General features: G+C 41.4%; 2 protein-coding genes and 2 non-coding genes across 5 annotated transcripts; 2 read left to right on the top strand and 2 right to left on the bottom strand.

Annotated features, from left to right (window-relative positions):
• Nucleotides 1-14,872: 14,872 nt before the first annotated feature.
• On the top strand, nt 14,873-27,360 carry EPCAM (epithelial cell adhesion molecule). Its single transcript, XM_037066841.1, has 9 exons — nt 14,873-15,290; nt 17,728-17,835; nt 18,120-18,360; nt 19,223-19,288; nt 20,652-20,715; nt 21,562-21,663; nt 23,395-23,595; nt 26,591-26,635; nt 26,927-27,360. Exons 1-9 carry the CDS (start codon nt 15,218-15,220, stop codon nt 26,966-26,968), a joined length of 942 nt encoding a protein of 313 aa, XP_036922736.1. The 5' UTR covers nt 14,873-15,217; the 3' UTR covers nt 26,969-27,360.
• LOC119001503 (small nucleolar RNA SNORA72) lies at nt 20,151-20,287 on the bottom strand. The gene has a single exon (XR_005069591.1). It is a non-coding gene; the product is annotated as a small nucleolar RNA SNORA72 (small nucleolar RNA).
• A 7,199-nt stretch (nt 27,361-34,559) lies between the features above and the next one.
• On the bottom strand, nt 34,560-34,632 carry LOC119001510 (small nucleolar RNA SNORD107). Its single transcript, XR_005069596.1, has one exon. It is a non-coding gene; the product is annotated as a small nucleolar RNA SNORD107 (small nucleolar RNA).
• A 6,614-nt stretch (nt 34,633-41,246) lies between these two features.
• On the top strand, nt 41,247-100,231 carry MSH2 (mutS homolog 2). Of its 2 annotated transcripts, XM_037066681.1 has the most exons (16): nt 41,247-41,457; nt 49,830-49,984; nt 53,718-53,996; nt 55,313-55,459; nt 61,455-61,604; nt 62,264-62,397; nt 67,542-67,741; nt 78,135-78,244; nt 82,510-82,633; nt 84,204-84,354; nt 86,607-86,704; nt 91,137-91,382; nt 92,452-92,656; nt 94,284-94,531; nt 98,091-98,266; nt 99,779-100,231. In XM_037066681.1, the coding sequence occupies exons 1-16, from the start codon at nt 41,247-41,249 to the stop codon at nt 99,947-99,949; spliced, it is 2,805 nt and encodes a 934-aa protein (XP_036922576.1). In that variant the 3' UTR covers nt 99,950-100,231. The 2 variants fall into 2 exon arrangements, with proteins under 2 accessions (XP_036922576.1, XP_036922577.1); XM_037066682.1 differs by lacking the exon at nt 49,830-49,984 and having other exon boundaries at nt 41,369-41,457; nt 99,779-99,960.
• The last annotated feature ends 21,608 nt before the right edge of the window (nt 100,232-121,839 follow it).

Here is a 121,839-nt window from a genome sequence, read left to right on the forward strand (position 1 = left end):
TAGGTAAGAAATTAAGGGACACCCGAGCTGGTGTAGCTCAGTGGATTGGGCACCAGACTGGGAATTGAAAGGTCCCTGGATCTATTCCCATTCAGGACACACCAGTTGGGGGCATGCAAGAGGCAACCTGTCACTACCAAACCCAATAAGCAGAGACAAGAATTGAATCTTTTTATTTTTTTTTAAATCAATGTGTGGTTGCCTCTCGCATGCCCCCTACTGGGGACCTGGCTTGCAACCCAGGCATGTGTCCTGACTGGGAATCAAACCTGTGACCCTTTGGTTCACAGGCTAGCACTCAATCCACTGAACCATACCAGCCAGGGTGGGATTGAATCTTTCTGGGCACTTTATTCAGATGGCTGGTGATCTGAGAAGATGGCGAGTTCATATGCAAACAGACCATCTTGTCTTTTCTTTCTGGGCCGAGGTTTTTATAGCAGGGAATAAAAAAGGTGTGGTGAGGGGTTTTGAAAATCAGGGAAATGTTAATTGGATTAAAAAAACGACTTCAGCATTCTCGTCCTGGGTAGTGGTCTGGTCTTAAGCTGCGCCCCAGGAACCGTGTACTGGGCACAGTACTAGGTGATGGTCATCTCATCCTGTTGTACAATGGCTCAGATATCATCTTGACTTGCTTGCAGTCCTGAGGAACAAAGTTGGAACTGCTTATGGTCTCCTGGAGTCAGGGTGGGTCATACCTTCAGTTCCTGGGACAAAAGCGTTTACATACATTGATTACTAAGCTTATTAGCTATTATTTAAACTAGAATTTTCTAACTCTGAAGCCCCCTATGAGATTGAGCGAGGGCCTGCAAACCAAATGGTCACTGGGTTTAGGGCCTGGTCCCCAGTGCGGGATATGTGAGAGGCAACCACACATTGCTACTTCTCTCTCTCTTTCTCCTTCCCTTCCCCTCTCTCTAAAAGTAAATAAATAAATAAAATATTTTTAAAATAATTTTTAAAAAAAGAAATTAAGAGAAAAGAAGGAAAGGCAGGTCTATTTTGATTTTTGACTTTAGGTCACCCCTCGAACCTGAGTTTTGAGGCCAAAGCCCCACTTATAACATTGCATTCCTTTGCCAGCCATACACCTCTATGTATGTATTTCTTATCAGGACCTTCATTCATTCCATCATTTCTTCATGTATCACATATTTATTGTCTCATATACAATGTGTTGCATTAATTGCTATAGGTTTAGTAGACAATAAAGTCCTGCTCCTTGCTTTACAGAACTCAGTCTGGTGTGAGAGATGGACATGATTTGAATAATCCCCAAATACAGAATTACAGATGTAAAAAGTATTGCAAAAGAGAGCTATCTGGGACTCTAGGGGCATCTGAACCGCTTGCTAGGGTCAGTAAAGGTTTCTCTGAAGAAAGAGTGATCATGCTGAAGTTTGAAGGATGAGTAGGCACTAATTAGACAGTGGGCAGAACATTCCAGATGGGATGGGGGTCAGGGAGGGGGCGCAGGTAATCAAGGGCAAAGTTATGCAGGAATGCAGGGGTCAGGGTGTTGGGAAGACAGAGCAAAGCAGGCTGGAGGAGAAGACAAATTAGAGCAGTGAGGACGCGATGAGGCTGTTAGGGCTGCAGGGACCAAGTCACGCAGAGCCCTGAGAATGTTAGAAACCGGGGTTTCATCGTTAGGACAATGGGAAGCCACTGGAATGAGGACTGGGCAATCAGATTTGTGTTTTTGAAGATTCCACTGGTGGTCATGTAAAGAATGAGTTGGACACGTGTGGGTGTAGGGATGGCTGTAGGGATGTAGGGCTGGCTAGTTGAAATAGGGACTTGGGTGTTTCTGGGTGCTCTGATTAAATATATCTTCATCTCACACCATTTGTTCTCGTCCTTTTCTTTGTTCCTCCTTGGTGGCCTCAAAATACCCTGTTCCTACCTCCACTCTGGCATTCATTTGAGGGAATTATAATTGTCTCTCTCATTAGCAAGAGCACTTCTCATGGCAGTGACTATGTCTCTGCCAGTTCTTTTTTTCCCTCCCTCCCTAAACCAAATGTCTGATGCACAGCAGGTTCTCAAATAAACGCTTGTAGGCTTGAGGTGTATCTTCCTGCAGTTCTCACTCCAAGGTCAGGGAAAGGCTATATTCATTGCCTCAATACTTTCATCTCCCATCTATTCCCACCTACTCTAGATTCTGCCCCTCAACCCACCACTGAACTTTTCTTGCTAAGATGACTGCAAGCTCCTGGTGGCCAACCATGATGGACAATTTCAGTTCTTGTGTTAGCATGAACTCTGCATACTAGTTTCTTTTAACTGTTCAAATTGTCTTCTCTCAACATCCTGTAAAGAATCTAGTGCCTTTATCTGTCCCTCTGGGGTTCCCAGAGATCCAGCCTCAGCTTTCTTTCCTTCTCTTACTGGAATATTGATTCATACACAGTTACAATTCCAGTTACGACTGTAGATATACTGATGACTCTAATATCTATCCAGATATCCACTGGACAACTTTCTTCTTAACCTCAGATATGTACCAAAAGATCTGTCCCCAAGCACCTCAAACTCAAATATGAACTCATTCTCTCCTTAGAATCTACTGCCCAACCTGCTTCCTCCCCTCACTCCTTGTCTCTGAAAAATGGTATGACCATTTGACCCTGTCACCTTGCCCAGGAAACTAGAGTCCTAAATCGCTCCCTCTTCTTATCTCTGACATCCTGTTGACTCTACCTCCCAAGCATCTGGCAGGTCAGTATCCTCTTCTCCAGATCTCCTCCCGCCAGCATCAGGCTCTTATTTCCTCTCTTCTTGCATGTCATCCTCCAGCCTCAGTCCCCGGCTCCTCCAATCAGCCCTCTGTATTACAACCAGAGGAAATTTTCCACACACCTGACCACACCACTCCCTGGATTAGTCATCACTTAGATAAAATCCGAACACCCTTATCATCTACTCCTAACTTTCAGCCTCCTTTCCCATCATCTTCTGGTAAGAACCCTGTAATCCCACTGTATTCAACTATATTTAGTTTCCCAAACTTGTCATACAAGTTCCCCCTTTTTTTTTTTTGAACAATGAACACCTTTATTACAGCAGCTAAGATAGGAGGAAAGAGGACTGATTTGCCTTTCCAGGCTTGCTCTTCCTCCGACAGAGCTCTGGCTCCTTGCCCTCCTGCCGCACGTAACCGTCTGCACAGCCTCACGGGCCTGGGTTTGGAGCACCGAATGCAAGAAGCCGGCCTGCTGGACCTACTTCTCTAGAAGGCGGCTGACAGTAGCATTCTTTTCCGTTTCATCATATTTCACCTGAGTTTTTAAAAATTTTTTTTGTTTAAAATCTCTTCCTCCTCAGGAGTTGGCTAGGCTCCCTTTTTGCGGCCCAGGGGCAGTACCGCCATCAGGCCGGTGCGCTGTCCAGGAGCACAATGCAGTTCTGCACTAGGGTCTTGGTGTGGACCAGTTCCATACGTTGTTGGGTGCATTGTAGACCATCAATAATCCTTGTTTTGCGTGTACAACACTCAGAACCTTAGGAGAAGTTGCCCACATCCAGCCTCTAGTCACAGTCCTTGTTTGTTGCCTCCCCACACAGGGGCTGTGTGTCTGCTTCGGGGCCCATCTGAATGTTGGCTGTAGGGGGCCCTGGCTCATCAGTGTTGCTTGCTGTGGTAGGGCTGCCTCTTGTCCCCAGTCTTGTGGTGCTTGTGCCAATTGTCCCAACAGATGCCTATGGCTTGGTGGAGGTGGGAAAGAGCTCCCCATCTTTAGACCTTTGTATACACTGTTCTCTCTGCTCCAAATGCTCTCTCCCACCTCCACCCCATTGGCCTGACAATTTCCTGTCCATCTTCAGGACAATTTGAGTAGCCTCTCCTTCCTAAAGCCTGCTCTGTGCTCTCCTAGCACCTTTGACCACGTAGCTTTTACTGTGGTCACCTGACCTGCCTGCGTCCTGGGCTGAGAATTCCTAGAGCAGACTCATCCACCTTGTTTATTGACATAATATCGTCGACATCATAACAAAACAATGTTATCTGAGGACCCAATGTACGAACTTCTTTGGGAATCAAATCTGAAGTTACTAAGTGCCAGCTACCTGATTCACAAATAAAAATTTCTTTGTTTTCATGACTCAGATGTAAACTCAGCGTTGATAATAGCATTCATTGAGTTAAATTTAGCTACAATGTCATCAATTATTGAAGTGGCATAGCTTGAGGTCCCAATTGTTACAATTTATTAAAACTAGACTTGCATGAGAAATTAAAATATAATGATAATATTAATGATGTTTAATTATTAACCAAAGTGCTCTCTCTCAGCTGAAATGCTTACTCATTGGTCTATGATGAATGTATTCAAATTACAATTGCCCTCTTTGGTGTTCGGGAGATTGGTAGCCAGGCTGAACTTTGGAGCCCTGAAACAAAAGCAATGATGTTCCCTTGAGATAGTCTCCTGGTGAGTGGTTTACAGACTGCTCAGACCCCAGTCTTGGATAGACCGGGTGCCACGAGGCATCTTCCTTCCAGAAAGCTCAGAGTTGTCCTCCAGTATTGCCCTCCAGCCTCAGCTTTCTTTCCTTCTCTTAGTTTCCTAAATTCCCTTAGTTTCCTTCACAAACTAACCCAGTGCTGTTGGGTATAAACCAAGTATTCAAGTGAAGGAATTCCCATCTGACCCAGGGGAACACTCAGAGCATTGTCTCAGTGGTGAATAGGGGCTGGTCTAGGGCTCTTTGCAGTCTCTTCTACATACACAATAACTGCTAATCTCATTGCAGTTGCAATGAGGACCAACACAAGCAGGGAGAGAGAAACAATTTCTCAGGTAAGCAGAGAGCTTTACTAAATCATGTTTTCATCTGGAATTTCCCCCCCTGAAACCATGGGGGGATGAGTTGATGTGATGTGGCCCTTGACCCACAAAAAATATAATTTCCAATTGGCCCTGGCTGGTGTGGCTCATTTGGCTGGACATTGTCCTACAAAGTGAGAGGTCACTGGTTCGATGCCTGGGTTATGGGTTTAGTCTCTATCAGGGAGTGTGCAAGGGGCAACCAATCAATGTTTCTCTTTCACATCAATGTTTCCCTCTCTTTCTCCTTCCCTTCCTCTCTCTCTAAAAATAAATAATAAAATATACCTTCTCAATTCTGAGCAGTCTGTATATAAACAGACCTGTGCCTACATGTGATATGCCTATGCCTAAATGCCTCTTTGTGTATAATTCCAGGACTTTGTTTCTATACATTGCTTGTTGGCGTGATGTGCAGGAACCAGAAATCAACAGCATCCCAAAGAGAGTGCGGAGCTCACAGCCCCAGGCAGAACTCTCTTTCCCCTACCACCCTCCAGCAGGAAGCAGGCATGGAAGGTCCCTGGGTTACCAAGGCTCGGCTTCCTTATTGCTTTCATTCTCATGGGCGTTTTCACAAGAAGAAAGCAAAGTACAACATATTTTATAGCCTTTCAGATAGGAAATATGAGGCCATAGTTCAAAGAATAAAGTCCCCCCATAAAGATGAGCTCCTTACTGCTAGTTCCTTCGGGAATCAACAAGAAGTTACGAAGTGCCAGAGCTTAGCTGATACACAAATAAACATTTCTCTAGGTTTTGACTACTAAGACATAAATTTTAGAGATGGTAGCCCTGCAGCTACGTGGTATGGGGAAAGAGTTTAGGTTTTGGAGTCACATATACCTAGGGGCATACCTTAGTTGCTCCATTCACCAATGGGATCTTGGGCATTGCCAGCTTTGCCTAACCAGTTCTCTCATTTGTAAATGGAAATAAGTGATACAGTCTCTGTGAAGATGAAGTAAGACGACATGAAGAAAGCAAATTGTGAGTGCTTACTAAGTGCTCATTTCCCTCTTTTCTTCCTTTCTAAATGATCAGCTGAATTAATTAACTACTAAGGAAGATTTCAGGCCAGTAGCCAAATAAGGCTCTGAAACTCCACAAGAGTATAAGAAGAGTCTAAGAGCCCTGGCTGGTGTAGCTCAGTGGATTGAGCACGGGCCTGCGAACCACATGATCGCAGTTCAATTCCCAGTCAGGGCACATGCCTGGGTTGCAGGCCAGTTCCCAGGAGGGGACTCACAAGAGGCAACCATACATTGATATTTCTCTCCTTCTCTCCTTCCCTTCCCCTCTAAAGGTAAATAAAATATTTTAAAAAAAGAAGAGTCTACGAGGTAAGCTGCAAACAAGAGAGCAGTCTGATTCATTAACGTTTATGACGATCTAGAACTGGGTGGTAGCTGGACCGATTCTGAGTCTATCGGTTCAATGGACTGGAGTTATGGGTGTGGGCATCTCTCTCGCTCCTGGAGCTAGAAACTCCTCCAGGGATACACAGTGACCGAGAACCTGACGAATCCTTTCTCATTGAATCTGCGTCTCCACAGGACTAGTGTGGAGACTCAAAGTTTGATTGTTGATTAAAACGGGATGATTTTGTCTCCTCGTCCCACCAATTAGTCCTGAAATATTGTTCTCATTAGCTAATTTTGGATCCCCTTAAGACTTATTTATAGGCCAGCTTTCACATTTTTGCCCCCGTGTTATGCCCAATAACATGCATCAGATAAATTTACATTGATAGTTACAAAATTTAAGGTGCAATTGGGTAATATCATCAATAATATTATAATACCTATGTATGGTGCCAGGTGGGTACTTGAAATATTGGGAGAATCACTTTGTAAAGTATATGGTTGTCTAACCACTATGCCATACTCCTGAAACTAATATAAAATAATATTGAATGTCGATCTAATTGAAAAATAAAATCAAGAAAATACATTTACGGACAGACTGTTTCTACAGGAGTGAGCCGGGTTGAGTGACAAGCCAAGCTATGCCTGTGTCCTGATCTATATTTGCATAATTCCACTGGGAAGCGATCTCCATTCAATTGGACCTCTGTTTTTTTCCAACAAAGCCTTTTATACCTAAAGATAGAAATAAAGTGTGCTGTCCTCCTGTCAAGATGGCTCATGAACACGTCACCAATCCGAGGTATTCTTTGAGCTATTTGCAGCATTTAGACCCACGTGCTGTTCTTTCTGGGCTGTCTTTTTGACCAAATTGGAGATAGAAACGTGGTCCCTAACAGTGCTCCAACTCTGTAAATGACTCAACTCACCACCCATTAGCTGCTAGCTGTATTCCAGCAAGTTCTGCCAGCTGCAGGTAATGGAGGGATATGCTACGAGTAGATTTGCTTTATATAGAGTTTCCTATCATCCTCATCTCCACTATTATAACCTGCTGCTAATTCACCTAATAAACCCTGCACAGAAATGGAAATGCGGTCCGGACATTATCAGTTCACAAGACTTCCCTACAGACTCCTGGAAGTTCCCCTTCTTTTTTTTTTTTTTTACAAAAGGAACCAACAAAGACACGACATATCCTCCCCTGCCTCCTCCTCAACCCACAACCCTCATTTCCTTCTTTCAGTTCCTTCTACCAATTCACAGCAATCACTCTCTATCTCATTCGCTCAATCCTCAATGACTGCTGATCTTATACTAACTAGGACAGCGGACAACCCAGACATTATCAAGTTGAACACATTCTGAGTCAGACTGTATCCACTGAGGTGTGTTGTGCATGGTTCAGCTGGACTACGGCACTTGATACCTCACTCATCCTGACTAAGAGTACCGATGACTTGTGACTTTTAGCTTATTCTTGTCACACACTCTGACTTTCTACAGACATCTCAGGCATCCCTACTGAGACATACACATCACTCCAGAAAGAAAAGCCATATAAATGTGTAGTTTTCTTTGCTGCTTCCTTCTCTTACAAGGCACTAAGGCAATAGTTCCCAACCAGCAACACAGGAACCCACAGAAACAGCCCTGCTTGACTCTGTCTGGTTACCAGGAGATAACTGGAGATTACCAGAAGAGAATTTACAGGTAAGTAGCATAATTGGTCGCTTCAGAGATGTCATTAAACGACACTGAGAAGGAGCTCAGGTTTCACCAGAACTGTTGCATATGCTGTAAATGACCCGCCATAAAGACCTCACCCCTCTCAGATCCTGATAAGGCAAAGGCTGAAGTTCATCTCTGTTTGCCACATTCTTTTTTCTTCAGTCCAAGCCAGAACACAACCTCTGGAACCAATGGGTTCCTCTCTAGGCTGGCTCTGAGAACACTATTGGTTTCAGAGTGTTGAATGGTTAAGTCACACACAATGTAGGTGACCAATAAATGCTTATTCATGCCATACACCTGAAACTAATATAAAATAATATTGAGTGCCAATCTAATTGAAAAATAAAATTAAAAAGATAAATTTATGGACAGACTGTTTCTATGGGAGTGAGCCAGGTTGAGGGACAAGCCAAGCTATGCCTGTGTCCTAATCTATATTTGCATAATTCTACCATGGTAGAATTCCACCATGGTGACTCAACCATTCAGGTAGTCAGTCATCAAGCTATCATTGGTCACCTGTAGCCCCTACTTTACCATTTCCATCCCTTTCCATCACTGTTACCACCACTACCCTCTGCTGGGGCGGGCAGTCATCCTGAGCTCCTTGACCTTCCTGTTAGCTATTCAAAACCCATACAGTTCAGGCTCGTTTTCCACCTCTCTCCAAGAGCCTGTCAGGCTAACCCTTATGGGCCTCATATTCCCATTTATCGCAGTCATCACCAGAAAAACAAGCCTTCCGAGTCACTTGATATCAACATTGGATATTCATTCCAGTACTCCTGAGTTCCTTGCCTTCCCTGAAGCAACCGCTTCCTACCCTCCCCAAACTCTCCCCCTCTGCCCATTACAACTCCATAGCTGTCACCTTCAAAGGTCCTGGCAGCTTCCTCTTCTTCTCTGAAGATTCCCTCCACCTCCTGGAACTGAATGAACCTGGCTGCCCCTGACTGCCACATCTTCTGAGCACTCCCCTCAGGTAGAAACTGGTTTTACTTTTCCCCACACCTCACGGCCAGGGAGTGTAGTAAATGTTCTGCTTACCACTTCCAAACAATTTCTTTCCTTTCCTCCTTCTAAACATCCAGCTCCTTTGAAGTCCTCAAGCCCTTCCCTTTAAAAAGATTTTTTTTTTATTTACTGATTTTTAGAGAGAGATAACAAATCACCAATTTGTTGTTCCATCCGTTGACGCACTCATTGGTTGATTCTTGCATGTGCCCCAGTCAGGGACTGGGCCCACAACCTTGGCTTATCTGGACAGTGCTCTACCTAACTGAGCTACCAGGCCAGGGCCAAGCCCTTCCCCTTTCCATCACCAAATTCTAGTCCCATTGACCACCTTTCTGTTCCCTGGCATACTTTGTGTACAATAGGCATTTTTCTGTCTTATCTATAGCAGTATTATATTAGCCCAAATGCATTGCTAAAATGAAGGTGCAGTGTGCTATCATTTGAGGCTGCAACTCTTTATCAGAAGTGGTACTGCCTTCCCCAGAGGGCTGGAAATGTATGGAGGCTTTCTGGAGTTTTTACAATAACAGGGCATTGAGTGGATAAAGGTGATTTTCTTGAAATATTTTGAAATCTATTCTGTTCAAAATTCAAATAGTGCCCCATGTTGAGACACCTAGTCTAAGTCATTCTTGTGTCCACAAAAAAACCTGTGCAAGAATGTGTTTGTATAACAACTCCATTTAAAATAGCCAAAACCTGGAAATATCCCAGGTGTCCACCAGTAGGAGCATATATAAACAAACTGTGGCATATTCATACATTTAAATACTGTTCAGCAATAAAAGAGAAAAGATTGTGAACACATGCAACATAATGAATCTCAAAAAACATTATTAAACATTAAATACATGCTGAATGAAAGAAGTTTTACAGAAACAGTATCACATATGGTTTCATTCTACTTATATGCAAGTTCTAGTAGGACCAGCTACATAATTCCTAGGGCCTAGTGCAAAATGAAACTGCAGGCTCCTAGCTAAAATATTAAGAATTTCAGAATTATTATAGCAGGCCATTATACCAAGTGTGAGGCCCTTCTAAGCATTTGGTCCTGAGTGACGGCACAGGTTGCATGACCCTGACGTTGGCCTTGAGTGTCAGAATAAGCAAACTAATTTATGGTGGGGAAAAAAATCAGGGCTCTGGCCAGATAGCTCAGTTAGTGAGAGCAACCTCCCAATGCACCAAGGTTGTAGCTTCCATCCCTGGTCAGGACGCATGCGAGAAGCAACCGTAATGAATGCATAACTAAGTGGAACAACAAATCTGTTTCTTTCTTCCTTCTTTCCCCTCTCTCTTTAAAGATTAATTTAAAAAAATTAGAATTAGGATTGCATCTGAAGGTAAAGGATTGAATAGAAAGGGAAAAATAAAACTTTCTGAAAATGAGGGTCATATTTATCTTGGTAAGAGTCTAGGTCATAGATGTATGCATTTACTAATTTCATTTAATGCTACACTTAATTTTTTTTCTGTTTATTGTTTTACTGCAAAAGGGAAAAAACTCTAAAAAGCATGATCTCTAGTTAATGATACAGATACTGAAGTAGTTAGAGAAAAATGTGTACTGAGATCTGCAATGGACTTGGAAATTCATCAGAATGGGTAATTGATGAACAGTATGTGATAAAGCCAAGTATTGTAAAACATTAATGGTATAACATAGGTGGTAGGCATACAGGTAGGCATTCATTGTAAAATTCTCTTAATATCTGCATATGCTTGAACATTTTCATAATACAATGTTGAAAATTAAGTGTGTGTACATCTAATAACAGCTTCAAAATAAACAAGACAAAAACTGACAAAACTGAAACTACAGGTTTGTTCACAATAGATTTGTCCATAGTATCCACAATCATGGCTGCATATTTCAACATCCTCCTCTTGATAATGGATAGAAGAGATGGGAGGAGGGTTGAGGGACTGGGTAGAAAAAGTGAAGGGATTAAGAAGCACAAATTGGCAGTTAGAAAATAATCATGGGATGCACAGTACAGCACAGGAATGCAGGTGACAAGGTGAAGGGATTAAGTACCAATTTGTAGTTAGAATGATAGTCATGGGGATGTAAAGTACAGTATAGGAAATATAGTCGATAGCATTGTAACAACTATGTTTGGTATCAGATGAATACTAGATTTATTCATAAATTATATAAATGGCTGCGCTGGCTGGTGTGGCTTAGTGGATTGAGTGCTAATCTGCAGATGGAAAGGTTGCTGGTTCAATTCCCAGTCAGGGCACATGCCTGGGTTGTGGGCGAGGTCTCCAGTTGTGGGTATGGAGAGGCGACCAATTGATGTTTCCCTTTCACATCAATGTTTCTCTCCCTCTCTTTCACCTTCCTTTCCCTACTAAAAATAAAATAAAAATATATTGTATAAATGTCTAACCACTGGGCTTACAACTAAAACTAATATACTGTATGACAACTGTAATTAGAAAATTAAAAAATTACTTTAAACATTCAAAAAATATTTAGTTTTTTATTTTGCCATATTTCTTTCTTAGTTAAATATTATCTATCAAACCACCTATTGTCAAAATTAAAAACCAACATCTGTAAAATTGAATAGTAATTTTAGGAATATACTTGGGTATGTGTGGCTCAGCTGGTTGGGCGTTGTTCTGCAAAGCAAAGGGTCGTGTGTTGATTCATGGTCAGGGCACATGCCTGGGTTGCAGGTTCAATCCCCGGTGTGGGATGGGGGTGGGAGCCATATGAGAGACAACCAATCAGCATTTCTCACATTGATGTTTCTCTCTCCCTCTTTCTCTCTTCCTTACACTCTCTCTAAAAATCAATAAATAAAATCTTAAAACAAAGAAATAATCTTAAATATAGCACTGGAACTACACAAGATTCACAAGCATAGCATAAAATAAGAGTAATTTCGAGCAGTGAATGCTAAATTGAGGTGTTAAAGAGCTATAAAAATAAGTATCTTGGATGTATATTCAGATATTATGAGTCAGAGCTTAGTGTGGTATTTTGTAATTTATTTAATAGTCATGTTTACTCAATTAATTTTTCTGCAATACACAATTTAATAAAAAGCTGCTGACCTTATAAGATGAGGTGCTTCTTGATTAAATAACAGATTAAGACCTGGCGATGGAACATTTTGCCAATAAAGCCAAAATAATCAGATTATTCTTGTTAAAAGTATGTGTATATTGGGAGTATCTCCGTAGGCAAGGGAAAGAAAAGAAAAAATAATGAAATGGGACTACATCAAGCTAAAAAGTTTTTGTACAGTAAAGGAGATCATCAACAAAATAAAAAGACAACCCACAAAATGGGAGATACTATTTACTGATACATCTGATAAGGCATTAATATCTAAGACATATAAAGTACTTACAAAACTCAACACCCAAAAACCAAACAATCCAATTAAAAAACGGGCAAAGGACATGCCTGAATTGACACTTCTCCAAGGAGGACATACAGATGGCCAATAGACATATGAAAAATGCTCTATGTCACTAATCATCAGAGAAACGCAAATTAAAACCACACTGAGATACCACCTCACATCTATCAGCATGGCTGTCATCAATAAATCAACAAACAAGTGCTGACAAGGATGCGGAGAAAAGGGAAGCTTTTGCACTGTTGTTGGAAGTATAGATTGTTGCAAACACTGTGGAAAGCAGCATGGAGTTACCTCAAAAAATTAAAAATAGATCTGCCTTTTGATCAAACCATCCCACTTCTGAGAATATATCTGAAGGAACCTATATATTCAAAAGAACATAAGCACCCCTATGTTCACTGCGGTATTACTTACAATTGCCAAGGTATGGAAGGAGTTTAAGTGTCCATCAGCAGATGAGTAGATAAAACTACTATGGAACATTTACACAATGGAATACTACTCAGCAATAAAACAGAAAAATTTGCTACATTATGGATGGACCTGGAGGACATTGTGCTAAGTGACATAAGCCAGTCAGAGAAAGACAAATACTATATGATTTCACTCGTATGTGGAATCTAATGAACAAACTGAATTAACAAGGAAAATGGTGACAAACTCATAGATGGAGAGCAGGATGACAGCTAGTGGGGGTGGAGGGATTGAGCAAAAAGGAAAAGGGACTCATGGACATGGACAACAGTGTGGTGATTGCTGGGGAAATGTGAGTATAAGAGGACTAAATGATCATGGAAAATAATACAATAAAGATTCTTTTTAAAAAGGATGTACAGTTTGGAAGCTGGCTGTGTGTAACTTCCTGAAAGTATATAAAATGCAGAAGAGAACAAAAATCTGGTTAACTTGTTCCTGATTTGACATTACTCTTCTTTTCACTTCAGAACAGATCACAAAGTTCCAAAACTAGGCCTAGTGACTGAAATTTACAGATTTAAAACAGTGATAGGATTTCCTTAAGACTTCAGTAATCAAGTGGATAGCTTATTTAATGTCCAAGTGAAATTCAAATTATACAGCTACTTACTGTAACAATGTGACTATTTACATCGATCAACTTTCAACTTTCAAAACACTTAAATTATGCTCAATAAGAGCATAATTTTTACTGACTATATATTAATTTAGTTGAATGTTAAAACTGCTTTTTCACCTTTCCTCTTTTGAATTCTTACTCCAATGATTTCTTAAGCAGGAAAAAAAAGCCTTTTAAAAACAGGTTAAGGAGCATTGGACATCTTGCTTCCTGGTGAATGTTGTCAGCTTGGGCTCAAATAAACCCTTATAAAGATTTTTTTTTAATAATATGTTTAAATAGTGTACATTCCACAGTGAATTTCTACAGAGTAGATATTCTTTTTTTTAAGATTTGATTTATTTATTTATCTTTAGAGGGGAAGGGGAGAGGGAGAGAAACATCAATGTACGGTTGCCTTTCGTGCGTCCCCTGCTGGGAGCTGGCCTGCAGGGAATCTGCCTGCAACCCAGGCATGTGCCCTGACTGGGAATCCAACCGCGATCCTCTGGTTCGCAGGCCCGCACTCAATCCACTGAGCTACGCCAGCCAGGGCCCCTTATAAAGATTTTTAAAAAATAGCCCTGGCTGGTGTGGCTCAGTGGATTGAGCCTGGCCTGTGGACCAAAAGGTTAACAGTTTGATTCCCAGTCAGGGCAATGCCTGGGTTGTGGGCCAGGTCTCCAGTTGGGGTTATGCAACAGACAGCTGATCCATGTTTCTTTCCTTTTCTTTCTCCCTCCTTTCCTCTCTCTAAAAATAAATAGTTTTTAAAACATTGAAATAAATAAAAAGATTATAATATTACACCTAACCAAAATTTAAAGACATATGTTATTATTGAAGGCTTTAAGTCATTACAATTATTTTAAGACTAATAATAATAGCATGTTGTAACTTGAATTCATTTGCACTAAAATAAATTGACTGTCGTTTCTACTAAAACCCATAAGTATTGTTCTCTAACATTAATCAAAACAGGAGTAATCTGTTTCTAGCACTTGGCTCTTGGGAACAACTTTTCTTACATCTCCAAGGGCTAAAAACGGGGGAAAAGTGATTGAGAACATAGAAATTTGTCATCTCCCAGGAGCCAAGGATATATATATATTTACTAGTTTCAAAGGAGTACAATTAAACTGCTAGGTAAAGCCCAAAGGTCTTTTTTATATTATCGTTCGAGGGTTCTCCGCTTCTCTTTGTATTCCATTTTAGCTTCCACATTCTTCTTCCTCCAGGTCCCATCTCTTCAAGGATTCAGAGTTGTGCTCTCTCGGATAGAAGTCCCAGTATTTTCAAACCTACTCTGTGGCCAGCAAGGGTCCCCCCTACTGGCTGTCACAGCCGCAGACTTTTACCTTTTCTACTCCCACAGGCCTCCGCTGGAGGAAGCATCTGGTGGCTTCGAGGGGCGGGGTGCACACCTTGAAAGGGGTGGTGCCCCAGCGACCGCGCAGTGGGTGGGGGAGGGGAACCTGCTCCCTTTCCCGCCCGCCTCCACCCTGGGACAGTGACTCATCCCGGAGAACCGTCCGACAGAGGTAAGCAGACCCCGACTGGCGCCCGGAGGCGGGGCCGCCAGGTCCAGCAGGTCTGCTCCGATCCGCCCTGCGCCCATAGTTCGTTGTCCTCCGGAGAGCTCGCGTCTTGCTACCGGCCCTGGGGAGCATCTTGCAGCGGTCTTCTGCACTGTTGCGCGTCCCACGGTCCAGCCCACCGCTCCTTCCAGCGCCCTCCCGAGAGAGGTTCTCCGCGGAGGTGGCCGCCTCGCGCCCTCCTGCTCCGCCCGCGCGCAGCATGGCGCTCCCCCAGGTCCTCGCGTTCGGGCTCCTGCTCGCTGCGGCGACAACGGTTGCCGCGGCTCAGAACGGTAAGGAGCGGAATTATGGGATGGCCTGGGCCGGGGGCGGGGGTGTGTTGGGCCCCGGCACCTGCGTTGGAGATCGCGGGCGAGGGGAGGGCTGCCGCACTTTCCCGTCTGGAGATCCCACCACTCAGGGCAGGCGGTGGGAAGGCGCCCACTCGCGGGGGTCGGAGGGAGCAGTCGCCCTCGGCCGCTCTGCGCTCTTCTGTAGGGAAGTGGTCCGGGGCGAGGACGGAGTGGCGCCGGGGAACGGAGCGCTGCGTGCGGGGATTCTTAGCACTGAGTGTGCGACGAGGGTGCGGGAGCGCTGGGGTTCCGGAGTGGCCGGCACCAGATGGGGCCGGGAGGGGAGGCCGAGAAGACGACCTGCCCGTCCGCCCCTCCCGGAGCACCTGCAGCGGGCCCCGGATGTCTGCCCCGGGAGGAAACAGGTGGTTGCCGGAGGGAGGCCGTTGGGGCCGCTCCTCACCTGCGCGCGGGAGAAAGTCCGCCTGGACCTTGACTACCAGGCGTGTAGGTGGTTTCCATTTTCTAAAGAGCGTGTAGGTAATGCCAGGTTTATTATAGAGAAACCGGAACTAGCGATAACCCTAATGGATTAAAAAAACCCTAATTCCGCCACTTCGAGAGAATCTTACAATTAATAATAGGGTGTATTTTTATTAAACATTGCTCTAAACGTTGCCCTAAATCTAAACACACAGTTTTTAATCTTGATTTTTTGTCCCCATATTACATCCAGAGTTTTCCAGTTTCTTTAGTCTTGCAAAACACGATTTAAATGGTGACATAATCCATATCGTGGAAGGTCACACCACTGTTCAAATGTCGGACATGTAGTTTTATTCCAGTGCTTCTTTTTTTTAAAGAGGGGAAGGGAGAGAGAGAAACCTCAATGTGTGGTGCACTCGATCCACCGAGCCACACCAGCCTGGGCTAATTTCCAGTATTTCTTACTCTGGGATAAACAAACGTCTTGGCTGCCATCCTTTGTAAGATGGTAGGCAGAAGTGACCTGGCAATTGGCCAAAGGTTTCTGGAAAAAGTTTTTATACCCTCCCCAGCAGGGCACAGCCTAGTTAATAACACTTTAAAAATTATGCAGTTTAATCAACTCATGGTTTTCTAGAATACTTCTGGGGTTAAATACTTAAACCTTAAATTGCTTTAAAACGATGATAACTGCTATAGACCTATGTTCAGAAAGTCTGTAACTGTTGGTCTGTTTTAAATTTGAAATTGGGTGTGAAAAAGGTGCTTTGAGCAGGTACAGTGCTGCGTCAGATTTTAACTCCTTGGGGAGGGCCACTGTACTTCATCTGTGACCCTAATATTGAGTTTAGTGCCGGTCAGATCAGGCAGGTGGTTAGTATTGCTTAAAACTTATATGGGAAAAAATGAAAGCCAACTAGAGACATGAAGGATCAGTATTAAAATTCTTTGGTTTGCCCTAGCTGGTGTGTCTCAGTGGATTGAGTGCCAGCCTGCGAATTCAATTCCCAGTCACAGGGCACATGCCTGGGTTGTGAGCCCAGTCCCCAGTAGGGGATGCCCGATGCATGAGAGGCAACCACACATTGATGTTTCTCTCCCTCTCTTCCCCTCTCTAAAATAAATAAATAAAATCTTAGAAAAATAAAAATAGCCCTGGCTGGTGTAGCTCAGTGGATTGAGCGCGGGCCTGTGAACCAAAGGATCACGGTTCGATTCCCAGTCAGGGCACATTGCTGGGTTGCAGGCCAGTTCCCAACAGGGGACACATGAGAGGCAACCATACACTGGTATTTCTCTCCCTCTCTCCTTCCCTTCCCCTCTAAAAAAGGTAAGTAAATAATAATAAAAAACGAAGTTCTTTAAAAAATTTTTACTTTTCAGATAGTCCAGGATATAACTATTAAACTGACACTAGTAGTCAGGATGTGCAGCAAAGCTGGGTGCCAGGGTGTAATTTAGTTAGGAAGCTCACATACTGAGGTGCTACCAAGTTCCATTGAAAGTGTAATTTTCTAAGATGTAATTATAGCCCAATGACTGAATCTGTTCCCATTAAGCCCCAAAGCAAAGAGGAAGGAAGGGTATAGAATGGTTGATTTTTGAAGAGTTGGTAGCTGACAGGCAAAGGTTTATCTTCGCAGGATGGGAAAGAGGGAAGGAGCTGACACTGGGAGAATCATAAAGGCCAAGCTGAATGTGATGTTGGAGGGCTGTATTCTGGGTTAAAAAAAATCAAAATAGGAACACATGCAAATTAGACAGTGTCTATATAATACATACAAATTATGTCAGCCTGTGTAACTACAGCTGAAAAAGAAAACATTCAGGATCACCTTTTCAGGCTGTGTGTCCCTGTAACTTAGGCACTATTGTTAGAATATAATTAAGCTGGGACACCAGAGTTGAGACTCGATTCACATTTTAAAGCGGATTTTTTTCCCCCTCATAGAATGCATCTGTGAAAACTACAAACTGACCACAAATTGCTCTCTGAACTCACATGGTCAATGCCAATGTACTTCACTTGGTACACAAAATTCCGTCATTTGCACAACACGTGAGTAGAATATCTTCATTGCCTTTAAACTTTATTTTGACTTGTATTTCTTTAGTGGGTGTATTTTGCATTGGGAAACCTTTTATTGGTTCAAATAGGAATCGTGCTATTTTATCAGTTATCTCATACCTGTGAAAGCTTATCTTTGGAAAGTGAGCATGGCATCTGTAAGTTTACAGTAATCTTTGGCCCTGGGAGTTTGGAGTTAAATTAAAATTTCTTTTCCTTAAGCATAAAACTGCAGTTATTTTTTAGTAAGATGATAGGCTTATTTTTTTTTGTAGTGGCTACCAAATGTTTGGTGATGAAGGCAGAAATGTCTCATACAAAGTCTGGCAGAAGATCGAAACCTGAAGGCGCTATTCAGAATAATGATGGGCTCTACGATCCTGACTGTGATGAGAAGGGGCACTTTAAGGCCAAGCAGTGCAACGGCACCACCACGTGCTGGTGTGTGAACACTGCCGGGGTCCGGAGGACAGACAAGGACACAGAAAAGACCTGCTCCGAGCGAGTGAGGACCTAGTGAGTCGGGCTGCCTGCATGACTTGTTTTCATATTTTCCAGATTTGTTTAATCAATTAAACTTATTTTTTTCAATATGTCACACAATTCGATGGTTTAGAGTCAAAAAGCTAACAGAGTATACAGTGAAAAGTCTCCATCCGCCTCAGTTACCCAGTTTACCTCTGCAGAACTGATGGCACCAGTTATTCTCTAACCTGGCAGAGATATTTTATGAATTTACTAGCAACATACTTTTATTTTTTGTATATATTTTTTCTCCATGGTAGTATGCTGTATGGTAGCACAGCAAGCTAGCATAAGCAAAAAAGAATTTTTTGGCAAGGACTAGACACTGAAAAGGTGTCAAAACCAAGACAGGCATTCTCCATGCTTCTGTCTTACGGGGCCTCCAGGTTACTTTTTTGTTGCTCTCTGCACCTTTCTGTGTCTTCACCTGAAGATTGCCCAACGTGACCTTGGATTTGAGCCAGAGGGTCAGTGTTAGAAAGGTGTCCCTTCCTGCATGAGTTCTTCCCCCCCCCTAAATACAAGGAGAAGTTTATTTAGAAAGCCACAAAGGTAGAAGTGGTAGGCTCAGAAAACAAGTTACAGAGGCAAAAGAGGGGCCCTTGGAGCTTAGGGAAGAGAGAGAGGCCTGGGGAAGGGGCGTGGGGAAAGATGTGGTTGTGGGAAAAGGCTTGGGCAAGCTCCACAGAGAGAGCCGCGATGTGAATTCTTTATGAAAGATATGTGAGGGTCTAGAAAGAAATTAAAGGCATACCACTTCTATAAGTCCTTTTTCTGTTACCTCTACTAGCTTATTAGGAAAACAGTATAAAAGTCTGAGTGTTATAGTTGATACTGTCTTTTTAATTTACAGCTGGATCATCATTGAACTAAAACACAAAACAAGAGAAAAACCTTACGATATTCAAAGTTTGCGGACGTAAGTGCTATGAAATGCATTATATTTGCACAGCTGGTGCTCAGATCTTACATCCTACATTAGAAAAACTGAAACAAGTCTCAATATTTTTTCGTGTTTCCTAAAAAGATACTATACATAGTACTTACAATCTTATTTTGAAATTGAGTTGTAAGAATAGTACAGGTTTCTGTAGTACGCTTCGCTTAGATTCACCAGTGAATGTTTGCCATATTTTTCTTTACCTGTGTATGTGTGTGTGCTTTGTATGTCTTCTACGTAGCAGGTGTATTTTTTCCTAGGACCAGGTGAGAGCAAATTGCCCCTTTACTGCTGAATTCTTTAGTATATCTTTTCTTAGAAACAAAATGTGTTCTCTTACATAACCAGGGTACAGCTACCAAATTCAGAAAACTTACCCATATTGTACTAGTTTTCCCAGTATTGCCCTTCATAACGTTTTTTACCCTCTGACCCCATCTAAGATCACATGTTGCATTTAGTTGTCAGGACTGTTTATTGTCTCTAATATGGGACACTGTTTTGGCCTTTATTTGTCTTTCATGACATTGGTATTTTTTTAATAGTGTGGGCAAATTGTTTTATAGACTGTCTCTCACATTTGGATTGTTATTTTTTTTTAATCTTTTATTTTATTTATTTATCTTTAGAGGGGAAGAGAAGGAGAGAAATATCAATGTATGGTTGCCTCTCATGAGTCCCCTGCTGGGAACTGGCCTGCAGCCCAGGCATGTGCCCTGACTGGAAATCAAACTGCGATCGTGTGGTTCATAGGCCCACGCTCAATCCAGTGAGCTACACTAGCCAGGGCTAGTTTGTTATTTTCTTATAAGAAAGTACAGATTATACTTTTTCCCCCTTGGTTTAGTATCAACATTTATAAAACCAGTCCTGGGGAGAGAACTAGGTCTCTGGACATAAGCATGGTCTTAATATAGAGACTGTCGAGCCATACACTTTTGACAGGAAAAAACCACTTAAGTGACAGTACGTACTCCAAAGCATTTCATATCAGCAAGGACATAATGTCATCTTGTTCCTGTACTGATGATGCTACCTGTGGTTAAGGTGGTGTCCCCAGGTTTTTCCACTGTTGAGTTACCATTTTCCTCTTTTTAATTAAAAAGTATAATCTGTGAGCAGATACTTGATACCCTGCTTCTAATCAAAGTGGAACTCAACAGTTTAGCATCAGTGGATGTCTTGCTTGAATTTAATATTATATTTGCAAAATGATATAAAATTTTCAACAAGTTTGATTAATGACAATTCCAGACTTTTGAGCTGTTTAGTTAATGTAGTGCTTCTTAATCTTGTGTAATACGACCGTTCTTTAAAAAACACAATCTCTGATTATTTATAGTGCATTCAAGGATGTAATCACAACTCGTTATCAACTGGATCCAAAATATATTGCAAATATTCTGGTAAGATTTTTGTTTGTTTGTTTATTTGTTTGTTTGTTTTTTAAGCAAATGAGGTCTGGCAGAAAGTTGGTGAAATGGTATGGTTTGGGTCTTGTTTTTTGGTGGTGATTAAATTGCATTTGAGTAGTAGTTTCAGCCCATGGCATCTCATAAAGCAAATTCTCTCTCTTGTTTTTGTCTGAGAGCCCTTGAAAATCTGTCTGCCCTTAAATAAAATGTGGTATATCTTAATATTCCAAACACATGCCGATCTTCTTACCCCGGGAAACTGCTCTCTGTGCCTGCCCTTGACACGCACTTCAGTGTGCCCAGTCCCATCTCCTGCGGTTTCAGCAGCTAGTGCTTTTAGCTGTTAGTCCTTCCAGAACTCTCTCAGAGCCGTGTGAATTTATTCTCAAATTCCTCTAGATTAAAGTTAGTGTTTTTAAAAAGACTTTTTGGAAGAAACACTTTTTGCTTCTGAAAGCAGAGTGTGATAAATACATATTGCTTTTTGGATTGCATTTCTTCAGCATTTTAGTTTTAAAGTGATTCTAACCAAATACAGTGCTTTAATATCTGATTCAAAAATCTTTCGAGGAGAAGAAAATTCTCTTTTGAAAAGAAAACATGCATTGTAATTATTGTTTGAATTGCTGTCTTAATTCCCTTGGATAGATTTAAAGACCTCCCAAAGAGTTTTGTCCAAAGATTTAAAAATTATTAGTGATAAACTCAGTTATCTACTAGTGGAAAGAACATTGACGCATGTAGGTCATAGAAAATCAAATAGTGAATATTCAGATTATTGAATATTATTTTTATGATTTTGGTTAATATTAATTTGTATTTTCCAATTTCCCCCAGTATGAAAATGATATTATCACTATTGATCTGATGCAAAATTCTTCTCAGAAAACTCTGAATGATGTGGACATAGCTGATGTGGCTTATTATTTTGAGAAAGATGTGAGTAAACTCTTCCTCGTTTTATTCTGATGTTTAGAAATATAGTGTTCTTTTTCGACCAGAACCACCACCTTCCAGTAATTCGCCAAAGTGAGCAGCACAAAGGGAAATAGGAGAGGTACCCATTACATGTTCTCTAGGCCTTCTAGAAAACATGGAGTTGTTCCTTTGGCTACTTGCATGCGAATCTACAAGAAAGGTGGTATTGTGGGCATCAAGGGAATGGGCACTGTTCAGAAAGGATGCCCGCAGATGTTCCCATGGCAAAACTGGGAGAGTCTACGGGGTCACCCGGCATGCAGTGGGCATTGTTGTAAACAAACTAGTTAAGGGCAAGGTGCTTGCCAAGAGAATTATTGCACGGGTTGGACACAGTAAGCACTCGAAGAGCCGAGGTAGCTTCCTGAAACGAGTGAAGGAAACGATCAGACAAAGAAGGACGCCAAAGGGAGAGGTGCCTGGGTTCAGCTGAAGGGTCGGCCTGCTCCACCCAGAGGAGCACACCACGCGGGAACCAACGGGAACAGGCCTGAGTGGCTGGGACCCACTCCCTATGCGTTCACGGCATGATAAGTGTGAAAAAATAAAAGACTTCTCTACTGATACAAAAAATGTAATGTTCTTTGTCAGACCTCTGTGGATTCAAGGTCTTCCATAATCTATTTTTCCACTTACAAATCAACCACATCTCTAACTGTTCTCCAAATGCTGTCTTCCCTGTCGCTCTCATGCACCTTTCTTACACACCTTTCTTACTTGTTTGTATATTTATACCTTTTTATCAAATTGTTCTGCCTTAGAATATCTTCACATAATTCTTACCTACTACCTCCTCAATAGCTGCTTAGTTTGTGTGTATAACCTTTCCCTGTTTTCATGAATAAGAGTTATATGTGAAATGCTGTGTGATAAAATTGTTTAAGCTTTAATATATTATAGCTAGCTATTTTCTGATGAAATTAGGATTTGTTTCAAAATAATCTGGCCTGTGTCCTGGCAGGTGTGTCTCAGTGGATTGAGTGCTGGTCCGAGAACCAAAGGGTTGCTGGTTTGATTCCCAGTGAGGGCACAGGGCATATGCCTGGGTTGTGGGCCAGGTCCCCAGTAGGGGGTACTTGAGAGGTGACCACCCAGTGATGTTTTTCTCCCTCTCTCTCACCCTTCCCCTCTCTAAAAATTGATCAAATCTTTAAAAAAAAAAGTCTGGCCTGGGGAAAGGTGGGGAGAACAGAAGGAAGAACAGGTGGACTAAGATTGGCTGTGTGTTTATATTGTTGAATCTGGTGATAGGTACATGGGACTTCATTATAGTATTGTTTCTACTTTTGTATATGTTTGAAAAATTTCCATGATGTTTTTCTAAGTTTCAATATAAGGTTGTTAAAACACCGAAAGCATAAAGGTCCTTGGCAACAGTTCCTTTGGTTTATAATTGGCATGTAATTTGGTGAGGCCAGGTTTTCATAAATATAGTCCCACCTCGGTACTCTTCAGCTTCAGAACTCATCAGACCTGATACTTGTTGCATTTTGATGAGAAAAAGTGTTTCAGCGCTCGGCACTTGCTCACCACTCGTCACACCTGCTAGATCTTGTTGGTGTCATGATATGCCGCCCCACAAGAGAAAATGCTTCATCACTTGTTACTTGCTTGTCACTGGTCGGAGTGAAGTAACGGTGGGTTACTGAGGTACTACTGTACTTTAAATTGCTTTTCTCCTTCTCAATATAGGTTAAAGATGAATCCTTGTTCCATTCCAAGAAAATGGACCTGAGAGTAGATGGGGAACTACTGGATCTGGATCCTGGTCGAACTACAATTTACTATGTTGATGAAAAACCACCTGAATTTTCAATGCAGGGTCTAAAAGCTGGTATTATTGCTGTCATTGTGGTTGTGACACTAGCAATTATTGCTGGAATTGTGGTGGTGGTGAGTACAGAACAAGTAAAATTCCATTTAAGGGTATATTCTTTCAAGGCAAGGCAACAATATCAAAAGGCTACATCCACGTTCCAGAATGATATAAATGAAACAAAAATCTTCATCTTTTTTTTCCTTAATAATTCTCTATAGTGAGTGAATCTATTGCATTTCTGGTCCCTTTTTATTTAAAAAGTCACCTTATGAAGCCAGGGAGGCCACTAATCTGAGAAGAGCTTGTAGCCGGGCACCTCACAGGTCAGTTATGTTGCCGTCAGGCAGCGAGTAGCCTCCGGTTCTCACTGCACGCAGTACAACACTCCTGCCAGGGTTAGTGCAAAACTCCTGAATCCCCAGGCCATTCGGTGAAACAAAGTAACAGAACACAAATTAAGGTTAACATAGGAAGGAGTTAAAAATGATTAACGCAAAGCAACAATTGTATTTTTTTTATTTATTGATTTGAGAGAGAGAAACATCGATTTGTTGTTCTACTTACGCATTCCCTGGTTGTGTCTTGTATGTCCTCTGACGGGGTCAAACCTGCAACCTTGGCATATCAGGATGACACTAGCCAACTGAGCTACCTGGCCAGGGTGCCAACAGTTCTAAATAAAAGATGAGCAAATTGAATTTAGCAGTGCTTCAGAAGAATATATCATGTGAACAAGCAGAGTTTATGGAAATGTGAGGATACTTCAGCATCGGGAAATCTTACCACCATAAAGAATTCAAAAGTAGATGTGAGGGTATATGGGAATGAACATTGTCAGTTCAGTGGAATTATCACACTTGGCTATCCACCTAGAAGAAAACAAAAGTTGAATTCCAGTTTCACCCCACCAGGGCTGACCTTTTGTCCAAGGGTACGAATGGCAGAGTACACATGAGAGGATTCAGGCAGTACACCCACTCTGCAATGTACAAATTCCAGGTGGATTATTGATGGAGATGTTTAAAAATAAAACATCTCAAAATTAATTTAGGGAATGTTTATATAACTTTATGGTAAAGGAAACCAAGTAAAGCTGGAAATCTGGAATCTGTGAAAGAAAAGATGTATACTTGACTTCATTGAAATTACCATTTTATATTGCTAAGATACTGTAAAGTAGAATATACCAATGACAGGCTGAGGGGAAATATTTATCATTCATAAAACAAAAAAGAGTATTAACTCCTGGTTGGGTAGCTCAGTTGATTAGAGTGTTGTCCCAGTATGCCAAGGTTGTGGGTTCGATCCCTGGTCTAGGCACATACAAGAATCAACCAATGATAATGGGGGAAATAAGGGAGAGGGTTGTCAAGGAACATGTATAAAGGATCCATGGACAAAACCGAAGTGGGGTAGGGTTGAGGGTGGGGTCAGGGGACATGGTAGTGGGAAAATAGAGACAGCAGTACTTGAACAACAAATAAATAAAGTTTACAAAAAAGAATCAACCAATGAATGCATGAATAAGTAGAATGACAAACCCATGTTTCTTTCTTTCCCCCTCCTTCCTCTCAAAAACAATAAATTTAAAAAAGTAGGTATTATGCATAATGTATACAGAGTTCTTACAAATTGATGAGGAAGAATAAAACATGAAGATGAGTCAGAAGTCATTGGATCTGTCCTGTGTAAATGAAAGGAAGCTTGGTCAGGTTACAATGCTGCAATGTTGCTGGTAACGATGAATCTGCAGACAACCTGAGCATGGTATATCCATGCTTTGGAATAAAGTGGCTACTAAATGAGTTCAGTCTTTAGCTTTTGATCTGGTAGGGTTCCTGTGATGATACAGGCTGTGCAAAAATATTGCATGATTATTGCATGGTCCCATTGTGTTTGTATTAGGATGGAACAGTATGTGGAAGAATGCACACTAGGCTCTAAGTTTCACTTAGAATGATTAATTTCATTGTTTTCTTGATGCTTGTTTTGGTTTCACTGGTTGTGGTAGATCTTTTTTTTTTTTTTTAGATTTTATTTATTTATTTTTATAGGGGAAGGCAGGGAGAAAGATAAGGAGAGAAGCATTGATTGGTTGCCACTAGCATGCCCACAACCAGGCAACCAGGGACCTGGCTTGCAGCTCGGGCATCTACACTGACTGGGAATCGAACCAGTGGCCTTTCACTCTGCAAGATAACACTCTACCAAATAAGTGTTAGACATTTTTTTAGTTGTGAATATTAATTTAAGGTAATGTTTTTAGCTCTGGCTGGTGTGGCTTAGTGGATTGAGTGCTGGCATGCAAACCAAGGGGTTGCTGGGTTTGATTCCCAGTGAGAGCACAGGCCTGGGTTGTGGGCCAGGTCCCCAGTAGGGGGCACGCAAGAGGCAACCACACATTGATGTTTCTCTCTCTCTCTTTCTTCCTCCCTTCCCCACGCTCTTAACGTAAATAAAAATTTTTAATAAGAAGATATAATATCTTTAGTTGGATTTTAAAGTTAAATTTGTTCATATAGGAATTATGTGCATTAAAAGCATATGTCAGCTTTTTTAAATACTTTTTTTACTTAATGGTTTGAGAGAGAGAGACATTGATTTGTTATTCCATTTATTTATGCATTCATTGGTTGTGTATGTGCCCTGACCAGGGATTGAACTTGCAACCTTGGCATATCAGGATGGTGCTCCAACCCACTGAGCTGCCTGGCTAGGGCTCATGTGTCAATTTAAGCCAGTGATTTTCAACTGTTTTCATCTGATGGCACACATAGAGTAATTACTGAAATTCTGCAGCACACCAAAAAAATATATTTTTTGCCAGTCTGACCAAAAAAAATAGGTATAGTTTTTATTTATTCACACTGGATGGATATTGTTGTGTAGGCCGTTGTCATTTTTTTACTTAACAGTCTAAGGGAAAAGAGGTCAGGGCCCCTGGCTAAATAGCCAGGTCTTGCATGTCTTAAAAATTCTCACAGCACACCAGTTAAAAATCACACATTTAGATCAACTCTTTGTTTAGTAGCAGTTCTAAGAGAGTAATCTTTTTTTTTTCTCATTCAGGTTATTTCCAGAAAGAAAAGAATGGCAAAGTATGAGAAGGCTGAGGTAAATGGATTACTTAATATACACTTAATAAAAATTGCATTCATTCTTAAAACTCTAGCTTACCTGCTCTTTTCCCCTCTCACCTGGGCTGCCTCAGCTTTCTAAACAGCAGCTGAGTTGTGCACCTAATGTGTGCTTCCTGTAAGAGAGCTTCTTTTCTTTAATTTAAATAAGTCTCATATATGTGGAAGAGAATTATCTCACTTTCTTCTTTATTTTTTTTTTAACTTTTCAGAACAAAAGGTTGGAAAATTGTTTTCATATGTTTTCCTCTTTTCCCCTCTATTTCAGATAAAGGAGATGGGTGAGATGCACAGGGAACTCCACGGGTAACTGTGTCATTTGAGCGGTTGCTGGAAGAAGGGAAAGTACTAGATGGATTTGATCACAAATACATGAGCGTGAGACAGAGACATCCTTGAAGACTACTTTGTTAGTTGACATATTTGTAGTAGCGAAACCTGTACTCAAAATATAAGCAGCTTGAAATTGACTTGACTTGATCTTACAGTTTGACGAGTGTCATATATGCAGATCCAATATCCCAGAATCGGATTGTTCCAGAACTTGGGTTGCATAGCTAAAATTATTTATACATAACATTGAAGAATGTGCATTAAATATGCTTCCATTTTTGACTGAAAGCTGCCTTCCTCCTTACATTTGAGTCTTGTACATAAAAACCTTTTTTTATGAACTATGAAATAAAACATTTTAAAACTGAATTTCCTAACTTTGAATTGTATTTAATCAAATTTTGTAATATACACATAATAGTTTAAAAATACTCTGAATGCTAACCATAAATTGGAGTTTTGCATGAGTGTTTCTAATCATGCATATTAATAAAAGTTAAATAACCTGTGATATGTAACTTCTACACAGAAAATCAGTTTTATTCAGAATGAATCTGAAGACTCTGTTTTAGACAAATTGGCATTTTGGCAAACATAGCTTGAGGCAGAATTAATAGAGAATTCTGTGAACCATGAATTCTAAGGTTGGTCAAGTTAGAAGCACTAGTTTTTCAACATCTTGTATAATGAATAATCATACAGATACACAGGGTGGGGCAAAAGTAGGTTTATAGTTGTGAGGACACGAATCACTTCATTTTTACATTTGTATTATTTCCATGTGAAAGACTAAACCTACCTTTGCCCCACCCAGCATTTTATATAAAGTTAATATTTTCCTTTTGGTAGGAGAATATTAAAAATATGAAAAGAACAACATAAATTAAGAACCCTATCCCTGGCTACCTGATATACCAAGCTTGTGGGTTTGATCCCAGGTCAGGGTGCATGTGAGAACCAACCAAGGTATGTGTAAATAAGTGGAACAGAAATTGATGTTTCTCTTTATTGGTCTAAAATCAATACATTTTTTAAAGTTTAGCCCTGGCTGGTGTAGCTCAGTGGATTGAGTGCGGGCATATGAACCAGAGGATCATGGTTTGATTCCTCAGGGCACATGCCTGGGTTGCAGGCCAGTTCCCAGCAGGGGACGCACAAGAGTCAACCGTACGTTGACATTGCTCTTCCTCTCTCCTTCCCTTCCCCTCTAAACATAAATAAAATCTATTTTTAAAAGTTTAATTTTATTTTATTGATTATCTATTACAGTTGTCCCAACTTTCTCCTTTGTCCCCCTCCACCAAGCACCCTCGTCTCCCTCAGGCAGTCCCCCCACCATTGTTCATGTCTATGGGTCATGCTTATAAGATCTTTGGCTACTCCATTTCCTATGCTGTACATCTCCATGTCTGTTCTTAAACTACCTATTTGTACTTTTTTAAAAAGATTTTATTTTATTTATCTTTAGAGGGGAAGAGAAGGAGAGAGGGAGAGAAATATCAGTGTATGGTTGCCTCCGGTGCATCCCCCGCCAGGAACTGGCCTGCAACCCAGGCATGTGCCTTGACTGGGAATCAAACCGCAATCGTCTGGTTCGCAGGCCTGCACTCAATCCACTGAGCTACACCAGCCGGGTGTACTTTTTTTTAAAGATTTCATTTTATTTTTAGAGGGGAAGGGAGAGAGAAAGAGGAAGAGAAACATCAATAAGTGGTTGCCTCTCGTGTCCTATACTGGGGACCTGGCCTGCAACCCAGGTATGTGCCCTGACTGGGAATCCAACTGGCAACCCTTTGGTTTGCAGGCTGGCACTCAATCCACTGAGTCACACCAGCCAGGGCCCTATTTGTACTTCTTAATCCTCTCACCTCCTCACCCACTCTCCTCCACCCCCCCACATCTGGCAACCATCAAAATGCTCTCCATATCCATGATTCTGTCTCTGTTTTTGTTTGATTAGTTTGGTTTTTAGATTCAGTTGTTGATAAATATGTATTTGTTGCCATTTTATTGTTCATTGTTTTCATCTTTTTCTTAAATAAGTCCCTTTAACATTTTATATAATAATGGTTTGGTGATGATGAACTCCTTTAGTTTTTTCTTGCCTGGGAAGCTCCTTATCCGCCCTCTGTTTCTCAGTGATAGCTTTGCTGGGTAGAGCAGTCTTGGCTGTAGGTCTCCACTTTTTATACTTTGAATATTTCTTGCCAATCCCTTCTAGCCTGCAAAGTTTCTTTTGAGAAATCAACTGACAGTCTTATGGGAACTTCCCAGTTGGTAACTACGTTCCCCTTGCTGCTTTTAAATCTCTCTTTATCTTTAACCTTTGGCAGTTTAATATGATTTATCTTGGAATGGGCCTCTTTGCATCCATCGAGTTTGAGGCTCTGTGTGCTTCCTGAACTTGCATGTCTTTTTGCTTCACCAAATTAGGAAAGTTTTTCACTCCTTTTTTAGATAGATTTCCAATTTCTTGCCCTTTCTCTTCTCATTCTGGCACCCATGAAGCGAATGTTGGGCCTCTTGAAATTGTCCCAGATACTGCTTATACTCCCCTCATTTTGTGGGGGATTTTTTTCTTGTTCTCATTGGTTGTTTTTTTGCTTCCTTGTGTTTCAAATAATTGATTTGAGTCTCGGCTTAATCCACTCTACAGTTGTTTCCTTGTAAATTGTTCTTTATTTCAATTAGTGTATCCTTTGTTTCTGATTGGGTCTTATATATGCTGTTGAGGTCCTCACTAAGTTCCCTGAGCATCCTTATAATCAGTGTTTGGAACTCTATCAATAGATTGCTTATCTCTATTTCATTTAGCTCTGTTTCTGGAGTTTTGATCTTTCTTTCATTTGGGCCATGTTTCCTTGTCTCCTCATTTTGGCAGCCTCCTTGTGTTTGTTTCTGTGTATTAGGTAGAGCTGCTTTTACTCTGTGTATTGGTAGTGTGGCCTAATGTAGTAGGTGTCCTGTAGGGTCCAGTGGCACAGCTTCCCCTATCACCAAAGCTGGGTGCTCAAGGTGCACTCTTTGTTTGAGCTGAGCACACCCTTCTCTTGTAGTTGAGCCTTGGTTGCTGTTGGCAGGTCAATGGGAAGGATTTACCCATGCCAGTCATCTGCAAGGATTGGCTGTGACCACTTAGGTGGAGGATCATCCGTGTAGGGGCAGGGTGGTGGTGCTCCAACTTGGTCAACTAGGTGCACTGGCCCAGGGGTTCCCAGGTTGTGCAGGCCGTGGTCAGGCCCCACCTGTGTTTTGCCAGGGGCCACCCGGTATAAAAGCTATAAAGGAATCTGGGATGGCTGTTCCTGGGGCTTGGAGATTTCCCAGGCGATGAGGAGCTGTGAATCTAGGCTGCTAGCAGTGCCGGGCCTGGGCTCACTGAGACCAGCTGTTGCTTGTTTGAGAGGATTCAGGAAGTTGTGCAGTGTGAGCCAAGACCAGCCATTCACAGGGGAAAGCAGCTGGGTTGGACCCATAAATTAGGTGGGGTGGGGTCTCTGGGGATTTCCAAGCTGGGTCAGAGTGTTAGTGAGGTGGTTGGAGTCTCAGATATGGCATCTGCCTATCAGCTCTGTGGCTCTGTGGCAGGTGGGTTTAGAAAAAGGACAATGGCCTCTGCTTGCCTTGATGCCAGACACTTCAGTTTCTCCTACTATGCCACTGATGCCTTTGAAGCTACTACTCCAGTGCTGGAGCTCGGAGGGAGTGAGCTGAGTAGGTGAGGCCATGTTTAGGTTCTTTAAGAGGAACTGCTTGGGGCTCCAGCAGTTTCTTCTACCGACTCAATCCCCACTGGATTTTGCAGCCAGAAGTTGCAGGGACTTACCTTGGTATTGGAAGCCTGAGGTCGGGTGTCTGGTGTGGGGTGGGACTCCTCACTCTAGATGTATCTCTCCTGAACTTTTATCCACCACACGTTGTTGTGGGACCAGGCTATTCCATGTCTGCACCCCTCTTACCAGTCTGGGTGGATATGGTTTCTTTAATCCCCCACCCTGTAGTTGTCATCCTTCCATTCAACTCAATATCTGACGGTTTCAAGTGATGGTTGTTCTATATCTTAGCTATAATTTTGATGTGGTTGTGCAAGGAGGTGAGCCATGCTTACTTACACTATCATCTTGACTGGAAGAATCTAAAAAAATTTTTTAAGTATTTAAAAAAAGAATTCATTGAATTAAAAGGCAGACTACTGAGGGTGGGCCTGACTTAATCAGATGATCCCTTTAAAACCATCTAAAGTTAAGCAGTAGCAGCAGAGGTGCTTCCCTGTTAGCCTTAAAGCAAACTGCTGTGTTGTGGAGAGGGTCACTTATCAGGAAAGGCCAGGCAAACTCTAGGAGCTCTAGGCCTCAGTCTCAGGGCCACGGGCACTGAATTCTACCAAGTAGTGAGCTGGGAAGAGGACCCCAGCTCCAGATGACATCACAGCCCTGGCTGACATCTTTAATCATCTTCAGACCTTGATAAAAGGAACCAGTCATGCTACGCCTAGAAACAGATATTAAGATAATTTAATACACAGTGGTAGAAATTAATATAGTTAGTAGAAAGTAACAAGAACTTTAAAGACAATAGAAACAGCAGAAATAAGGAGCAGTCACTACCCTTAGGGCTAAGACAGAGCACCCAGGGGAGACAGCTCTACTGCCCCTGAGCCCTACACCCAAAGTTTGAGGGGCAGGTACGGTGGCTCTCAGAAGAGCAGAGAGGTTGCTGCCACATGGTACTGGCGGAACTTGAAAATCTACCTTGTGGAATTTGATGAAAATCTTTCCTCTAGGACAGGAGTCATCAAACTATAGCTTACAGGCTGACCCATCACCGCCTGTTTTTATACAGTCCAGGAGCTAAGACTGGTTTTTACATTTTTAGGTTTTTATTTATTTTTAGAGAGGAGAAGGGAGGGAGAGGAAGAGAAACATTGATGTGCCAGAGAAACATCGATGGGTTGTCTCTCACATGCCCCAAACGGGGGCTCTGGCCTGCATCCCAGGTATGTGCCCTGACTTTGAATCCAACCTGCAACCTTTCAGTTTGTGGTACAAGTCCCTCCCACTAAGCCACACCAGTCTGGGTGTGTTTTTGCATTTTTAAATGGTTGGGGGGAAAAAGAATATTTAGCAATATGTGAACATTGGGTGGAATAAAAATGTCAGTGTCCATAGATAAAGTTTATTGTTTACATACGGTGTGTGGCTTTTTCAAACTACGGTGGCAGAGTTGAGTAGTTGTGAGTGACCCAATCGATGGCTGGCAAAAGCCTAAAACATTTACTCTGGTCCTTTACAGAAAAAGTTTGCTGAGCCATTCTCTAGGGTGCTGGGGGCTATTTATAGGGAGGTGTCTCACCAGACACCAAAGCCACTCTATATAGCTGCCTTTCATAGTTGGTGTGTAGGCAGGAGCTCAAGGAGGTTGCTGGCTGCTGTCCGCTGCAGAAGCAGCACTGTGTTGGAGAAGCTGCTGATGCTCTGAGTCAGGCCATGGGGAAGCCCTGGCTCAGAGAGCTGGGCACTGGGGAAGCCAATGGGGTTTCAAGAGAACAATACTCCCTTTTGGTGTCTCTCCATCGCCCTCTACTGACAAAACTTTATGTTTGTTTGTTTGTTTTTTTCACAGAGTAGGCAAAAGGTGCACTTGGAAATAACCTGTGTAAGTGGCACACTTCAGCCCAGTGCCCTCTAGTCCCTGTCCTACTCTTCTATCTCTTCTAAAGCTATTCTTGCTAAGGTCGACACTGACCTGCTGGTTGTCAGTGGCCTTTCCCCCCGTGTTTCACCATTTGATCTTCCACAGCTTAACACCATGTTAGCTGCTCCACTCTCTACTCCAGTATGTCACTTAGAAATTTTCTTCTTCGGCTTCCTGGCCATTAATCTCCCCTGGCTGTTTTCCTCTCCTACTGACTCTGAAATACTGATGTTCTCAGGATTTATCCTTCTGTTTTTCCTGTCTTTCTCCCTGGAGGATTTTACCCATTCCCTTGCCTTAGTTACCTTTTAAGCCTAGATGATAATGGGAAAACCGTCTCCATTTCTGCCCTTGATCCTTAGTTCTACACAAAACTGTGTTTCACTTAACTAGCCTTTGATGGTCTCACCATCTTCCTTCACAAACATAATTTGTCTCTTGTATTCTCAGAATCAGTTGATGACATCATTGTGCACCAAGTCCCGAATTCTTTCGTCTCCTACCTTTTCTTTTCCCTTAGTCCTGTGATTCTCCCTCAGAAGTAATGTTCCTCTAACCTGCCTTCTCTTACACATTTTCACTGGTCTCTTTGCTACCAATCTATTCTCTCTCTAGCCTAAACCTCACATAGCTCCCAGAATTATTTGCCAAAAGTCATTCACAGCATTTTATGTGGAATGAAGTCTACCACCCTCGCCTGCCAATGAAGGTGGGTGTGCAAGGCCTTTCACAGTCTGGCCCTATAGTGGTCACTCTTGCCCCTTTTGGCTGTCCAGTATCCCATCCTCTCTTCAACTTGGCGAGACTTCTGTGTACGGTATTAGTGAGAGACAGTTCTCTCCGCCCTCTGCTCTCAGTAGCCAGGGGACAGGTGCACCCATGTAGGACTTGGAATCTTATGATTAAAAAGAAGGAAGAACAGCCCCGGCTGGTGTGGCTCAGCGGTTTAGTGCCAGCCTGTGAATCAGTGCCAGCCTCTGGTTCTATTTATTCCCTGTCAGGGCACATGCCTAGGATGCAAGCCAGGTCCCCAGCGGGGGGCACTCAAGAGACAACCACACACTGATGTTTCTCTCCCTCTCATTCTCCCTTCCTTCCCCTCTCTAAAAATGAATAAAATCTAAAGAAGAAGGAGGAGGAGGAGGAGGAGGAAGAATTGAGGGAACACTCATGAGCACCAATGGGGTGAGACCAATGGCAGTGATAGGAGCGTCCCCAGGGTGGCATCCCAGCCCTGGGCGCCAATGGTGTCCTCTACCTATGGCTGCTCTGCGTGGCCTCCTTTGGTTCCTCCTTCCTCTTCACTATCACTACCTGGTCCCAGACATTACCACTCGATAGATTAGAGTAATTTCTAGCTTCCCTAGTACCAAGCTCTTCCCACTCTCAAGCCTGTTTGTATACCATTCCCAGAACTAATATCTGATCACGATTGACTTTATTTCCTACTATACACTCTACCTAGTCAAGACCCAGCTTAAGATCCCCTTCTCCCATGAAGCCTTTCTTAACACATCTCAGCTCTTTCTACTTTTCAACACAAAGGCAATCAGGATATGCCACATCAAAACCTGCAACTTTGGCATAAGCATTATTTTGAGCTGAAGGCAGCTGAGAGTCAGCAGATGCAGGAAGAGTTCTCTGCCTTCCCCTTAACGGTCTAAAAGCAGGGCAGAAATCTCCCTTTGTGGAGTTTCTTTCTGTACCAGGGAACGAAGAGGCACTTAGCATCAGAGGCGTAGAGTCCACACTGACATGAGTTTGCATAAACAGATCTTAATAAAATAACCCTTCTCTTCTATTAATTCTCCCATATATTCCTAATTGCTTTCTCACAATGTATCATTCCTTGAACCAAAAGTCCTTTCTTTTTTTTTTTCAGTGACATTTTAAAGCTCACAATTTGAAATCATTATGTTCAGACAAGGCCTTTTCTCATCATAAATTAAAAATCCTTTCTTTAAAGAAAAAGATTTTATTTATTTTTAGAGAAAGGAAAGGAGAAAGAGAGGGAGAGAAACAATGTGTGGTTGCCTCTTGCGCACCCCCTACTGGGGACCTGGTCCACAACCCAGGCATGTGCCCTGACTCAGAATTGAACTGGTGACCCTTTGGTTCACAGGCTGGTGCTCAATCCACTGAGCTACATCAGCTGGGGCCAGTAATGTTTTTTTTTCAGGTGAAAAAGTTAGAACCTTCATACATTGCTGGTAAGAATGTAAAATGCTGCAGCCATTCGGGAAAAGTTTGGCGGTTCCTCAAAATGTTAACAATAGCATGTTAAATATATGGATTATAGTCAAATGTAAAGATTACAGTTACACGTATTAAAGTATAACCCAGAAATTTCTCTTCAAGGTATGTATCTATCCAAGAGAAATAAAAGCATACATCCATGTAAAAAATTCACAGAAATGTTTACAGCATTTTTCATGACGGCCCAAAAGTTGAAACCACACAAATGTCTATCAACTGATGGATAGAGAACCCACATAACGCAATATTAGTTGGTAATAGAAAGGAATGAAGGACTGTTATGTATAATTACAGGGATGAACTTTAAAAACATATGCTAGGTGAAAGAAGCCAGTCACTAAAGGTCCTATATTATATGATTCCATTTATATGAAATGTCCAGAAGAGGCAAATGTACAGAGACAGAAGGTAGGTTAGTGGTTGTCAGGAGCTGGAGGTGGAGAATGTATTCAGAATGGGGAGTGACGGCTAATGGGGATGAAGCTGCTTCTGGAGGGACGAAGTGTACTAAGATTAGATTGTGATGGTTATACAATCATGTTAATATACCTAAAAACATTAAATTACATGCAAATTTAAATGGGTGAATTATACAGAATCTGATTGTATTTCCACATTGGACATTAAATGCATTGTTTAAAAAATGTATTTCTTAATACCCAACTCCAAAAGGCCTCCTTTCTCTGAAACTGCAGCTTCCGAGATGGTTCACAGCACCTTACTCGCTGTCGTTTTTGAATAAGGGAAGAATACACGTGCATCGCGAAGATTTGGGAAACTGGAGCGGTAGCAAAATCAGTGCTGAATATGCATTTCTCATGTAATGTTGAATTAGCAATCATAATTTTAGATTTAGTTAAAGCACTTCAAAATTCAGTAAATACTATTCCAGATTTAGTTAGCTTAAAATCTTAATTATTATTTTTTTCAAGAGTCTGTTTGGTAGGTAGATGGACTGTTTTGCCGAATACTTATTCTGATTATAAAAAAGTAACAGAATTATATAAAAGAATTATATAAAAGAATTTGGAAAATATAGTGGAAAATTAAAGACAACCATGTTGGGCCCTGACCAGGTGGGTCAGTTGATTGGGCGCCATCTTGCCAAGTAAGAGGTCGTGGGTTTGATTCTCAGTCAGGGCACATGCCTGGCGGTGTAGGTTCGGTCCTCTCTGGGGGTGGGGGGGTGGGGGGGGGCATTCAAGAGGCAACCAGGCAACCAATTGATGTTTCTCTCTCACATCAATGTTTCTCTCCCTCTTTTTCTCCCCCATCCTTCCCTTCTCTCTAAAAGTAAATAAAATCTGAAAAAAAAACACAAAACACATATTGGATAAATATTTTATTGCTCCCCTATCCATCATGTCATGTTTTCCAGGTATATTTTTGAAAATTCCTCTTACCAGCTATTTTTAGAAATTCAGTTTCTCATGCAGGACTAGAAAACATAGGAAATTTCTATAAGGTATGACTATTTTAACGTTAACTTTTGGAATTTAACAAAAGAGAAAACCACAGGCTCAAAACGGAGTCACTTATGCTGAACCCATGACACCGAACTTCCATTTCTTCCTGTTCTAATTGCAGTTTCAACCTTTTCCCAGGAATGTAATCTCACCAGTCAGTCTGGAATATTCTGGTCAATACCAGTGAGTCCACCTGTCACTCGAGCCAGTTCCATTCCTGCCAACAGAAGCAAAGGGAATTTTCCTGATGAGACAGGCGTTGAGATAGAAGAGGGTGTAAGGGGGATAAGTGGTAATGGAAAAAATACAATAAAAAATAAACTGTTAAAAATTTTAAAAAGACCAGGCTTTTCCCTAAATTTAAGTAACCCTGCCTGAAATAACCCTTTCTTTTCTTTTGCTAATACCTTTCTTGTGCCACCCTTCTCTGCCTAGAAAAACCTTCCAGATTGTGTGGCTTCTCAGGGCACCTCTTGGCTTGCTAGACGAGAGGCTCCCCGATTCATGAATTTCTCAGTAAAGCCAGTTAGATCTTCAAATGTACTCTATTGAATTTTTGTTAACACTTGTTTAATCCATGCACGTGAATTAAAAAGAAGACAGTTAAAACTACTTCTCAGATTGATCACAAGCATATGTCAAAGTTTTATTTTAAACTTGTTTCCAAGCAGGTTGATTTAAAGGTCCCTCTTTTCCAGGGCATTTTGTAGGAAGAAAGCATGTTAGAATAGTTGTTATTAGTTTGGGCACAGAGTAAAGAATGTCTGGAATCATTAGCTATCTTCTAAGTCTGGTGAACGGTCATTGTCCTCTGCCAAGACTGATAGTCTTCTAGATGAATTTTCTGGACATTATGCCCATTAAAATCTATCATAAACAATAACTTGCCCAAACGAGCAACTAATAACATCAGACTACAAAGCTCAGGTTTGAAACACAGTTTCTTTCTCAGTACAAAAGGATATACAGAAAGAGCTCCCATTCTTGCTGGTGGCTCTAGTACTGTTGCCTAGGAACAACCACAGTTACCAGATTCTTACAATAGGCTCACACCTGGGGACCTATCTCCATCTGCAGTGGGCTATGAATGACCCTAAACTGTACAAATATTCTCAAGTGGGGATGCAGTGTCTAGCCCATAACCTGAAGTGGATTTTTTCCTTGTTTATCTTTAAAGATCAGAGTAAAATCCACTGCCCTCACCTACCTTAACATAAATGTCCTCCCATAAGCCCTCATTTCCCACCCTATAAACCTTTTCTTAAATTGCCTTGAGAAGTTTTGTTTTGTTTAAGATTTTATTTATTTACTTACAGAGAGAAGGGAAGGGAGGGGGAAAGAGGGGAGAAACATTGATTGGTCGCCTTTTGCACGCCCCCAGCCGGGGAACTGGCCTGCAACCCAGGCATGTGCCCTGGCTGGAAATCAAACCAGCAACCTTTTGGTTTGCAGGACAACGCTCAGTCTACTGAGCCACACCAGCCGGGGTGAGAATTTTGTTTTGACATTCCCTTTAGCCCTTCACTTTACTTTGAATTCTCCTCTAAGATCGGGCATCCTTTTTATTTTTAGAAAAGACTCAACTGATAAATAACTACTAAATAGATATAGGCTGGGTGGGGATAAATGCGATAGTAAACAAGTAAAGGCTATTTACAAAAGATTAAAAAACACTTAAAAAAATCCTCACTTGAGGACAATTTTTTTTATTGCCTTTAGAGAGAGAGAAAAAGGGGGAAACATAGAGAGAAACATCGTTGTGAGAGAGAAACATCCATTTGTTGACATCTTGTACACGCCCCAACCAGTTACTGAACCCATAACCTGGGTATGTGCCCTGACTGGGAATCAAACCTGCCACCATTTAGTGTATAGGATGACGCTCCAGGCAACTGAGCTACACCAGCCGGGGCAAAAAATACTTTCAAGCTATATTATCTCATTGGATCCCCACATGGACCCTAGAGGTAGATATTCTTTTTATAATGCTGCCTGCCTCTGAACTCACTATTTTAGAGAGGGGAAGAGATGGAATGACACTCAAGTGTAGGTTATCATGTAGAAGCGGTTATTGTGATGCACAGCTCATTCAGTTTCATACATTTCTCACACACTTAATACGTGCCAGGCCTTATGGCACACAGATGGTTAAGCACACAGAATCTGGAACAAGACTGAACTCTAGCTCTATCACTTACTCGCTCTGTGATTTAGGTATCTCCGAGTTTTAGTTTCCTATTGTAAAACAAGGAAAGTTCCTAACACTAAGAGTTGCAAAGATTTGTTACATAGGATAAATAATAAAACGGAGCAGGGAGGAGGACAGAGACATGTCTGACTCACTAACTCAGCAGTCCTGAGCCTGGTCTGATAAGATTGCCAGGTGTTCCAACATCACAAGAAACACAATGAGGGGAGTCTTTGAAATCCTTTCTGTCTTGTTTCCCTTATCTAGGAGAAAGCCTTTGAAACTGTGTATTCATCCCAAGGTCTAGAAGGGGGAGGAAGAGGGGTGCACCGTGCCCAAAGTAAAAGCCCATAAAATAACTTTGGTTAGTTGCCTGCCTCTGATCACTGTTTTACGAGGGGGTCCCTAATGCTTACAGAAAGAGCCATAAATAACTTTTGGGTAACTGCATCAACTCTCATTAACTGCCTCCTGTCACGTATTTGTTTTACATCAAGATGGTCAAATGTGGTCTGGAGCAAGTTAAGAATCTGGATTAACAGCCCTTCACACATACCTACGTTTAGGTGATCAAATCTTTCCCAGGGGAAGCTGGCAACACCTTTACCCACCAATCAATATGTAACTCTCTCACTCCTCCTGCCAACTACGTAAGTCCTCAGAACAAAGGACCTGACCCTCTTGCCTTGCTCTTTATCTATGCCTTTCTCCTCTCCCCCACCCCCAGCCTTTTCCCATGAGAACATATTATTAATAAACTTTGCTTGCATGCTAATAGATTTGCTGATTAGTAATTCTTTACTGCCTCAGCAAGAAGAACCAAGTTTTTCCCACAGCAGATTGACACAGAAAACACATGAAAATAAAATATCCAGGAGACAATAAACGCTGATGAACATTAGGCATTATTATTAATCACAAATAAACATCAGTACTCATCCCTGTCCTTTCCAAGACAGACAGGTGAACAGATATTTCTAAAATAATGCAGCAAGACATATAAATAAAGTGAAATCCCAGAAGATAATGCAACTAATTACGCTGTGGGAGACTGGGCAACTTTCTCCGAGAAGACCTTTGAGCAGAGGACTGAGGGAGTTTGCTACACAAAGTGCCTGTGAGGGCAAGGGAGGGCCATTCCAGAGCAGAGAGACAAATCAGTGTTTAAGTCACAAGTGTTAAGAGGGAAGGGGAAGTTTATTGCCCTCCTGGATCATAGGATTTGGGTGAGAGGAGGGGGGCGGGGCTGGATGTAGCATTGCTGAATAGCCAACAGTCTGGTGATCCAAACTTTGTTTTCTGTCTCAGAAGGTAGTTGAATTTTAAACTGTGTGCCAGTGATTTCTAAACTGAGCTGATTATCAGTCATATCTAGGGAGCTTTTTAAAAGACCCCAAGACCCTACTTTCAGAAATGCCAACCTTTGAATGTAGGTGAAGGCCAGGAATTCGTTTGAAAAGGCCCTGGGGTCATTCTGCTTGTTGAATCAGGGTTTGGGGCAGCTTCTTTAGGAGAAGGGTTAGCCAAACAGGAGGGTACAATACTTGTCTAAGGCAGGTAACTGTGCAGGACCTCCTTCAGGTCTTTGATTAACATTTAAAAAAATTTCAACCCCATGTATATTTTATTTTTTTTATTTTACTTAAATGCTTATCTTTTAACATACCATTTAGTTTACTTACTATATAACTGAACCATTCATTAGAATGTAAGGTGAACAAAGGCAGTGTTTTTTGTTTGCTTTTTTTAAAAATTTTTTTTATTTACTTATTTATCTTTAGAGGGGAAGGAGAGAGGGAGAGAAACATCAATGTATGGTTGCCTTTCGTGCGTCCCCTGCTGGGAGTTGGCCTGCAAGGAACCAGCTTGCAACCCAGGCATGTGCCCTGACTGGGAATCGAACCGCGATCCTCTGGTTCGCAGGCCTGAGCTCAATCCACTGAACTACACCAGCCAGGGTGTTTGCTTTTTTTTAACTAGTGATCCTTAGATCCTAAAGAGTCTGGCATATAGAAGGTTATATAAACATTTTGTAATGAATTAATCAAGAAGTGGACTAAAAGAGAAGTAATTTAGCTAGTATGAAGCAGTTAGGAGGTTGTAGAAAACAAACCTTGATGTTAGCAGTTTGCTTAAAAAAGGAGAAGAGGCAGGAGAGAAAGAGAGAGGTGTGTGTTCAGATTTAAACAACTACTGGGAATAAGAGTAGAAGGCTAGCTTTCCCTAGTTTTCAAGTTTCTTTCTGATTCCACTCCCACGCTTTCCGGTCTGTAATAAACTCAACCTGCCTTAACGTCCCACCTGATCTCTTCCCTTGATGGCTGCCCATCCTCCGGAATCCTAGCCCGCACAATTCAGAAAACCCGCAGAACTAACTCATTTTCAGGATGGGAGCCGGCCAAGGTCTTTGCGCGACCTAGGCTCAAGCATGCGCAGTAGAAAGTCGCCAGCGTGCGCGGGAAGCTGGGCCGCGTCCGTTTATGATTGGTTACGACAGCGGATTCCCCCCTACAGAAACGCAGTGCTGGATACTGATTGGTTGCCTGCAGAGGCCGGACGCTGCACCGGGGTCGAGGAAGGGGAGGCGGGAAAGAGCTTAGTGGGTGTGGGGTCGTGCAGTTCCTCTAGCTAGTCCGTGGAGAGGTTCCGAAATGGCGGTGCTGCCGAAGGAGACGCTGCAGCTGGATAGCGCGGCCGAGTTTGGCTTCGTGCGCTTCTTCCAGAGCATGCCGGAGAAGCCGACCACCACGGTGCGCCTGTTCGACCGGGGCGACTTCTACACGGTGCACCGCGAGGATGCGCTGCTGGCTGCCCGGGAGGTGTTCAAGACCCAGGGCGTGATCAAGTATATGGGGCCGGCGGGTGAGGATCGGGACGGAGTGGGCTTCTCTCGGGAAGTGGGTGGATAGCAGACTTGGTCGGAGGGAAGCGGGGGTGGGGATGTGTGTGCTCTGTGGGGAATTGTGCTTTCTCTGGCCCCTGCCTGGCCAGGTAGGGTGCCATCCCCGCCCCCCTCACCCTGCCTCCGAAGCTGAACAAATAACGAACGTGTATGGAGCCTTCACTACGTGCCATACGTCGTGAGAGGCGTTTTAATACATTGTTTTGTTTAAAGTAGTCACGTTGGTCTCTGCTCTACGGCTCCGCCTCGGCCCTGTGAATCTCATCAAAAGCCAAATCTTTTTATTACAAACGCCAGTTTAGAAGTGAGGCTTAGAATAAAAGGGGTTTGGGGAAACCATTTTCTGTCAACTTTATTATTTTGCTCACATTCGATATGTATCGCTGGGCCAGCACGGGGACCTGTGGACTGTTGAGAGGTAGTGTCGCCCGCCAGGTGGTCAGGACCTCGTACTCTGGAGCCACATTGCCTGGATTAAAGTCGCAGCTCCTCCTCCGTAGTTAGCAGCTATATTCATTTGTGCCCCAATTCACCATTCGAATGCTCTCTGTAACTCTGCCGCATTCTCCGGCACCATCGTCACTCCGTGGAAAGCTACATACTTGTCACCATTTGTGGGCTTTGTGTTTTATGTTGCTCTCTTTCCTCCCTGGCTCCATTGTGAGAGTGGAAAGAGCATTCTAGGGGAAGTAAGGAGTTGTGGGTTTCTCCTCCTGTTTTTGCCACATGCAACTTGGATGTCACTGACAAAAATGTTTCGTTCATTATGTAGGAACTGATTGAGTGCTGGCGTATCAGCCAGGGTTATGGACACTGGGAGTAGTAGATCAAAAGGCAATATTCCTACTTTCACAGAGCTCACACTGTAGTGAAGAGCAAGGCATAAATAATTAGATTCAAGGTGAGGAACTGGAGTTACATGCTCTAGTAACAAGTTGTTGAAGAAGGATAAGAGGCAAGATTACCAAAGACTGGAGACATCAGGAGAGGCATTGTGTGAGAGGCTAAAATTCTACTCGAGTCTTGAAGAAAAGGAGTTTGTTGGGGAGAGGGCCTGAAAAGAGGTAGACTGGTGTTGCTGGACCAGTGATGAGTGAGGAGAGTGGCTCCGATAGGTGGGGTCAGAAGATGAAAGACTTTACCAAGACTTGTGCCAAGAGATGTTAGAAGTTTATGTTGTAGGCAGTGAGAGGTCTGACGACTTAATTTAAGAAAAGATAAGGTGGCTTGTTGAGTCATGTCCACTGTAGTGTGGAGGGTGGGGCAGACGGGGCAAGAATAGAGAGGTCTAGGGATCAGTAAGACCAGCCAGAGCTTGGGTTATGGGTGGCTTCATATTTAATGACCGTCTAAATTGCTTTTCGAATTTAAAGTGATTATATGACTCCTGTTATTCCAGGCTAGTACTCCTTTGTATTACATGGTTTAGAAAAGTTTAAGCATTTAAAATAAGTGAAGTTCTAACATGTATGTTATCAGATATATTGGATGACAGATTTTTCTGAATACCTATTAATAATCCAAATAGTTTTATTTTTCTAAGTTAGATTGTGAATGGAATAATGGATGGATCCGAAGCATTATATCCATTTACTGGGAAAGAAATTTAGTGTGAACATCCAGAAATTTTTATGTTGGAGTTTATATTAAAAAATTTTTAAACAGCTTATATATTTTTAGACAGAAGGAAAGGTAGGGAGAAGGAGGAAGAGAAACATCAATTTTGTGCAACCCCTACTGGGGACCTGGCCCGCAACCCAGGCATGTGCCCTGATCTGGGAATAGAGCCGGTGACCCTTTGGTTTGCAGGTTGGTGCTCAATCCACTGAGCCACACTGGCAAGGGCTAGATTTTTTTTTTAATATTTTATTTATTTATCTTTTTAGAGGGGAAGGGAGGGAGAAAGGAAAGAAACATCAATGTATGGTTGCTTCTTGTGCATCCCCTGCAGGGAACTGGCCCCTGCCGGAAACTGGCCTGCAACCTAAGCATGTGCCCTGCCTGGGAATCGAACTGCGATCGTCTGGTTCACGGGCCCGCGCTCAATCCACTGAGCTACACCAGCCAGGGCTGATTTTTTTTTTTTTTTAAACCACAGAATTGTTCCTTTTGCTGCCTGTGAAAGTTAAAATGTTGGGTTTTGCCAGGGATATTTTTAAAAATAGAATAACCTAGACAGTCACCTCATCATAATACAATTGAGAATGTGGTCAAAGGTGACTAGAAGTGAGTGTTAATTATTCCCGAGGTTATGTTTCTTAATTAGAGATTTATGCCAAAGGCACATTTTAGGTAAAGGATTGTTATTATATGTATTTGAGTAGGTTAATAAGAGTTCTAGCCCTGGCTGGTGTAGCTCAGTGGATTGAGTGTGGGCCTTCGAACCAGACAATTGCGGTTTGATTCCCAGTCAGGGCACATGCCTGGGTTGCAGGCCAGTTCGCAGCAGGGGATGCATGAGAAGCAAAACCATACATTGATGTTTCTCTTCCTCTCTCCTTCCCTTCCCCTCTAAAGACAAATAAATAAAATATTTAAAAAAACAAAAAAAAAAGGAGTTCTAAAAAGATGGGTAATTTAGTAGAAATTGGCTGAAGTGGCTGAAAAGGGGAAAGGCTCAAAAACAAAAAGTGTCTTGGATCCCAAAAGCTGGTGTTTTGTAGTTTTTACTGTCCAAGGTGTAGAAAATAATGTATGTTGATGTAAGGCTGCCAAACTTACTTGTTTTGGGAAGGAATTTTAAATTTTATTTTAATATGCCACCTGGGTAAAGGGTTAACAAAGTCTTTTCCTTTGCTACTGTGGAAATCTGATAAGACTAAGCAGGTTAGCTATGTTTCTAGGCAGCATTGCTTATTGCAAAAATGACCCCAGATAACCTGATGAGGATCCCTTGTGCTTCTACTCCCAGTCTTGACACATTTGTTGTAACATAACAGGTTTGTTGAGCTGTCATTCACACACAATATGATTTACCTACTTAAAGCATAAAATGGGGAAAAAGTAGATTTACTGTTGTGAATATGTGAGACACCTAGTTTATTCTTGTATTCCTTTTACTTATTGTATTGTTTTCCATATGAACAACTGTAAACCCACTTTTACTCCACCCTGTTCAGTGATTTTTAGTATATTCACAACATGAAGCAACTATAACACAACAAATTATGGAACATTTTCATCACCCACCAAAAGAAATCCTGTATCCATTAGCAGTTACTTCCCCTCCTTTCCATCCTTCCAACTCTCTCAGGCAACCACTAATCGACTTTCCACGGCTAGATTTGGTGTCTACAGGGGATTGGTTCCAGGACCCCGCCCCAGACCAAAATCCAGATGCTCAAGTCCCTTATGTAAATTGCGTTGTACTATTCGTAAATAGCTTTGGTACATCCTCCCACATACTTTAAGTCATCTCTAGATTACTTATCTAATACAATGTAAATGCTATGTAAATAGCTATAGTGTATTGTTTAGGAAATAATGACAAGGAAAGAAGTCTGTATATGTTCAGTACAGATATAACTGACAGAGAAGTAACCACATAGTAAACATTAGCAACAATATCATTTTTCCCCTGAATATTTTCCATCTGAGTTTGGTTAAATCTGAGGATACAGGACCATAGATACAGAGGGCTGACTATAAGTGGAATCATATAATATCTGGTCTTTGTGACTGGATTCTTTCTCTTAACAGTATTTGCAGGGTTCATCTGGGTTATCAGTACTTCATTCCTTTTTATTGCCAAATATTCCATTGTATGGCTATATACCATACTTTGTTTATTCATCAGTTGATGATAATGGGGGTTATTTTTGAACCTATAATTTAAAAAAAAAACAAGCAGTATTTTTTAAAAGGTTTATTTTTAGAGAAAGGGATGAGGAGAGAGAAAGGGAGAGAAACATTTGTGTGAGAGAGAAACATCAGCCTGGTGCCTTTGATCTGTTGCCTCTCATAGGTGCCCCAACAGGGGACCAAGCCTGCAGCCCAGGCATGTGCCCTGATGGGGAATCCAACTGGCAACATTTCGCTTTGTGGGAGGGTAGAGGAAGTAGAGGAGGCCTTGGGAAAGAGGGTAATCACCTCATTCATAGCCTCTTATCCTCACCCACTGTTAAGGCATCACCACAGTTGTGAACCCGTGTTCTGTTAAATGTGTCAATGAAAAAGCGAGCTGTTGCTCTGTATACTTTCTCATTCAGGGCCAGGCCGTTAGTTAACATTGATGTGCAAAGTGGTCAGGTATAGAATAGGGAGTGGTGGGGCTTGTAGATCTGAGAGGGCCTGTTCATCCTGTGATAAGCATTCACATTCAAATGTTTTAAAGAACTTTGTTAGCTAGACAGTTCTGCTGGCTTATCCTGCTGAACCAATTTAAGTAAGAGCTGTTTAAGAGTTATGTCAGTTAGATCATTGTGTTTTTTCCCCCCTCCCCAGAATTGCTTTTGCTGGGTTGCCCTTGATATTTTGCCTTCTAAATTGAAGAATGAAACGAAAAACTGTGTTTTGAAGCTCACTGCCATATATTCCTGGAAGTTGCTGACTATATTTATAATAGCATTTATAAATATTTCTGGGAGAAATTCCTCTCTGATTTTGTGTTAACTCTGGTTCAGTATTTTTTTTAGCAAGTTTTTTTTTCTTTTTGATGATGATATTTCATTATAGGAATAATGTTATTTCTGGGGTATTCAACAAGGTGGGCTGGTAGGGTTTGCCAGTAATTCTGGTTTGCCTTGGGGGTGCGGGGACTCCTGGGATGCTGGGCTTTCAGTACTAAAACTGGCATAGTCATGGGCAAACCAGCATGGTCACCCTGTGTGCTAGACAAAAAAAGGGAAGAATTTATTATTTTTTAAAGATATAAATGTATTTTTAGAGAGAAGAAAGGAAAGAAGGGAGAAAGAGGGGGAGAGATATATCAATGTGTGAGAGATACATCCATCAACTGCCTCTTCCTCGCCCTGAACTGGGGACCGCAGCCTGCGGCCCACAACCCAGGCATGTGTCCTGACTGGGAATGAGTCAGCAACCTTTGGGTTCCCAGGCCAGCATCAGTCCACTGAGCCACAGCAGTCAGGGCAAAAAAAGGGGGGGGAGAAACATGTAAATGGAGTTCACCATTTCACACCGAGGTTCTGATCTTGAGTGTTGGGAGCTGTGGGTTTGCCGCAGCCTGGATAGGCCTTAATCCTGTGAGAATGTTAGTATATGCCTTGCTGAAAGAGACTTGGGACTCAGGTAAACTTTCATTTAACTTGCTTTTTCCTTTTTCTTTTTTCAACTGTTTAAATGAGAGCAAAAAAAAAAAAAAAAAAAAAGAGCAGCTATTCAAGACTTAAGAAAAGCCCTGGCTGGCGTGGCTCAGTGGGTTGAGCACAGGCCTGTGAACCAGAGGATTCCCAGTCAGGGCACATGCCTGGGTTGCAGGCCAGTTCCCAGCAGGGGACACACGAGAGGCAACCACACATTGATGTTTCTCTCCCCCTCTCCTTCCCTTCCCCTCTAACGGTAAATAAATAAAATCTTTAAAAAAAAAAAGACTTAAGAAAAACATGGCTCTCTTGAATTTACTGAATTGAAAACTGATATTTTGATAGTTTTAATGAATTGCCTATAACTTAAAAATTGGGACATTTCATGAAAAAAACTGAATTTCGAGCTTATTTTTGAAAAATCTACATAGGTACAAACTCTGGGCGAAAAGCACCCCCGCACTTCAGCAGTGGGCTGGAGCCGAGCAGCGGCTCCCTCTGACCTAGTGAGTCTAGATTCCTTCTCTACCTGGTGCTTTGCTCATTTTGTCCGTTCCCACCGTTCCCTTAGGCTCTCTTATGAAGCCATTTGTTGTCTGTCAGTTCTGTTGTATTTCTTCCTTTGGATTCCTTTGCTTATTTGTTAGATCCCTGTAGATAGTTGTTTGCCAGTTCTGCGCTAGATCATAAGAAATTACCTGAAGCAAGATTTGAGCCAGTTGTCAGGGTGTCTGTGACAGTGGGGATTCCTGTGCAATACTTATAACTAATTGATATTGCATGTATCAGCACACGCCTGTGTTGAGGGTTCGGTCCAGATTGGAGCACATGCTCATACAAGAGGCAACCAGTCAATGTTTCAAGGTGTTTCAGTCTCACATCGATGTTTTTCTCCCTCTTTCTCCCTCCATTTCTCTTTCTGTAGAAACAAACAATAAATAAATCTTTTTAAAAAACATCTAAATCAAAATTAATTTTTATGCTTATTTGTGTTTGATACATGTACTTGGCACGGTCTACTGGTAAATTTAGGTTAGATTTTCCATAAATTCCAGAGTTGTCAGAATAATGTACAAGTATATTCTGAATTGCCAGTAAGTGAATAATCAGCTTACTTATTACATGAAAATTGAGTTTTGATTCAATTTGGTAGTTTGGGTGATTTTATTTTATTATTTTTTTTTAAAATATTTATTTATTTATCTTTAGAGGGGAAGGGAAGGAGAGAGGAAGAGAAACATCGATGTATGGTTGCTTCTCGTGCATCCCCTGCTGGGAACTGGCCCCTGCTGGGAACTGGCCTGCAACCCAGGCATGTGCCCTGACTGGGAATCAAACCGCGATCATCTGGTTTGCAGGCCCGCGCTCAATCCACTGAGCTACACCAGCCAGGGCGGATGATTTTATTTTTGAAAAGAAATTGGTACTTGCAAATCACAACTAAGCTGAGATACCATTTTTCAATTTAGGTGTGTTCTCAGCCTTGACAATATTGATATTTTGGACTGATTAATTAATTTGTTGTTGCAAGGGGCTGTCCTTTGCATGTTTCACAGCATCCTGCCTTTACCTACCCAAACATTTCCAGTTTTGTCTGCTGGGGGAGCATGATATCCACCGATCCTCAACAGTGGAGATGAAGACTAGAAAGCTTGAAAACTGTGTTGAATGGGTGGGGTGGGGGGAAGTATATGCATGTATACATTATGGATGGGGGTGTGAATTGGCACAGTCACCCAGGGAGATAGTCTGGTGATGTTTATCAAGATCCCACATATCCTTTGATAAAATCCAGTGTTAAGACTTTATATCACAGATATCCTCACAGGTTTGGAGAGTGAACCACAAAGCTGTTCATGTAGCATTGTTATAATAACAGAGGCCGTAGGTTTATCTGTCCATCAGTAAGAGGCTAAATTAGGGAGTGTCCTAAGAGTCACTGGATGGTTTGTAGCTCTAAAGTGAAAGAAGCTGATGGAACAATCTTCAAAATATGTTAAAGTTAAAAACAACACCAAGACACAGAATACTGTGTATGATAAGCAACTGTGTGAAAGGAAAAAGGTAATGCTTTATCCATATTGCTGTGTGTGCATAGACCATGTTTAGGAACACGTCTTATGTACTGATAACACCGAGATGGTGAACTGGATGTGTAAGGGACAGTGTTGAAAGGAAACTTTGCTGTACCCTTTGAACCTTTGAATTTTTAGCCATGTGAATATACTACCTAGAACATTTTGCGGTTAATAATGACTAACTCATTTTTATGGACCTTTTGAAAAAAGGCCAAAAAATTCATTTATCGGTTTTCCCTAAGATGGCTCTAGTAGTGCTTAGTTGTCTTAGACTTCATTTGAAACAATTTTGTTTGATTGTATTGTGACATATTGGTGTACATAAAAAAAAGTTGTCAAAATTGGTGAATTTTTGTGTAGCCATTTTAATGCTTTATTATTTCAAGAATGGTAAAGACGCAGTCCAAACACAAAGATTTGTGCAGTCTATGGAGAAGGTGCTGCGACTGATGGAACTTGTCAGAAGCGGTTTGTGAAGTTTTGTGCTAGAGACTTGTTTCTCCACAGTTGGGTAGACCAGTTTTAGTTGATAGCGATCATTTTGAGGCACTAATTGAGAACAATGAAGTTACTGGTGAAAATGAAAAATGTGATTTTTATTTTATGGAAAAAGCCACATAGACTTCTTGGCCAACCTGATACTATATAGTTCATATACGACTTGAATTCAGAATTGTGGAAAACAAATTATAAGAAAGAACAAGAAAGATTAGCTGTATATTTTTATTCATTCTTTTGTCCTTGTATCTTCTCACTTTTTTTTTTTTTTTGATTCATCCATTCCATGGGAACAGGGGGCTCTGTTTACCGTTTTATACTTCTCATCTGCTGAAGTCCCTAGGACGTCTAATAGGTGCTTGATAAACAGTTTTATCAAATGAATGAATTACTGAGAGAACCTAGTAGCTTTGGGGAAAAACAGCGTGTTAGGCACTTGGAATGTGTTACTTCAAATCTTCAAATTTCTAACATATTTTAAATATTTTTCTTTAGGAGCAAAGACTCTGGAGAGTGTTGTGCTTAGTAAAATGAACTTTGAGTCTTTTGTAAAAGATCTTCTTCTAGTTCAGCAGTATAGAGTTGAAGTTTATAAGAACAAAGCTGGAAATAAGGCTTCCAAGGAGAATGATTGGTATTTGGCATTTAAGGTAATCATCTTCCTTTTTGATTTATTTTTTAAGCATAGAGAAAAACTAAAATGTGAGGGAATGTGTGATATTTTAACCAAGACTTTAACCAAGTCTTTTACTAAAATGCTTTGAGAAATTTTAATGTTTAGCCTGTGATTTTAAAAAATTACAGTTTAATAGCAGCTCAGAAATTTAGTAGATCTGTATCGTAAGTATGAACACTGATGTTTGTCGCTGTGCCGGAAACATAAATAACAAATAGCTGTCACGTAAAGCTGAATACAGCATTAAATAAGAATTTGATTTTACTGTTTTTGAAGTAATTTTACACAAATTTACACTTTTCTAAATATCTCATTTATACACATTTGTCACATGTTTATATCTTTTGTATGTTCCTTTCTCTTCCATTACATTATAATTTTTTTAATCCTTACCTGAGGACATGCTTACTGATTTTAGAGAAAGAGGGAGAGAAATAGCAATAGGCTGCCTCATACATCCCAACTGGGGACTGAACACACAACTTGGGCATGTGCCCTAACTGGGAATTGAACCTGTGGCCTTTCTTCTTTACAGAATGATGCTCCAACCAGCTCACACACAGGCCAGACTAGATTGTAATAATTTATAAGTCTGAAAGTTTTGTTTTTTTTTAAGAGAGGGAGAGAAATATCAGTGTGTGGTTGCCTCTTATGTGGCCCCCACTGGAGACCTGGCCCGCAATGCAGGCACATGCCCTGAATGGAAATCAAACCTGTGACCCAATGAGCTACACCAGCCAGGGCTAAGTCTCGAACTTTAATGGTGATTATGTTCTGTGGTGTGTTTAAAAAGGCTTGTTGACATGCTTGCTTTTTGTTTTTTTTTAAGATTAAAAAATTATTTTTAGAGGGGAAGGGAGGGAGAAAGAGAGGGAGAGAAACATGATGTGCGAGAGAAACATCCATGGGTTGCCTCTTGCACGCCCGCAGCTGGGGACCTGACCTGCAACCCAGGCATGTGCCCTGACTGGGAATTTAACTGGTGACCTTCAGTTCCCAGGCCAGTGCTCAGTCCATTGAGCCACACCAGCCAGGGTGACAAGCATGCTTTCAATCCTTTCAAGGAGATAGTGCTACATTGCTTTGTTTAATAGCTGTCTTATTAGTCTGTAAAATCATTGTTTTGTCTGTTCACACATAATATCCACACCTAGTAGGTTCTCAGTGAATGGTTAAAATTTTTTTCAGGTCCTAGCCAATGTAGCTCAGTTGGTTGGAACATCATCCTATAAATGGAAAGGTTGTGTGTTTGATTCCCAGCAAGGCACATGCCTAGGTTACAGGTTTGGTCCCCAGTTGGGTGTGTATGAGAGGCAACCAGTTGATGTTTGTCTCCACCCCCTCTCCCTCCCTTCCCCTTTCTCTAAAAATCAGTATGTCCTATGTATGTCCTTAGGTGTGAGAATTAACAAAAAAAATGTTTGGGGGATGTGAGATTTATTCTTAGAATAAGTATGAGTGGGAAAGGGATCAATGCTCTGAGCTTGTAGTCAGTCATTTTCCTTTCCTTTTTTTTTAATGCTTGTATTTTATGTATTAGCTTTAGGTGTGCAGCATAATTATATGACTGTGGTTAGATAGTTACATAATTTACAAAGTGATCCTCTGATATTTCAAGAACCCACTTGGCACAATGCATAGTTATTACAAGCATTTTTTGTTTCTTCTGTCTCTCTGGGTGACCTTGGTGACTTTCCCAACCTTCTATATCTGTTTCTTTGATGACAGTAAAACTAGAACATTTTAAAGATGCTTTCTGACTTGAAAGTCCTGTGAGTTTTTCTTGTGGAGTTTAATGCAATATTTAAACATTCGATATTGATACTGCTTCAAATATATTTTTTGATCTTCATTCCATACCTTTCTCCCCTGTCCCATTTGTAAGAATAGACCTTTATTGAAGACACTATCTAAAAGATATTATAGAATTTGGTATTCTACATTATGGGGCTTTCTGGGAATTTTCATTGCTACTATACTAAGAAAAGTGGGTCTTTTACTTCTAGCCTATGTCTTAAGAAGATGCTAAGAGAAAATTGAGGGTGCCACAAAATGATGTTTTCTTTCTCATTTCTCACAGAATTCAGTAACAACAACGAAAAGAATCATAAGTTCAGGTGATTACCATGGTTATCAGTCTGTCAGTCCTTTAGGTCATAATCAGAACCCTTGAAGATGAAGTCTTTTTACTTCTTTTTTTAGGTTAGGGGGGCTCATGTTAAAATATGTATCTTTGTCAGGTTAATAGGTGGTATCTTCATTTAAAGTAGTTCAGATTATAAGTGCTAAAACTAATTTAGGTTTTACATTTTTACCTTATTGGTTCTGTTGTAAAGTGTTAGTGATATTTAAAATAGTTGACCTCTGTGATTGATTTCTTCTCCATGTTCTCAGTAGTTAGTATGTTTGGAGCAGGAAAGGACTTACCGTCAGTTCCAGGATTACTAGCCATGTCAGTTTCACCTATTCTCAAGAACCCCTCTTTATTAGCTCCTGGTTTACTTTTGAGTTTTTAAGGTGTGCTTCATAAACTGTCTGTGTAAATCTAAAGCATGTATGTGAAAGTATGATGTTTGCATTTATGATTGAATCAGTGATTTTTATTTGAATATCAGACAACAATTTTTCATTTTTGATCCAGATTTTAATCAGTCCATAACTGTGGGAGATCCAGAATCATTGTGGAAAGATAAATGACTGTGATGCTAATCACATTTAACATTGTAGATGGCTACTGGCTACTTAAATTTGGCTGTCTCTGCTCATTTAGATTGTTTGTTCATTACCATGGTTGTCAGTTGCCCCAGAATGCCGTATGTTAACTTCAGCCTATCAGCTAATCAGGTTGAAGTTATTTAGTGTCATCCACAGACTCGTTCAGGCAAAAGCAAAGAAACTTGACCTTTTAGTTACCCTATGTAGTTTTAGAGAAGTAGTTCTAATATTTTTTAAATATTAAAAATAGGTCAAGGACCCTTTATTTGGAAAATTGCTGATTTAGAACAATTTTCATTTTATTTGTTTTTGTTTTTAATTTTTTTTTAGATTTTATTTATTTTTAGAGAGGGGAAGGGAGGGAGAAAGAGAGAGAGAAATAATCAATATTGCCTCTCACATGGCCCCCACTGGGGACCTGGCCTCCAACCCAGGCATGTGCCCTGACTGGGAATTGAACTAGCAACCCTTTGCTTTGCAGTCCGCTCTCAATCCTCTGAGCTGCACCAGCCAGGGCCAATTTTCATTTTATATGTAAGTATATTGATATATAGAGAAACTTTTCAAGGTCAGTATTAGAGCTAATAATACCACTCTCCTTTGTGTTAAAGCTACTTAGTGAAAATACTGGTATGTGCAGCCCACTAGGTAGTAGGGCAGAAAGTAGAAATTGACGCCTGATACTGACAGGATGATCACTTTGGTTCCTTCATGATTATGTGTGTATAAACCCAGCTGCCAAATTTCAAACCAAAAATCACTTTTGGTACAATTAGTTTCAGATATACCCAGGTATTCTGAAAATAATTGGAAAAGCAGAGGGAATACTTTATAGAAGATTGGTGATGATTATTCGAGTATGTGGTTATAGGCAATGATTTTTTTCTGGTAAGATTTTGTTAAATTTATCCAGATGGAGTAATTCTTGTTTGCTAGTAAAATTTTAAGGTATGTTCAACAGTTTCTTAACCTTTTTCTTTATTTTTGCTTAGGCTTCTCCTGGTAATCTTTCTCAGTTTGAAGACATTCTCTTTGGGAACAATGACACATCAGATTCCATTGGCGTTGTGGGCGTTAAAATGTCCACAGTTGATGGCCAAAGACAGGTCGGCGTTGGGTACGTTGACTCCATACAGAGGAAGCTAGGACTGTGCGAGTTCCCCGATAATGATCAGTTCTCCAATCTGGAGGCCCTCCTGATTCAGATTGGACCGAAGGAATGTGTTTTGCCAGGAGGAGAGATAGCTGGAGACATGGGGAAACTGAGGCAGGTAAGAGCATTAGTCTAATGATAGAGAAGAAACCAAGTCACATTAAAGGCTGTAATTAACATGATGCTGTTTTATTTCAGGAAAAATAAAAATTTAAAAGTAAAAATTTTTTTGTATGTGATTACAGTAATGTTTTGTTTTTTGTTTTTGTTTAAGATTTTATTTATTTATCTTAGAGGGGAAGGGAAGGAGAGAAGGAGAGAAATATCAATGTATAGTTGCCTCTCGTAAGTCCCCTGCTGGGAACTGGCCTGAAACCCAGGCATGTGCCCTGACTGTGAATCAAACTGCGATCGTGTGGTTCGCAGGCCCGCACTCAATCCACTGAGCTATACCAGCCAGGGCTGATTACAGTAATGTTATATTTAAGACTTTTCTATTTCACATCATTTCTCCTCTCTTCTTCCCTCCCCTAAAAGTAAGAGAATGCAAGGCATAAAGGGTTCAAATCAAGTCACATTTGACAAAAGGATTGCTTTTACAGTTCATGGGGAAAACAAGGTGATTTAGGGCCATTTAAAAAAAAACCAAAACAATTTATTACTATAGTTAGTATGGATTTATCAAATAAATGAAGTGCAGTTCTTCAGGATCATTTTGCGAGTTTCAGTGGAACTTGATTCTTTTAACAAAATTCTGATCGTGCCGTTTTATTTTATTTATTTATTTATTTTTAAATTTATTTATTTATCTTTAGAGGGGAAGGAGAGAGGGAGAGAAACATCAATGTATGGTTGCCTTTAGTGCGTCCCCTGCTGGGAGTTGGCCTGCAGGGAACCGGCCTACAACCCAGGCATGTGCCCTGACTGGGAATCGAACCGCGATCGTGTGGTTCACAGGCCCGTGCTCAATCCACTGAGCTACAGCCAGGGCTGATTGTACCATTTTATAGGTATATTGTTTATTAGATATTTCTTAAGGGATGCTGTATTCCCCAAGGATTGTTTTGTTTTTGTGGGCCTCAAATACTGTACGAACTGCTTGAGAGATAGCAAATCTGTGATGGGCATTTTTAGCATAGATAGTATCCAAACAACTTTCCAAGAGTATTATTCTGTTTGGAGTTTTTAAGCTTTGGGACTATTTTTTGAAAGCTTTGTGTGAACATAATTTTAAAAATCTATGAAAATTCAGTTTATAGATTTTTTAAAAATACATGTTGACACATAAATGTTTTAGTAATGTCTTGCTTGTCATGAAAATGTAAAGTCAGTTAATAATTTGTTAGCTGTTGTCACTTTATATGTGTCAGTGCTCTAGTTTTCCTTTTCTTACTGCTTTTCTCATAGTAATTTAAAATATTTCTTGTAAAACAGGTTATTCAGAGAGGAGGAATTCTGATCACAGAAAGAAAAAGAACTGACTTTTCTACAAGAGATGTTTATCAGGACCTTAACCGGTTGTTAAAAGGCAAAAAGGAGGAACAGGTGAATAGCGCTGTCTTGCCAGAAATGGAGAATCAGGTATGTGGATTACAAATGTGAATTTGTCTTAAGTTACAATGGTGACTTTATTTTTTCTTTAAAAAAACAAAACAAAAACAAAACCTTTTTCTTTTAAATCCTCACTCAAGAACATTTTTTTTTACTGCTTTCTTTGGAGAGAGAGGAAGGGAGAAAGAGAAACATTAATTGGTTGCCTCCTGTACCTGCCCAGACCAGGGATTGTATGCACTTGGTCCTGGGAATCACACTTGTAACCGAGGCATGTGCCCTGACTGGGGATCAAACCCATAACCTCTTGGTTACAAGAAAATGTTCTAACCAACTGAGCTCACCGGCCAGGGCAATAGTGACTTTTTAAGAAGGCTATTTTTGTCGCATATATTTCAAACCTAAACTCTGGATCACTGATATTAAGCTTATTTTATCAATGAAAGCTTGTGAAAAACTCAAGGAAATGACTGGGAAAATTTAAGTATAACCTTAAATATAATTCTGTCATAATTACACAGCGTGTCCCTGGGGCAGGAGAAGTTTTATTGGGTGCATATAAAAGAGCCTGATTATTGTCACTTAAATCCATGAGAAAGTTTATTGACTAGAGGGGGGAAAGACCTATCAAAGCTTTATAACATACAAGCTGTGGAATCTTCTATAAATTATTTCATCTTTCTGAGAGGCAGTTTCATTATATGTTAAATAAGGTTAAAAATACCTGTCTTAAGTATTGTTGTGGAGATTAGGATGTAATAAGGGTGAAATTGTATACAGCACATAATAATTGCATAATCAATGTTAAATCTAAACAGTTTAGTTCAAAAATTTGCATGAGGCCCTGGCTGGTGTAGCTCAGTGGATTGAGCACAGGCCTGTGAACCAGAGGATCGCAGTTCGATTCCCAGACAGGGCACATGCCTGGGTTGCAGGCTAGTTAGTTCCTGGCAGGGGACACACGATACATTGTGTGTCCTCGGCAGAGGCAACCATACATTGATATTTCTCTCCCTCTCTTCTTCCCTTCCCCTCTAAAGATAAATAAATAAAATCTTTAAAAAAAAAGAAACAAAAATTTGCACGAGTTATGTACATTCAGCGGTATAAATGAATATGCAAATGTAACTATGGGATTTTCAGTGATCAAAGTTTCTCTTACTCAACTCTTCGAGGTGTGTATGGCTTGGGAGGGGTATTTTTATGATAAAATATTAGAGGCTCTTGTATGTTTAAATAAGACAAAACAAACTAATTTTCAAAGTAGATTTCAAACTAGAATGAACTGCAACTATTATGATTTGGCAATGCTTGCTTATTACATAAACTGTATTTTTTACTCTTTTTTTTGTGTGCGTGTGTGACATAATCAAAAGCCAGTATGGATGAGCAATAATTCCAGTATTAGAGAAACTTATGTCTCTGTTGAAAGTAGGAAGAAGCGCCCTGACCAGTGTGGCTCAGTTGTTTAGGCATTGTCCCGCAGAGCAAAAGGTCACCAGTTCAATTCCCAGTCAGGGCACATGCCTGGGTTGCAGGCCCAGTCCCTGGTTGGAGTGCATGTGAGAGGCAACTAACTGATCAATGTTTCTATCACACATTGGTGTTTCTCTCCCGCTTTTTCCCTCCCTTCCTCTCTCTGGAAATGAAGAAGCTTTTAGGGATATTAGGAACTGTTCTTATCTTTGTCTCCTGGTGACATAGCAGGAGATTCTTATGGCAGCCTTATACATTTGTTACAGTTTGGCGAGGGCACACAGATTACTGTGTTATCAACTAGGAAAAGTATGTACATTTATAATGAATCTAGGATCAAGTATATATATTTTTTAAATTATATTTATTGATTATGCTATTACAGTTGTCCTGATTTTTTTCTCCTTTGCCCCACCCCAGCACCTCCCCCACTCCCTCAGGCAGTTCCCCTTTGTTTTTGTCCATGGGTCATATGTGTAAGTTCTTTGGCTACTCCCTTTCCTGTACTGCACTTTATTTATTTTTTAAAATATATTTTATTGATTATGTCATTACAGTTGTTCTAATTCCCCCCTTCATTCCCCTCCGCCCTGCACACCCCCTCCCCCACCATCCCCCCCCTTNATTCTAAATGAAAGCTTTGCTGGGTAGAACAATCTTGGATGTAGGTCTTTGGATTTCATGACTTGGAATACTTCTTTCTAGCCCCTTCTTGCCTGGAAGGTCTCTTTTGAGAAATCCGCTGACAGTCTGATGGGAACTCCTTTGTAGGTGACTGTCCCCTTATCTCTTGCTGCTTCTTCTCTTATCTCTTGGCTAGTGTAATTATGATGTACCTTGGTGTGTTCCTTCTTGGGTCCACCTTCTTTGGGACTCTCTGAGCTTCCTGGACTTCCTGGAAGTCTATTTCCTTTGCCAGACTGGGGAAGTTCTCCTTTATTATTTGTTAAAATAAGTTTTCCACTCGTGGCTGTTCCTCTTCCCCTTCTGGTTCCCCTATAATTCAGATGTTAGAACATTTAAAGATGTCCTGGAGGTTCCTAAGCCTCTCCTCATTTTTTTGAATTCTTATTTCTTCATTCTTTTCTGTTTGCTCATTTTTTTTCTTCCTTCTGATCCACTCCCTTGATTTGAGTCCCAGTTTTCTTTCTATCACTATTGGATCCCTGTGCATTTCCCTTCATTTCAATTAGTTTAGCCTTCATTTGTTCCTTTTATTTGTGACTAAAATCAACCTGTTCTGTGAGCATCCTGATCACCAGTGTTTTGAACTATGCATATGAGAGATGGGCTATTTCTTCGTCGCTTAGAGTTATTGGCTCTGGGGCTTTGAGTTGTTCTTGAGCCATAATGTTTTGGTCTGTTCGTGGTTGTTACATATGAGGGGCAGAGCCCTAGGTGACATCAGGGCAGGGCAAGGCAGTCTCTGGGTTGTGATGCTGTATGTGGGGGCGGGGTCAAAGAGAGGCAATGGCGGTCTCCTCTGCTGCTTCCCGCCGCTGGGGTCTCTGTGGTCCATCTCAGTGCTTCCTCCTTTGCCTGGTTTATCTGCTCTCGAATGTGTGACCACCATCCTCAGCCTGCCCTCCAGTGCCCTCACTGGGTCCGCCAACTGCTGCCTGCACCTGGGTCGGTCTGGCCGAGTTTTCCTGCGCAACCCCGCTTTGACAGCTGCTGGCTCCCCACCTCTTACCGGTCTGGCTGAACAGTTCCTTGTTGTCAGACTTCCCTATAGTTCAATTTTCTGTGTTTTGGTTGCGATTTTGTTACTAAAACTTTGTTGTCTTTAAACTTGTTTGTGCAAGGAGGCACTGTGTTTCCACCTACGCCTCCATCTTGGCCGGAAGTCCCCCTGTACTGCACTTTAAATCTCCATGGCTATTTGTAACTACCTATTTGTACTTTCTTAATCGCCTCACCTCTCACCCATTCTCCCACCCCCATCTCTTTATCTTTAAACTTTGGCATTTTCATTATGATGTGTCTTGAAGTGGGCCTCTTTGTGTCTTTCTTGTTTGGGACTTTGTGCTTCTTGGACTTGCACGTCTGTTTCCTTCACCAAATTAGGGAAGTTTTCTTTCATTATTTTTTCAAATAGACTTCCAGTTTCTTGCTCTTTCTCTTCTCCTTCTGCCACCTCTGTGAAGTGGATGTTGGATTGCTTAAACTTGTCCCACAGGCTGCTCACACTCTCCTTGTTTTTTCTGGATTTTTTGTTGTTGTTGTTGTTGGTCTGCTTGGTGGTTTTTTGTTTCTGTATGTTTCAAATCATTGTCTCCTTGTTTTGGCAGCCTCCCTGTGTTTGTTTCCGTGTATTAGGTAGAGCTGCTTTATTTTAACTTGGTGTCTTGGTAGTGTGCCCTAATGTAGCAGGTGTCCTGTAGGGTCCAGTGGCACAGCCTTCCCTATCACCCAATCTGGGTGCTCCATCAACCTGGCTAACACTGTTTGACCTGCTTTGGAGATCCCCAGAGACTCTGCCCCACTCAACTTCCTGGCCCACCCAGGCTGCTTTTCCATATGAACAAACAAGCAGCAGCTGGCCTCAGTGAGCCCCAGACCTGGAACTAGCAGCCTAGATTCACAGCTTGGCTTCACCTGGATGTCTCCAAGCCCAGCACAAGTAGCAGCCATCTCAGGTTGCTTTATAACTCAGGCAGGGTGGCCCCTGGCAAAACACAGGTCAAGGCTGATCTTCGCCTACACCACCCAGGAAACCCCAGGGCCAGCCAGTCCAGTAGACAGCTATAGACTACGTGGAAGCACCACTCTCCTAACCTGCTCAGCTGATTCTCCATGGAGGGTGAAGGTTGGTGGTAAGAGGTCACAGCCAACCCTTGCAGCTGATTGGCCTAAGTAAATCCCTCCCATTGATCTGCCGACAGCAACCAAGGCTCAACTACAAAGAGGAGGGTATACTCAGCACACATGAAGCGTACACCTCAAGTATATTTTAATAAATAGAATACTGTATTTCACTGTATAATGCATGCCCTTATTTTTTTCTCAAAAATTTGGGCAAAAAAGGACGTGTTACATACAGCAAAAATACAGTATATCATTGGGCTGTCAGTTTGCTGTCCTGAACTTCTTATTTTGTGTTCAGTACAGGAGTATCTTGGAGATATTGCAGGTCCAGTTCAGACCATCACATAAAGTGATTATCTCACTAAAGCAATTCATGAATATTTTTGTTTCCTAGTGTGTGTAAAAGTTACGTTTATACTATGCTATAATCTGAAGTGCAATAGCACCGTCTGTACAACAGTGTACATACCTTAGCTAGAGAATACTTTATTGCTAAAATGCTGACCATCATCTGAACCTGCAGTGAGTCGTAACCTTTTTACTGAGGAGGGTCTTGCTTCAGTGCTGAGGCTGCTAACTACGGCTGTGGCAATTTCTTAAAATAACACAGTGAAGTTTGCCACATTGATTGGCTTTTTATTTCACGAACGGTTTAGTTTCTCTGTACCATGTGATACTATTTGATAGCATTTTACCTAAAGTAGAACTTCTTTCAAACTTGGAGTCCTCTTAAACCCTGCCTCTTTATTCACCAAGTTGATATAGTCTTCTGCGTCCTTTGTTGTCATCTCACCAGTCTTCACAGCATCTTCACCAGGAGTAGGTTCCATGTCAGGAAACCACTTTCTTTGCTCCTGCGTAAGAAGCAGTTCCTCATCCGTTAAGTTTTATGAGATTGTAGCAGTTCAGTCACATCTTCAGGCTGCGCTTCTAATTCTGGTTCTCTCGCTATTTACATCACATCTGCAGTTACTTCCTCCACTGAAGTCTTGAACTTTTCGAAGTCATCCATGAGGGTTGGAATCAACTTATTACAGACTCCTGTTAATGTTGATATTATCACTTCCCAAAAATTACTTAATGACATCTAGAATGATGAATCCTTTCCAGAAGGCTTTCAGTTTTCTTTGCCCAGATCCATCAGAGGAATCACTATTAATGGTAGCTACAGCCCTACAAAATGTGTTACTTAAACGATAAGACTTGAGAATTGAAAATACTCTTTGATCCATTACGCCCACCCAGGTAACCCTGGTTGTTACCTCTGACAGTATAGATTAGTTTGGCCTATTTTTGTAGTTTATGTGAAATGGAATCATTTCACTTACACACACACACACACACACACTCTCTGTGTCTAATTTCATTTGTTCAGTTTTATGTTTGTGAGATTTATCTATATTGCATGTAGTTGTAGATTATTTGTGTGTTATATTGTGTGGTATTCCTTAGGGTGAACATTAACTTGCCAGACTTTAATTTATCCATTTTGCTGTTAGTGGGCCTTTGAGTATTTTCTACTTTTGTGAACAGTGCTGCTACTATAGTATACTTTCATTTTCTGAAAATCATTTTCTGATGTTAAGAGATTTACTTAAACTTTGATTTTCTTTGTTTGGATTGGGAAGAAACACCAAGGAAAATGATGTGTTTGGAATTTATTTTTATTTTGCCACTTGCCTTTAAAAAAATCTCTAGAATTCTAGTGATAGCGATCTTCTTTTTAAATTCTTAATCTTAGGTTGCAGTTTCATCATTGTCTGCAGTTATCAAGTTTTTAGAACTCTTATCAGATGATTCAAACTTTGGACAGTATGAACTGACTACTTTTGACTTCAGCCAGTACATGAAATTGGATATTGCAGCAGTCAGAGCCCTTAACCTTTTCCAGGTAAAAAAATAATACATGGATTAAAAACATCGAATGGTAAAATGCACAGACACAGATAAAATATGGGGATACCGGAGGGAAAGGTAAGTGGGGGCTATAGAAGAGGGTAAAGGCGTGGGGATAAATGGTGATGGAGGATTTGACTTGGGGTGGTGAACACACAATTCAGAACACAGATGATTATTAAAAAAGAAATCGTCTCAATAAAATAAAAACATTAAAAAAATGGAGTGGTTAAAGAATTGTTTCCTCTGATATATCCTGAAAATTTTCACTAAGGAGCTTAACTATTTTGAAATATTATTATACTTAGATAAGTAGTTTTGGATTACTGTATTTTTCTACTTGTAAGATACATAAAGAGTATTTTTTCTGGCTTTAGGAATACGTTTTTATATTACAGCAGCTTTTAAGAATTATATTCTAATAAGTTTTATGTCTTAAAACTGCAATAATTACAAAGTGCTTTTGGTTTGGGGGAATATACAGCAAAATACAGGTTAACAGTTTGAAAATTTGACTTTAGGAAGAACTTTTGTGCAAATTTCTCATTTAATATTTGAAGAATATTAAATGTTCTTGTTCTCAAAATTATTTTTCATGGCGCGGTAATATTTTTACTAATGAGCATGCTGTTCTTTGTGATTTTGGTTTACCAGGGTTCTGTTGAAGACACCACTGGCACCCAGTCTCTGGCTGCTTTGCTGAATAAGTGCAAAACCCCTCAAGGACAAAGATTGGTTAACCAGTGGATTAAGCAGCCTCTCATGGACAAGAACAGAATAGAGGAGAGGTATATTACTAGTGTATACTTTTGTTAGCTTTGAGTAACATGCAGTTACTCCACTTGATTATACCACTTGCTCTTTTTCTTTTAGATTGTATTTATTTATTTTTAGACACAGGGGAAGGGAAAGAGGGAGAGAAACCTCAGTGTGTGGTTGCCTCTCACGTGCCCCTTACTGGGGACCTGGCCCACAACCCAGGCATGTGCCCTGACCAGGAATTGAACTGGCAACCCTTTGGTTCTCAGGCCCGCACTCAATCCACTGAGCCACACCGGGCAGGGTACCACTTACTCTTATATGCAATTTTGTACCTATATTATAGCATCTAACTTCATAGAGCACTAAATTATACTAATAAAATGGTAATGATTTAAATTAAATAATTTGTTAATTATGTTTTTTCACTATAAAAGTAAAATTATATTGGAAAGATGGTGTGGATAGTGTTTCAGAGAATGAACTCTGGAGTCAGAGTACATTGGTTCAAAACATGGCTTTGCCACTTATTAGCTGTTCTCTTGGGCAAGTTACTCAACCTCTGTGTCAGTTTTTTCACTTTTAAAATGGCAGTAATGCCCTGCCCTGTGTGGCTCGGTTGGCTGGGTGTTGTCCGCACAGCAAAAGGGCACTGGTTCAGTTCCTGGTCAGGCACACACCTAGGTTTTGGGTTTGGTCCCTGGTCGGGGTGCTTACGAGTGAGAGGCAACTGATCGATGAATCAACTCATGACCCCCACTGGGGACCTGGCCACAACCCAGGCATGTGCACTGACTGGGAATCCTCAAACCGGCGACACTTTGGTTCTCAGGGGATTAATCTTTCTTTATTGTGTCAATATTTCTCTTCCTATCTTTCTTCCTCCTGCCCCTCCTGCAAAAATAAGTAAACAAACAAATAAGGGAAGAGTGGGATTTAGCGACTTAATATAAGAAATAGGAAAGATTGGGTATTTGCAAATAAGGCAGTTTATAATTTTTTTTAAATATTTTATTTATTTATCTTTAGAGGGGAAGGGAAGGAGAGAGGAAGAGAAACATCAACGTGCGGCCGCCTCCCATGCATCCCCCGCTGGGAACCTGCCCCTGCCGGGAACTGGCCTGCAACCCAGGCATGTGCCCCGACCGGGAACCGAACCGCGATTGTCTGGTTTGCAGGCCCATGCTCAATCCACCGAGCCACACCAGCCAGGGCTAGTTTATAATTTTTAATTTTAATTGTTTGAGTAGGTAACTACATTTATGTGTGTCAGAATTTAAAACAGAAGGATATACAGTAATAAGTCCTACCCTGGTCTCCTAGCTCCCAGGACCCCTTCTTCAGGGCCTCTGCGTCTCCAGGAACGTAATTCTTTTTTTAAAAAAATATTTTATTTATTTATTTATCTTTAGAGGGGAAGGAGAGAGGGAGAGAAACATCAATGTATGGTTGCCTTTCGTGCATCCCCTGCTGGGAGTTGGCCTGCAGGGAACCGGCCTGCAACCCAGGCATGTACCCTGACTGGGAATCGAACCGCGATCCTCTGGTTCGCAGGCCCATGCTCAATCCACTGAGCTACACCAGCCAGGGCTCCAGGAANTGGCCCCCCCCCCCCCCCCCCCGGTGGAAAGTCTGTGGCTAAACAAGCAAAAACATATGTCTGTTCTCTCATCTTGGTACTTCTAAAATTGTGATGTAAAAATGGCATTGTCCTAGAAGCAGTTAGCAGAGCATTCATTTAAAAATATGTCGGTTAGCTAGAAAATAAACTGACACTGTAATTAATTTTGAAATGGCGTACTGAGTAGATTTGTAAAACTAGCAATTTATTAGACTTTTAATGAAATCCAAATCAAAGATTGAGGAAGCTGAGTATATTATCTTATACAGTGAATTTTAGAAGCTTCTTCCTTTCTTTGATGTTCAACTTCTTAATACTCCTACTGGAACTCTGTGTTCCTGAACAGTGTGGATTACATATGATTCGTGTTCTGGTCCATTTGAGAGGAATCGGTGATAAGATAGCAGGAAACAGGGAAAAAGCATAGGAAGATTCTCGATCAGAAATATCTTTTCTGCATTATTACCATTTACCTGAGAGTGGCCTAAGAATGTGGGATTTTAGGGAAAGAAGAGAAAAAGAAAGATGAAGAGGCAAGTCAGTCAGCATCAGTTTTCATCCTTTCTTCACCCCTTACACCTCAGGAATTGCTTGTGATCCTTAGGACTCAGCCTTTTCTCAAACTCTTGTGTGCATAAGCATCTTGAGAAACTCATTGAAATTTCATAGAATTCCCTCATCCCCACCAGGGATTCTGTAATATTGTCTGTCTCCCAGTGATTTTGATGCTGGCAATCTTGGACCAAACCTGGAAGAGTGCAGGTAGAGCCCAGAGGCTTAGCTACGAAAGACTAGTTTGCTTTATTGGATTTTGTAATTTGGCTGCATCTGTTCTGTTTTTTGATCTAGAGTACATGCAATAGTTTTTTCCAAAGCAGTGAGTACCTGAGTTATTCTTGGTGTTTGTTTATAGCCCCAGTGACTGGTTCATAATATAAGCTTGGTAGCAGTAGCAGATTATTTTCCCAGTTGCCACAACAAATATATCTGCTGCCAACTGCCTAGATATCTTGACATTCTATAGAATTTGAGTTATTCTTGTCTTTATTTTCATTTTTTAAAGAGTGAATTTTTATTTAGGTTCCTTTAAACCATTGGCACCTGGGGCAGTTTTTTCCTCCGGGCGACATCTGGCAGTTCCTAGAGACATTTTAGTGTGTAGAAGACAGGGATGCTGTTAAACAGCACAGAATAGCCCCTCACAACAAGGAGTGTTGATACTGCCGCGGCTGAGAAATCCTTTAAATAGACGAGGTGTGTCCAGCCATGTAATATGAAAAATAGAGCCATTTTTTGAAGAAGATACACGGTACATTGTATGTGGGTACTTTGAGACCTCACACAATTCTCCCTATTGCCATTGGCTGCCCTGTTGCATTTTCCTGAATCTCATTGATGGTCTGAAATCTCTTCCCTTTCAAAGATGATTTTAGTTTTGGTAGAAGCCAGAAGTCACAGGGCATCAAATCTGGTCTATAGCAGGGCTGAGTCACTTGGGTGATTTGATGTTTTGTCAAAAAAACTGCACCAGACACAATGCATGAACGGGTTGCATCGTCGTGATGAAGCTGCCAGTCACCAGCTGCCCATAGCTGCAGCCTTCTGAATTGTCCAAATAGTGTCTGTGGAAGAATGTTCAAGCTTCATACAAAATTTGACGCACATCAGTTGTTCTACTCACTTAGTCATTTTTTTAATGCAACAGCTACACAGTACAGATGCTCACTCAACAATAACCGCCCCCGCCACCCCAGTATAGTGAAGTCATCATTGTTCACACATGCGCATTCCAGTCCACTCCCCTTGGCTGCCAGGTTCCATCAATGTCACATAAACCTTTCTCCTTACATTAACAATGACTAAACTTTTTCTGGACAGACCTCATGTATAATCATTATGTAATTACTCTAGGGACCACATATTTTCCCCTCGTATAATATATTGGATGAACATTTTGATAATGCAGGAATTGTAAATGCTGATGGAGAGACCAGTAAATAGTTAAGAGATTTAGAAAGCTAATTTATTTCCTTACCCTGATCCTGTGTAACCCGCTGTGGGTTAATTTACTTCTTATGTAGTTTACAAATGTAAGGAAGAGGTTGCTCATCTGATAGGTAGCTTCTGACCTTCAGTCACTTGCTGTGCCATGGCCATTTTCTCTGCCTTTGATTGTTAAAATTTACCTCCCAGCTATTAACTTCAGTAACATCTACAACATTTTTTTTAAACTTCCAATTGTGACCCAATAGTGGGTTGTGAAATTAGTGTAGTGGGTGATAATCAGCATTTTAAAAAAGTCAACTATGATAGAAAAATAACACTGCATCATATATAGTAAGTGTTGTTTTGTGACACTTACTTACACTTTGTATTTTGTAGAGAAGGAAAGATTCCTTCATCCGACCATTATTGTAGGTTGTCTGGCTGGGGCCCTGTATATTGGACTGACAAAAGGTAGATTAATGAGAGAAAAACAGAAATTTATGTTCATCTATGGAAATGCTCAGAGAGGAGTAACAAGAGGGTTGGTTGGAACTTGAACTTACATAACATTGTAGCAAAGAAACAATAAAATTTTAGAGAAATGACAAGACTGAGTTTGTAGGGTTAATTTGTGGGGAGGCAAACTAACTTTACTAGTTAGTAAAGTTTATGTAGTTCCCCTGGTGACGTCTTCGGGCTGATAAGGGTTTAACATCATCTAGGGTGAATAGCTTCTGTCCTTTCTGGTAAAGAAGGAAGAGGGGAGACACTTCCTACATTTGTGTCCTGCTTTTTACGCAGTTGGGGGAAGACAGTTTTTCTTTTTTCTGCTGCTTAGTTGTTTTTGGCTCAAAGTAGTTCTTATGCCCAAGTGTTATATTTTGAGGTGGCATATTCTGCTTTCTACAATATCTATTCATGCATGTTCTCGGTCATGATGCAAAAAATTTTTCCTGTGGATTGCAGTGGGGAAGAAAAAAGGAAAGCTGCCGATTCCAGTAAATTATAAAAACAATATGGGCATCATGTTTTATAGTTCTTGAAACAAATGAAGATTTTACTGAGTTTAGGAAACAACAAACTTATTTCAGTTTTTTTAAGTGGAAAATTTTGGCTTTGTATTGTCAGGTAATTTTAGAATGCATTTTGAAAATTTATAAGACCTGATTGAATAAATATTGAACTTGGCAACCTTTTTGAACTGTAATTCTCCTATATTAAAGATTATTGTTTTATATGTGCAGTATGTGTCTAACAACAATGTCTCAATGTGAAATTCTGTTTAAGAAATGTCAGTCTGATGACAGTTAAACAAAATTGGGTGTATTTTATTATCCTATACCATTCAACTAAAACATTGCTTTGGTTAACAACTAATTAGAAACTGCTTATGTTGCGGTGTTAATGGAGCTTTTCATCCTCCATAAAAAGCTAACATTTCAGAAAAGTTTTAAGATCCCTACATGGATTTTTTTAGTTCATTTAGTTGAGACTTATGTGCCTAGTTGACAAATTTTAATTCTCTACTGAAATACTTAAGATTAATTGCAGTGTAATTTATTTCAGATTAAATTTAGTGGAAGCTTTTGTAGAAGATGCAGAATTGAGACAGAGTCTACAAGAAGATTTGCTTCGTCGATTCCCAGATCTTAACCGCCTTGCCAGGAAATTCCAGAGACAAGCAGCAAACTTACAAGATTGTTACCGACTCTATCAGGGCATAAATCAACTCCCTAATGTTATACAGGCTCTGGAAAAATATGAAGGTAACAAAATGATTTTGTTTTTGTTTTCTCTCCTTCACTCTCGACATACTTAGCAAATGTGCTGTCCTTATATAGCAAATGTGATTCTGGTAACTTGATATGTTTTTCTAAAAACAGCTTCATATTGTCCTATAGTTTATCACACAAGTCATGAGACAACTTAGAACTTTTGCTTTTTAGTTATTTTTTAAGGTTTTATTTACTTATTTTTAGAGAGGTGGGAAGGGAGGGAGAGAAATACCAATGTGAGAGAGAAACATCGATTGGTTGCCTCTTGCACATGCTGCAACCAGGGACTGAGCCTGCTAGCCCTGATTGGGAATTGAACTGGCGACCTTTTTTTTTTTTCTGTGGACAATGCCGAACCGCCTGAGCTGTACTGGTTAGGGCAGAATTTCTGCTTTTTAGAAATGAATGTCAGGGTTACTGGGTTGATTAGTGGGCCTGCTGCACCGGCAGTGGCAGTTAAAGAGGGTTTCAGTTAGTAAGGGATTCTCACAGGACCTAGAACGAGAGTGTCTGCAAATCTGCAGGGTTTTTTGTTGAAAGATTTTATTTATTTACTTTTAGACAGGGGGAAGGGAGGGAGAAAGAGAGGGAGAGAAACATCAGTGTGTTGTGGCCTCTTGCACGCCTGCTGCTAGGGACCTGGCCCCCAACCAAGGCATGTGCCCTGACTGGGAATCAACATGTGTCAGTCTGGTGACCCTTTGGTTCACAGGCTGACTCCCAGTTCACTGAGCCACACCAGCCAGGACTCAACCCCGCTTTCTGACTTCCATGCTTTTCCAAGGGAAGGATAATGATCACCCAAGGAATATGCAGAGCAGAATTTCTTACTCCCTTTTTTGGGGCCTGAAGAAATACCACTTACAGAGAAGGCAAAAAAATAGAATATGATCCAGTAATGCCACATCCTCTGTCTGTATGTGGCCTAATGCATTTGCTGAGAGTTTTGCAACAGTTTGGCAACTGATGTCCAGGTATTTGAGGTCACTCAGCCTAGAAAATACTAGAGGAGAAAGACTTCAGGTATTGTGGTGCTGAAAGCGTTGTTCTTTTCTTTTTACAGCACAACCATTGGAGACTTTAGGTGTACCCTGGTTGTTGGGAACCTAACTGACTGGTCTTAAGTTTTGTTTTGTTGTTGTTTTTTTCAAAGATTTTACTTATTTTTAGAGAAAGGGGAAGTGAAGGAGAAAGAGAAGGAGTGAAACATCAATGTGTGGTAGCCTCTCACGCATCTGCCACCAGGGACCTGGCTGCAACCCAGGCATGTGCCCTGAATTGAACTGGCGGACTTCTGATTCTCAGGCTGGTGCTCAATCCACTGAGCCACACCAGCCAGGGCCTGTCTTGAGCTTTTTAAAAACAAAAAGAACAAAAAACATCAGAATGACATTTTGCAGCATTCAGCATAGCTCCTTGTCCTACTGATTTCATAGAGAAAGCCAAAAGTAGGGCTAATTTATAAAGAAAATAAACCAAATGTGCCCCCTTGAAAAGCAAAGTCATGACTTAAAAGTTTTAAAAATATATTAGTTTATTGGTAAAAATTGGGTATGTTTTTCTGGTATCTTGTGGTATTTTTGGTGTTTGGTAACTCTAGGTTTAATATCTTAATATAATTCCTGAAAAAAAAAAAACAACTTCAGAGACAGCAGAGGGCAGCAGCAGTGCAGAAAGGCCTTTTACATTGACTGATAAAAGCTTTTCTCTACACCATCTTTTCGCCCATCAGAAATAGCTACCTGAAAAATACACTTGCCCTCCATTATTCCTCATTTCTCATAAAATTAACAAGTTGATGTAAAACCTAAGATAATGGTATTACGCAGTTAGGCAAATTTCTTTTTCTTTTTAAAAAATATTTTATTAATTTATTTTTAGAGAGAGGGGAAGGGAGGAAGAGTGGGAGAGAAACATCAGTGTGTGGTAGCCTCTCACATACCCCTTACTGGGGACCTGGCCTGCAACCCAGGCATGTGCTCTGGCTGGGAATTGAACTAGCGACCCTTCAGTTCAGAAGCTAGCACTCAATCCACTGAACCATAACAGCCAGGGCACAAATTCCCAATAATGCTTGAAACAACTCTTTTTTTTTTAAAGATTTATTTATTCATCTTTAGAGGGGAAAGGAAGGAGAGAAGGAGAGAAATATCAATGTATGGTTGCCTCTCATGAGTCCCCTGCTGGGAACTGGCCTGCAACCCAGGCATGTGCCCTGAGGGGGAATTGAACTGCGATCTTTTGGTTTGCAGGCCCGAGCTCAATCCACTGAGCTACACCAGGCAGGGCTCTGCATCCTTTTCAATGAACTGATAGTTAACTTTCCCTAATGTACTTTTTATTTTTATTTTTTTAGTATATTTTATTGATTAGGTTATTACAGATGTCCTATTTTTTCTCCCTTTTATTCCCCTATACCCTACACTTCCCCCCACCTCAGCATCCCCCCTGCCTTAGTTCAAGTTAAATTCTTTGGCTTCTCCATTTCCTATACTATTCTTAACCTCCCCCTGTCTATTTTGTACCTACCATTTATGGTTCTTATTCCCTGTACCTTTTTTTCTCCATTCTTCCCCCTCTCCACTGTTAACCTTCCGTGTGATCTCCATATGTGTGATCCTGTTCTAGTTGTTTGCTTAGTTTGTTTTTGTTTTTATTTTTTTAGGTTCAGTTGTTGATACTTGTGAGTTTGTTGTCATTTTATTGTTCATAGTTTTGATCATCTTCTTTTTATTAGATAAGTCTCTTTAAAATTTCTTATAATAAGGTCTGAGTGATGATGAACTCTAACTTGACCTTTTCTGGGAAGTATTTTATCTGCCCTTCCATTCTAAATGAAAGCTTTGCTGGATAGAGCAACCTTGGATGTAGGTTCTTGCTTTTCATGACTTCAGATACTTCATTCCAGCCTCTTCTTGCCTGTAAAGTTTCTTTTGAGAAATCAGCTGACAGTCTATGGGAACTCCTTTGCAGGTAACTGTCTCCTTTTCTCTTGCTGCTTTTAAGATTCTGTCCTTCACTTTAATCTTGGGCAATGTGATTATGATGTGCCTTGCTGTGTGCTTCCTTGGGTCCAACTTTTTTGGGACTCTCCGAGCTCCCTGGACTTCCTGGAAGTCCATTTCCTTTCTCAGACTGGGGAAGTTCTCCTTCATTATGTTTTCAAATAAATTTTCAATTTCTTCCTCTTCCTCTTCTCCTTCCAGCCCCCCTGTGATTTGGATGTTGGAATGTTTAAAGTTGTCCCAGAGGTTCCTAAGCCCCCCCCCCTTTTTAAATTGTTGTTTTTTTCATTCTGTTCTGGTTGAATGTTTATTTCTTCCTTCTCCAAATCATTGTTTTGCCTCCTGGTTTCCTTCCCTCTACTGATGGTTTCCTGTATATTTTATTTTATTTCACTTTTCATAGCCTTCACTTTTTCATCTATTGTGCGACCATACTCAACCATTTCTGTGAACATCCTTATTACCAGTGTTTTAAATTCTGCATCTGATAGGTTGGCTATCTCTTCACCGCTTAATTCTGTTTTTATAGCTTCAATTTGTTCTTCATTTGAGCCATATTTTTTTGTCTTGGCCTATCTGTTACATTGTAAGGGGCAGAACCTTAGGTATTTGCCAGGGCTGGACAACCCATGTCAGTATGTTGTGATGCTGTATGTGGGGGAGGGGTTTGAGGGGGAACAATGCAGCTTGCCCGGCTTTATGCTGGCTTTCAGTACTTTCTCTGCTACNCATTGTTTTGCCTCCTGGTTTCCTTCCCTCTACCGATGGTTTCCTGTATATTTTATTTTATTTCACTTTTCATAGCCTTTACTTTTTCATCTATTGTGCGACCATACTCAACCATTTCTGTGAACATCCTTATTACCAGTGTTTTAAATTCTGCATTTGATAGGTTGACTATCTCTTCACCGCTTAATTCTGTTTTTAGAGCTTCGATTTGTTCTTCATTTGAGCCATATTTTTTTGTCTTGGCCTATCTGTTACATTGTAAGGGGCAGAACCTTAGGTATTTGCCAGGGCTGGACAACCCATGTCAGTATGTTGTGATGCTGTATGTGGGGGAGGGGTTTGAGGGGGAACAATGCAGCTTGCCCGGCTTTATGCTGGCTTTCAGTACTTTTTCTGCTACCCACAAGCAAATTGGGCACTTCTGGTGCTGATTCCCAGGTGGGTGGGTTTGTGTACATTCTAGGACCCTGTGGTCTCTCCAACATACTCTCCTGTGAGGCTGGGAGTTTCTCCTGCCACCGCAACCCCCACAGGTTTTTACAGCCAGAGGTTTTGAGGCTTTCTTTTCCTGCTCTAGAACTCTGGGCTGCGTAGTCTGTCTCACTCCCCAGTTGTTTCTCCCAGTTTTTTTTGTGTGTGTGTGTGCAAATGAGGGACTACCCAGTCCACCAACTGCTGCCTTGGCTGCTGGGGACCTCCAACTGTCCCAAGTGCTACTGCCTGTCTACGCCCCTCCTGTCAGTCTGAATGAATGTTTCTTTTTTAACTCCTTGGTTGTCGGACTTCCATACAGTTCGATTTTCTGGAAGTTCTGGTTATTTTTTGTTTTTAAATTTGTTGTCCTTCTTTTGGTTGTGCGAGGAGGCAAAGTATCTATCTACACCGCTATCTTGGCCGGAAGTTAGACCATACAGTATTATTAGCTAGTCGCCATGCTGTACATTGCACCTTCCGAAAATACAATTTTGATAGATGAGTTATACAAGGTAAAAGAGCGTTCTCAAGTGGTATATCAAGATAGTGCAACATTTTATTTTTTGGTAATGCATATGCCATAGTAATTTTCATTGGTGTTTTACCATTTGCAAATTAATCTTTCTAAACTCACTAAAGATATTCTCTTTAGTATTTCTCTCAATCTATGAATAAGGCATGAACATAGATAAGATGGAGGAAGTAAAAGTCCCAGAATTAGTGTTGATACACCAATGATACAGTTAAGGTTTAGATTTAGAAGCTGATCTGGGCAGCATTCCAGGAGCATATTCTACTGGCCATTTACTCTCGACAGACTTATGGGCTTTCAGTTAATCCTGAAATTTGTTATAATTTGTGTCATAGTAAATGAAGATGAAATGTTTAACAGTGGGTAATTATGCTTTAGGTTGTTGTAGAAATGTAATTGCTTAACGCTCGTTGACTTAAACATTGCAGCGGTTGGTGAGGTACCGCACCATTCCTAAAAAGTGAAGTCTTCAAGGAGTTACAAATGAATCTAGGGCCTGACCATGAAGCTGGAGTTTTTACAAAAATTAATGTAGTGACTAGATTACTTGGGATTTCACATGTTAATGCCTTTAAGAAGTTAACAGTTATTTCCTGGGTGATCTTCGGTGTCCTTGCTGGATGAGTGTTGTGCGTATCAAAGCTAATTAATGACCAGTGATTGATTGCTTCATCAGTGCCTTGCTCCCTTCATGAAGTCATTCATTCAACAAACAGTTATCGATTGCCTGCTCTGTGCCATTGTTCTAGGAGGCACAGTCACAGAAATGAGTTATGGGGTCCCTATTTTTACAGAGGTTTTATAATAGTGGACGACAGAGTAATAAAAACAATAAACAAATGAGCAAGGATTTCAGGTAGTGGTAAGTACAATAAAGAAAGTGGAATGTACTGATGTGATATAGTGACTTGGTTGGATGACAGGAAGACACTAGGTCTGGGGGTCAAGGTCTTTCTCCCTAAGGAATAGTTGTCTAGGGTGAAACTTGGATGATGAGAAGAACCCTGCTGTTAAGATCTGTGGGGAGGCTAGTGGGACCAGTTAGTACAAGTGCCTGCGGCTGGCACACAGACCTGGCTTGACAGGATGGAGTGAAACAAAGCTAGAGTGGTCAAGTATAGAGAATAAGGGAGATGTTGGCAGAAGTTGAGGCCCAAGAGGGAAGGCCTGTGTGAGGTTTTTAACCTTTTTGTGCTGTGGGCCTTTCCGGCTTCTAATGAGGCCTGTGAACCCCTTCAGAATTTTTTTATTTTTTAATTAATTTTTAACTTGTTTTTTACCACACTCCTCCAGAATGGTGTTTCTAAATGCATAAAATAAAAACAGAGTTGGAAAGGAAACCAACTATATTGAAGTACATTGTACAAAACAAATTCTTTGATAAATATTTTTTATTATTGCATTTAATAACATCTCAATGAAGTTCTACTAACCAGTTTTGAACTGATAGTGAGTTTAAATGATACTTTTTATCTCCCAAAACTATAATATGATATGAAAGTATATCTGGGGTTTTTATTGATGACAAAGACACAGGTACTGACTGTGGTTTTTTTGCCTTTGTTAGTAATGGTGGAAATGCTAGATTTCAGTTATGAACTACCCTGAATTCACGGGTCTGTGGTCCTTGAGTTAAGACCCTGAGATAGATTGTGTAGGGCTTTCTAGACTGAAATGACTATTGGAGAATGGAGCTTTACCAAAACCCAGTTGGTGTCCATCAGTTGATGAATGGATAAATAAAATGATATGTCTATGCAGTAGAATATTATTTGCAATAAAAAGAAATGAGATGCTGATACATGGTGGTACAACATGCATGAATGAACCTTGAAAACATACAGAGTGAAAGAAGGCTGTCACAATGTCACATGACCCATTTATGGAAAATGTCTAGAAAAGGCAAATCTTTAGATCTACAAAATGGATTAGTGGTTGCCTAGGCTTAGAGGAGGCGCAAGAGGTTGGAGGGAAATACACATTCCTTGTTTCTTTTAGGAGCGATTACAGTGTCCTAATAAAATAGATTGTGGTGATGGTTGCACAGATCTGTATGTATTTCACATCACTGAATTAATTGTACACTTTAAGATGGATGGTTGTTTTGGTGTGAATTATAGCCCATAAAACTTTTTTTTTTTAATTTAATAAAGTTTTACTTTTCAAAATGTACAGCTGGTGGGATCTGTTGTTTATATCTCCACGTTTGGTGTTTCTGATGTAAATTACTTGTGCTTGTGAAACTAGTTTAATAACTCCTACTATACTAAGGAGTTCCTGAAGGGCTCTCTGGCCAAGGAACCACAGATCTTCAGTCTCTCAGAGACAAGAGCTGGGGTTATAAGCTTATGTTGGGAACATCCTTACAGTTTGTCATATGTTGCTTTGTCAGACAAGACAAGGTTATTAAACTTGTTCTAAACTTTGCCTTTGGACCACTTTTTCTTTTTTGGCCTTGCCCCCAGATTTGTTCATCGGGACTTTGTCTGTCTTGGCTATCTTTCTGACGTCTTTCTTCTTGTCCTTGGGCTGCAGAGTGAAGGTCAGAGAGCAGCTGCTACCTCAGCAGCCTTGCCGAGATGTCAGACAAAATGTAAAGCCGTTGTATAAAAAAAAAAGAAAGAAAGGGGAAAAAACAGTGAAGCTATTGTTTTTAATTTAAAAAAAAAAACCAACCAGTTGACAAAAACCAAGTGGGTAATTAGCAGCTGGGGCTCAGTATAAATTACAAATAGGGGAAAGAATTTAAGCTGCTAGTGAAAGTTTTTGGTCTAAGGAGCAAGTTAATGCAGAAAGGGCTTTATGGAATATGAGAAGAGCTACAGCAAAGTGGGCCGTTGTGTCTGAGGGGCTAGAGGATGACACTTTGAGGATGACAAGTTCCGAAGTTTATACAGGTAGTTTGTGATAATATCTTGTGTGTATTCTTGTAAAACCTTACCAATAAAGTCATGATAGAAACGTAACAGAGCTTATAAAAATTGGGTTAAGATAGACATCAAAATACATGAAATTTTAAAATCAATCACTAACAAGCCTGGCTGGTGTGACACAGTGGTTTGGGCATCATTCTGAAAACTGAAAGGTTTCCGGTTCAATTCTGGTCAGGGCACATGTCTGGGTTGCAAGCCAGGTCCCTGGTTGGGGATGTGTGAGGGGCAACCGATGGATATTTCTCTCCCTCGTTCTCCCTCCCTTCCCCCCTCTCTAAAAAGTAAATAAAATATTTTTAAAAATCACTAACAAACCCTGGCTGGTGTGGCTTGGTGGATTGGGTACCAGCCTGAGAACCAAAGGGTCACTGGTTCGATTCCCAGTCAGGGCATATGCCTGGGTATGCAGGCCAGATCTTCAGTAGGGGGCACACAAGAGGCAGCCACGTATTGATGTTTCTCACCCTCTCTGTTTCCCTCCCTTCCCCTCTCTAAAAATAAATAAATAAAATCTTTTTAAAAAAATCACTAACAAAAGCATTAACAAACTAAGAAAACAGCAACCTGCATAAATGTCAGTTGGCATTTTACCCAGCACGAGCATCAGATGCTCTTTGCAACCCTAAGGTCTGGGACTCTTGTTTCATCTTTTGAGATGCTCTTTGAGGGCATTTGCCTCTAATAAAGTTCAGTTTTATTAAAGATCTGAACCAACGTGTAGAGTTTAGTGAAAAATAATTGCACACTTGCAAATGTTCTTGCACCCTTTATGTGTACCCAGCTTCCCTGCACTTCCAACATATTGGGAGGTGCAATGCTCATCAATCCAACTACTCTGAGGTCTTCAAATACAGCTCAGTTTAAACTTCAGTTGTGTGAGAATTTTCTCTTGATCACTTCAAAACAGTGGGCTGGGGGGGGAAAATTCATGAACCAGCGCTACCTGTTTTGCTGCCATCGTGCCCCCATTTACCAATAGTATGGAGCTAATTGAGAGTAAAGAACTGGGCGGTTGTAGCACAGACATTATGTGGGCAAAGTGTTGTTTGTAGAAATGTTTCACACATATGTACTATTTTCTAACTATATGTAGGTGCTGTTGTGATTAATAATAAAACGAATTCTTACAACAGTTTTGTTGACTTCCTGGTAGTTTTTTATTTTCTCATTCAGGAGCTACTTGTATTCCTGGAAGAGGTCGGTAACTATTCCTTGGGAGTGAAATGCAGAGTGCTGGCGGTCACTTGCAGAATTCTTTTTTTTTTTTAAAGATTTTATTTATTTATCTTTAGAGGGAAAGGGAAGGAGAGGAGAGAAATATCAATGTATTGTTGCCTCTTGTGAGTCCCCTCCTGGGAAATGGCCTGGAACCCAGGCATGTGCCCTGACTGGGAATCGAACCGCGATCATGTGGTTTGCAGGCTCAAGCTCAATCCACTGAGCTACACCAGCCAGGGCTTTGCAGAATTCTTCTAAGGGAATTTATTGCAGATCAGGAAAAGAATACTTGTGGGATAATGATAATAATATGTGTTAACTGGTGGGCTTCTTGTAAGCGTGAAGCACTTTACTAAGAGTTGTGTGTAGTTATCTCATTTATTCATCCTCTGTGTAGCTATTGTTACTATTCCCACTGCAATAGACAAGGGAAAGGGGGCTCAGAAATACGTTTCAGGTCACAGAAGCCAGTGGGTGGCAGAGCTGGGATTGATACCCAGATCTTGTTGTTTTTTAAAGATTTATTTATTTATTTTTAGAGAGAGGGGAAGGGAAGGAGGAAGGAAGGGAGAGAAACTTCATCAATGGGCTGCCTCTCGCAGACGCCACAACTGGGGGGCCAAACCCACAACCCACGTGTCCTGACCGGTATCAAACCGGCCGCCCTTTGCTCTGCATGGTGATGTCCAACCAACTGATCTGCACGGCTAACACCTGGATCTTGACTCATGCTCTTCGTGCTATAGACTTTGTTACTTTACTTACTCCTCACATGATTCCTCAGCGTGTACTCTTAAATAGTAGGAAGCAAAGTTCCAGTGTGAATACTTGACTTGATTAATCTCTCTTAGTTGGAACGCTGTAGTATTATAAATGGAAATTAGGAACACAAGGTATATTAGAGGCATTTAATTTTAGTGACTTTTGAGTTATCAAATCTATGAAGAGCCCTGACCAGGGTGGCTCAATTGGTTGGGCGTCGTTCGGCAAACAAGTTTCCCTGTTTGATTCCGGTCAGGGCCAGGGCGCATGCCTGGTTGTGGGTTTGGTCCCTGGGTCAGGGTGCGAACGAGAGGCAACCAGTCAGTGTTTCTCTTTTACACTGATATTTCTCTCCCTCCCTTCCCCTGTCTCTAAAAATAAATAAGTACAATCTGTTTTTGTAAAGAATTTAATAAAAAAATAAAAATCTATAAAGAAATGTAGTTTAGTTATAATTAATGTCCCATCTCTGCATCTCTGGTGCACCTCATGAGAGAGGCAGGTGGGAGAGACAGTGTTTTGTCAGCAGGAGCCTTCGGGTGTCAGATCATCTCCCCTTTCTATAAAAAATAAGGACCAAACACCTTTGAATACCTGGGTAAATGGTAACTTTGGAAACCTGATGCACTGTTTCTGCTTTTGGATAAATGATATTCACTATCTAGTCAAAGTTTTATGATCTGTAGTCTTTAAGGATGTTTTAAATATGTATATGTATTTATTTCTTTTAGGAAAACATCAGTCATTGTTGTTGGCAGTTTTTGTAACTCCTTTTATTGATCTTCGTTCCGATTTCTCCAAGTTTCAGGAAATGATAGAAACAACTTTAGATATGGATCAGGTAAGTAATATACTCTGTAATTCAAGCAGCAGAATATTTTTGAAAAGCACAGGCATATCTAAACGTATCCCACTTCTCTTTTTAGTATTTAATTTTGACCTTGTCAGGCTCCTTTGAGCCTCTTTTTCTTTCCAAGCAGACTAGAGTTCTACATTGACGTGGTTGAAAACCCTTCACAGGTTGCCTCTGGGGTCCTTTCTGGAATCTCAGCGGGCTGAGGCTGAGCAGGGTCTTTATCTTCACTGTAAATGTGGCAGAGATAACCCAATTTTATTTTTTCCTTTTAAAAAACTTTGTATTTATTGATTTAGAGAGAAACATCGATTTGTTCCACCTATTTATGCATTCAGCAGTTGATTCTTAAATTCTTTTATATCCGCTTTTTATTTCATTAATTTCAATTATTGTGTGTGTGTGTGTGTGTGTGTATATATATATATATATTCCATTTTTGTTGGTTGTTTTTCAACTTCTTTAATTGTGCATTCACTATTTTTCTAGCCTTTTTTCTTCTTTTTTTAAAGATTTTATTTCCTTTTTGAGGGAGGGCGAGGGAGGGAGAGAAACACTGATGTGAGAGAGAAGCACAAATCGAAAGTGCCTCTCCTGGACGCCCCAGTCAAGGACCAAACCTGCATCCCGGCTATGTGCCCTGACTGGGATTCAAACTGGTGACCTTTTGCTTCACAGGATGAAGCCCAGCTGACTGAGCCACAGCAGTCAGGGCACAGCCTTTTCTTTTTGAGTAAGCATTTAAGATTATGATTTTTTTCCTTTTTGTTACTTTAGTTGAATGCATCCCATAAGTGTTGAGAGGTACAATTTCTTACAGTTTATTCCATTATCATTGGTTCTTTGGTCTGTCATTTATTTACAAGTAAGTTTTCACATTTCTAAGCTCCGTATGTGTCAGTTTAATAGACGTTCTCCACGTACTTGAGGATCATGTGTGCTCCCTTTTGGTTGCAGAGTTCTCTTGTTGTCCACTAGATAAAGCTTTAGTTCTTTTGGTCACATTGTGTATGTACTAATTTTTGATCTATGAATTATATTTCTCCATATAGTTCCGTCCAGTGTTGCTTCCTGTTTTTAAGGCACAGAGCTGTTTATTTTTGGTGATTTGAATTTTCATTATTATTTAGGGGCATTAGCTTTAGTGATGATTTATGCCTTAGATTTATTTTGTTTAAGGGTAAGAGTGCTATGCCAGAGTCCTTTTTAGTGTTCTACATGGTATTATTTTTTTCATCCTTTTTTGGTCTTCATGGTTTAAGTAAAAAAGCATACAGCTACATTTTATTTATTTTTAAATTCAATTTGTTAATCTCTTTATAAAGTGACAATTTGGATATCTTACCAAATCATTTTGTGATTCCAATCCATTCTTATCCATTTTTTTTAAAGATTTTATTTATTTCTTTTCAGAGAGAGGGTAAGGGTGAGAGAAAGAGAAGAGAAACATCAATCAGTTGCTTCTTGCACACCCCCAACTGGGGATCTAGCCTACAACCCAGGCATGTGCCCTGACAGGGAATTGAACCGGCGACCTTTTGGTTTTCAGGCCAGTACTCAGTCTACTGAGTCACACCAGCCAGGGCCCTTATCCTTCTATTATATTGATTGGGTTTTTAATTTTTTTATTTATTGATTTTTTTGAGAGAGAGAGAGAGAAAGGAAAGGGGAGAGAGACCGACAGACAGAGACATTTACTTGTTTCTCCACTTATTTATGCATTCATTGGTTGGTTCTTGTATGTGCCCTGACTGCAGATCGAACGAGCCACCTTGGTGACATGACATTTCAACCAAATGAGCTACCCAGCCAGACCCTCGTGATTGGGGTTTTTAAGTTCCATTTTGCCTCTCTCATCCTGTAACAAACACATGCACTAGTTTGGAAAATTTTCACAAATTTTAAGAAAATATGTGTGCTTAACTCATCAAAAATTAAAGTCTATGAGTATCTTTTCATTTTCTACCCTAAACACTAGGCTATTAGGATATCTAATGTCAGATTACATTTCTTCATCATTGGCTGATATATATTTTTTTAGTTTTGTCTTTTTACCCCCTTAGATTTGCCCGCATAGTTACGAATTTCTTTGCTGTTCATTATTCCTGGATAGTCGTTAGAAATTCCATTATTGGGGGTCAGTTAGTCAGGTTTTGTTTGAAATGTCTGCAATTCACCCTTGTTTTTGAAGGATATTTTATCTGGGTGTACAATTCCAGATTGACAGTTCTTTTCCTTAGTACCTACGAAATTGTATTGTTCTGTTTTGGCTTGCATTAGTATTGATGTTTAGAAGTCCTGGTTCCAGATATTGATTCTTTTTGTTACCATGTGTCCATAAATGGGTTTCTTTTTATTTTTCCTATTTAGAGCTGCTGTTTTCTTAATCAGACAGTTCATGTCTTTTATCAGTTCTTGAAAATTATCAGTCATTGTGTGTTTGAGTATTGTGCTTATTCATTATCTTTTTCTAAAACTACGATGAAAGCATATGTTAGACTTTCACATTCTGCCATGTGTCTGTTGCTCTCTTTGTGATTCCTTCAGATGTTCTGACTTACTGAGTATCTCTTCAGCTCTTGTTACAGTGTTTAACCAGTCAATTGGGGCTTTTTTCCCAATAATTACAGTTTTCATTCATAAAAGATGTTTGGTTCATTTCTAACTCTTCCTAGTCTTTTTTAAGTAATATCTTATTATTTGCTCATGTGTTCCATTCACTTAGATTTCTTTAAACTTAAAAAAAAATACACTGAATATTACATGTCAGAAATTTCTTGGGTTTAAATCTGCTCCTTATTTCTACTTAGTGTCTTGCCTCCTTGTCTTTTATGTATCTTTAGATTATGAATTCTTGTATATCTGGGCTCTATCTGAGCAAATTATACAAGCAAATAATATATTTTTCCAGGGAAGGGGGGAATTTGCTTTTGTTTTTGCCATACACTGACAATGTGTAATTCACTCAAGACCACTTTTAGTTAATTGCTCAGTCTGGAGCTTTGTAGATTGGTTAGGGTGAAGATTCAGCTGCTGAAATATAAACCCCATATATATAAATCAGTAGCTTGAAGGAGAATAAGGGTTAAAATTTTCTGTTGTAACAGTGTGGGTACAGCAGCACAGGGCCGCAGGCCAGCCCCATCTCTCTGGGTCCGGGCTGCTCCGGCACCCTTAACTGTGCTGCCTCCGCCTTCAGGGTCCAGCAGTGGACCTTATCCTCATTCCAGCCAGTGGGCGAGGACGAAAGGGGAAGAGGAGGGCACATTCTTTCTGCTCCCATTCTAATGGCCAGAAGTTAGCAGTGCCCACACCTAGCTGCAAAATGTATTCATTGTTCCTGGTAGTTATGTTTCCGGTGAAAATTTGTCAGTTTTATCGCTGTAGAAGGAGGAGATAATGGAAATGGCCAAAAACCAGCAGGCTTTTCCACTGTCCAAACTAACAGCATGTTTGAATTCCAAACCTGGTGAAAGCAGGCTTTTCGTCACACACTGTCAGGGAGTACATTCTACCCCCACCGCCCCTTTCCCCGGGGCCCAGGCGGGTTTCTCTGATTACTGCTGATGATCATGAGGTGGGTGTTTTAAATGTCCCAGCCCTGGCCTGGTTTATACCACGGACTCTCTTACTTTGCAGGAAATCAGACGTGTGGTTTTCTCCAACTCAACTATACATTTATTTGAAAAAAATGCTTATATTTTATCTAGTTATTTCTAGGGTAGTAGGACTGTTTTTTAAAGTTATTTCAAGTTATTTTTATAGAGAGTAGGGGAGGGAGAGAGGGAGAGAAACATCTGTGTGATTGCCTCTTGAGTGTCCCCTACTGAGGACCTGGGCCACAACTCAGGCATGTGTCCTGACTGGGACTAGAACTGGTGACCCTTTGGTTCGCAGGCCGGCACTGAATCCACTGAGCCACACCAGCAAGGGCTGAACACTGAACATTCTTTAGTAATGTTAAAAAAAACATTCAAAAACTGTTTTGAACTTCATTAAGGGGAAATGTAAATAAAAATAATGGTGACATATGCATCAGTAGCACTGTGTGTCTGTTTCACACAAATAATTTTGTGCCTTGAGAGCTCTAAGCTCCTGGTAAAAAGATCTTTACATCTCTTATTAAATAGATGCTTCTTACAGCTGTAACTGAACACCTCAAAACATCAGTGAAATTTAAATGAGTAAAAGAAAGAAAATGACTTTCATCTTTATCCATTGTTAATAAAATTGAACTATTTTTCTGTCTATAGGTGGAAAACCATGAATTCCTTGTCAAACCTTCATTTGATCCTAATCTGAGTGAATTAAGAGAAATAATGGATGATTTAGAGAAAAAGATGCAGTCGATATTAATAAGTACAGCTAGAGATCTAGGTAAGAATGGACTGTTGGAGGTTTGAATAATTCTCTTGTCTTCATAGTATCCACACTGGTGTGGGAATTATTTTCCTAGAAGACACAGTTGATGGTGCCAGCGTCCTTATTTAAAGTGCCAGCCGTTTTTGTACAGAATAAAATTACAAACACAGTTGACACACAGGATGCTTTACATTCAAAGCCTAGCCTGCTCTTCCAGGCTCATTTCTTACGAACTCCTCCAAACCCCAGGATGACTCCACATTTCAGCCAGCAAATCACCCAGCGGGTTCTATCATGTCTTTTAAATAAGAACTGTTTTAAATGTTACCTTCCCTGTAGCCTTACTCTACTAGAAATAGCTCATTGATTTGACTTTGGGCTTCTGAGCACCTCATTCATATCAATTTTTTAAAATGCCTGCCTGCTCTACTAGATTAATTTCCTAACTACTCTCACACTGTTCACACTGTTTTGTTCTAAATTTGTAAACCTCTTTGTTTTGAACATCACTCACATGTGTGCCAAATGAATAAATGAGTCTTAACATTTGACCTAGGCAATTCCTCAGAGCAGGAATACTTAAAGTTTTGGAGAATCCAAGAAAGGTTATAGATTCTCAATGGAGAATCTACACCCATATCTTCATATTTAAAAATGCACACATAGTTTCTATGGAGAGTCCATATATGGACTAGATCCTAGATTCAAGAATTTTTGCCTTTGAAGAGTGTTGAAATTTACCCTCCTCACACCGTAGCTCTTCACAGTCTCCTTGCTCCCCAGTCCAGTGGAGAGCCAGGCTTCAGCACGTAAACTCCTAGACACTGTCCGTCTTCTGGTTTGTGGTGTAAAGATCACATTGGAGAATGAGATCTAAGGAGAGGGCAGACTTACAGAAACTCAGTTCGTTGGATATTGACCCACAAGGTGAAGAGGTTGGGAAAAGGGACAGGGCTGTGGCCCAGTCCCTGTTGGGGCGCGTGTGAGAGGAATCCAGTCGAAGTTTCTCTCCCTTCCTCTCTCTCTAAAAATAATTAAGTCAAATCTTTTTATAAACTCAAAAATCTTTGTTGCATCAAGTCTAGCTGATCTATCTTTGCTTGTTTTGTGAAGTTTCCTACATTTAACAAAAAAATGCCCTAGTTTTTCTTGAGTTTCGTTGTCAGTCTCATATTTTTGTTTGAAAAGTATATATTGTCACTCTGATTTGCTCTACCTCCCAGAGAAATGCTTTGGTTAACTAAAGACCCCTCAGGCAGCACTCCTGAAGGGACTAGACCCCCTCGTGGTCATGGCCCCAGCGTCCAGAACAGCGCGTGCTGCCCGCTGGGAGTGCCCGCAGCCTCGGTTGGGCACGCTTCCGGGCCAGAAGCTAACCTTAATAAGGGAGTTGAAGGATTTTATAGATTTCCTTAATTTGTGTAATTTTTGAGTGAAATAGGATTTGTACCTTCCTTAGATAATGTTAATTTTCAGTATGCTATCATGTAATAAAAGTTTAGGTTTAATTATTTTAAACATTTATATGGCACAATGGGTATTGATATTATCTGACACACTTTTTCCTTTTTTCCTGATCATGAAGGTTTGGAGTCTGGCAAACAGATAAAATTGGATTCCAACTCACAGTTTGGATATTATTTTCGCGTGACATGTAAGGAGGAAAAAGTCCTTCGTAACAATAAGAACTTCAGTACCGTAGATATCCAGAAGAATGGTGTTAAATTTACCAATAGGTTCGTAAGCTTGTATTATATTGTTAAGCCTTCAGTAGTTCCATAAAACTAAATTACTGTCTGATGAAATGTGAATGTTCTGTGATAAGGAAGTTTTGCCATATTTACTGTTAATTGAAATAAGGCATAAGGTAAGATTGAAGCTTTATTTCTTATAAAAGTATAGTCAGCTGTCCGAACACCACTTGTTTAATAACTACTGTTTTCCTCATTAACTGAAATGGGGCTTTGTGTTTATTTTTAAGATTATTTTTTCACATTATCTGTCTCACCATTCTTTCATCAGCATGAAAAAGCTTGTATTTATTTTATGGCACATTTCCATATCAGAGATAGTTCACCCTCACATCTCTGCTGTACTTATTTTCTCATGTTTATTTTTTCTAAGAAAATTGTACTATCCTTTATCAAGTTAAAAAAAAGTCCTGGTATATCAAGTCGCTGTATAAATTAGTTCAGGGAGATGTCTACGCCATAATGAGGCTACCCATTAGATTATAGCTTTAAAAAAAATCATGTTCCATGTTAAAAAATATCTTACCAGTTTTGTTCTGCTTTTCCCTTGCTGACGTTAGGAAGTTATTCATAGTTGAAGAAAAAAATATTTTAAAATAAATCCGTGACTTTGGTGGGGAAAGGCATTTTTCCTTTCTCCTCTGTAGTAGAATTTATTTAAAAAGTATTTTGAGTGTCTGTTACGTGCAGTTGTTACCCTGTGTGATCAGATACTCCAGTAATGATCACAGTCTGTGTCCTTTGTTCCTCGTAACAATTTGCTGAAATAAATAGGTTGGGCATATTTCTCTCCTATTTTGGATGAAGAAGCTGAAACTCAGTTCCCCAGGATGAGACATCTAGAAATGCTAAATACTCAAACCTAGATCTTCGAGTGCCAAATTTAGTAGCTATTGTTTTTCCTCCACACTGTATCCTGATTTAAGAAATGTATGTATATTGGCTTAAATAAGCTGGAAATTTGGGGGTGTTATAATCATCTTTAAATCACCCATTTGTTAATTATAATGTATAAAAAATTGAACTGAATGATAACAGTGATTCCCAAAGTTGTGAAGAATTCATTTGTTGGTTTTTGTTTTTTTCAAAAGATGGGGTGCTTTGCTTTGTATCTGGATCTGATCGTATAATTTTCTTTCTTAAAATCCTCCAGTGTCTGTCTATCATTCAAAAAACCGAAGTGTTTATTATGACCTGTCCTGTCTGGTCCTGGCCCACCTGTGCTTTTGTCTCTGGCAGCTCTCCCCTTCACACATCAGTCTCACTTTTATAGTGTCTTTGCTTCTTGCTTTGCTTTAATTCTTTTTGTTGGCATGTTTTGTGGCAGTCTTTTTGTGCTGCCGCTTGCCCACATACTGTTCTTTTTTAAAAAAAAGATTTATTTTTATTTATTTTTAGAGAGAAGGAAGAGAGGGAGAGAAACATGAATGTGTGGTTGCCTCTCACATGGCGCCCACTGGGGACCTGGTCCAAAACTCAGGCATGTGCCCTGACTGGGAATTGAACCGGCAACCCCTTGGTTCGCAGCCCACGCTCAATCCACTGAGCTACACCAGTCAGGGCCTACGTACTGTTCTTAAGCTGTATGTGTATATTATGTCATGGGCTAATTCCATCAAGTTACAATTATTGTCTCGGCTTATTGATGCCTTTCTTCAGATAAGTGCTTCCACCTCTTCTTTTCTCTGCCCCTGGTCCTTGGTTTTAATTTCAGTCTCTTCCTTTGACACACCAGTGAATGAATCCTTTCTCTTCACTTTATTCTCATCTGCAATTTTTTCTCAACTCTGACTTTTTTTACAAATTCCTCGATAAGGTTTAGTTTTTGAAACCCTTATTTTGACAACCTTTAATATCAAAAGACACATACACTGCAGTATTGGGAGAAACTGCGCAGGCATGTATTTTAAAGGGGGCGTGGCCTCTGTCCTAAGTGAGGATGAAGACTTATTTCATTCAAGTATTTTAGAAAAGGTCACAGATTAGAATTTTACCCAATGGAATAATTGTTATAGGAAGAATTATGCTGGTAGGCCATTGCAAACAATATAAATGTTAATGCATTAAATTCCATCCACATCTTTCCCTAATAAAGTTGCTCATTTTCTCCTGCTATTTCCATTTTAATCATTGCTTTGATGCTTTATAGGATGGATATTCTGGTTCTATTTTATGTAGTGTTTTCATTACCTTTAGTAATATTTTTATTTTTAAAATAATATTATCTTGATTTGCAGTGCTTTGACTTCTCTTAATGAAGAATATACCAAAAATAAAACTGAATACGAGGAAGCCCAGAATGCCATTGTTAAAGAAATCATCAATATTTCTTCAGGTAAATTTAATAGAGCCAGCAAATTCGGAATATGACCTGGTTTTGTAATAGAAAAAATACTGGGATGTTTGAGGAGTGGTGTTATGAAAAGCTGCTGCACTGTTAATTATGTTAGACTACCTGCCACGTAACGCAGGCTGCACTGTGGTAGGGAAAGTAAGTGGAAATGACTCCAATACGTCGGAAGGTGAGCCAGTGCACGCTAGGGAATGGGAGTGCCCTGAACAACAACGCTGTGCCAGAAGGCGCAAAACCTACTGCAGTCGTAACAAGGGAAAGACACACCGAGGACTGTTACCGGTGGGCTCATGCTCTAGGCTGTAGAAATAAAAACCACTGAGAAGCAAATAGTGAGGCAGGCAAACCCTTTCAAGTTCTATGTGCCATTTATAGAGTTTCAGAGTCCATTGCCTGAGGTGATTGTTTTATGATTAAAGGGATGGCATGACTTGGCACCACGGTATTTCCCGCAGCCTGGGGTGAATGTATTAGCACAGGCAGGGTCGATGGGGATGTGTGAAGCTGGGAGGCTTTGCCTGTCATCATGTCGATAGTCACTGCAGCCTTTATTGTGCCTTGCAAAAATATACCAAAGAAACACTTGAACCGAGTGGTCAAAGCTGGCATCATTGGTAATGGGACAAACGACATACTTGATGCAGAGGGAAGGGCACAGTATCACCCGTGTAATATTCTTGATAAAAACATCTAATGAGATTATCATAAGGAGAAAAAAATGAGGTAAATAGATTATGGGACATTCTTTTTAAGGCCTCAACTATTTAAAAATGTCAGTGTCATGAAAGCAAAAAAAATGGACAGCATCTGTTCTAGGTTAAAGGAGACTTATAAAGAGACAGGACAGTCAAATGCTGTATGGACGATCCTTGATTGGATCGAGGGTTAGGGGTTAATTTGGGGAATAGCTATAAAGTACACTATGGGACAGATTGACAAAGTTCAATATGAGATGATATGGTATTGGTATTGCATTCCTTGATGTGTATTATGATTAAATAGGAGGATGTCCTTGTTCTTAGGATATGCATGCTGAATTATTTAGGGGTAAAGGTCATTTAAAAACTTATGGGCATTTATAATTCTGTAGATTGTTTTACTATGAATTTTTATTGTAAATCAGAAACAAAACTTAAAGGTTTTAATACACTTTATACATTAGTTTTAAGATGAACAAGATTTATAAAGATTATGTTTTTGCTTGCTGGTAACATAACTATCCTGTGATAACTTGTTCAGTTGTTTTCTTCAGTGATTATATTTTTAAGAACCCTCTAAACACAATATATCCAAACTGTGAGTCTTCCTAAAAAAAATCCATTAATATTCATTAAGCACTAAGTAGGTTAAAGCTATTAGATTTTAAAATTTTTAAATTGAAGGTCTTGTATTTGGAGTCACCTGGGATTTAAATAAAACCTCTTCCTGGTCTAACATATGCATTTTAGGTGTTACATTTTAAACTGTCTTTATTTAAAAACACAGTGGGTCAGCCCTGGCTGGTGCGGCTCAGTGGGTCGAGTGCCAGTCTGTGAACAACCGAAAAGTCGATTCCCGGTCAGGGCGCTTGCCTGGCATTCAGGTCCCCAGTTGGAGGCGTGTGAGAGGCTATCAATCGATAGGTCTTTCACACATTGATGTTTCTCTCCCTCTCTTTCTTCCTCCTTTCCTCTAAAAGTAAATGAGTAAAATCTTTAAAAAACCTAGTAGTGGGTCATTTTTTTAGCTTTCTATCTTGCATTTAAAAAGATAATATTGTTAAGTGGATTGTCTGTGGGAGTGGGGGGTACGGAGTAGGTGTGAGCAAGGGGGGAAAAGGCAGGGCAACAGTAACTGAACAACAGTAAAAAAAAAAAAAAACATTGGTAAGAGCCAGATGAATTGAGAAACTGAATATGGACTCTTCATTAAGAGGCGTTTGGTTTTCTATGTTACTAGAGGCCTATTCTTACTGATACATTAGAGGTTTTATGAGTTTTTACTGAAGTGCTTACAGTAAGTACTCCACTTATGTCTGAGTAATTCTCACAAGTATGTATTTTCTGCATGATAGGGTACAGTGAACTCTTTCCTTTCCCCCCCTTTTTTTTAAAATGGTAAAACAAAGAGAATTAGTTTTATTTGGCCATTTGTGTTAATTTTTATTTTCAAAACATTTTATCACTTTCATGGGGAACAAGGGAATCAGAGGTGAGTCAAACTTTCTGCTGTGTGAAATAATAATGTGTGTTCTTCTAAAATGGGACATTATTTTCCTGGCTGGTGTGGCTCAGTGGATTGAGTGCGGGCCTGTGAGCTGGAGGATTGCGGTTCGATTCCCAGTCGGGGTGCATGCCTGGGTTGCAGGCCAGTTCCCAGTGGGGAACACATGAGAGGCTACCATGCATTGGTGTTTCTCTCCCTCTCTCCTTCCCTTCTCCTCTAAAGATAAATAAATAAATAATTTAAAAAAATAAAAAATAAAATGGGACATTATTCTCTTGACTGTCCCTTGAAGCTTTTGATATATTGGCATCCGTATAGCAGGTCTACAGGACACATGGGTCTGTTACACCAACCCCTCAACCTCTTAAAATTCTAGAATCTCTTCTGATCTTGACCATTTTTATTGCCTAAACATGTTTCAGGGACTTTTTATTTTTATTTTTTAAGATTTTATTTTNTTGATGTTTCTTTCCTCTCTCCTTCCCTTCCCCTCTAAAAAGATAAATAAATAAAATATTAAAAAAAAATAAAAAAATAAAAAAAAAATAAAAAATAAAATGGGACATTATTCTCTTGACTGTCCCTTGAAGCTTTTGATATATTGGCATCCGTGTAGCAGGTCTACAGGACACATGGGTCTGTTACACCAACCCCTCAACCTCTTAAAATTCTAGAATCTCTTCTGATCTTGACCATTTTTATTGCCTAAACATGTTTCAGGGACTTTTTATTTTTATTTTTTAAGATTTTATTTTATTTTTTAGACAGAGGGGAAGGGAGGGTGAAAGAGAGGGAGAGAATCATCAATGTGTGTGGTTGCCTCTTGTGCACCCCACACAAGGGAACCTGGCCCACAATCGAGGCATGTGCCCTGACTGGGAATCGAACTGGCGACCCTTTGGTTCACAGGCAGGCAGTCAAGCCACTGAGCCATACCGGCCAGGGCTCAGGGACTTTTTAATGTACGTAACATTGAATGGCTTTTAGGTTTGTCTTTTTTTCATTTTATATATTTAGATTTTAGTCTCTATGGAATAAAAATAATTCTAAGGAAATACTGAAAGTTTCAACACAGACATCGCTACTGTAAAAACTCAGGTCATTTGTCCTTCATGAACCTCAGTTCTATTCACCCATAAACTTCTGATCTGCCTTTGTTTATAATAAAAAGTTCCTTAAGCTCATCAGTGTGTCAGATTGATGTTCAGTACCAAACAAGAACTGTCAAATAGAAGAAGAGTTTTATTTACAAGTTCCCAAAGACAAGTCATACTTTATCAAATGAATATTTGAGTGAAGCAAGAAACACATCTACTGTTACTGTCATTATGCCCTTCAATTAGTTAGCTTTTAGTTTTAATGCTGTAGCAAAGTAGAATCTTGTTGAAAGTATTTTAAGTGACAGTAATGGGTCTAAATTTATGTTAAAATTAAGTATGTGATAACTGATGGGTAAAGTTCTGAAGTAAAATGGTCTTACATGCACAGGCCTTGGTGGTCACATTGTATCTCACTACTTGGTGTTGGCATGTTTTTTTACAATAATTGTGAAATGTCATTTTGGTTTTTGACTCTTAAATTTTAGAAAAAGGTGTTTCTTAAAATTGTACGTATGCCTCAGATATTACTGTACCCTGCTTTTCTTTATCCTTATCAATAAATTAGGATAGCTTTTCCTTATTAGGTTTTAAAAAAATCTACTTCATTTCTTTATCAGCAGCTGGGTGCTTTTTTTTTAAGATTGTATTTATTTTAGAGAGAATGGAAGGGAGGGAGATGAATAGGGAGAGAGACATCGAAGTGTGAAAGAAACATTGGTTGGTTTCCTCTTGCACACGCCCCACCCAGGGATGGGCCCCCACAACCCAGGCATGTGCCCTGCTGGGAATCAAACCAGCGACCCTTCACATCGTGGAACAACACTGAGCCACGCTGGTTAGAGCATTCACTGTGTGCTTTTATATTTTACTGGATTTTAGTAAGAGGGGGGCATCATATTCTTTAAGACATGGCAACACATTTTAACCTCAGTTAAATTTTAGGTGTTATTTTCAAGTTTAGTTGTGGCAAACTTCTATTAATTTTTTATATTATGTAAATTAGGAAATAGTTTGGATTCCCAAACAAAGAAGTTAAATTTATTCTCATAGCTGCTTATATGTATGTTTTTTATGATTTAGTATTCCTTTGCACATTTTTTTTTATACAGGCTATGTAGAACCAATGCAGACACTCAATGATGTGTTAGCTCAGCTAGATGCTGTTGTCAGCTTTGCCCATGTGTCAAATGGAGCACCTGTTCCGTATGTACGACCAGTCATTTTGGAGAAAGGACAAGGAAGAATTATTTTGAAAGCATCCAGACATGCTTGTGTTGAAGTTCAAGATGAAGTTGCATTTATTCCCAATGATGTTCACTTTGAAAAAGAGAAACAGATGTTCCACATCATTACTGGTATAAAACCTAGTTTTTGGGTTATTTTGGGTATTGTTTCCTTTTTTAATGTTGGAATGGAAATATGCTTAAAATTGATGAAGAAAATTCTAGTTCTTGACATTGGAAAAAAGAACATGTTTGTATTAATGAGTAATATATTCCCATTTGGATTAGAGGGAAGAATTGGAAGAGGTAGGGAGAGGCTTATGAAAGAATATTGTATTTATAATATAAAACTTCTGTTCCAGGAAATCCAAGTATTTGGAAATGAACAACTCTTCCTCCTCAAAGCGTACCTTTGAGACAGACCTTTCAAAAATGAGGTCGTTTAAGATCAAGCATAATTGGCTGCTGGAATGACCTCAGTTTAGGGTCACCTTTCTTTTAAAGACATGACACTATATTCATGTGAAACTCAAAGAAAAGGTAGACAGGTTTATGGACTTAAACTAGAAGTTTTTGAGTGTCTCAAACTAGAGTTTTTGAGAGATCCTAACCAGATCCCAAAGGCAAAGGAGAGGGAGTTAGGAGTCTTTGGGCAAATGTATTCCATTTCCCCCAAATGGATTTTCAAGTCATTTACATAATCTAACCCAGACATGTAAATTGTACATTTCCAAAAGTATGATCATGCCGTGTGGACTTTAAGTGGTTTGAAGGATTTGACCATACCGGTCCATTCACAACAATAGCCCATGTGTTAATGCATTATGCTGTTTTGTGGGTTAGGCCTGTACATAACATCTTTTTCTGGATGTTACAACATTATTCTGCAGGTAGCCCTGGGAGCTGTGGGGAAGTGCCTGTATGGTCTTTCTAGGCTATAGTCAAGTTGTAGGTAAGGCACCTTTTTCATGGGTCCCCTCTGTGAAGGGAGCAGTGTAGGTTTGTCTGAAGAGAAAATAGCATCGCTTCAGGGCATAGTATTGCCGGCCACTCTGGCCACGTCTTTGGGCAGCGTTTGGTTCTGCCTCTCTCGTGTCACCTCACATTACCTAGGTGACTAGTCACCAATGTGTAACTTAGGACTGACAGTTGGTGAGAAATAAACCAGTAATTTTGCTTTTTGATATAACTTGTTTTATAGGCCCCAATATGGGAGGTAAATCAACATATATTCGCCAAACTGGGGTGATTGTTCTCATGGCGCAGATTGGCTGTTTCGTGCCCTGTGAGTCGGCAGAAGTGTCCATCGTGGACTGTATCTTGGCTCGGGTCGGGGCTGGTGACAGCCAGTTGAAAGGAGTCTCCACCTTCATGGCTGAAATGTTAGAAACTGCTGCTATTCTCAGGTGAGTGCATTTCCCAGCCCCCTGAAAAAGGAAATGAATGTTCCTGTCCTCTGAGAAGTGCATTTGCAGGCCCACTCACAAAACACCTGAGAACTTCCGTCTAGTGTACTAGTTTGTGGACTGTATTGTCTTGAAAAGGTGATTTGTGGTAGTTGTGGAAAGCTTCGAGTTTTTAAGTTGTCTTCCTAAGATTTCTGGGAGTTGTTGACCTTATGCTCCCCCACTACCAGGCTTTTTACCTGCACTGTTCACACTACCTCGAATGGTACCTTCTTCCTTCTTGCCCTTTACGCAAGTTCCTTCCAATCTTTACAGGCCTGAATGGCAGAAATTCCACTTCTCCAGTGATTTGCGGGGGGTGGAGGGGTCAGGTGAGCATAAGGTTGTGGGTGTTTCCTCAGGGAACTCTCTGCCATGTCTGAAATGTATTAGGTGTTCATTGTAAAGGTTACTGAAATCTCTTTATTTTACATTTCAGGAGCTTCTCTGAAGGCACAGAGGCTGTGCCTTTTGGGTTTTGGTGTCCTTAGTAAATTATGGGTTGATTATTGTTTGTTCAGGATAGTAATTAGTCAACAGGTTAATATTTATAAATTACAGTTTAAAGAAATAAGAAAAGGGTATCAATGGCAGTTCACAGAAAAATAGATGAATGCCCAATAAGGACATGAACTGTCACATTTTCTCATTTAGAAAAATGCCCCTTCCTTACATCCAGCTCGGTATTGCACACACACCGTCATGACCACCAGCCCTGTGTCTTTCTCGTTATGCCCTTGTCCCGTCCTCATGGGGTGGGGTGGCGGACACCCGCCAGCAGAGTCCTCCTGATGTGGCTGACGGCGAGAATGAGTGCACAGGCGACAACAATCCTGTGTGGAAAAAGGGAACGGCACGGCTGCTCTCTCAAGGGGGAGAGTGCCTACAGATGACTGCGCCACTCCCTCAGGAGGGGAGTGCTTCGACCCTCGCCTAGACAGGCTTTTATTGTTTGCCTGGGGTCTTACATCAGAGCAAGATTTATCATCTATTACATAGAATATTATTGTCTACATTTTAGGTACAATCAAGGAAATGAAAACATGCAGAGGGGAATGGCGGTGAGCTGATTAGCTCTGTCCTTGGGAAAACTCATCCAGGCTTTGGATGTTACCTTGAAGACAGACAATATACATTTGTTGTTTTAGACCAGGGTGATGGAGTTTTAGCAAGAGCAAGCCATATAACAGTCTGTGTGCATTTTCTAGGCCTGATTGCCATGGGAAAACTCAGTTTGAAGGTCTGGCTCCTGCCCACCACCTCACTTCTGTAGGTTTTCCATACAGAACTGAGTCACATTTGCCAGACTAAAATAAACCGGTCCCCTACAGGGTGGTATTATTTTTCTCAGTCTTGGTTGATTTGATTTATTCCCCATTTGCTTCCTCTTCTATCAATTGTTCCTTGTTCGTGTCCAAGCCTACTTTTTTCTCCTGAAAGTTTTAGTGCTTTTTATTTACTTTGTTGAAATGTTAATATTAAAATAATGAACGTTATGTTTGTGGCACATCTTTTCTATTATATTTTCTTAATTTCGTTTTTTGCATGAATATGTTTTGGGAAATTTTCCCATCATTGTGTGTTTCAGGTCTGCAACCCAAGATTCTTTAATAATCATAGATGAGTTGGGAAGAGGAACCTCTACCTACGACGGATTTGGGTTAGCATGGGCTATATCAGAGTACATTGCTACAAAAATTGGTGCTTTCTGCATGTTTGCCACCCATTTTCATGAACTTACTGCCTTGGCCAGTCAGATTCCAACTGTTAATAATCTCCATGTCACGGCACTGACTACTGAAGATACCTTAACTATGCTTTATCAGGTGAAAAAAGGTGAGTACACACCACTGGTGCGTGGTGAATTCAGAGTGTGACAGCAGGGAACTTCTGCCTTTGAATCCATCAGCAGTTTGCTTCCGTCTAAATTGGTATGAATTACTGATGTTTTTCCAGAAACCTTTGTCTCTTAACTCACAGTCTGGGGGCGGATATGTCTTGTAGTAGGACCAGTCGTTCTAAAACAACCACAGAAAGAATAATTTATGCTCTTGAATATATTCACAGAAGAATTTTGTGCTACATCTCCCATGACAGTATCTTTTTTTGTCAATGTAGCTAGTACATAGTAACAATATGCTCTGTTGTTCCAAGGCTATTACTGTTTAAGAAACTATTATAATTATTTGATTTTGTTAAAGGTGTGTTACATGAACAGGTTAATTTGAAGCTGGGGTTTGCAGAAATTCTGAAATTGTTCGTAATTATCATATAAGGAATGATTCGTTGGCATTTTTATTGCACAATTCCGTTTATTTTTTAAGTATATTTTGTTTATTGTGCTATTATAGTTATCCCATTCTTTTTTTCTACCCTTTATCCCCCTCTACCCTGCATTGCCTCCTTCCTCCAGCATCCCCCCCCTCGGTGCGTGTTTATGGGTCATACATACAAGTTCTTCAGCTTCTCCATTTCCTATACTGTTCTTAACCTCCCCGTCTGTTTTGTACCTACCAATTATGCTTCTTATTCCCTGTACCTTCCCCCCATCCTCCCCCTCCCTGCTAATAACCCTCCAAATAGAGATCATTCAGAGGTGATCTCTATTTCCGTATATCTGTTCCTGTTCTAGTTGTTTGCTTTGTTCATTTTCATTTTTGTTTTGGTTTTTTTGTTGTTTTTTTTTTTAGGTTCAGTTGTTGATAGTTATAAGTTTAATGTCATTTTAGTGTTCATAGTTTTGATCTTCTTTTTCTTAGATAAGTTCCTTTAACATTTCATATGATAAGGGCTGGGTAATGATGAACTCCTTTAACTTGACCTTATCTGAGAACGACTTTATCTGCCCTTCCATTCTAAATGAAAGCTTTGCTGGATAAAGTAATCTTGGATGTAGGTCCTTGCCTTTAAATACTTCTTTCCAGCCCTTTCTTTCCCGTAAGGTTTCTTTTGAGAAATCAGCTGATAGTCTTATGGGAACTCCTTTGTAGGTTACTCTTTCCTTTTCTCTTGCTGCTTTTAAGATTCCTTATCTTTAATCTTGGGTAATGTAATTATGATGTGTCTTAGCATGTTCCTCTTTGTGTCCAACTTCTTTGGGATTCTCTGAGCTTCCCAGGCTTGTATGTCTATTTACTTTGCCAGATTGGGGAAGTTTTCTTTAATTATTTTTTCAAATAAGTTTTCAGTTTTTTGCTCTTCTTCTCCTTCTCCCTATGATTCAGATGTTGGAATGTTTTAAGTTGTCCCGGAGGTTCCTAAGCCTCTCATTTTTTTTTTTTCGAATTCTTGTTTCTTCATTCTGTTCTGGTTGAATATTTATTTCTTCCTTCTATTCCAAATCATTGATTTGAGTCCTGGTTTCCTTCCCTTCACTGATGGTTCCCTGTATATTTTGCTTTATTTTACTTTGCATGGCCTTCATTTCATTTTGTGGCTGTACCGAATCATTTCTGTGAGCATCCTGATGACCAGTGTTTTGAACTTGGCATCTGATAGGTTGACTGTTTCCTTGTTGCTTTTTTTTTTTTCTGGAGTTTTGATCTGTTCTTCCATTTGGGTCATATTTCTCTGTCTCCACACATCGCTGTCTCCCTTACATTGTAAGGGGTGGGGCCTTAGGTATTCACCAGGTCTGGGCAACCCATTTTGCTGCGTTGCAGCGCTGTGGGGCGGGGGAGGGGTTAGAGGGAACAATGCTGGTTGCCTGGTTCTTGCCCCACTTTCAAGAAACCAGCAGTTTTTCCCTCTGCAACAACCCCCAAGTGTTTTTACAGCCAGAGGTGCTGAGACCTTATCTTGCCCGTGCTGTAACCCTGGATTATGCTGTCTGTCTCACTCCCCAGTTCCTACTGGTTTATCTGAACATGAATGTGGGACCACGCTGGCTGCCCGTCTCCGCCCCTCCTACCAGTCTGAACAAATGTTTCTTCTTTTTAACCCCTTGCTTATCAGACTTCTATACAGTTTGATTTTCTGGCAGTTCTGGTTATTTTTGTTTTTAAATTGGTTGTTTCCTTCTTTTGGTTGTGCAGGGAGGCAAAGTGCATCTACTTATGCCTCCATCTTGGCCAGGGCTCTGCATTGGCATTTTATCCTTTCAGAAAAATTTTGTTATTTGTGGATCTTGCAGCTGATCAGATTACTGAATTGATATAATTAACATACTCCTAATGTTTTTATTAAACATTTCACCAGTCATCAGAATAACTTGATCAGATGGCTTTCTGATTTTCCACGAACAGGTTTTTCTGTATCAGTTGGTTGCACGTAAATGAGATGTTATTTTTGGTTCTTTTATCCTTTGTTTTTTTTATGCTTCAGTAGGAATTCTTCTGAGTTACTGTGTTTGTATTATTAGTATTGACATAGGCTATAGATGCTTTTAGTTGGATTTGGCATTGAGCATAAAGTTGAGATTTTGCTTTTAAATTATTGTGTTTTGTGTGATATAAAAATGGGTTCCGTAGATTTTAAAAGATCAAGTGAAATGCAGAGAAGATAGGAATAAGTTTGGCCTTCACTGTGGGTGTTTGTCAAACATATGCTTCTGTTTTGATTATTTGTTTCTCTTTGTCATGCGAAGCATCCAGCTCAAGGGTGCGTGGGGTGTGAAAACAGGCCCCACAATTTGCAGTTGATAAGTAATTGAGGCAAAAATGGAAGCTCTGTAACCGTGAGCATCACTTGTATTAAACATTTGGAAGGAATGTCTTAAGTCAGTTTATTTTCTTCAAATGAAGATGAAGATTGTCTTCTTAGTCTATGAAATTATTCGTGATTTGGGTCAAAATAGTTCATTGTCATTTGTAGTAATTTAGAATCAGAATGAGATTATGTAAGAATGGTAAATAACTTTTGTAGGACAAGTATTGTAAATAATTTATCCAGCCAGTTTTCTGGAATCAGCATCTCTAGAAAATAATGTAGGCAGATCCAGAGGACAGACCAATCACTAATAAGTCAATATATTTTTAATTAAATGCTCTTTTTAGTTAGTGACACTTTTCCATTTATTTATTTTCCTTAGTACTTTTAATCTCTCCCTTATAAAAGGGAGAAAACCTCAGAGAGACAGAGTTGATTCATTTCAGATTCATCTATTTGTGTAGGCCTTTGAGGATTGTCAAGCCTTTTCTCTGCTATTTTTATTTTTCTACTACATTTTTTGAGGATAAAATATAACATGGTGCCAAGTCATAATCACTGTTTACTGGAGGCTTAATTAAAATTCCTTTATCTGAGTTACTCTGAAATATTTAGCTAATGTGTTTGAACTGATACAGAATTGAGCTTTCTAATGACAAAGTAAGAAGGGTAAGTGCCATTCCTACAAATTGCTGTTCCTTCCTACCCTGCCTCTCACCCTGTCACCCCCGCCCCCAATTTCTTCTAGGTGTCTGTGATCAGAGTTTCGGGATTCACGTTGCTGAGCTTGCTAATTTTCCCAGGCATGTAATAGAATGTGCTAAACAGAAAGCCCTGGAGCTAGAGGAGTTCCAGAATATCAGAGAACCACAAGAAGAGGATGAAATGGAGCCAGCAGCGAAGAGGTGCTATCTGGAAAGAGAGGTTTGTCAGACCAACTCTGTGGATGTGTAGCCTCTATTGTTAATGTATATCAGGTCACCGAGATAAGTCTTTTTTCCCCCTGTGATTATAATGTTTACTAATTGATTGATCATTATTGGAGTTCATATAATAACATTTCTTTGTTTCTTCTGTATTATTTTGATTTCTGCACTCTATGCCACCTGTGTGATTAGAGGGCAACCTTTCAAGTACCAAATTTAAAAAGGAGGGGATAGGGCTGTTAGTCCAGGTTTAAAGTAAGTAATTCAGAGGAGTGAACAGATGTCCAAGTAAATCTTTGATTACTTCATAAGTGAATAGATGGAGTCCAGGTAGGTTGCATGTTTACTCAGTGTTTAGTTAAGATGATACCAAATAACTGAAAGTAGTTTCTGTTCTCCAGTTGTTCAGAACACAGCTGGAGAGATAAAAATAATGAAGATGTTATGGGCCTAGAGGATAAAGTGGCACATGACAAAAATTTGCTCGAGAAAGCTCTCTGTGGGCAGAGCGTTTCCATTCTTATGGGAGAAATGGGCCCTCTGAGCAGTGGGTGGAAATTAGAGGTTCACACAGAAAGGTACAAGTCTGTGCCCAGTGTTCTTTTAAAAAATTAAAGGATTTGTAATAATGAATCTTACTCACTGCTGGGTTCTGGCAACGTTTACTATGTTATGCATTTTTACTTACCATGTTTTTAGCTTTTACCCAGTGAATTTTTTGTTCTTGAAGGATAGCTGATTGTTACCATAATCTGATGTATACGGTTTTTAATCTTAAAAGTATGATTTGTCTGTTGTACTTATATAAGCAGGAGAAATGTGTTATAATTTGCTGATGGCTTTAAGTGTGGAAGATTGCCATCCTGCAGGTGAAGTGGTCTGGTATCAACACCACAGCGTGCAGTGATCTGGGATTAGGAAGGCGCTTTCCCAAACCCCTGGTTTCCCACTGGAACAGAAGTCGTGCACTTTCAGTAGTATTAATTGGACAATGTGTTTTATGCCAAGAGAGACAAAAGTGGACTTGTTTATGAGTACCCTTTTAATGTCTTGCTATAAAGAAATATGGTCACCGAAGGGCTCTGCTATACAGTTCACCCATAAACAACAGGAGTTTGAATTTGCACAGGTGCACTTATATGTGCTTTTTTTAAAAAAAAAAAATACTTTGAATAGCCTACTGGTTGAGCAGAAGCCTTACTGATAACATAAACAGTCAACACATTTTTACATTATATGTATTATATACAATATTCCTAAAATAAAGTTTTGGGGGAATCAGAAATTATACACAGATTTGTAACTGCCCAGGGAGGTCAGCACCCCAACCTCTGTTTGTTCAAGGGTCAACTGTATATTCTAGACGGTGCACACTTAAAATTTAAAGAATGTTCTTTAAATACTGAGTGATGTGTTTAGGTGGAAATTTAATTAAACAATTTATTATTATTTATTGTGACTTTTAGAAAAGACATTTTAAAGACTAATGGAACATTCACCTGTTTTTCAGCAAGGTGAAAAAATTATTGAAGAGTTTTTATCCAAGGTGAAGCAAATACCCTTTGCTGAAATGTCGGGAGAAAACATCACAAAGAAGTTAAAACAGCTGAAAGCAGAGGTGGTGGCGAAGAATAATGGGTTTGTAAATGAAATCATTTCACGAATAAAGGTTACTACGTGAGAAAATCCACTGATGGATTGAAGATAATATTGATAAGCTATTGTCTGTAACACTTTTGTATTGTTTTATATTAATCCTTTTTCTTAGTGATGGCAAATGATGCCCATGGGATATCAACTTAATAAAATATTTAGTAATACTTTGCTCTACCTGAGTACATTTCCAGAGATCTTTATTTTGAAAAATGATAGCTGTAACTGAGGAATACTTAAATGGACATGGGCAATAATAGTAGGCCACACGTTGAATTTTATAAATAAAATCATGTAGTTTGGAATTTGATGGGCATTGTATTTCTTGTTAATAAGACTTTAACATATATTCATCCTGAAGTGGTATGGGAGAAATAAGTAACACAGAGACTTTGTAAAATGAAGGATCTTAGAACTAGAAGAAACCATGGAAATCATTCCCAGTGGTTTACCCAGAGTGTCCATTTGTTGGCAGGGGCCAGGTTGGCTGCACACACATTAGCCAAGGCACTCCCCAGTCCACAGTTCTAGAGCAACCCTCCACCCTGTCGGCACTCTCCCCTCGAGTCTCTGGTGAGACTTAGAAACCAGACTTATCTGGGTTTTAAAAAAACCTTTCATACTGGGCACCCTGACTTAGTCTACTTCTCTTGTTTTACAGGAAAGAGATGGAGGGGTTAAAGCTAGTGACTGGCCTTGTGAACACGGGGGGAAAGAGCAGTCTTTCAACAAATGGTGATGGGATGATGGCTTAATCATATAGGAATAAAATGGAATTGGATCCCTACTCCCTATATATATAAAAATCAACTCCCGTGAATTTTTGACCCAAATGTACAAGGCAAAACTACCAAGCTCTTAGTTTAATTCTGTTGGAAATAATACAGGAAAGTATTTTTATGACCTCAACTTTAGAAGATTTAAGTCACAAACACCCTCCATAAATTTGACACACTTAACTATATTGGAATTAAGAACTTCTCATTAAAATTAAGACATCACAAAGTGAAAAACACTAGATCCATAATGGGAGAACACATCGATACCACATAGAAGATAGAAAGATTTATATCCAGACTATACAAAGAACTTCTATAAAATCACTAAGAAAATGGACTCTTAAGAGTCTTTAAAAAAATGTTGTTAAGAGTCTTACTACAACTCATCAACCCAGTTAAAAGAATCTAAACAAATACTTCTCCAAGGGAGATATGGCTGCTAAGCACATGAAAAGATGCAGACTGTCATCAGGGCAATGCGGGTCAGAACTACAGTGAGCTATCACTTCATACCTATTAGGATATCTAAAATCAAGTCAGAAAACAGGTATTGAGGAGGATGTGGAGAAATTGGAATTCTTATACACTGCTTGTGGAAATGTAAAATGGTGCAGTTGCTTTGGAAAATAGTCTGGTATTTCCTCAGTCACGAGCATTTCCATTCCTAGGTATATATATCAAGAGAAGTGGACATGTCCACACGCACTTGGACGCAAATGTTTACAGCAATATTATAATAGCAAAAAAAGTGGAAACAACCCAAATGTCTATCAACCCATGGACGGATGTATGAAATGCGGGGTATCCATACAGTGGATTGCTACCCTGCCGTCATAGACAGGAAGTACTGCTACATGCTACAGCTTGGATGAACTTGGGAACAGTAGTGACGGGTCCAGTCACAGAAGTTGTGTGTGATTCCATTCTTGTGAGAGCCCAGGTTGGAAAAGCACAGAAACAAAGTGACAGCTGCATGGGGCTGGCAGTCTAGGGAGGTGACAGCTAAGGGGTCTGGGGTTTCTTTTTGAGGTGAAAATGTGCTAAAATTGACTTTTGATGTTTGCACATACTACCTATATTAACGCATACTGAATCTTACACTTTTTAATGAGAACATTGTGTGGTATGTGAATTATATCTCAAAACTTGTTTTTCATAAAGTTGAGGGACTTTACCCAAAAGGAAATCTAAGTAGCACATACACATGAAAAGGTCTTTAATCACCAGTCAGAAAAAATGAAAACCATGCTGGTTACCCCTCAGGGCCGTCTTCCCCAGATTGACAGTCGCTTAAAGTAATCTCTGCTTATCACATGAATATGCTAATGAGCCAACCAGACCTTCAGTTAAGGCTTTTCTTCGAGAGGACACACCACTGAGACGGAGTCAAAGCAGCTGTACCTAAACGTGGAAACAAACACAGGCTGCCAAAGTGAGGACACAGAAATCTGGCCCAAGTGGAAGAACCAAAATTCAAGAAAAAGAAGTAAACAAAATGGAGATAAGCAATCTGTCAGATGCAGAGTTCCAAACACTGGTTATAAGGATGCTCAAGGTAGTCAGTGGGTATGTCAACAGCATAAGAAAGACCCAGGCAGAAATGAAGTTTACATTAAGTGAAATTAAAAAGTTTTCAGGGAACCAACAGTGAAGTGGATGAAGCTGAGAAATCAATGACTTAGAACATAAAATTATACCTACACACACATACACAATCAGAATGGGAGGAAGAAAAAAATCCCCTCCCCCACAAAAAAAACAACATCCATATCATAGGGGTACCAGAAGACGACAAGGAGCAAGAAGTTGAGAACTTAAAAAAAAAATTGGGTGAAGGGAATAGATAGAAAAGTTCACCTGGCTGGTGTAGCTCAGTGGATTGAGCTAGGGCCTGCGAACCAGAGGATCGCAGTTCGATTCCCAGTCAGGGCACATGCCTGGGTTGCAGGCGGGTTCCCTGCAGGCCAACTCCCAGCAGGGGATGCACAAAAGGCAACCATACATTGACGTTTCTCTCCCTCTCTCCTTCCCCTCTAAAGATAAATAAATAAAATCTTTAAAAAAAAAGAAAAAGAACAGGGAGCCTAAGAGTCCCAAACAAGATGGACATGAAGAGGACCACTCCAAGATAGCAATAAAATTCCAAAGGTTGAAGAGAGGATTTTAAAAGCAACAACAGAAAAGCAGATAGTTACCTACAAAGGAGTTCCCATAAGACTCGGCTGGTTTCTTGAGAGAAACTTTGTAGGCTAGTAGGGACTGGCAAGTGATTCAAAGTGATTGAAAACAAGGACCTACATCCACGATTACTCTAACAAAGCTCTCATTTAGAATGGAAGGGCAGATAAAGTGCTTCCGAGTAAGGGTAAAGCTGAAGCAATTTATAATTGCCAAGCCCTTACTATATGAAATGTTAAAGGGACTTATTTAAGAAAAAGGAGCAAACAGAACATTAAAATGTCAATACACAGCTATCAATAGTTGGATCTAAAAAACTAAGCAAACAAGTAGAACAGAAATAGAATCACAGATAGGAAGATCATTTGTGGGGTTACCAGGTGGGAGGGGGAAGAGGGAGAATGGGGGGGAAAGGTACAGGTGTTAAGTCGAGTTGTGCCCTGCCCTGACTGGTGTGGCTCAGTGGATTGATTGCTGACCTGCAAAATAAAGGATCTGTTTGAGTCCCAGTCAGGGTGTATGCCTGGGTTGTGTGGGCCAGGTCCCCAGTGCAGGGCATCCAAGAGGCAACCACACATTGATGTTTCTTTCCCTTCATTCTCCTCTAAATCAAATCTTCAAAAAAAAAAAAGTCAAATTGTAGGTACACAATAGACAGAGGGTTCTTAAGAACAGTATAGGAAGTGGAGTAGCCAAAGAACTTACATGCATGACCCATGAACTAAGAAGGGTAACTGCTAGAAGGAATGGGGGGGGCAAAGGCAGAAAAGTTGGGACAATTGTAATAGCATAATCAGTAAAATACATATTTTTACCAAACTATGGGTCAATTAAAAACTTTAAATAGATTAGATCTTTTTTAAAACTAAATTTATACAAGATGCAATTGTTTTTCTATTTGATTTTTTCCCCCTAAAATACTTTTTGTAACGAGAAGAAAGATGTTTTAGGATCGATATATTTGAAAAATAACTTTTTCTCCTTAAAATCTTAGTGTTCCATATACTAAGCACATCCTGTTAGACTTCTTGAGTATCAAACGCATCTTCTATCCTTAGTCTTTCTGCATTTAGCTTTTTTGGGAAGTGTGTTTTTACCCACAGCATATGGTATGAGCTGCTGATTCAGGACTGAGTGGCTCTTTAAGCTTGTTAGTTACATTCTGCTGATTAAAATGGTGCAGACCAGTGAGGAGAAAAGCCAGTCTCTGGTCTGAAATTAAACAATGTTAATCAGCTTATGGGGAAGAACAAAGGATTTCCGCACCCGAAGAAAAGCTCTTGCTGCCTTCCTAGTGGTTTGGGTTAAAGAGACAGGGTGTGGCCGGGGAAGATGAACATGCCCAGAATGATACACGTTTTTAGATTAAGCTGGAAGTGCAGCCCGGCCTAGGAGTTTCCTGCCTGGTGTTCTCCCTTCTCTCCTTGACACCTAGGGCTGCTGCTTTGTCTGTAAATTCTGCTGCGTTGGAACTTACCTGTCGTGTTGGTGCAGGCGGCTGAGCTTTCTGGTGCAGTGCTGGGTAGAACTTGCGTGGCTCCTTGCCGGTAGCCACACCTCCTGTCTTCTGAGGAGGGGACGGGATGCTCTCACCTGGCTTCTGTGCAGCAGCTTCTCCACTTCCCTGGAAGCATAGCACCCATGGTGTCCGACAACATTTGGAACAGGGTCAAAATTCACTGTACATTACCATGTTTTTGCTTTGGCGTGTGGTTTGTCCAAACGGAAGTGCCCACACACATCTCATCCCGCTATCTGGGAAACTCAGCAGTGGCATGAATGAGGGGGTTGGTGGCCTTCACTGGACCTCCCTGCTCTTGTTTCTAGACTTGACGAATAGAAGACTACATTGCTGCTGCCTTTGGTTCACTCAAAGAGGCAAAGGAAAGTTACAAGCCTCCTTAAATGGTTAAATTTAGAAAGAAGAGAAATTCTGTCTGGACAATTTCTTGCTCTAACAACAGAACAATGGCAGTGAATTCCTTGGTGTTCAGAACCAACCAGTAAATACAACCATTGCAATTAAGCAGTATTATCCCACTTGTGTTGACACCAGTTATAATTATCGATTTTATTATGAATAATTTTGACTGGAGATAGCGTACAACCCAGTTAAGGATCGTTCAGTCTAATACAACCATTTTCAGTCCAGCCACTGATGTGAACCTTTATTATGCATTGGCCATCCGGCAGGATGTCTTTTATCATTTTTCTTCACATAATGATCAGTACTTTGTATTTATGTATTAATTTTAATGTGATGTCTTATTGCTAAACATTGGCTCAGCCGAATCAAGACTTTGCGCATTGAGTCTTGAATATTATAATGTGGATAAACAATTTGGCCACATTAATACTTTGCTAGCACCGGAGGGTTAGGTGGTGTGCTGGGTCCTGAAAAGACGACTCCTCTTCATACTGAAAGGTGGGTGCACAGTTGTATTATCTGTGTTGCACAGGTGAGAACCCAGAGATTCGGGTTCAGTAACTCGCCCAGGTCACACAGCCAGTAAGTGGCAGAACTGGGATTTGAACCCCAGCAACGTGTCTCAGAGCTGTCTCTTTTTTCATTCAGAGGCTTAAAATACAGTTAGGAATCTGAGATGTACACATGTGATAAATTTAATCTTTCTAAATACGTCAAAACGAGTGGTGTGGGCAATGCAACAGGAGTTAAAGAAAGGAGAGGGAGGTGTGGTGCGGATGCAAGTATTTCTGATTCTGCTGTGGGAGCGGGCACTGCTGGGGAAGGCTTGTCCCCTGGCTGTCATGGACCCTGCAAAAGGCATTCACCTGGGCCCACTGCCCACCTGGGCAACTGAGCACTTCAGGAGCTGCATTGTCCCAGGAGTTCACCAGTCACCAAATGCTGACATCTAACCAAGTGATTGCATCATACCGTGTTTGGTCAAAGGATTATGTTTAAGTGAGAAGAGAGATGGTCAGCCAGAAGCCTGAAATGAGTTAGAATTAAATGTCAGCAGTATTTGGAGCAAGACGCTAAGGCTGGTGCACTCAAATCTGGTAGCTTGACTTGGAGGTTACTCCCTGTCTTGAGACAGGAATGTTTTATCCAGCCTACGGGGAATAACTCCGTAGGTTCTCAGTCACTCTGCTCTGAGTGTGTGCTTAGCAAGTCTGCCCATGTCTGGGCACATTGAAGTGAGTGGCAATGTGTATCAGGAAGGCTATTTGAGTTGGGTTAGTCCTTGTTTGTCACTTAGCTAATGTCTTGAAATTACCCCTCCTGGATTTTCCCCTCTATAATATAACAGGGTTGGATTATTAGAATCTCAGTTGCCACACTTTCAGGGCAAGGCAGGTGTGGGGTGCAGAGAACAGTGCAGTTAAGGTGAATGCCCCAATCCAAAAGCATTCAAAAATTTAAAAACACTGCTGGCCAAGAAAAATTGTCTGCGTTTCTGATTTTGACCAAGGGCCACCAGTTTGTGCTCTCTGGGGTGGAGTCTAATATTGCATCATTATAAGAAATGATTCTTCCATAGATGCTAAAAAAAAAAAAAGTTCAAGCCTGTGTTGCAGTCAGTCTATGCCAGCACCCAAACAGACACCTAAGGTGGTCCCCGCCCGCATCCCTCTTAAATGTCATGTTAATGATCTAACTCCCGAGTCTCTAATCAGCAACAGAGCATGCTAATGTTTTACTTTTTATTATTGACTGTGATCTAAGTACACTGAGGCCTGGGAAGTATCCACTGATAATGCTTTTCCCTGAAACTGCTTTGGTGGCCCCATTCGCTAGAATCGGATGGAGAAAAAAGACCCAGTGAATTTCAAGCAGAGAGGATGGGGAGCATCTCTGAGAGGAAGGGCAAGCGGTTAAATCAAAGCAGCACTTCTAAGCCTCTTTCGGCTCCATGAGCTTAAGTCTAGGTTTAGGGGCGAGCCCATCTGGGTAGGCATGAGGAGACCAAGTGGCCTTCAGAACTGCATGTGGCATAAGTAACCTTCACAAGTCTAGACAAACCAGCTGGAGGATAGGAATCCCTGGGAGGACAGACGCAGTCACAACGGGAGCGAATGGAGCTGCTGTGTGTGAGCGCAGCAAGAGGAGTTTGGGGTTGAGTTAGCAATAGCTATAAAGAAACAGCAACTGGGAAGAAAGTGGGGTAGGTGGGATCATTAACTCCAGGAATATCAAAATGGTTTTTTAAAAGATTTTATTTATTTTTAGAGAGTGGGAAAGGGAGGGAGAAAGAGAGGGAGAGAAACATCAATGTGCTCAATGTGCGGTTGCCTCTTGTGCACCCGCTACTGGGGACTTGGCTCACAACCCAGGCATGTGCCGTAACTGGGAATCGAACCAGCGACCCTTTGATTCGCAGGCTGGCGCTCAAGCCACGGAGCCACAGCATCCAGGGCAAAACATTTTTAAAAAGTAAATATCATGATAGTAAACAATGACTCACTCAGTTATAATTTAAACACCAATGAGTGATTTAAGAAAAATAGTAAACAAGTACGTATATTGGGATGGGAAGGGGTGTAAGGATAAACCCACCATTCTTTGTGTAGGATAATGTCTCAAATTAGAAGCTAGTGAATAGCAGTATAAGCACGTGATGCCAAAGTGTGGACATCACGGCGGGAGGGTTCTCAGAGCTGCCGGGGCGGTGCCAGCACAGCACTGGGAGGAGCCGCTGCTCGTCAGTGCAAACCGCACGACGCTGCATTAGACTTTCAAAAATCGCATTTCTTGCTTTGGTAAAAATCAATATTACATTGAAAATGGACACAGAAAGAAAACTGTCTAAAAGTGTATTTAAATCATGATTTTATTTTGCATGTTAACATCTAAAGAAAAATCCAGCAAACACCTGTGAATTGGGTTTACGTTACTGTATAAGGTCAGGTCCTTGTCTTGAAGACAATCTAAATAAATAGAAAAAATGTGTCTCTTAAATCAAGGAGTGTCTAATACCACAAAATAGCTTCAAACGCCCTTAAAATTGTGATTAAAGAGAACTTACTATTTAAAAAAAAACACCACACCAAGGGCTGGAGAGGACGAAGAAAGAAGTGGGGAGTGACTGACTCCTGACGGGTACAAGGGTTCTTCGGGGGCTGATAAAAATGCTCTAAACTTAGATTATAGTAACAATTACAAAACTGCAAATATGCTAGAAACTACTGAATTGTACCTTTAAATGGTCAAACTGTATGGTATATAAATTATATCTCAATAAAACTGTTAAAAATAGTTGCTCAAATAGCAGCTTTTATTGTGCTTTGTGTCTGGCACTCAGTTTATTCTCAGCCTGTTAGGTAGACACTATCATTCCGTTTTACTAACGAGGAAACTGGGGTATAGAGAAGAAGCTAAGTGACTTGCCCAAGACCATCATACATGAGTAGATTAGGAGGGAAATTCTTTTTCTTCCATGTCAAAGTCTGGAGGTAGGAGGCTCCATGAGCACTGGGGAACCAGGATCCTCCGAGCTTGTTCCTGCGCTGCGTGTGGTTTCTTTTGCCAGGGTCTCATGGCCCTGGACAACTGCAGGGGCTCCCACCAATGCGTTCACATTTGTAGGCAGCAGAAAGGAGGAAGGTGCAAGGATGCTCTTTCGTCCCTTTGAGAAAGCATGGAATTCATGCACATTGCTTCCACTTGCATCCTCTTGGCCAGAATGGAGTTGCATGTCCACATGGAGACAGGCTGGGAACGAGGCCTTTTACCTGTCCTCCCTGCCTTGTAGGGGCAATTGACCACAACTCATTTGGACAACTATGTTTCAGAAATGGCGAGGGATTTTTTTTTTAATTTTTCTTTCTTTTTTTTTAAAATATTTTATTTATTTATCTTTAGAGAGGAAGGGAACTAGAGAAACATCAATGTGTGGTTGCCTCTCGTGAGTCCGGGAACCGGCCTGCAACCCAGGCATGTGCCCTGACTGGGAATCGAACCTCGATCGTGTGGTTCGCAGGCCCGCGCTCAATCCACTGAGCTACACCAGCCAGGGCAGAAATGGCGAGGGATTTTTAATTGGGTGCTTAGTCAACAATTTGGGATGATGATGTTTCCTCTTCTTAACCAATGTCTTCGAGGCCCCACCTACTGTAATTTCCCCTCAGGGCCCTCTTTGGCTTCTGTTCTTTTCTTCTCTTTTCCTCATAATTAACTTCTTTGGACTCCACTCTGTTCTGTGATCACTGTTTCCACGGAATCCAGCTAATCTAAAAACTCGAGACCTTGTCTGTCTTGTGCCGTGTCTGCTCCCTGCGGACCTGGCCTCTTCACACTTGGAGCTGTCAGTGGAGAGAGGGGTTGCAGGGCTGGAGGAAAGGTGAAGGGATTAAAAAAAAAAAGACACCTTACAGGCACAGCCAACAGTGCGTGATTACCCGAGTGCAAGGGGGTGGGGGAGGTGGAAGAGAGTAACGGGATAAACAGCGATGGAAGGAGACCTGGCTTGAGGTAATGAGTGCACAATGCAATATACAGATGATGTGTTATAGAGTTGTACGCCTGGAAACTGTATAATTGTATTGACTAATGTTGCCCCAATAAACTAAAAACAAGTTTTTTAAAGAAGTTGGTAATACATTTTTATGTATTTGGAAATTGTTTCTCTCCCCACCCCTCGGGATTGGCTAACTGAGCAGGAAACTATGAACCCGAACTGAGTTTTTGAGCCCCCCTCTGCGTGGTAATTGCGGAGCCTGCACCTTGTTTAGGGATCCCAGAAGACCATGATACTTCAGATGACCCTCTTCTCTCATCATTTTCCCACCAGTCTTTCCCTTGGTATGGAAACTGACAACCCAGAAAATATAGGAGCTGGAAGAACGAACAGTTTCTTTTTTTCCAGAAGTTGTATTGTATTTCCAAAGGACAGCTCCCTAAGTACTGCACTCCCTTGGGGAAGGAGTCGTGTTTCAAGGACACCTCACTGGAGAGGAAACTGGGGGACAAATGGCAAGTTCAGGACTTGCAGGACCTTTGGCCAAACTGCTTCCTTCCCAGAATCCTGCTGACCTCCTCAGGGTTACCTCATAGGGGGTTTTTTTTGAGGCCATTTCTGCTTTCTCCTGAGTTTTCTCAGTAGGTATTTGTGGCTCTCTTAATAACGTTATCTCTCAGACCCCTTGGAATCAATCTGTCTGTCCCTCAGTGCCTCCTTCTGTGAGGTAGACTCCTGTTTGTCCTCAGCCGGCTTCATGCGTTTCAGACGCAGCCCTTCCTCCAAGTCTCTCGGGGCCACGTGGCTAGGGACCCTCACTGAGCTTGTGGAGGTGTCACCTCAGAACTAGTCTCCCATGGTGACTCCTGCCCAGAGTCTATGGTCACTAGAGGTCCCAGGTGACAGCTCAAGAGAGGGCACCATCCCCTGGGAACCCTGGGGACTCAGCCTCTTCTGGCTTGAAGATGTTCACTTGTGCATCCCACCTGGGCCCGGGCAGCCCAATCACCAAGTAAGGAAAGGCCCAACCTCCTCAGTTTGAAGTGAGTTGCTTTCACTTCACATGCAGTTTCTACCCTCTCTGGTTCCTCTTCTGGGGCTTCCAAATCCCTGCCACCCTCTCCCCATACTCCTCCCAGTAGGCCAGGCAGCCTAAGGACCAAGTTCCTGAATACCCTGACCACTCGAGTGGTTTGACACCAGGTTTCTCATTCACGAGCAATTTGATCTTCCAGCTATGCCCAGGCCCAGAGAACTTCCTGATCCTTACTCTGCTGGGGCCGGCCTCCTGCTATCCTGGCTTCAGTCCTTTCCCCTGGCTGCCTTTGGTTACTTTGGTTTCTTTAGCACGAGCTCCCGCACAGACTGGGGCTCAAGCCCAAGAAAGCTTCGTTTCTTGTAGCTATGACAGTCCTTGGATGATCAGAGCTGGGAGGGTCTTCAGACTCCACCACCAAATTCAAATACTTGGCTAGATATGAGGAAACCAAGCACCAAAGGCCACACGGGGCGTGAGGGAATCGCCGAGAATGAAGATGGTAAGCGCCTGTGCGTCTTCGGGAGGCTGGACTGGACGGCCTCTACGAAGCCTTCCTCAAACTCCAATCCCCGTTGACAGTGAGGTGATATCTGGTATTTGGCAGTTCTCCATGCCCTCCCACATTTCTTGGTGAAGCCCCTCTATGCGGATCTGAAAGGGCTGCCAGTCACAGGGCCCATTGTCCTGGCCACAGAGACGCACCAGTGAGCCAAGCTGTGCCTCCAGTCGATAGGCTCTCCTTCCTCCGAGACTGTCAACTTGGGACGTTGCCTGCCTGGAGCTCTCTGTGGGTATGCCCCTCACCTCCCTTCACCCCACCCACCCATCATGGGAGCCCATCAGCAGTGGGGAACAAATTGAGTCCACACACAGAGAGGGGAGAGTATTAGGGGTGATGGGGGGACATGCAAAAGTGAGCTGGCCACGCTAACTTGAGTCCCTGTGGTTTCTTAGTCACAGGAGCAGGTTTATGGTGTGTCTGCCCCTTGCACAAGGGGTCAGCTGGTGGCTGAGTGGGCCACATTCCAGCCTTCCCTCCACTGTGTGCTCTGGCGTGGGCTTTAGCTGCTAAGTGGGGTGCCTGGCCCTCATTCCCACAGAGATCCTGTATGAACTATCAATGGCCTTAGGAAGAAGATTATCTCTCTGTGCTGAGGCCCAAAGAGTTAAAACCCTTGAACTCAGGAAGCCAGCACTAGGGAAATGACTCTGAAATCTTGCGAAGGCATGCCGAGGTGCAGTGTGGATTTGTGCCTGCTGGTGTCGTAAAGTAGTGACGGGCCTCAGGTGCTAGTGAAGGACGTGGACTGTGGCTTGGGGGGCCAAGGAGACCCTGTACTTCCTGTCCCAGACCCAGAGAAGCTCTGCTGAGTGTGGACAGCAAAGCTCCAGGCCCGCAGGGGTGTCCAAGCTTTTGGCGTCTCTGGGCCACACTGGAAGAAGAGTTGTCTTGGGCCACACATTAAATACACAAACACTACTGAAAACTGATGAACAAAGCAAAGGTTTTAAGTAAATTTATGATTTTGTGTTGGGTCACATTCATAGCCATGGCCTGCGGCTGTGGGTTGGACACCCCTGCTGGGGGAAGGGAACACAAACCAAGGAGCAACCTGGTCTGCGCCATTGCCTCTGTGTGCGTGCTCCCATTTAATCCACACACAGACCTTCTACACAGATGCAGAGATGGAGGCTCAGGAGAGGGGGGTCCCTTGCCTGAGCTAATGAATGATGGAAGTGTTACTGGCGAGACCCAAGTGAGGGGGCTCCCCCTCCCTGGTTCTTGTCTCGCTCGCTAGAGATTAATTCAGGCGAGAGACGACCCATATCGTGGAAATGAGTTAGTAAGTTTATTTATGAAGTACACCTGGGCACAAATCTGCAAGCAGGCACCCAGTTAGTCCGAGTGCCCCGACTATGGGAATCTCAGGGGTTTTATGCCTGTAGCCAGCTTCTAGGTTCTCCTCCTCCTTCCCTCTCCAGACCTTGGGATGCTAATACATAGTTGCAAAGGCTTTCTTTCCCAGAGAGTGGAAAGGATACATACAGAATTTCAAGGGCTCCCCTCCTCCTGTGTTATCATGCTTTTTCTTGTGATTTTTGGAACTGGCAATCTTATGGGACCAGGCTCAGGACTGCTGAGTTGATGGGTGAGACATGTGTCCCTCCCCCTCTCTGCTTTGGTTTACTATCTATCCTGCCGAACAGAAGGACTGGCTTCCCACCATGCCTCGTGCCTCCTATGCTCCCAGAGAGCACAGTCACAACCACATAATCTGGCGGGGTGGGGGGGTGGCCGCCCTACTTACCTGCGTGTTAGTGAATGGAGACCCAGTCAGCTGGAGAGCCCGCCCAAACACACACGGTGGATAAGCGGCAGTCCGGTCTTCTGTCTCTGTCTCACAACACCCAACAACTCGACTGGCGGCATCAGCAGCATTTTCTTGGCAACGTCTTCGCAGGAATCCTGCAGCCAGTGTCCTCCTGTGGAGGTGAGGAGTGTTGTGCGGAGACCACGCAGTGTTTCATTCATTCATAATGCTGACCGGTCCTAGCTTCTTGGTGGCAACAAAATTTCCCTCATCGGCTGAGAAGCGAAGTTCCAGGCTTTTTGTCAGGCACTCTCTTAGGGAGATATTTCCCCCCCAGTTCTTCCTGGTGTTGACTTAAGGACGAGCGGGACTCACGTGGTGGGGAGAGGTCTTTCGGGGCAGAGGCTGGCTGCTGATGCAGCAAAGCCCGCACTTTTGCCTGGCTCACCTGCACCGTGTTGTGTCGGCAACGTGGGGCCCGAGGCAGCTGTCTTTAATGTATCCATCATCTCCTCATTTAGCTCGTTTTGTTGGCTTTGCAATCCCTCGTGGGTGGTCCAATTTAAATCTTGGAAGGAATCTGCAGTCTGAACATGGTACCCAGTGGAGCAACTAATTGCTGAACAGTCAAGTGATAGGCGCGACAGAGCCATTGCCTGGATTAGAATAATTAGAATCTGAGGCTTCTTCCTTGCAGGGAAGGGGGAAAATCAACCTGGTGGTGTCCATTTGTGTAAGAGAAATGTCTCGTCAAATAAAACGTACGCCGGGCAGTTTTCCTCCTTTGGAACTTGACAAGAGGCCAGGGAGTGTTTAATCTCCCACTTTCTCTGTACCTCCCTTATGATAATACTTTTCGCTCTCTGCCAAATTATTTATATCCTGGTCTTAACATTTAATTCTTGCTTTCAGATTGTATGTTTCCATGATCTATGTGCGTGGACAATTTGCAGCAGCTTTTACATAGAAGGTGCTCAACAAATGATGTAATATAATGCAGGGAGGGGGGGGCATGGACAGCCCCTGATACTGACACAGGGAAAGGAGAATTCGTGGGTTGATAAAGGGAGGGAAGAAGAACAAATTGCACTTGAATGTCTGTACTAGACACTGTCTGTCACTTTATAACTATCATTTCGGTTAATTCTCACACTAATAAAGCAAGGTAGATTTGCTTTCCCATTTCAAGATGTTGCAACTGATGCTCAGAGAGCTTAAGGAATTTGCTTAATGGGACCCTCATCTAGGTCAGTCTGAATGGAAAGACCCACCAGGATCTACGACAGTGGTCCCCAAACTTTCTGGCACCAGCGACAGGTTTCGTGGAAGACAATTTCCCCACAGAGGCGGAGGCGATGGAGAGGGGTCAGGAGGCGGAGCTCAGGCGGTCCTGCAGGCACAGCTTCAGCGGCTCCCCACAGCTCACCTCCTGCTGTGCCACCCGGCTCCCAACAGGCCAGGGACCTGTACTGGTCCTCAGACTGGGGGTTGGGGACCCCTGCTCTGAAAGTCAACCCAGCACCAAGTAGACACCAAAAGCTGATTTTGGGGATGTTTACTCAGGAAAGCATGTGGATGTTGAGTTGAAGTGTCTTAAAGTGGAGCAGGTTCGGGCATGACTGAGGGTGGGCTGCCAGGGCTGAGGGAAGAGCTGGTCTCCCCATGACCAGGTACCTCAAATGTCAGCCTCGGAAGACTGTTCCTCTTCTTAGTTCAAGAGGATCTGAGGACAGGTGGGCCACGTTCTCAGCAGACCTGTTTTAGAATGCTGTGTGCTAGGGCAGGTGGAGACCTGGCCATGGCTAGCTGGTCCTGCCTATCTTGGTGTTGGGAACTGCCCTGCCTGGTTTCAGAAGCTATAACCCTTCTATTGGCTAAGGCTGAGTGAGCGACCTTTGGACCATAATCCACTAAGGAGATAAAGCTTATCTCCCTGGCAGGAGCACTGCTTCTGCTCCTTTTACTTCACCCTGCCTGGCCCCCAGGGCTTGATTGGTTAACCAATGACAGGTAAGATTCCTCAAGGGAGGAATGACCTAAGACAGGCAGGATCATGGGGAGGCCCCAGGGAGGGACTTGGGGGGCTATAGCAAAAGGGAGTGATAGACCCTTGCCCCTCGGCTTTGACATAGCCTGAGTCCTCATTCTGTCTGTGATAAATCTCCTAATCTCTTGGCTGCCTTACTTCCCCTGTCTGACTTAAGCCTGAAACAATGACAGAGGGCTGTGCAGCCCTGTGCTGGAAAGGGCAGGTCCCCTGGGTGATCAGGCCTAAGAAGGAATGCATAAATTCCTGTGAAACCTGCTTTGCTAAGAATGCTCTCAATGAAATGATAAGGGTCCAAGCAGGAAATGAGTTTGTTTCCCAAAGTTTTATAGCCCTTTAGCTAACAGACCCTGACTCAGAATAAGCCCTCAGAGTTCTTTGTATGTTATCTATTGTTTGATCCTTACTGCCTGACAATGATTAGTGAGCTTTACCTGTATTCCTATGCAAAATGAACTCAACAAAAGCCCATTGAGGAAAAGGCTCTGGGCTCTTCTCCTTTGAGAGATCAGCCACCTTTCCTCCCCAGGCAGATCATGTCTTGGTAGACATACTCTCATCTATAGCGGACGGGGTGCTCTGTGGGCAAAGCTCCCCCACATGTTGGCCCTTCTCTGCTCCCATGTCCCCCAGCCTTGCCTGCCTATCCCACAGTGTAAAAGCCGAGAGCAGGAGAGCAGGTGATGTTTGAATGGTCAGGTCTCAGAGGAGGAGGGAGATGAGGCCTCACTATGGGTACTGGGGGCTGCCCAGAAACAATGTTTGCCAGGCCTGGCCTCAACAGACATCACTATTTAAAGGGACAGGACAGGAGCCAACAGGCAGCAGGATTTGGGAGCCCAGATGGTGGATTCAGTTGAGGAAACTGAGTCCTCAGTGTGACGTCTGTCTCCACCCTGGCAGTAAGCCTGCTCCTCACTGAAGCCCTGTCTAGGGGACGTGTGGGTGGATGCTCCCAGCAACAGGGATTGTGTGCTTTCCTTTCTCTGGGACCCTGAGGGGTTTGCAAAGGAATCTGGTTTAACTTTCAGGGAGAATGGTCCTGACTGTCCTGATGAACGTACCTGCTGCTTCCTGAGAACAGGGCAACAGAATTGCTGGGTGGGGTTCACTGGGGACTCCTGTGCAGGAGTCTGCCTTTATAAGGGAAGCCAGGCCATGGAGGAGTGATTGTAGGAGGTGGAAGTGGGGTCTGGAAGGAGAGGGGAGGCGGAGGCCAGCATGGGGTTGCTCCAGGGGCATTTCCCTTTCCTTTACTAATAGTCTGGGAGAAGTTGAAATTACCATAAAAGGAAAAACTACTAAGGCCCTTATAGATACTTTTTATGTTCTTTTTTTAAATTATAGTTTACATTCAATATTATTTTGTATTAATTTCATGTGTACAGCACAGTGGTTGGACAGTCATATACTTCATAAACTAATCCCCACAATATTTCAAGTACCCAGCTAGCACCGTACGTGGTCATTACAATATTATTAACTATATTCCTTATGTGGCACTTTATCTCCTTGGGACTGTTTTGTGACTATTAACTTGTACTTTTTTGTTGTTGTTGTTTTTTACATTGTATTATTTACTTTTAGAGAGAAGGGAAGGGAGGGAGAGAAACATCAATGTACAAAGAATACATCAATCGGTAGGTTGCCTCTCTCATGGCCCCTAACTGGGGACCTGGTCCACAACCCAGGCATGTGCCCTGACTGGGAATCAAACTGGTGACCTTTGGTTTTCAGGCCAGAGGTCAATCCACTGAGCCACACCAGCAAGGGCCCAATTTGTCCTTAATCCCTTCACCTTACTCACCTAATCCCCCCTTTTCCTCTGGCAACTATCGCTCTCTCTCAGAGTAAGCTCATACAAATGGTAGAGATAATATCCACCATCTGTCTTTAAATCAGAACCTGTTCCCTTCCAACTGGAAATATTATGGGACAACATATATTTTTACCAATAAAATCTGCTCCAATTCACCTGAGTGAGACTATCCTGAAACCAATAATGCCCAAACCAGGAGGGTAAAATGTATTTAGAAATATATACCCAGATGGCAAAAAACATTTCGAAAATAAGTGGACAAGACTGTCAGTCCTTTACAAACATTTGAGCGGCGGCCCGACTGTTAAGGCACGAAAACAACCATCCCTGTTTTGCAGGGGAAGCGTGTGCTCGGCCAGAGGGCGGCTCCGGAATGTCAAAACTCGCCAACCCTTTCGAGTTCCCCGAATCTCCCCTATTTATCTCTTAAAAGGCTTGAAGATAAACCAAAGTCTTTCTAGAAGCTTTTTTTTTTCTTCCCCTACATTCATAACTCTTTGCAGTTAGCAACTACGTGCAGCCAGGAATGATGATTATTATTTTTCAAATATTTTTGGTAAGATATTTCAAATACCTCTGGGAAGAAGGCACCTCAGAAATCGCAGGGATGTTACTTTCACTTCTTTCAAGGGCTACAGCCCTCCGCCAAGATTCCCAGTGAAATTTCCATTCACTTTGATTCTCTCTGGAAGAAACTGCTCAAAACGAACGGCACCCATGCCTCCGCCTTCCACAGGGTGGGTGCGTCCCAGGGAGATCTTCGGACCCTGCTTCTCTTTTCTGCTCCCCCTTCGCCACAGGCTTTTTCATGGGAGCCATGATGGTCTCGGAGACAGAAAGGGCTGGAAATACATTTTTGAAGGACAAGGATTGAAAGTGAGATGTGCTAGAGACGATTATTTCTGAATCGTTTGTGAACGTTGTCGAAAGTTTCGAAGGGTGTGGAAGATCTGTGATGAAGGATCTTGAGAGGAAGTCGTGTGGTTAAGCTGGATAATAAATTTAAGTCAGTGAATTTAAGCTAAAACAGAGTTGGAATTTGGTTCTTTTTCACTCTGTTAGGAAGACAAGGATTTCTCTGCACTTCAGTAGCCATGTTTTTATAGGATTTCCACCACTGGAGACAGCCATTGCCTCACTCCAATGCATTTGTAAATATGTTTCATCATTGGGAAAATCAATGAAAAGAACTCTGATTTATTCTAAACTTCAAATATATATATATATAATAATAAGTAACTTTTCAGGTCACACCTTTAACCTGGATGAAGATATGTAGACACTCTAAGAAATAACTGGTGGATGCCTCGGCTGCACCCCACCTCCTGGTTCTGGGGGTCTCATAATTGGTGTCAGCTGTACTGACCAGATCAGAAAGAGACAAAATGGGCGCTGCTTCCCCCCCCCCTCCCCATGACTCCTTAATAATTGGGCCATTTTTTAAGAGTGAGGATCCAAAAAAACCTGCCTCATTTCCTTTTGTAGTATCGCCTGGCCTCAATACAAACTAGGGGATGGGGAGGGCTGGCCTATAAATGGATCCTTGAATTATAACACTATTTTCCAGTTAGATTTGTTTTGTGAAAATGAAGGCAAATGGAGTGAAATACCTTATGTTCAGATATTCATGGCCCTTTACCAAGACAGGGACTTAAGAGAGTCCTGTGGGATGTGTGTGTCACAAAGTCAGATGAATTAGAAGACCCCTTCCTCGCAGCCCTGCAGGACACCTCCAGACTCTGACCTCCTCGAATCAACCAGAACCCACCCCAGGGACTGAATGGCCTGCTTCCCAGCTTGTCCCCTCTCGTCTTCCAAAGTGCAGCCCTCACCGTAAAATCCTTGCGCCACTACAGAGCAGCAGGCACCTGCCCCAGCTCCTAGTCCTGCCACTACCAGGAGCGGAACTCCGTATCACCCAACTCCTAATACGCTCCCTCTGAGGGAAGTGGAAAACCAGGAACGTGGTGGCCTAGGAATTGTTCCGGTACATATTCCCTTCTCTGTGTCTGACCCGACACTTTGCAAAGTTAGAAACTAGGTTGGTTTTCGGAAGATCCTAGCACGTTCACAGAGGGGTTTACTCACTTAGCACTGACTTATGTGTGCTCAACATCACATCCATTGTTGGGGGGTGGGGCGGGGGGATGCAATCCCAGGCCGGGACCCTAACCAGGCAATGTCCCTATAACACCGGGGCAGGTGGAGGACGAGAGGGAAGGGATTGCAGGACCCATAATGGTTACTGGTCTCATAGAAGAGATGAAAAACTGCACCATTAAGTCTGTTCATTATGACAAAATAAAAGAGGCCACTCAAGAAAAGGTTGCAAATCCTGCCTGGGGGACAATTCACTGAAGCTTTACGAAAGGACATCAACACCACCCTGTTGGGGGGTGGAGCACTTCTGGGGACGTCTTTTTCCGTGCAGACAGCTCCAGACAGAAGATCACAAAGGCTAACCTTGGGACCTCTGACCCCTCGCTGAACACCCGGCAGAAATCGTTTTCCGTGTAGCCACCCTGTGGGAACAAAGACTCCCTTGTTTAGCCTCGCCTCTCTGTCTCACACCACCTGGTCTCCGGCCCCCAGGCTACCATGAACAGCAAAGGGGTGATGCTATTCCTGAACCCCAGAAAAACGCTAGGAAAGGGAGAGCCCACAACCAGCTCACCCTGCTGTGGACCTCCAGGACCATGCCCCCTTTGTGAGAGGGGAGACCATCAGAAAGGGGAGCATTCTAGGCTCTGAAGGAAACCTAGTGCCTCTACACCAATGACAGTCGGAACACCCACGGCCCGAGAATTGACGGTGCCCCCATCCTCCTACTGCCCCACTGACCATCTGACCATCACGCCAGAGGAGCCTCAGGTGAGCCTTGATGAAGCAGGTAAGCCCTTTACATTTTTATTAGACAGGGGGCTGCTCACTCCGCTCTGACTCACGCACCAGGACCTCTTTCTTCAAAAACCTGTTTGATCAAAAACCCGCAGCCTCGGAAATCTCACTTTTAGTCACGACTTCATTGTGGTTCCAGGGTGCCCCATTCGCTTATTAGGAAGGGACATCTTGTCTAGTGTAGGAACTACCACCACCCTAGGAACATCAGCCATGAAATATAATGAATTCTTGTTGTGATGCCTGATGGCCAATCTAATTCCTCACCCTGAACCCAGAAGTAATAATACTCCAGAGTCTGACCTTGTGCATGTCAACCCTGAGGTGTGGGAAACTGGAATACCAGGCAGGGCCACAAACACACCCCCGTCGGGGTGTCTCTGATCCCAGGGTGTCCTACCCTAACAAGAGACAGCGCCCCCTAAAGCCCGAGGCCATAAGAGGGACTGAACCTCTCACTGAAAGATATTTAATGTACGGGCCTCGCAGGCCCTGCCAGTCCCTGTACAGTGCCCTCTTGGCTCTCCTGGTTAAAACAACCTTTGTTTAACATAACTGAATCTATGGAATTTCCTGTACTTTTCCTAGTTACCTCTGTATTGATTTTTTTCTGCTTAACTGATTATGCCATGCACCTGCTCCTTTAATGTAGTGTAACAATCTCTATAAAAATAAAGCTTAAATCAAACTCTGTGAGTTCAGTTAGACCCACAGAGGCTGGCTGTTCTCTGGCATCCAATCGGGTGTCTGACTTTCACCATCCATCCTTCAAGGACCCTGAGACCTGCTGAGGCTGGACCCTGGCAGAGTATGGGAATGAAATTCTACCTGTCCCTGATAAAGGCTGCCAACACAAACTCGTTAAACTAGGAGACGTGGTCTACTCAAGAGCCTGGAGGGAGAGCTGTCCTGAGTCTCAGCTGCAACCTGGATGGAAGGGCCTGTCTTGGTCCTATTAAGCGCCCCAACTGCAGCGAAGCTTACAGGAAGAGCCAGTTGGGTTCACTTTTCTCAAATTAAATGAGTCCCCACAGGAACCACAACCAAGACTCAGGCTTGTGAACCCACTGAGGACCTCAAGCTCCTCTTCAAGAAACAAGAGCCTGTCGCAGAGAAGTAACATGGTGATTAGGCCTTTAATGTAATTGTCTTCCTGATATTTCTCCTGTTTCTGCCGGACTTCAGGTACGGTCCCAGCACCCCCTCCACTAACCAACAATGTGTATTTTTCTTGATTTTATGTCCCCACTGTACTTGGGACCTTTGCAAGGAGAATGGCAGGCAAATACACTAGTGAACTTCTCTGATATCATTGCCACCAGATGTCAACTTTCTAATTGCTGGACCTGCCACAGACAGCTGATTGCAACAGCTCTCCCACCTCGGTTTCAACCTACGACCCTCCCCTCAAATCTGACTCTATTTTCAGGCTCCCCCCACCCTTTTGAAAAGGTCAGTCCTTTTTCATTAAACCTCCCTCCAGTTCCCACTGGCTTCCCTTTCACCAGTCCGACCTCGGTCATTAATCAGACTGACAAGCAGTCGGTACTGAGGCCCCTTTTATGAAGGGCCCTCAGAGAATCCTGCTGTCACTGTTTTACGTCCAACGAATGTGTCAGTAAGCTCGAACTAGGTGATTCTGTACCATCTCTGATAGATCCAAAGACTTTTTCTAACAGTGTTTCTTGTACCCCTCGTGTGACACATGGGTGTGCACCAAGCCAATCAGGTGTCTAGGAAATTAAGTCTCAGAATGACCTTAAAACACCTGCAGCTATTGCAGGGAGAAACTAATGTCAGCTGGAAACTTGTGTGCCAAGTCGCCACAGCACACAGAGCCCCCCACAGAGCCAAGGGACCCCCTCCTAAAAGGGGCACCCTTCTCCCCTGACTGCAAGGGAGACACCTACTGGGTGTCACCTACAAGCCTGGTGTTTTACAATATGTTCCCAGCAGGCGTGTGCCCCTCATAGATACCTTTTTCTGTGGGACACCCCCAAAGTAGCCGACCTTATGATAGCAGACCTTAGACCGGGTTCTACCAACCATTACCTTGTTCTAGCCTACCCATGTGTTGGCAACACACAATTTCAACGGCAGCACGCCTTAAGTTTTCTTGCCCCCTGAGGGATTTCTGTCACTATTCACAATGCCACTCACCCTCAGAATAAAAGGGCAATCAGTCACATAGTAGCTGGTGTAGGGGTAGCCGACAGTCCAGCAGCTCCAAGGGGAAGGTTTGTCTACCATGAGGCCACCTTAAGCAATTTAACAGACAGTATAGCTGCCAGTTAAATTTTCTAGGAAAAGAGTACCAGTGATGCCCTCAGAAACTTACAATGGTGAAGGGGAAGGGGTGCCGTGCTGGGCGGTTGGCTGGGGGTCACGCTCCCGAGTGCAAGCAGAATGGTTTTAGCGTGCTCG

Source organism: Sturnira hondurensis, unplaced genomic scaffold (assembly GCF_014824575.4).
Source record: "Sturnira hondurensis isolate 20B ecotype Veracruz unplaced genomic scaffold, ASM1482457v3 Scaffold0016663, whole genome shotgun sequence".
Taxonomy (NCBI): Eukaryota; Metazoa; Chordata; class Mammalia; order Chiroptera; family Phyllostomidae; genus Sturnira; species Sturnira hondurensis.

What these genes read in the sequence shown, in the direction of transcription:
- EPCAM (XM_037066841.1), top strand. Translation starts at nt 15,218, where the DNA reads ATGGCGCTCCCCCAGGTCCTCGCGTTCGGGCTCCTGCTCGCTGCGGCG. An exon ending in GATATTCAAAGTTTGCGGAC is followed by an intron (nt 19,289 to 20,651) that starts GTAAGTGCTATG and finishes GATTATTTATAG; the next exon opens with TGCATTCAAGGATGTAATCA. An exon ending in CAAAGTATGAGAAGGCTGAG is followed by an intron (nt 26,636 to 26,926) that starts GTAAATGGATTA and finishes CCTCTATTTCAG; the next exon opens with ATAAAGGAGATGGGTGAGAT.
- MSH2 (XM_037066681.1), top strand. Translation starts at nt 41,247, where the DNA reads ATGGCGGTGCTGCCGAAGGAGACGCTGCAGCTGGATAGCGCGGCCGAG. An exon ending in GGTGTTAAATTTACCAATAG is followed by an intron (nt 84,355 to 86,606) that starts GTTCGTAAGCTT and finishes CTTGATTTGCAG; the next exon opens with TGCTTTGACTTCTCTTAATG. An exon ending in GGTGCTATCTGGAAAGAGAG is followed by an intron (nt 98,267 to 99,778) that starts GTTTGTCAGACC and finishes CCTGTTTTTCAG; the next exon opens with CAAGGTGAAAAAATTATTGA.